We start from the raw sequence: 120,430 nt of genomic DNA, 5'->3' as shown, positions 1-120,430 counted from the left end.
TGACCCTATAGCTGTTAGTGGACCACCATGCCCATCATCCCTGACCATTGGCTGTGCTGGCTAGAGCAGATGAGAGTTGTCCTCCAATAACAGAATGGAGGACCATCAGTTTGCCCTTCCGTTTTACAATGTCTATGAGGACTAGTGTGATGCCCACTTTCTATACCATTGTGGAATGCTGGGCCAGTAATGGGAAGAATATAGAATCATGGGAAAGAGCAAGATGAAAAGAAGTGGGTTGCTGATAGTTGGAAGGGAACGGGCACAGGAGTCCCCTAGTCAAGCCCAGCTCCAAAAGCGCACACTTTTAAAGTCATTATACTTATGGTCACAGACTCTCCGTCTCTTAAATCCGATCTCCATTCTGAATAAAAAATAAAATTAGCCAAGAGTCTGTTAAGAAGGCACCAATAACCACCAGTATTTAATGTGGGATTTTCACATTAACAGAGGGCAATACACCACAAGAAACAACATATTATTTTACTTACATTACTACATTGCATAAATAAGTAAAGGTTGTCCACATAAGGATAAGTTAAGAGAACAGAACAGTAAAACATGAAAAACAATGGGGGCAGTCAGAGAACCTGCACAAGCAACACTGACACAACAATGGGGGGCAGTCCTGCTTTCACTTACAATACCGCTAAGATTTGAATGACCCAAGCTTAAGATCTAGAGTAGTCGAAACTGGTTTTGCCCACTATGATTGCTTCCCCTGACATTTTTTGGGGCATTTTTCAGTCTTGCCTATGACCTCCCAAGTGTTAGCAGCTTTCTACTTCTTTGGCTGAAGCTACATGCCAGCTTGGGGGTTGGGGAGATGAGGAACATAGAAGCAGCTAACCTGTTAGTCTCCAGGTGTGGTCGGACCCCAAACTCTTTATCAGCTCCAGACCATATGGCTACTTGTTGTGGGTGACAAGAGGTCGAGTTGAACACCTGGAAGGCCACAGGTTCCCCATACCTGCTTTAACAGGGGTGTATACATCTCCACACATCAGAAGACCATTTGACAGGGTCCCTGACACAGATTTACGACATTCTTTTTAGAATAATAAAAGGAAGCTCAATCCTCGCATATTTAGGAAATTCAAATATACAGTGCCTTTGCAAAAGCCTTTGAGCCAAATCTCTCTGAGACTAAGGCAGAAGCCAGTTATCAGGAATAGTAAGTGGCCCTCCAGATGTTGTTCAACTCAGCCACATTAGCTGGGGCTGGTGACAGTGTACAGGTAATAGGTGGGAGTTTTAATAGGTGTTTTGTCCAACACAACTTGGAGGGCCACAGGTTCACCACCCCTGACCCAGACAGACACTTGTTACTTTAGGTACAGGGGAAAGCTTAGCAAATACAGAGCTGTAAATAGCAGTATTGCTATAGCATTGCACCACCCTCCCACCTGCCCTCTTCTTGTTGATGGAAGGAAACAGGAACATTTCTTTTATTCATCTTGACAGCCTCTCCTCCTTTCCAGGGAGCAAGTCAGTTAGCCTTCTGTATTTGCAAGTTCCTCTCTTTCAGTGCATTTTCAGCAGATTGTTAGTCATTAAACTGTCAGCCCCCTGTCCTGCCTGAGCAACGTACATCAGAGCCTGGGCCACAGATAATGGGAATGTGACAGGTAGGGGGCAGTGAAACAGACTCCATCAGGCAGAGCCTCAGCCAAAACGCTGTCTTGGCAATCAGCGCTGATGGAAGAATAATCGTAGCAGGCAGAAGGCAAGTGTCTGTGGCAACAGAACTGGCGGCCTTTTGAGGGGAGAAAGATGTAATCACATTGCAGGTGATTCACCAGACATGCTAGAATTCAGCCAAGGAGCCCTTGGGCTCTATTTTTTTAAAGGGGCAGTTTTCAGAAATTATTTCCTGCTACCGCTGCTCTTAAATGAGGGATATTGCTGGACTACAACTCCCAATCATCCCCAAGAATAGGGCATAGTGGCTGGGCTAACTGGAGACTCCAACAACATCTAGAGTGCCACAGGCTCCCCGCATCCCTGGTTTAAGATGTCTAAGTTCGGATACATCAGACGCTGGGATTTGTGACAGATGAGCCACAGGCCTGAGGGAGATCCCTGCAATCTGGGAGAGGCAGCTAAGAGCACAGCTACTTCTCAAATCCCATCAGTAACCACAACAGAGAGACTTCCATACAAAGAGAGGCCGAGATGAGCCTAGCTGCCAAGGGGATCTGAAAGCTTGACTCTACTGTGGATGCTAATGGGAATTGCAGGGGTAAAAGAAACAGTGTGCGTACACACTAAAAGCCAAAATCAAAAAACAAACAAACAAACACCAGCCACAAAACAGGACAGTGTAAGCCAAGTCCCAAAGAACTGTTAGAAAGATGGACAGCTGAGAGAACAAGGCATACAAAGCAACCTCTCCAAAGAGAGGCTATACTGCAGATACTGTCCAGTCCATTCTCAGGCTAGACAAGTGGTTGAATAGTGGTTTCCTCATGTTCAGTGGAAGAGTCTGTTATTCTGGCAGACACACAGTTGTAGGCCAGGCTCCAATAAGTGAGGTTAGAGGGATAAGCGAGTCCTGACTCACAGTAGCAGGGAGTAGCAGGCATTATCCACAGAGCTGCAAGTCTTTGCTGTGTGTAGATATATATTGATATAAAGAGAGAGACCGACCATTGAGTGGATCTTCAAATGGAAGACTCCTTTGTCGAGGAACCATGGAATCGAGTATATTTCCGGGAGTCCTGTACCAGAAGGAGAATAATTAGTACATTTGTACTGAGCTGTGCTTGCAAGCATTAGGAAAGGATAGGAAGCCACGGAAACATTTCACCACATTACACCTCTACTTCCTGTTGAGAAGAGCAGATTTAAGGCTAAGGACCATTTTAACCCACTCTTCTAGCTTGGTTGCTTCTCTGCACATCTTCCTTTCATTCACGGATGCTGCCAACAGAAATAGCCTACTCAAGGCAGTTTGAGGACTAACATTAACACTTTAAATCTATTCACTAGTTTTATCTGTCAGATAAAAGTTAACTATCCTGACAGCAGCTTCTTGGTCAATTCTTGGCAATGAGTTTAGGCATCAAGCTATAGACACACATCACACACTTCAAAAGAATCTTTGCAGCCTCTGTGCTGCAATAGGTCAATGTGTCTGGATGTTAACCAGAGGTTGATGGTTCAGGCCCACCCAGGGGTGGCTGCGGGCAGGATGCCTGCATTGCATGGAGCTGGACCAGATGACCCTTGGGATTCCTTCCCACTCTACAATTCTATGATTCTATTATTCCAAAAGGCAGTTCTGTAAGTCCATAGGCTTCATACCAAAAAGGAGAACATGAGATTGCAAGCTGCTGCTGCTTATACATGGTAATGTATACATACGGAATTGAACTCCCCTTTCCTGTCCTCAGGGGACCTAAGACTTGCTCAAATCACATTGATGGCTGGAGAGGAAGCAGGTTTCTGTAACTAGGGAAGATGAGAAAACTCTAACCTCTGAACCTTGCTGTCACTCTCTAAGATAGGATGGTTCAGTTGCCAGCAACTGGCCTGCCTAAATTCAAGTCAACTTCTAACATGATCTTACTCATGCTGCATAGATTTACTAGCCTGCCATGTCACACACTTGTCTGCCAAACTTCTGGAAATTAAGCTGCTCCGGGAAAAAAAATGGAGCCTTAATTCAGAAGGAAGGAGCATCCAAATGCAAAAATGGCCATCAGCCAATAGGAGCAGAGGCATCAAGTTCAATTCCCCAGATTTGGAAAGGAAAGAAACAGCCTTTTGTTACACTGGGAAAGAAAGAGTTCTAAGAGCAGCAGGGCAGATGGGCTTAGGGCTTACTCCTACACTGGATCAGGGGTTACAAGATTCAGTGGAAACCCTGCGGCACTGGAAGAATGCCACATGTGTCACTGCCACAACAGATATGCTGGCAGAACGCTCAGCCAGTGACATACGTATCTGGAAAGCGTCACAGCTATGGGCAACAGAGACAAGCAGCACTTATGCTGGATCCCGTACCCCTTCAATACACATCCATGTCAACATCAACAGTACATCTTTATACCAAACATGGCACAGAAAATTTCCCTTCCAGTTGCTCCTCTGTAGGGTTGGCCACTCAGCACAAAACCTCTGCTGGGATGATTGGTCAGTAACCATGTACATGCCTCTTTATTTTTTCAGATTCACTCTATCAGGTGCCATTCAATAAAAAAACATCAATGTTCCATAAGTGTTGAATCAGGTTCAAGTGGCTTTAGGATGCAACTCTTGGAAGGAGGGTGGGTAGGGAGGTTGGATGTGACTTGGACTCCCCCACTTCCTGTTTCCTCTGGCTCCACAGATGGGTCACTGAGAATGCACCAGGGGGCTGAGTGTTGCTGCCAGGGGATATGAGGCAGTCAGTGAGGGATGGGATGCTACCCAGAAGGCAGAGGCCATCAGGCACAGGGTGGTTGGGGGTTGGTTCTATGGGCTGCCAGGGATCTGAGGCTGGTGTGCAACTATGTGGGATGGGGTATTTGAGGTGCTGGATCCTTTCCTACAAGGCTGCCTGGGGCCTCTTGGGAGCCGTGCTACTGAGGCTCACATGTTGGGATGCTGTGTATTGAGGAAGCATAGTGGTAGCTAGCATGGCTCCACTCACAAGCCAGCCAGTGTGGTTTGGCTCCCTTTGTTTCTGGGCAGCATGGGAGGTATCATTTCTACCACATTCTGAAACTGGTGGACAATAGCAGTGTTTCCAAGGAAGTTGGCTGGTGTGTCTTCCCTCCATTCCCCACTCATGTCCAGGGCTGAGCAGGTACTGCATTTAGTAGCCATTCCACTCGCATAGCAGTGGCATATTCCAGGCCCCAGCACCAACACAGCTTAGGGCTGCTCCGTTAGTCATGTGAGTGATGCATCTAGAGCAGTGTTTCCCAACCTTTTTTGGGCAAAGGCACACTTGTTTGATGAAAAAAATCTCGAGGCACACCACCATTACAGCCCCATGACGTCAGCGCGCAGCGTCACGCCGGGAGGGACGCACGAAAGTGTAAGTTTCAATTTTTTTCCCTCCCCCTTGCCGGGGAACCTCCAAGCTTTGGGGGGGGGAGGCAGCAAAGCGAGGCAGGAAGGAGAGCGCGGCTTGGCTGGGTGAGCTTTGGCAGGGGCAGGGAATGAGAGCCGCGAGGCGGGCGGTGCGGGCGGAGGCGCTGCCCGCCGAGCTTGCAGGCAGCCAGGCAGGCAGACGGCGAGAGCCCCGCGCTGGGCGGCCTCTCCTCGCCGCCGCCGCCCCGCCTCTCGCCGCCTGACTCGCCCGCCTCCCTCCAGGCAACATCTCGCGGCACACCAGGCAACATCTCGCGGCACACTAGTGTGCCGCGGAACAGTGGTTGGGAAACACTGATCTAGAGCTTTAGGCTTATTCCCAGACTTCCTGTTGTGCTCAGGATAATTTAGGGCGCCACATCAGTGCAGACAGATATGAACTGCAGGCAATAGCTAGCAGCAACCCCCTTCATGAACCAACCCCATTATGAGTGCACAGTGATTGTTCTTCCAGCTGGCCTTACCATGCTAACGTTCTCCTTGCTGCCGTGCTTCTGCTCTTTCATGCCCGCTGATTCCAAAACTGCATCCTTCCCTTTTTTATCCAAAGACCCTTGACTCCCCAGCACCTTACGCTGTATGAAGAAAAGGAAAACACTGGGATTGTGACTGGGGAACGGAAAGAAAAAGGCAACAGAACAGAATAGGGCTTATTTATAGAAGCCTGAATATGTACACCCCATACCATCAGAAAGCTTATGCATCTGGACAGCAGACAATATGCCCGATATGTACACCAGCGAGAAGTAACTTGAGCAGCGCCACTGCAGCCGAAGTTATTGTTAATGGTATAAAGAGCCATACCTTGATTAAGCCACTGAAGGAACGAGTGCGAGCCCGCTTTTGGGTCCGGGGTGTGGGTACACCTGCCTGAGGAGTGAGAGCTTCAGGGTGCTTCTGAAACTAGAACACACACTTTATAGCATGATTAACTCTGCAGCATTGCCCATCTATCCCAAAGATTGATCCTGGTTCCCATTCCAAGCACCAAGCCCCATTTATGCCTCTTTGCTCCAGTCAGTTACCCAAGTCTCCCTTCTACCTGTTGAATGAGCTTCTTTTTCTTGGCAGAGTCTGGCATATTATGAACATGGTGGAAGAGCTCTTTCAGCGCTTCTTCTGTATGTTGCTGTGTGTCTTCTTGGTGGGCAGAGGGATCCACCAGTCCTCGCTTCTTGAATTTCAGAAGCTGGAAGTCTTTGAAATTCCGGGGCACAGGCAAGTCCAAGTCATCCTGCAAAAATTCAAAAAAACACTCTGCACTTCAGGCTGCTTTGTCCAATAGCAACCCACTCCCAATGATAGCTATCTTGCCTTTCATCACACTAATAAAGGTAGTCCGAGCTTCGTATCCAGTAGCAAAGTCAGACCTGGGTGAACAGCTGAGGGCCCGATCTTTTCCTCTCTCCCCAAAATATGCATGTGCGATACTAAATGTTGTCCTGTTTTTGGCAGTTAAATGAGAATTTGTTCCGTTCTCTAGAATTTTAGCTTAACTAGAACACATTTTAGTAGAGGGGATATGTAGCAGTCCAAGTGGCAAAACTGAGGTCTAATTACATCTTTTCTGCCTTCCTAAGGAATAGATTTCCCCCGAAGAATCCCTTACTGGAAATTCTCTCTCTGTTTTAGTCATCAGTTTGCTGACCTGCTGGTGCCCATGTTGGGTGCTCCCTTTCATAACCAATGTCATGGACTGCTCTTACCTTTGAGGCATGTGTTCTGGAGTCCAAGTAATGCAGCCTTGCACATTCCCGGATATATGAGGGAGCCTTGGAAGGAGAGTGAAACAGAAGGAGTCAGACACAATTAAGCTGAAGTCTCCCTAACTCTGAGGTTCCATCCTATAGCAGTTGCTCCAGGCACTCACCCCACCAGACCAGCAACTTCAACTTTGAATGTAATCTATGCAAAATCTTCTGAAGCGTGCTTCCTTTATAGGTAGGAGGGTCACCCAGGGCAAACATTCAGTCCTTTATCATCTCAGATATGTTGTATGCTACCAGATGCTTTAGGAGTCTCACTTTTTGACAATTAAATGTGAACCTGCCTAGTTTTCTAGAGATTTTAGCCATTAATAGGGATATTTATTAAGCTAAATGGCAAAGAGGGACAGATGAGGACCCAAAGAGCAGCCTCAGAGGCCATGATAGTAACTGATCAGGAAAGGGGCACTGTCTGGTTAAGGCAGAGCTTGGCACGGTAACTACAAGGACACTCACATGTGCAGGATATCTTGCCATTTAGAATAGGAGGCCTTGTTTTCACATATCAGTGCCACTTGTGATCTACCCAGCAAAGGGAGCAGGCACAGTACACAGCACCTCCAAGGAAGTAATAGATAAAAAGTTGTCAGGCTTGACAGTGTCAGGACTGTGCACATAACATATTTTCCTCCAGGAGAGGACAGCCTGAGACATTTGCTAAGCAGATACTGAAAGAGAGATAGAGATTGTCCCTTCCTTTTGAAACACCTACCTTGAAGAGCTTCTGCGAGTGCTTGATCATAAAAGCCATCCCGTTATTTAGCTTGGGAATGTTTTCCTGTAGATCACTGGCAGTCACCTGGCAATAGTGGGAAACACCAAAGCAGAATCCTTAGGAGAGTGTAGGTAAGATACACTCCCTGGTAGAGGTAGGCTCCCTGGTAGAGGTAGGTTTATTTTCAGAATAACTCCTTCCCAGCCTGGTTTTTTGTACTGCTGCCTAAAAATCTAACACCACTTACATTTCGAGGCCACAAAATGTGAGGTGAAAACATAAGAGCCAAGTTATGAGCTGACATCTTGTTTCTGTCCTGCTTTTTGGCTGTCTGATAAAGCAGATCCAACAGCAATTTGAGCAGGTTGCGATTGGGGGCTGGCAGGATCAAGAAGAGGAGCTGCAGTGCTTCAATCTGACGCTGCTTATCGGGTATGTTGGTCTTGTTGCCCTTGTCATCAAACTGCATCAGATCTATTAACAGGAAAACATCTCAAGAAACTTCAGTTGCACACACATTTCAGGAAACTATACACTATTTTATCAACTGCCCATTCCCAACTTGCCATCACACTCCTTTGCAACTCTTCTTTTCCTCAGCATAAATCAGAAATCCCGAAGGTTTCATGCTTATATATTCCTATTATGACATGGGCAGAGAAAGCAGGCCTTTCTCTGATCCTAACCCAACAGCTTTATCACTGAACAAGGCAAACCCCAAATTATTGATGCTAACATCCTGTGGGCTGGTTCCCACTTCCCTTCAAGGCTGACTCACCTGAAATTTTGAGGTGTGCATGGAAATGTTTATGGGTCAACAAAGGCTCTGGTAATTCTCCCAAGAACATCTTCAGCAGAGTGGCCACATCATTGGAGTGAAACTCCCCTGAATCCAAGTCAATTTCTGTCCCACTGTTTAAGGCTTCTTTCAGGTTCTGCTGCCTGGTACTGTTTCCTGGCACTCGGAACAAGCCTTCCACCCGCAGATCTGCACCATGAGAAGAAAGACAAAAGGGGTATTAAGAATATGTTAGATAAAATGTTGTCCTCTTCTAATATATTGACAAAGCTTCTTAACCTTTTATACTTTCCTTTTCTTCCTGCCACATTATCTGAACATCCTACAGAGGTCTAGTACAAAAAAAATCACTAAACATTTGATATGGGGGGGCGGGCGGCAGGAAAAGGTTAGTGCCTAGAATCACATAGCTCTTAGGACATCCTCAGCTCAGCAGTGAGTTAAATCTGTGCCCCCAGACCAGTCCACTATCCTTGACTAAACAAAGATAGAAAGGAAACCACAAACCACTTACTCTTATGCAGATATTCTATCAGTTGAGATATTTGAGCAATACCTTCTTCAGTCAGTGGAGCTCCAAAAACCACCCCTTTCTCTAGAGATGAAAAGAAGGAGATAATGAGTAGCCAACATCATCAACTGCTGTGAGACCCAGAAATGTGCAAGCATTTCCATACTATAATGAAAAGGCAGAATTAAAAAGCCCCGGTTCACTGTGTGTTCACTTTGACCCTTTCTCTTGCAAATGCAACTCCTCATCTCCTCAGGTTTTAAAAAAAGCAAACAAAAAACTCTTGCTGGAAAGGAAAGTATGCTGTAAAACAGATACTTGGGTTTTCTAAACTTGGATCTGTTTCAAAATGACCCAAAGGAACAGATTCCACAGAAGGATAGGCAATATATAAAAACTAACTTCCTGGAGCAAACCCAAAGTCCATCTTGACAAGCATTCTGTTTCCAGCAGGCCTAATTGAACATTTCATAGCAAGGATGGTCTTCCCTATTTGTCTCCATCATCTGGAATTCATAGGTACACAGCCTCAGCACATGGAACTCCATTTAGATACCTGTAGGCTGATGTTTCTCTTCTCTCCTCACATGCCCCAAATTCTGTTCAATGTGTTCCCTCACTTCTCTGGAGCAGTTCTGGGGAGAGTGTGGGGAGTACATGGCAGAGGAGGGGTGGGAGGAAGCATTAGCAGAACACTGCCATATACATTTAGCAGCTTTAAAGGGGAATAGAAAAACATGGTAACTTCCAATATGTGATTGACATTAAAGTAAAAATGAATTTTGATACATGGCCACAAAGGGAATCAATTTGCCAGTCCCATGACATTCTTCCTGTGCAAGGAGCTAGACAGGAAGGAACTGGAGGAGTCACCCTCCCACTGGAAGGTAAGAGCTATCTCATTTGAATAATTCTGCCCAGTGGAGCAAGTGGGAGGGACAAGCTATCCAAGGATCCCCTCCCCACTACAGGGAAATACCCCAGAACAGGGTGGCTAACTTTATTTGGCATTGAGGGCTGAACACCCCTTCAAGGGCCACATGGCATGTGCGCCATCCAGTTACACACCATGCAAAATTATTGCTCATATCTAAAATCCTTCTTCCACCCAAATCTTTATCATTCACCTTCCAGTAATCTCCTCCAAATTCATCCCTCTTCTCTTCAGCATTATACATCACCCTGCATGTTTCCATCCCCCCAACCCAAAAGTTCTTCGTTCTTTCATTAAGCCTACTCCCTCCCACCCCAATATTCCTAGGGCATAGAACATCTGTAGAAAAACTACATCTTAGATATTTGAGCTGATATTTGTAGTCATATTTAGGCAGGTAAAGGATTGTTCAAGCAATCTCACATTTCATCCTTTAAATGTGACGTTAATTACCTTGTTGCCAGGGCAAGATGGAAACCTTTGTAAGATATATTGCAGTGGAAATAAGGGCTGCATATTTTAATTCAGTTTGGAAGGAATATGTCCCTAGATGATGAAGATGAAAAGTAATTACCAATAGTAATAATATGCCACCCATCTGACTGGGTTGCCCCAGCCACTCTGATTGTCTTCCAGCAAAATAAATTTGCCAGAAAAGAAACAAGTAGAAATGCAGGTTGAGAGTCCAAGGCTGGTTGTCTACCAGATCAATAGAAGCTCTTTCTCCCAACTTAAGTGACTGTTTCCTTGTTCAGCATCTCTAAGCAACACCATGGGAACATTGCTCTTAGCAGCTACATAGGTCCAGTTAAGACTTTGAAGAGGAGATACAAATAAGGGTATCTTCAAAGGGAACCGAGACTAAGAGCCAGCTGAAGCCGGAGAGTTTAGCTATAGGAATCCTCTTGCCTGCTAGTAGCACAGAATGACCAGCTGACCAAAGAATTAAACATAAATGTTTTACAAGTATGGGTGGGAGCACAACATTCATCCAAACCTGGCACACCCAAAAGTGTAGGCAGCACAATGGGAGGAAAAGGGTACACCAGCTGGCAGCTGAACTAGTGATTGCTTTTCTAGGTAAGATATAAGGCATAGATTACACTGCTCAGACTATTTGCTCATCTAGATCAGAGAAGACTATTTGTCTGGCTGGCAGCAGCTGTCTAGGATCTCAGGCAAACATTTTTCTCATTAGTTTTAACTGTAGATGCCAGGGATTATATGTGGAACCTTCCAAATGCAAAGCGCATGCTCTGTCACCAAGCTAAGGTCTCTCCCCAGCTCTCCTATTCCAGATGAAACAAGAGGCACAGTCCGTTACTATTGCAGCTGTAAAAGTGGATCTCATGTTGTGGGCAGGCATCTTTGCACAGCACACCCTCCTCACTCTCTGCTGCTTTCCACCTCCTCTTCCCACCCTCCATAGGAGCACACACCCATGCAGTTTTTCCCTTTCTGTTTCGGGACTTTTTTTTTTAACCTGCTTTAAAAAAAATAAAGATGCATATACTACCTTCTAGCATGGGTGGCACCATTATGGCTGCCAAAACAAGAGCTTTGTCCTCCATAAGAATGGAATTGAAAGGGATGATAAAGAAAACCATGGGTGGCGAACCTGTGGCCTTCCAAATATTGATGACTATAATTCCCATCATCCCTGATCATCACTGGCCATGCTGGCTGGGACTGATGCGACTTTGAGTCCAGCAGCATCTTAGGGCCACAGGTTTCCCACCCCTTGTGTAAATCAAGTATTTAAATAAACATTGTCATTGTCTTACAGGCAATGACTGATTTAGCAGTGTCCGAATGATGCATGATCACGCACACAGTGCCAAACCCAGAAGTAGCCCTGAAGCATCATAAAGATTTCCTGAAAAAGGGAAGAACGGGGGTGGAACAGAGTGGGAGTAGAATGGGCTTACGCACGCTACGCCAACACGTGCAGGGGTCCAGAACTGAACCCCCATGTAAAATGAGAATTGCCTGTACTGCCCTTCTTATTTTCTTTTAATAAGGGGCTGGTCTGCACTGTACTTGGACCAGAAAAGTTTTCACATACTTCCTTGGAGTTGTTGCCACATATGTGGGACACTTAGTAGAGGCTGTACCCAGGATACCAGGACTTAACATAAAAAAATTAAGGGAAAAATCTTAGCCAACACATCAGGCTCACCTTTGCGTTTCAGAGACATCAGGGAACGGAAAAACCCTGAGGATGTGCCAGGCAACTGGGGGTCCTCCTGTCCCATCAGCTGGGCTAGCTCTGCTCCAGGCAGGTCAATCAGCCGGGTGATGTTACTAACCACAAGCTCTGTGAATGCCTCAGGTTTCTCATGTCGCAGCTTCTCCACAAAGAAGTCTGGATTGAAGATGATCTGATGCCGTTGAAGGGAGGAGTCATTGCAGATAACTAAACTGCAAATGGCATCACTAGGGAGAGAAACAAAGATACATTACTTTGGGAGACATACCTGAACACAAACTAAAATACTCAGCTACGCAGGAGCCACCTGCAGATCTGGGGTAGGGAAACTATTTCAGCCCGAGGACAGCATTCCCTCATGGACCGTCTTCCTGGGAGCCACATACCAGTGGAGGGTAGAGCCAGAGGCAGGTATGTGACTTTTTATACAGTAAGGTACAACCACCACATAAAGGTTTCTAAAACACACACACAAAGCTCTGCAGCAAGGCAATAAAGTGATGTTACAATAATTAAGAATAGATTCAACCTAGATAAAAGCACTTGAGGATGCAGGGCTGGTGACGGGCTTTGGCCGTCCTGAGAGCTGAATAGAGAGGCTTGGAGGGCCACATTTGGTCCCCGGGGCCTGAGGCTTCTTATCCTTGCTGTAGATACCAGCACAACATGTATAAATCAAGTCAGGTGGGGCTGACCAGATAGCACATCATTTAGCATTCAACCAAGTACAACCTGCATATTCCTTCAGCATGGTCTCTGTTTGAGGGATGCACTCACCTCTCATATTACACATCTGACCCTACATATGGCAAGACCTTATAACTGGCCAAAGTTTGGTATTAAGACCCTGATCAAAATACCTAACAAAAAGACCAACAATTTAACTTACATTGCGAATTACTAAACCTGTATGAAAATAATCTAGAACAGATTTGAGGTAGAAATTGCATCATCTTCTGAGACGTGACATTCTGTGCCAGGTTTATCTCTATGCAAAGAGAGCAAATTCCTGTTTCATGAGGGGGTTCAATTGGACTCACAAATATAATTATCTGTTTTCTTAGAGGTGAAGTATTATGAAAAATTTGTTGCAAGTCAAACATTTAAAGACACACAGGAAGAAAGGCTGTCACATGAATTTAACCAAATTATCTCTTATGCACTTGAATGCCGTGATGCAGTGGGATATTTTTATGAAGATTACCTGAAAGCCACCCCCTGTAGGTAATACCCTGCTGCAGTGCCAGCCTAGGGGTGAGTTGTAACTGGACAGTAGGTTCTGAATAATTGGAGCAATTAAGTTGGCAAAATCACTCCAAAAGCAGCAAAGCATGGAGGAGTACTGCTTTCTCCAACCACTTGGTGAGTTGGCTGCCAAGTGCAGTCTGATTCCAGTGCTGCTCGGTAGACTTCCCTGCAGTTTGACGTGCTTAACAAGCCGAGGACAAGATGGAGCAGTTCAGCTCAAGCAGCTGGGAATGATTGTCGATTGACCTTCCACTTGCAGCACATTCTGCTGTCTTATACATGTCAGCCCAGGCCAGCTCCACCACTAAGTACGTTTTGTCCAAAATACATTGTAATCTAATTAGATCCAACTTCTCTCTACTTGCTTAATGCAGTAGTTAGTGTCTTCACCCAAGAAAACCGATCGTTCCAAAGAATAGCTATGCCAGTTATTCACCCTTCCCTCCCCAGTGTCTCAGTCATGATCTAGATATTAAAGAAAATCCACTGAACTAAATTTGACTGTCATTCATGCAATACCTATTTGTAGGGTTTCAAATCTAAACTTCTAGGAAATCTGATAGCCCCTATTACTTAATAAACACAGAAAGTCAGATTGCTTACACAAGTGCAGAAAGCTTCTGATGAGGCATTGGGAAGCAGAGACACAGCGAGAAGAACTTGCTCCTTGTTCTCAGAAAGAGATCTGCCTGCTCCAGCACAGCCTATGCAAATTCCATGCACACTAAACAACACAAAGACTCATTTATTAGCCCTCTTGGCACAAATGCATCAACCTTGATATGGAGCCAAAGCAGAACTCAGGCTAACCAACTTCTTCTCCACTTTTCCTACCCCACAGAAAAGTGACAGATGGAACACTAGGCATGTCACCTGAATCAGACTTGAACACTGAATGGAGAGAAGTGTCCTTGTCATATTCATTGACAGACTCTGCCCATGATTTTAAACCATTACTTTTAAGATTTCTTCTATTTTAAGCAAACCCTTACAATAGTTTAGACACCGTAGTTGAAAATAGCTCTTGGACTCATGCTGGTACATTCCCCTCATTCATGTCCAGTATATTATGTGTATATGCATGGGGTGTGTGTGCGCGCGCGCATATTCACACAATATATAAACTCTCATCTCTACTGACTTTTCTTCCACATCTTCTGCATAAAATTCTTGTCTTTGCCTTAGTACCTTCATGACTGTGCCCTACCTATCCTACCTGGTGGATCTGATGTCACTCACTGCTGGAGACTTCCAAAAGCTTGCAACCTTAGCACTTAACCCCAAATTTTTTTACTTCTTCCATTGACTTCACCATTCCCAGTTACTAGAAACCTTTCGTGCATCATCTCCATCTAGACTTACCACATTTCTACTTTTCTTTATGCAGACCTTTGGTTGAGTGGATATCCTCCCTCCTCTTCAATTACTATCCTGGGCTGTTGTTTTGTCAATTGCATTACTGATGAATTTTGTGGTTATATTTTTTGAGGTTTTAATTCAATTGTACTCTTTTAGTTGTGATATTTTTCTAACCTGCCCTGGTTAGAAGGGCTGGTGAAAGGCTGGCTACAAGTAAAATAACAAAATAATTAATAAAAAGAAATATTTTAAAAATCTCCCCTTTTCATGTTTTGCATTCCCCAGTCAAAATAAAAAAAAATCCTTCCAGTAGCACCTTTTTTTTTTTTTTTTGACTATGGCAGACCAACACGGCTACCTATCTGTAACTGAATTCATTCCCGTGTGTAACTACATTGCATAAGATCGTGGGGCAGCCTGCCTCCATCATTTGTTGTCTCCCCCACCCAATTTATTTTTAAATTTTATTTTAGGTACTCTCAAAAACCTAACAATCAAAAGAAAACAATACCATAAATAATTAGAGGTTACATTCCATCTCTTCTTGTTGCCTTTTTCTCATCTGAAACCAGCCTGAAGGATCTTTTGAGTATAGCTTTCCCCTTGTTTTAATTCTTTAATCCCCCATGCATTTGGGGCATACTGTAACAAAGAAATGGGCTTGCAGTCCATTTATTGTCTTGCCCGGACAACTGAAATCCAACCCAATTTTATGATTAGAGACCTCACAGTTGGAAACAGCTCTAAACCCCCTTATTCCGTGCTACATTTTACTGGGCTTCGTAATTTTGAAAGGTCACTTTATCAGCAACACTCCCCCGCACAAAAATATGCCTGCCTATTATTAACGCTAATGAAATGGAAATGCGAGACAGTACATACAATCAGAACCCTTCTCGCAGCCCAGTCCTGCACAATAGAAAAAGCCCTGTACTGCAGCCATGTTAAAGCAGGAGGAGGATGTGTACAGCCCACTCCCCCAGTTTGCATAATATTAGAAAAGAGCAGCTACTGGTGTGGGCAGGGGGAGCAATCTTGTTTGCTTTGCAGCTTGGATTCTCTGCTTTTATCACCATAGTATTACACCACAGTATTACAATCACCAGTGCAATAACCTTCAGTGTTACTGCTTTACCCCCTCTCTATTATTTGCGTCCAATTAGAAAGTGGGTGTCCAGGAGAAGGAAGAAAAGATTATTTCGTTTTTGTGACCAAGGTTGAAGAAAAACCAAATTAGCAAGGGCAATGTTTTGCTCATGAAGGGGTTGGGGCGGGGGGGGGGGGGAGGATGAGTGACAATGACATGAATGAGAAGACTTTTGTGAATGGAATAAAATCCTCAAGGACTTTGATCTAGTGCCATAGCAAAACAAAGGGGAGCTGGGCTCAATAGAAAGACAGACTAATGGAATTATGTGATCGCTTTTATTGAAGCAACATCTAGGCATCTTATAGTAGCATATAATATTTTTTCAGTCATACACAAGGCTGAGCCTCTGACAGCTTCCAGAACTTTTAACTTGGTGGTTAGGACCCTATGCTTAAGTACCTAATACTTGGAGCTGAAATATCTGAAGAGCACCTCTAGTACGTACTGACTCGCCTGGATGTTAAGGTCTGCAGTGTAGATCCTACAGGTGGTTTGGGCCCTGACAGAGGGTGGGAGGGCCTTCTTTGATGTGGCCCCCAGCTTGTGCAATGCTTTTCCTCTAAGATGCATCTGGCCGTATTATTGTAACTACATTGTCGGTGGGTCAAGACACACTTCTTTGCATAGGTCTTTGGGGGTACAGGATTAGTAAAGAATATGAATTCCACTGCAGTGTTGTTACTGATGTTGCTTGCTTTGATATGCTTAAATTTATGGCAAGGCATGTTACTTGTATGTAATTCAACCTGGGATTACAGGGTGGAGTAGGCTATAAAATACATATAAATAAATATAAATAAGGTGAAGAACACCCACATGCATTCAAGGTAAGGCCACAGTAAAAGTTGATTGTTCAGTCACGGCAGGTACAGAGAGATATTAATAAGTAAAGGTAAAGGGTAAAGGGACCCCGACTATTAGGTCCAGTTGTTACCGACTCTGGGGTTGCAGCGCTCATCTCGCTTTATTGGCCGAGGGAGCCAGCGTACAGCTTCCGGGTTATGTGGACAGCATGACTAAGCCGCTTCTGGTGAACCAGAGCAGCGCACGGAAACGCCGTTTACCTTCCCGCTGGAGTGGTACCTATTTATCTACTTGCACTTTGACGTGCTTTCGAACTGCTAGGTTGGCAGGATTTAATAAGTAGAACAGTTAATTTAACTATAAAAGATATTGCAAGGAGCAATTGGCCTCAGGGGGGAAATATTGATAAGAATTGATTAAGCACAGAACTGTGTCTGCTTAACATATAAAATATTGACAAACTGTAATCTGTGGTTTGAACCATGGTATATTTGTATCAGTGCTAGGATACTTATGCTATCATCAGCTACTGTTTGGAGAATGAGAAGCTAATATTTATTACTGTTCATACTTTTTGCATTTCATTTTCCTCTGATTTTAATCCTCACCAACCATGTGTACATATACTTGCAATTCGGGATAACACTTCATGCATCTGAAGGATTGCAGACCTTTAAGGTTATGCCATAAAATAAGTGTTAAGAAAACGTTTCTCCTGTAATCGCCAACTTCCAGAGGGTCAATATCAGAGCCTTGCAGCACCATAAAACTATTTCAAGGAATAAAGGCATTAAAAGTGATTGCAAAGAAAGGCCTTTTAACAACGAAAGGTGGTCAGAAAATAAACTATGGAGGAACCAACTGCTTAATAAAACATGCCTGTTGTGGAGAAATGAATACTGAGCATTCATTTTGGCATTTCTTACAAACAGAGCCGTAGTCATGCTGTCTGTATCAAAGCTAATGGATGACTTTGAAGATTACATTGTAAGATCAAACATAATTGCTCCAACTGCAGTTCCTAAAAAAAGAACTGGTGCTCCCTGAAAAATACAGCAGAAAATAAACTATTAACTCTACAGCAGACTTGCATCAAGCTTGAGCAAAGAAGCCATTTAACCTACAGGATGCGAAGAATAAACATGCTGAAGCCCTGAAAAAAAATCAAATGGTCACAAAGCAAGGAGGATGTTTCTAGAATAGAAATTTTATTTTATTAATATTAATAATAAAATTTATTTATATCCCGCCCTCCCCAGCCGAAGCCGGGCTCAGGGCGGCTAACAACAATAAAACAGTACAACAGTACAACACAACACTCTAAAATCATTCATTATAAAATTAATTCAAATCAAACCAATGGCAGCCATTGGGCCGGAGCTCCGTGAAGATTGCCGAAGGAGGGAGTCAGGCTGTGCCCTGGCCAAAGGCCTGGTGGAACAGCTCTGTCTTGCAGGCCCTGCGGAAAGATGTTAAGTCCCGCAGGGCCCTAGTCTCTTGTGACAGAGTGTTCCACCAGATCGGAGCCACAGCCGAAAAAGCCCCGGCTCTAGTTGAAGCCAGCCTAACCTCTCTGTGGCCTGGGACCTTCAAGATGTTTTTATTTGAAGACCGTAAGTTTCTCTGTGGGACATACCAGGAGAGGCAGTCCCGTAGGTACGAGGGTCCTAGGCCGTATAGGGCTTTAAAGGTTAAAACCAGCACCTTAAACCTGATCCTGTACTCCACCGGGAGCCAGTGCAGCTGGTATAGCACCGGGTGAATGTGATCTCGCAGCGAGGACCCCGTAAGGAGTCTCGCTGCAGCATTCTGCACCCGCTGGAGTTTCTGGGTCAGTCTCAAGGGCAGCCCCACGTAGAGCAAGTTACAATAATCCAGTCTGGAGGTGACTGTCGCGTGGATCACAGTGGCTAGGTCAGGGCGAGAGAGGTAAGGAGCCAACTGCTTAGCTTGGCGGAGATGGAAAAATGCCCTTATTACACAAAGAACTTACCACCTTTCTTCTAGTAGTGGCACAACTACTCATAGCAATAAAACCATATAAAAAACTGCAAAGAACTTGATCATCTACACATCACACAATGGAAACAGAATATGTGGACACTTGCTTCATCTGAGAAACTAACTAAGAGAGTTACACGACCTGAATGATGCAACCAATATTTTGTTGCGATATGGCATCCCATTATAAAATATTCAACTAAATGCCCTGATGACTGACACCCACCAATTATGCATATAGATTTATGGGAAAATTTGACACCTTAGTATTCTATTCTAGGGGAGTAGGGAACCAATTGTTTTGAAAATGTCTTCTGGAAAATTAATAAAATGTATTTTAAAAAAATTAATTATTCTGACTTGTTTCTTGCATAGTGTTGAAATGTATTGTTCCAATAATGGTTGAAGTAGCAACGGTTGTATTAACCCATTAACACATTGCATTCATTTCTTGATATATTTACATCCCACATTTTCTGCAAGGAGCTAAAGATGGCATACATACTTCTTCCTCTCCCCATTTTATCCTCACAACAAGCCTATGAGTAGGTTAGTGCTGAGAGAGGTTGACTGGCCCACAGTCACCCAGTGAGTCAAGCAGAGATATGAAGCCTGGTCTCCCAGATTCTAGTCCTACACTGACCAGTACACCACATTAGCTCTGTATGAACACTATTCCTTCGAAATTAGGGCAGAAACCCACACTTTGTACTTTAGGTGGGCACACTGGCACATGGAAAGACAGTGTGGCATAGTGGCTAGTGCCAGACTAGAACCTAGGAAACCAAGGGTTCAATTCCTCACTCGGCCATTAAGCTCTCTGGGAGACATTGGTCCAGTCACTGTGTCTCAGCACTAACCTACTTATGGGCTTCTTGTGAGGATAAAATGAGGAAGGGGAAGAACCGTGTACATCACCCTGAGCTCCTTGGAGAAAAAACTGGTACTGTATATAAATGCAATAAATAAAATAAATATCTAGAAGAACCACATGTCAACTAGATTGGAACGTTTACATCTTCTGTATCTCTCCTTCATCCCATCCAACAACCACCCCAAAACCTTTCCCAGTCCCGAATCACTAGGATTTCCCTTCATAAGAACATAAGACAAGCCCGCTGGATCTAGTCCAGCAACCTGTTCTCACAGTGGGAAACCACTGTGAGCCTACTCTCCCCTCCTGAAGTTTCTAGCAACTGCTATTTGGAACCATTGCTGCCTCCAACTGTGGAGGTATTGCACAACCACATCTTGGCTGGCAGTCATTGACAGCTCTCTCCTCCATGAATTTGTCTAATCCTCTTTTCGAGCCGTCACTGCCGCCCAGCAAGGCGAGTTCCATAATTTGACCAATTATGACCTCGTCTTTCATCTGTCCTAAATCTTCCAACATTCAGCTATATTGGATGCCCACGCGTCCTAGTGCTATGAGAGAGGGAGAAAACCTTCCTCTATCTATTATGCCACGCGTAATGTTATCAGATTCTTCTGTCATGTCGCCCCTTACTCACTCCCGTCGCTGCTCCACCCCAGACTTCCTCCTCGCCCAGGCGCGTCTAGAGGGAGAAGGGAGATCCGCCCCCCTTGCTCTCCTCAGCCCCTGGGCAAAAAGCAAGAGCAGAAGGGATGGGCTTCAGAGCATTGCACCTCCGCTCTATGAAACAGCTTGCCCTAGAGGCAGGACCACAGGCCCCACGTCCCAAGGCCCCACAAATGCTTGAGGCACCACAGCGAAAGCCTCGTATATCCTATGCCTTGTTTCTGTCTCAACCCCGCCCTCACCTGACCCACTTCAGCTTCTCAAAGACTTCTGGCCACGCTACCTCGGCCCGCCCGGCGGACAGACCGACCGACCTACCTGCCCGCTCGTTTCTCTCCTCCTCTCCCCTTCAGAGCCGCCGCCGCCGCCATCTCATATCTGCCGCCTTGCCTTCCGATTGGTCGCTTCAACTGCAAAAGCCTATTGGTCGTTTGCAAAATAGTCCCACCCGCCGCCGCCTCGTGGCCGCGCAGCCATTGGCCTGTTCGAACACGGCAAACGCCTAACGACCATCAGGCCTGGAAGCGCCGTTGAAAACCAAGGGGAGGGGAGGAGGAGAAATACCCCACAAAGAGAAGTGGGCGGGGAGAGCAAACCCAGAATGGGGCTTTAAGCTTTCTGGGGCTTGTGGTCTTCTCGGCGACATTTCCAACGCCTTCTTGACAACTACGGTGTTATGCTGTGACCTAGTAGGCGAAAGGCAGCGCTTTCAGCCCTTAGAAGTAACAGCTCTCTCCCCGTCCCTCGTATATTTCCTGCGCCCTTAAGGAAATAGGTAGTAGTTGTCGCCATGGCAGGGAGATGTAGAGCTGGTGTGGCAAAAGGTCCACTTGTGTATGAGCTCCCTGCCCTTCCAAGTTGGTAGGTGTCCTAATAAGGTTGCCAACTAACCATTAAAATAAGCATGCCAGGACTGCTCTTGCGCCTTCCCTAGTAAGTCAAGACACAGAAATCAGCTGAGAAAGCACAGCTACAGGGACCAGTTCAACAAATTTGTATTCTACCAGTTACGGTCTTTCCCCCAAAAGCTGAACATATTTTAAAACTTTCTGCAGTGCAAACCTATTGTTACTTGCACTATAAAAAGGCAGAGAGGTTTCCCGCCCCCAAGGTATTACAACTCCACATCAGCTAGCAGTGTATTTGATAAAATAACAAAATAGCACAAATTAATTTGATTTCAAATGCCTGTGGAGGGGAAAATTTGTGTTTGTTGACTGCATTTGCATAAGATGTAACTGTTAAATGGCAAAAAAATACTATGTGCTGCTAGTCAAGGCCTACTGAAGACTCATCTTTTACCCAAATATTAGAATTAAAATAGTGTAAACTGTTGTGCTTGTTTCTGTAATGCCACTGGAACTATTCCAGAGTTAGTAGTTTTATCTTTATAGTATAGCTTTTAGGATTAAGTCTTCATAAAATGATAGAATTATAGAGTTGGAAGGGACCCAGAAAATCATCTAGTTCAACCCCCTGCAATACAGAGATCTCAATTAAAGCATCAATTACAAGCATCTACAAAAGGAGGAATACTCTCCTCAGAGCTCACACCAAATCTGCCTGGCTCTGTATTGTCTCAAATGAAATGTCACTGTTGCAAACTAGATATTAAATGGCAACCCCATCCCTGACTCACATGCATCAAAAAATAGTTTGGTGCATTATGGCTTTTGTAGCTCTTGTCAACCTTTGAAATAAGAAAGGGTTGGGTGATTATTGCTCTGGTTAGTGACTCATGAACTGCCATGCAAACTTTTGCTGAGGTTTTTCCCCCTAACATCTGCCTTGCCAGTGTACTCACGGTCCACCCCCAGCTTGTATTGATAGCTTGTAGATAAGGAGATAATGGCTCCTGTTGCTTTGTCCCAGCTGCTGCCAATCCAGCAGATCGAAAGCATACCAGCTTGAGTAGATAAACAGGTACCGCTGTGGTCATGCTGACTCTCTTGTCCCGAAAGAGATGAGTGTCTAATTCGACTGGACTCAACCGTCCAGGGGTCCTTTACCTTACCTTTACCTAATCAATGAAGGAAGTTAAGGATGCTTTGTGTTTTGTTAATTAATAAGACTTGTGAGCAGCGGAGGGGGATTCAAACTCACTGTGTGAAGGAGTGTGTGTTGTTGCTGCCTGAGCAACTGGGACTGATTGCAGGAACTATGGCATGATTTTGATTGTGTGGGGTGGACATTCTCCTCATTGTGGATTCACTGGTTCTGTCCCTGTGCATGTGTTGTGACTGGTACACTCCTTGACTGGGATGTATGTAGCAAGAGAACATATAAAATGGGCACATGGAACTTGGTTCAGAATTGATCATAGCTTTCTGCCTCTGACTATAATACTACTATTTTCTAATTTTCACAAGTACCAACCAGTCACTTTCCTCAAAGAATAAATCCTGAAATGCAGAGAAATGTTAAACTTCCTAGAAAGTTTAGCATAGTTCCCAAAAGCACAACTATGTTGCTAGTTCTGGCACTTTTCAAGCCAGAAAAAGTAGACAGATGGGGACAGCAGCTTTTACACAACCAACTTCCATTGGTTACATTTATTGCTCAGAAGTTCATTACACTTCTCTCTCTTGCACAAAGTTCAAGGCTAGATGAAGCACACATAGTTGTGCAAAAAAAAATGGCAGTAGCATCTGGTGAGAAGAGCCCTACTGCGTAGCTCCATAAATAGTAGAAGGGAGTCTGGGCTAGAATACACATCTTCACCGTTTTTTGGCTGAGAAAAGTATACACTGCAACTGTGTGGAATTAGTGATCTCATTCCACTTTCAAAGAGCAGCTCAGGTTGTGAGGTGGCAGCAACCAGATCCAGAGTCAGGAACTGCACCCCAGAGGAGTTTCAAGGGGATCTGTCTTCTTCAGACATGGGGCTGCTTCTTACGATGCCTCTTGCCTGCCTGGGCACCACGTTGGGCCCCCTTCATCAGGCCCTTATACTGTCCCTGAAGTTTTGCATTTTTCCTGCCAGAAAGAGAGAGAAGAGGTTAGAATGAGTACTGCCACAAGCACAGCAGGTACATGTGTAGTTCTCCCATGGAGGCTTTAGGTGCCCTGCTTCTGCAGCAAAAGCAGATCTGGGATACCAGTTAAAAAGGAAACTTCAAATCTGAAGAATATCCAGCAGAGTGCTTGAGATAAGAGAACACTGCTGGTTTCAAGCACACACAACTCCATGGCAGCATTTTACAGATAGAGGGAAATCCTGAACAGTGACACTGAGTTGCATAGAGTTAAGTTCTACTCTTAGTAGACCTGTTGAAATTAAGGGCCTAAGTTAGTCAAGGCCATTAATTTCAATGTTTCCACGCCAAGCAGAACTAACAATGGATGCAACCCGTAACCTGCACAACCGAATGCCTCCACATTCCACTTTTCTCCTGGCTAGGGATCAATCCAAGTGATAGAGGACATGATCTGCCTGCAGAAGGTGCCAAATTCAGTGCTTAACATCTCCAACCAGGTAGCAAGTGATGGCAAAGACCTCCCTGAAGAGCTGTGATTGGTCATTGTGGTAATAGTCAGCTATATGAATGAGCAGTATGGCCTAGTATCTGCAGCTTCCTATGCTCTCCCCACAGCATCCCCATATCATACCTTCTGTTAAGTTTGGCTCTGTTCAGTGGGATGTAGGCATAAGGATCCAGGCGGCCCTTCTTGATATCACCTTTGCCTTTCTGTAGAAACAGAAGAGAATCAGTGCTTAGTGACTAGAAGCAAGACATGGAAAAATGTAGACTTCCGCCAAAATGGGCCTTCACATCAGCTCTCACAACGTCTATCAATGCCTCACATTCAGATCAATTATTCAAAACCGGATCTAGCTTAGAGATACAGAGATTTGTCTTTAAAAGGGAGCCAGCCTGCAGTCCTGTGTTTAGGGTGGGAGTTAATAGAATGCTGTGCTATGTAGAAGACTGCCATAAGTCAGTCAAGGAAATTTCCTGGTAGGAGACAAGAAATCTTCAATGTCTGTACCAAGACATCTTTTAACATACTTTGATACTATGAATCTGTACTTGAGTTGCTTGGTAAGTCCAATAAACAAGGCTTCCTATGATGTGGGAAAAGTGGCTCTATACAAATAATCAACTCCTGGGAGTTATGACAATGCCAGGTCCTAACTATTCACATCACAATCTTACCTTTGCCTTGTATGCTTGCCTAGGTGCTGCATTCTTGCCAATAGGCCGATGGATTCCAACACCTCCAGCTGTGAAGAACAAACAATAATGGAATAGTTTCTAGGCTTCTCTCAGCTGTACAAAAAGGTTTCTGCCCAGTCCGCCACTGGATTGTAGGCTTCTTGTAGCCAACAATGCTTGAAGTGCAGCCAGCCTGTTTGAAACACTTCCCCGACCACATTGTGCTTCAGCAGCACGAGAAAGCACACTGGGGATGGGCTATCTGTTTTAAGGTTTAACTGGGAGCAAGACATAGCACTGAGTGGTTTTGTAGCATAAGCACAACACATTATCCCCTGTTTCAGAGGTTCAACTGGACTTGAGTAGAAGTTGGCCATGGTGTGGAACACTCTTCCAGCAGAGATTTGGCAGGTATCCTTGCTTTTGACTTTCAGGCATCTCTCATATGCCAGCAGGCCTATACAGCTGCTTGAAATGATTATTTTGTACTCTTTTTAATGGTGTTTTATGTAAACATTTCATTGTATACCATCCTGAAATTTTCTGAGATGGTGGTATATAAATAACCTTAAGCAGCATCTCATTCTCTTTCCCTTCCCTATTAAAGGGATATGTATCCAATGTGATAAGGCAGCTAACTCCACACCACCAGCCCAGAAAAAAAGCACTTACCCTTATACTGTGGTTTTGCATCAGTGCCCAGTTCCTCATCATCTGCTTCTTCCCGGAATCTGCGCTTTTGAGCCTTTTTCTGCAACAGAGTTTCCAAGCATCAGCACTTGCTACATGAATTAGGCTTCTCACTAGGTTCCAAGGCCTTCTCCCTTTCCTGCATTATCTGCTTGGTAACAAGAACTGTATTTGACAGTCAAGCTCAGTTCCCCTTTGATTTCAGCAAGCAATTCACCTTGGCAACTGTGTGGGCCTTTAAAGAAAATGCTTGAAATTCCTATTTCCCCCCTCCTGCCCATGTCTCAGTACTTACACTTCGGATCCCGACTTCCTGCATAAGATCTGCCATCTCTTCATCCACTCCTGTAACAGAGAACAAAAATCAGCGTGAGAACAATACATAAAACATCATCGTAAAATCATTTGCATTTATAGTTAAAAGTATGCATTGCAGCTGTTCAAAATGTTTTTACACATTGAAATGATAAAACTTTAATCAGAAGCAAACACCAAAGTGTTCAAAGGAGCTTACTCCCAGAAGAGTATGGACAGGACTGCAATCATGCCACAAGCACACCAGAACACTCTTTGAAAAACTGCTAGTGCTTCATTTTTGTAATCCACACACATTTTGGTTGCTGTTTTTTATTACCAGGAAACAATGTAAGTTGGGTTAACATTTAACAGCTGGTAAGCCCTGAGCAACATATTTTAGATGTTCCCTAAGATATTTGGAGGAGGCGCTGCTGATTTGCGTTGCATCCTATGGCACTAACTCCATTTGTGATTACATGGAAGAGTGCTTTCTCTCTGGTGGTACCTACATTGTATTGTATGTTTTATTGGACTGCTTTATGTTTCCAGTAAATTATATTATTACATTATAATTATTTAATTGTTTTAATGGAAGGGCAGTATAAAAATAGTTTGAAGTAAATACATATTTAAGCACATTATAATTTTATGTGAAGACAGTGAACAGTCTTAATTTGAAAGGGCTAAAAGTGTCAAAAGCCCTGGAGTGAATCACATGTTGAAAGTAAAACAAATAAATCACATGTTCACCAGCCTACATAAAGCCCAAGTTATCTAACTTCAAACAAGTCCATCAAACAGTATCAGGATCAATAAACGTATACAATATTGATACTATCATAGTGGAACTGGACTCCACAGCTGGTTAACATAAACTATTGCTTGGATACCAAGCCCAGTCATAGCTTGTAGACCACTGATGGCCAGTTTTAAGCTGAATACATTAGACCATCCACCAGTACCTTTAGCCCCTTCTTCTTCTTCCTCCTCCTCCTCTTCACATATAATGAGACGGCCATCAGCTGATACCTTGAAGTCATGGCTGATTTTAGCAGCCTGGCCCATGCCTGGTTTCGTAGCTGCATAAAAGAAGATCACAAAAGACTTACAAGGAGATAGGACAGCCCCTTTATCTCAGCATAAATGATCTCCCACTTTCCCCAAACTGAAAAGGCAGATTGTGCCACTGTCAAACTGCTCCTTACCCAGAACCCTTTGGGCCACATTAGGGTCCAAGAAGTTGAGGGGCTCATCGCCTTCTCCCTCCTTAAGCCAGGCCTGGCTTTGTTGCCGTAGCACTTTCCTGGTTTCTTTTCCTTTGTGCTGCTTGATGTCATCTTCAAGATCAGAGTCCGAGTCTGCCAGGACCTCCTCCATACTGTAAACAAGAAGGCAGGAGGCAATACAAGTAGTACTTACTGAGGGTGCAGAGGAACATAAAGAACACTTCATTTTCTAACGCACTTGTCATGGCAGACACCCCTCCTGCTCTAGCCTTAAAAAACTGTAGCTTTTAGGTTCAACAATGGCATGACATGAAGACAAGACCAGCACTACATCAATACCTCTCCCCCCTGGGACGCTGTGATGGTCCTCCTTCTTCTACAGAAGTGGCTGCTGCCCGTTTCACAGCTTGCCGCTTGCGGTTCCTTGCCTCAGCCTTGCGGATATTCAACAGCACCTTGCGATACGACTCAGGAAGCAAAGCCTGCAAAGGCTCAAACCTGGGAAGTAAAGACGGAAGAACAGTGTCACAGAAATCAGTCTCTCACGTATCCCCCACTACCAGTCATAGAAGTCAGACAGATATTAGACCAATGCTTAACCTGTGGTCTTCCAACTGCTGGGACTAAAATTCCAGCTAATCCCAGACCTTTGGCCATAATGGTTAGAGCTAATGTCATTTGGAGTCCAGCAACATCTGGACTACTATCAAGTGCTTGGTCATCACTCTCAAGATAGGTTTTGTGTGCATGAAGCTGTATCCAAGAAGGGCACAGTTCAAGACAAGCACATCTAGGAAGCAAGTGCTTTGGAGTGAGCAGTGTATGAGCAATGTGATATAGATCTTAGAAGTTTTCCTTCCTGAGCATCACAACACAGGATCTCCCCGGTCCTCCCTCTAACCCCAGAACTTACCCAAATTTGCGGATCATTTTGGAGAGGAGGTTTCGCAGCTTCATGCGGAAATGGCGTCTCATGTCGTCTGTCAATCCTCCTATGGCTTCTAACTGTAAGCAGAGCACAAGCTTTAGAATTTTGATGCCCCCCCAACCACACCTTGCATGAAATGAATTCCCTTGGTTCTCTCTCTCATGCATGTGTGCAAACCTGCCCCGCTCCCCGGGCTTCTACTGCTTCCCAACAGCACGAGAAGTGGCACAACACCTCACCAAAGCTGGGAAAAGAGTGGATCATTAATTCCAATATATACCCATTAACTCTTGAGTCAGGAACTAGACAAGACAACGGGCAGAAAGAGGTTCCAACAATTCAGGCACCTTTCTGCGTCACTTCCTTTAAGTTACGCAAACTAAGCTACTCTTATTCCCAGAACCTTCCTTCCTACAGGCTGCCCTAGTGTATTCCCTCTTCTCACCATGGTCTCCAAGTGCCGACTCAACAGTGCCGTGTCCAGGAGCAAGAGTGCGACCTTGAGGAAGCCCAAAGCTGACTTGACGACATCCCGTGTCCGTGAGCCTACCATGAGGCAGACATGCTGCATGAGCTGCTCCAGGGCATCTGACCCAACGTGTTCTGCAGTAGAGTAAAGCTAATCTTAGACATACTTCAATTCTTCAGATTCTACTGAGAGCCAGACAACACAGGGCTCAGATTACTTTCAGCAAGTTTTCTGCTCAGCAGCAACTCAGCACAGGCCTCACAGTGCTTACAACTGGTGTGGTGCTTGGAACCCCAAGGGCACACAGCTCTCTGCTCAGGATAGTGAATACAACCATTCATGTTACCCTTAGACATATCCGTTAGCATGTCCATCCATGCAATAAGCACAGTTCAAATAGCAGTCTCCAAACTCTGTTTGGTGCCTCCCAACTTTTGGTGCCTGCCAATCGCAGGAGAATTTTGTACTAAACTACTGAGGCTATAAACATTATCCAGCAAGATTTTGGCATTCGGATCTCTCACCTTTGAACTCAAAGAGCAAACGGGCAAGAGCGAGCACCGTGCAACTGATCATGGTGACTGAACCGGTCAAGCCCGCATAAACCAGGAGGAGATAACGCTGCATTCCATCTGGAGGGAATAAATGCTGGGGGTTATTTCACTGAAACTGCTAAAAGTAAGATACCAACTATATCACACAGCATTGGGGCTGAAGAGGCTCCCCCAGAAAATGGCTACAATGATGCAGAAAACCCAATGTGAATGAATGGTTTTCAAAAGAGGAACCCAGGCACTATGGAGACAATGCTAACATCCAGATCTCAGAATTAGCTGGAATATCAGAGACCAAAAAGACAAGAGTACGGATATCAATAGTAGATAGGCAATATTGGGAAGGGAACAGGCAACAGTTATAAGACACTGAATTAGAAACGACAGAAAAGCCCCCATGTTCTGGCTACTGAAAACCCTTCTTCTGAAAGCAGGAACCAGTCTGAAATGTTAAATATGTTCTGCTTTATACAGTGCAAGGGTAGAAGACTGGGATATTCAAAGCCTCAGGCTGGGCTAAGTGAATCCTGCATTTCTTTAATTAGTGTGGAATTTAATATCAGATGCCAAATTTAAAATTCTAGTACTTATGATTCAAGGATAATCTGAAAAATGTGTAGGCATTGTCTGATGAGATCTCTGAAACAGGAGATTAAGGAGGATTTCTAGTAGTCAGGGGGTTAGACTTCAGTACCCTGCATAGATTGCCCTCTGCTAAACAGAATTACACACAAAAAAATCAATATGTACAGATTTTCAGTTCGTACAAAGTTCATCCAGGTCTCAATTCAGCAATTAAATGCAAAATTTGACTAATTTGGAAAAACTCAGAAAAGGTTATATGGACCAGTGATAAGAGGAGAGTTGACTAAAATTACTGGAATAAATGAAGCAGAGATGGAAAGCAATGTAAGGTAATAAAAAATAGAAGGAGTGTACATAGGAGCCAACACAGCTTTTGACTTTTTGCTCAGGGCAAAAAAGTCCATCTCTTTTTGGTAACAGCCCAATGTAGGCAAACCAGGACTCACCTTTTGGTGTGGGGCCAAAGCGCAGGAAAGCATGACCAATCTCTACAAGTAAGTTGTAAGCGTTCTTGCGGGCACCCACCGACACCTCCTTGGTGCAGAGTATGACCTAAATACAAAGGTACCTGTCATCACCCCATACCACCCCTGCCCCACAGTTTTCAACATCACTGTATTATCAGCATCAGCTTTCAGAGAGAACTGAAATATAAGCCATTGGTCTAAAATGTATTACCAAATCAGAGCTCCAGCCAATCTATGACTTTCCCAAGCACAAAAACTACAGTCATCAAGTTGACCTAAAATCTTTTTTAACGTGTGACAACAGACAAAACACTTTCAGCAGTAGGGAACTTCTTCTTCTGAGGATTTCACAAAGGCAGTAGCTATCTAATCCAGATTCAAGGAGGGAGAAAACATTTCTAGTTCGTTGCTTTTAAAAAAGAGAGCAAATCGGGTGAACCTGAAGATGGAGCACTGCAGAGCAGGCAGGTCAGAAACTGGCAGTAACTTCCAACTGTCAGGGACTAAGACAAAACTGCATAAGCCCTGCCTGTCAGAGTAAGTGGGAGCAGCAACCCACTACAGGGTACCCTCCTCCACTGATGGGGGAATATATTTATTCCCTCATCACAAGGTAGGAGAGGCAAAATTCCTAATTCTGAATTACAACAGCTTATTCACAGCATGAGAATGTTTGTAATGCAAAAGAAACAAGGCAAGCAAGGAATTAGAGAGGATTTCCATGCTGCATAGCTACACTTGCCAAAGGGCTTGAGTTTGTTTGCAGCAGGTAGGAGAGGAGAAAATTCCATTTATGGGCCAGAAAGATGCGTGGATTCAGAATATAGCAGAACTTGTACCATAACTTGGCTCTGTTTGGAGATGAATATTTAGTTCCATGCATGCTCCCACCTCTAGCCCCAGAAGTACTATTTCTCCCCATCTTCTGCGGACACAAATGCTTTCCCCATTCCTTCAGCACCCTGCCTGCCACTGCCTTTTCTGCTCACCTCTGGCACCAGGGCAGTAACGAAATCCTCATGCTCCACTGCAAGCTGCTTGACAACATGGAAGAGGCACTTCAAACGGGGCTGGGAACAAAGAATGGGAGTGTGGAGTTAGAGACAGGCAGGCACAGCAATCGCTTATTTCTATCACCACCTGTGCTTCAGCACCCTACCCACTACAAGGGGGAAAGAAGTAAGTGTCTTCTCCCCAGACACCTTCCTTACCCTCTTGGCAGGTGAAGTGGCACTGGGCAAAGAGCCTAGCAGGGCACTCTGTAGCTCCTCCAGATGACTTCTAACAAAGTTCTGACAGGCAGGCCTGTCAGAGGCACATATTTCCTCCAGCACCCGATAAGCCTTCTTCTGTATCCTGTGGTCTTTGTTCTAGGATGATTATACCAGACAAATCAGTTAGCAAAAACAAACTGCATGCACACAAGAACAGAGGCTCCCAGCCTGCACAATATGGAAGTCGGGGGAAGATTATTCCAGAAACCAGGGAGAGGCCACATCTATAGAATCATAGAATTACAATGTTGGAAGGGACTTGAGGACCACCTAGTCCCTTTTAGATATTTTAGTTGCATAGGAGCTGAATATCTGCCAGAGGTTTCCATGTGGTTGAGAGACTCTTTAAATGTCACAAGCATATGGAATGTGAGGGTCAATTACATGAGTCTTTCGCACAGAATCAGCATCAGTTGGATCATCTGAACATTCTCTTTGCTACACAGAAAATGTTCAAGGATAAGCAGCTGGGAAAACACCTAGGATGTTATCCCTGTGGCCAAGAAGATGCAAGAGGATAGGCACTCAACATGAAACAAGGACCATAGGGTTGCCCAAAGCAGACAGATTATGCCTGACCAGGATAGCAATGCATCATAGACAAACACACCTTACTGCTTCCACACAACTTTGGGGAGCAGAAGCCAAGTAAAAAGGATAAGGTCAAACAACTCTGCAGCCTCCTTCTGAATAGATTAAGACACTATCTCCCTAAATGTAATAGCTAAACTGATTTTAAGGGTGTCAATATGGCACTCTCAGGAAGAGCAGGGATCATGGTGGTCAAAGCTAGCAGGCCTGGAGCTTGCAATGTGCCACAGCATACACTCCAACAGCCAACTGAAAGGTAGCTCACCTGTAAGGAGGACTGGATGGTGCTATAGAGATCATGCAGAGATGGCTCATCTGCGTAAGGGGCCATGGCTACAACAAGGTCCAACACAGAAAGCCTGCAACAGGGAAGGCATAGTTAGCAAGCGTGAACACAAAAGCTAATCTTTAGGACTCTGCTTCTCCCTGGGAATAGTACAAAGCCAACTACTTATTAGTGCAAACCTACCAGATTCCACAATTACTAGGGCCAGGAATGGAAAAGCCATGTGCATCCCACTCTCTCTGCCTTCACTGACTTGCAGGGAGAGGGGAGCACCTGGGAGGAACAGAGGAAAAAATCAGGCCTCCAGTGAGGTGCTCTGGAGCTTAACAGGAGTGGGACAGAGAGGGGTTTACTCCACAGACAGATGAAAACAATACTGATTTACATAGGCCTACACAATAGAAAAGAGGGTAGCACAACCCATCTGAGGACACTCTTCTCCATTGTATGGAAAAAGATGGATCCAAACTCTGGCGTGTCCTTACCTAGTGAACTCTGAACTATCAGAGCTGGTCAGTTTCTCACTAGCTTTCTCTAGGAAAGCATGCACCATCTGCAATAGAGATAAAGAGAGTGTCATCCCCAGAGCTTCCCTTTTGCACCACACATACATTCTTTTATTTGTATGCTGCCTTTCCATAGTTCAAACCATGCGCAAGGCAGCTCACAACATGGGAAAACACATAATTACAAACATAACCAAACGCAGTCATAAACAATAAATAAAACATCAAAAAGTACACAAATTGAACAATTTCCACATAAATGCTATTATAAAATCTTTAAAAGGATACAAAAAAAAAATCAGTATCCATAACAGTAGCACCCTGCCCCAACAAAAACCACTGAACTGAGCAGCCTCAGTTTTTGTAGGTGTCATCAGTCAGGGCCCCATTCTTCTAGGCCTGATGGGGAAAGGCCTGCCCCCCATATTTGAGATCCATCCAGCTACAGACACCTGCCCCTCTGTCTCCTAGCACCGGCAGACCTTAGAGATGTGACCAACTTGTATCCAGTTGGTCTGAAGCAAGCAGAAGTGCACCCATATTGGATCTGACAAGGCCTAAGAGAACTCAGCTATAAAGCCTCCTGCGTGAACACTTCAGGGTTAAACAGTATTTTGACTTGTGCTTTTGGAAGCCATACTAGCAAACACTGCACTCTTTCAGTTCCCTGATACGACCTTGAAGAGCGAACATTCCAAAGTGGCAGATGAGAAGCCTTTCTAGCAAAGGGCTTTTCATTTTGAGCTGATAGTCAGTGTTCTGCACATCCACCCATCTGCTTTTATATTAACATGTGGGACTTACAACAGAAAAGGAAAATGTCTTTTATGTGTATAGACTGTTGCCCATCAATCCATCCTGTTTTATCACTACAAAAATATATTAATTCTATTAAGAGACTAAAATAAGGAGAATGGCCCTTGTCTGAGGTCCAGCTTCAAGGGCCTTCTGGCAGTTCCCTCCCTGCAAGAAGTGAGGTTACAGGGAACCAGGCAGAGGGCCTTCTTGGTAGTGGTGCCAGCCCTGTGGAAAACCCTCTCATCAGATGTCAAGGAAATAAACAACTATTTGATTTTTAGAAGACATTTGAAAGCAGCCTAGTATAGGGAAGTTTTTAAGGATTGATGTTTTACTGTGGTTTTATAATTTGTTGGAAGCACCCCAGTCAGATGGGCGGCATACAAATAATAATAATAATAATAATAATAATAATAATAATAATAATAATAATAATAATAATAATAATAATTATTATTATTATTATTCCTAGCAATGCTGTTCACTTATAGAGCTGGCCCACATGAAGTGATTGATATTGCTATTACAATCTGTTAATCACCCTTCATTCCAAGGTCCTGGGGCAGGTTACAACAATTAAAACACACTATTAAAGAAAGTTTAAAATAAGCCCTGAAAATCAAGTCTTGAGAATTTGGAAACTAGTAACCCTGCTGGCTTCCCACTTTCTAGAGGAAAGGTAGAATGATAAAGCAAGTGGTGGTGATCTCAGAAGTCTGGTGTTGTTCACAGAGTTTTGCTCACCCCTGGCTCCGTCACAGTCAAGTAGGCCCTTATAGTGTCCAACACAGAACGCCGCTGTACAGGGCTTTCGCTGGCACCACCCTCCTGGCTATAGGCATTGAATAGAATGGGCAGGAAGTTCTTTGCAAAACGCCCAACTTCAGCACGCTCGGCCTCTGCAAAGAGAAGCAAACAAATATAGAGAATAGAGAGAGAGAGAGAGAGAGAGAAAGAAAGAAAGAAAGAGAACGATGCTGCTGGTGAAGCATGCTTCAAAATGTTGGAATCAACAGCAGGGCTCCTGCCAGGCTCTCTACCCCTCTTTCTCCACTCTTGCATTCTCAGCAAGAAGCAGAACTAGCACAGATCAGCTCCAGCCACAGTGACTTGGCTAGAGTAAACTGAGCAAGGGTCACTTCCACAGATAGATCTTACCTGTTTGACAGCCTTTGTTAATTAGCCTGCGCAAAGCTTGGCACACAACGAGCCGCAGATCAGGGCGATCGCTGATGGCCATGCCCAAAGTACGTGCCAGTCCTTTGAAGGAGGATACCACATCGGTAGGCTGGCTACAGAAACCAGGCAGAAGGGTCCAGATCTGAAAGACAGAGAAAGGAGCATTGTTATGAACCACAGTTACTCTCCAAACCTTTTAAGCACAGGGTCCCAGTCCTAGATGCAGAAAACAAGCAAAGCAAAACTGTTGGGGTGCTGCCTCACCTGCCACTGCAGTGTATCGTAGATCTTGGCTTCTAAGTGCCGTTTAGCCTCGTCAAGCTCTGTGGCTGGATAAAGGTAAGAGAGAGGTCTGTGACTGTAGCTTAGTATATATGAAGAAGCTAATCTAAGGGGGAAATCAATACACTCTGCCTGTAGGACACCTGGAGTTTGCACATTATACAAAATCTCATGAAATTAACAGGCAACTGCTGTCATGATGTATTCCATACAATAGATGACCCATATATTTGTGCAGATCTAACCCGTATCCAAAACCACAATTGGTGCAGACCCAAAGGATGAATTTCTGCTTGCTGAATGCAAACAGTACTGGTATGCAGCAATAGACTATAACTAAATCCCAAGACAGAGACTTCAAATGTGGAGCTTTAACATCTGTATTTTTTTTCATTCTGTATGCCCAAACTTCTCATTAGAAGCTGGATTTTGTTTTGGGATGTCTGGTATGGTAGACTTTCCGATGGATTCTCCAGGCGGAATGTACCACAGCTCTACTGCAATCTTAAACCCTAGAGATGGAGCTGTTGTCGTGCTCTTTTAAGGTCCAACACTCAGGTCTGCTGGTACGTGCTCATGGTCTTGCCCATCTACATTGTCAGTTACCTCTGTGTTTTAGAGTGGCAGCCAGTGGCAGGAAGTAACTGGAGAAGAAGGCAAGGGGTGCATCTCGGATACTGTCTCGGAGTACAGGAAGGAGCCAGCTACGGGGGAAATCCAGTGTCTCCCTTGTGGAGGAAGCAGAAATGACAAAATTAAGAGGATTGGGGAAGCAATGTACCTGGGTATGTTGGATTTTGGCGCCGATGTTCCTTTGCGAGTAATTTCAGCTACAACAATGCCATAAGATAGTGGAGGTGTGGAAGCCCCAAGTAGTAAACACCCAGCTCAGCCTACAATCCTGTCCAAAAATTTATGTTCTTGGAGTATCCAACTAAATGACAAAGGCAGATTCAAATGCGATTTTGCTAACCCCTTCTAAACAAGCGTTTGCAACATGCAACCGTGTTCCTAATTAATGGAAGAGTATGGGATCCCAACTTTTCTTTTCATATGAACCCTGATGCAGATGCCCATTCAGACAGTCACATTTCTATCCTATTCAGGTGGTAGCAAAATCTGATTTGAATCTGCCTATGGCCACTGTGAGAATAGGATGTTGAACTAGATGGCTTGATCCAGCTGGGCTTGTCTTATGGGAAGGTATAGAAACATCAGAAACCCAGAAAGGCAGAGATTATACTCACTCTGTGCCATCAATATCTAGGGGTACAGCCTGTAGAACCACCTCGGGGCCCATAGTGGTCACTGCAGCTCCTAGAGTCTGGTCGAGCAGCACAGTGTGAGGAAAGTGTGGGGAGCCACGCAGGTCAGCTAAGGACTGTAAGCACTGCAGAAAAAGGAAAACAAAAGAGAGCATCACACAAGTAAGCATGTGTTATAAAACAGCCAACCCTCTTATAATGACTCCTATCACTGACTTCTTTATATCCACTGTATAACACACATTTATGCATCCACGAAACTCCAGCTCACGATCCTAAGAGCTCTAGAAAAGTTTAGCAACAATGCATCTCAGAGATTTGCAAGGCCTCAGTGTCCAAATGTTCTTTTGCCATGGAGATCCCTTCTTGTCTCTTGTGGAACAGGGCTCAGTCACCACAGAAACTCCTTTACCTTACACATGGTGAGATGGCACTGATGCCCACACACTTCAAAGAAAGTCTTCAGAACCTGCAACACGGAGGCCCATGCCGCATGGAACCGGTATGTCAAGCCCTCTTCCACTGCTCTGCAAGGAGAAAAGCAAATAGTTATTCAACACGCAGCCTTTCAAAACCAGGATTTTGACCTCTTTCCCTCAACCTACTGGGCCACTTCTTCTACCTGAACATCTTGCAGACGTGAGCAGCCGGTCCAGAGGGGGTGGCAGAGGAAACCAGCCCCAGCTCTGCCATGTGGGGGGCCACGCATTCATTGAGCAAGACCTACAACAAGAGGCAAACACACACACATAGAGCTTTAGCACTAGCCCACTCTCCTTACAGCAGGGGTGGGCAAAGTCCAGCATGTGTCCCAATTGGGCCCACAAGGCAGTTTTCCTCAAACCATGCCCTCTTACCCACATGGTGACATAGATGCCAAACAATCAGGAGCATTAAAGTGCTCCAGTTATTCCTTGCCAAGAGAAACTCGCACTGTCAGCTGAATGGCTATATAGTAAGCCTGCAGTGATGGACTGTGCTAAGGAGTTCCCCACCAGCACAGTGGATGCCTCCTTAAAGCAGGCTTTCGGTGAGTGCCAATCAGTGCTTGCAGCACTGGCTGTAGGTCCGAGTATCCTGTTACATCACGGGGTTGAACTGAAGCTGGCAATGCAAAAGTTCTCTGTAGGTGTGTATTCACAAAGAGGACTTTTGGGGAGAGTGGGGTTGCATACTTTCACTGAAATGCCAAACAAATCTTTATTTCAGCAGCACACAATTCTTGACAGCCCTACATGGTATGCTTGGGAGTAAAGGTAGGACAGTACCTTTAGGGTTTGAGCAGCAGCTGCCGCCACCTGTGTGTGAGGAGAAAGGAAGCAGTTCACTGCCGCACTGAAGAGGCGGGAAAGGTGAGCCCAGCACAGATCCCACTGCAGCCTAGAGAATGGAGAGACCTTTTGTTATGGACCAGCTGAGGAGTAGACCCAACACCACCCATCCATCTTCCCCACTACTCTCCTCCTTACTTTGCCAGATTGACATGTGCCCGCTCCATGACAGATAGCCAGGCCAGCAGAGGCTGAAGGTCATTTTCCCTGGGTAAATAGTCATATAGGGCCTGGTAAAGCAGAATAGATAGCGTTATTGGTTGTTTACTGAATCTGAATTATTTTAAAGTTGTATTGATACTAGCTCGTGAATTGCTTTGAGAAGGGTTTTTGCCTTGAAAAGTAGGATATATATGTACCAAAACGAATAACTAAATATTTGAGCCCCCAGGGCTGGTTATGCACCCCCCCCCACTCATCTAGTCTGACTCTTACAGTACTCACCACGATGATCTGGGCATTGAGTTCAGCTGGCAGGCAGGATGGGGGCGGCTGGGCAACGAAGAGGCTGTGGAAAGCTTTCATAGCACATGCTGTCACTAGCTGGGGGTGGAGAGAAGATGTGTAAAAATAAGTTATTTTAAAAGCACCAGATACACTGGCTCCCCACAAAAGCCAGTGTGCCAAATATGGTAATGAAGTGTCCCTCTTAAAGTGACAGGGCCATTATTTCCCATCCTGAAGAGGGACTTTAGAAACATAGGTAATTCATACCAAGCCCCCATTGGTAACAAACAAAGACTATTCATGCTTTCATTCTTACTGAAGCATGCTGGCTCTCCCCACTGGGTGGTGTGGCATCCGCAGAGCAGAGGCAGCGCCACAGAGCCGCTGTTAACCAACAGAAGAGAGCTCACCACATGGCTGAGGGTCATAACTCGAAGGAGGGTCTCGCAGCAAGATTTGACAGATGGGGCAGGCAGGCAGGGCAGCAAGTCACGCAGCAGAGTGAGTACATGAAGAGTGGTTGTGGCCTCTTTGGCACCTGGAAAACCAAAGAGGTCTAGCACTGCTACCTTCTCAACACAGTTTGTTATTATAAAACTCACAGCCCACCCTTCAGGGAGATTTGTCCCAGAGCAGCTTGCAAATATTAATAAAACACAACTCATGAATCTCCCGTCTCCAATACCTCCAGCTTTCTCAATCTCTTGCACGCAGAACTTGGCAGCAGAAGATGCAGCTGGGTGATGCGAGGGAGCCCCATCCCCAAAGAGGAATTCGCTACCTCTCAGGATGGAGCAAACGCCATGCTGAGCAGCCTTGCGAACCTGCAAGCGAGGAAAGGGGAGGGAGAGAGGGTGGTGAGCTGGGCTGTTTACTTCATGCCCAGCTCCAAGCAGTTGCATACTGGAAATGAGCTACATCTCTTATTATACTTTATTGTTAGCCCCCATAGGCATTCCACATGGAAAGGTGGGACATACATTTAACAGATGAAACAAAAGCGATGGGGCAGCGTTGGGGTGCATGCTGCCAAGTGCAGTGAAACTGACTGGTTTGTGCTGAACAGGGTAGGTGATGTGAACTCACCTTGGGCTTGACATGGACAGTAAAGCTGAGAATGCCATGAAAAACTTGCATCGTCACAGGGTAATTCCAAGCTACCAGGTTCTGTCTTCGCAGCAATGTAGCTAGGCAGGAGAGCACCTGAAAGCAGACAGATTAAGGATGGACATATAGAGTGCTATCACTATGCCAAGAAACATCCTTGCATATACACTAGTGAGCCCTTAAGCCAGGGTTTCAGTTTAAAATTTCTGATGCATCTGACACCACTACCTACGCCCTTTATCTTTGAGCCTATCAACAGGATTCATTCAACCCAGCACTGCTCCACACACCTTGCTTGTGGGGGTGGTGGGGTGAGAAGCAATAAACCAAGAAGCTATACAGAATGGCCCCTGACTCCTGGACATGCATTTTTTATTTATTTATATTTCATTTCTGCATTATTTCCCATGAAGCATCTCAAAGGGATTTCACAATACAATCACAAGTGCACATCACACTACATAAAGGATTCCATTAACCACAACAGCTGCCCACACCCAATATCCAGATGTCCATCCTGCCCCACAGTTAGTCCTCTCCTGAAACACTTACCCAGCGCAGGGCTGAGGTGGAGTCTCCACAGGCTTGGGAGCCTAAGATCCCCATAAAGGCCTTTGATGTATCAGAGAATTTCTTGATCAGCACAGGACCTGGTACCCTATTAGGGAGTTAAGAGATAGGAGGTATCAATGTTAGGCAAAAACAATAGCAAGTACAGTCATACCTTGGAAGTCGAACAGAATCCACTACAGAAGTCTGTTCAACTTCCAAAATGTTCGGAAACCGAAGTGCAGCTTCTGATTGGCTGCAGGAAGCTCCTGCAGCCAATCAGAAGCCACGGAAGCCCTGTTGTATGTTCTGCTTCCAAAAGAATGTTTAAAACCAGAACACTCACTTCCGGGTTTCAATCGTTCAGGAGCCAATTTGTTCATGAGCCAAGGCATTCAAGATCCAAGGTATCACTATATTCCACTACCCTTTGCTTCCAAGGAACTTTACTCTCTTGCAGCTAGGCTTAGTTTGGTAGCACCCTATACTTCTAATCTCCCAGTACATGAATCACCCACTCTGTTTCAAAAGACAAGAGAGTCACCAAAGCCCCAGACCAGCTCTTGCACTTCATCACTTGCACAGTTATCTATTGTCAAGTGTAAGAGCAACAACATCCATACTTAGGTCATGGTGGGGAGTTCTGGTCATCTTATCTAAACAGAGATATAATGAAGTGGTAAATGTGGACAGAAGTGCTTGAGTGATCAGGGCTGCATAAAAGATACCAGAAAATGAATGTCTAATAGATTCAGGATTTTTTACCATTAAGGACAGTTTAAAAGGTCAGGTGCAAAAAATTGCTTGGGGACTTTTATTTCAGTAACACATCATATGAATGTGTCAATCAATTAAACAGCAACCCAAAGAGGAAGGATATTTATCTTGGGGACTCATTGCCAAAATACAATAAAAAGAGGTCAAGAGTGTAAATGGATTCACAACAGGGCCCAACACATTCAATAGCTACATCCAGATCAGCCTTTGTCCGGGAAATAGTCAAGATAGCATTGAAGGTTATGCTTGCATCCTCAATAGTTCTAATCGTTTTCTAAAGCATCCTGATGTGGGCCACTGGTCTGGTCCAAAAGTACTTCTCTCATGTTCTTAGAACTCACCTCTTCAACACCAGATTCAGCAGGTAAGCAACAGCAGCCAGGGACTCTGGAGATTCCACAGCTTCCAGAGTAGTCATCTGAGGAGACATAGTATGGTGCAGGAAGTAATCAGAAAGGATGTTGGACTCCCTGGGATTGCATCTTGAAGTCTAACGGAGCACCTTTAGGTTATTGGTTTGTTTTTGCTCTGATTATGTTTCTATTATGTACTTTGTGGTTTTATTCTGTATTTTTACGCTATGAACCACCCTGAGATCTTGGGCAGTATCCAAATTTTAATAATAATAATGGCAACAACAACCTGGCCATATGCTGGCTCATGTGACAATCTTCCCCCACCTCCCATATTGCTATGATAAAATGCAGGATATGCTGCAAGGAGCACCCAATCATAGCACGCCACAACCAGTATATGAGTGTCAGAAATATAGACGAGGGCTGTGTTGTGGGGCTTAATTGTTATCATGACTTCATTGGCTCCCTCTGCAGTTGCTACCATGGGTGGGCTATGGATGCACCATTTTGCAATTTTCTTAGTGGTTTATTTCCCCGTTCCCTAGGCTGAGTGCATATCAAGTGGAGCCTTCTCTCATCATCACTCCAACTGGTGTATGGAATTGTTTCATCCAGTGGGATTGGTGTTGGTTGTGCTTACTGAATTTTATGTAAGCTTCCCTGGAAATTTTCCTTGAAGGGCAAGATGTAAATGTAGTAATAAAATAAATAAGTAAAAAGCATGAAGGGAAGCAAGATAAACTGTTCATGCAAATGCTACAAGGTCTTGCCATTACTTCCTGTCTGCTATTTGCCTTATGACGGTCAAGTCTGTTTGTTTATTGGGATTATTGATGAATACTGCGATCACAGCAGTTGTTGGTAACCACACTCAACTGTACATATCAGTGACCTGAAACCTCCAGGTAGCTCCTGCCTGCCTCATTTTACAGCACTGGTACTTACCAATGCACCAAAATACTCTGTCTCACTCTCTACGCCACCCTGTGCTCGGATCACCTCGGTGACAGCAGCCAATACCGCACATATCTATCAAAGAATCCAAGTGTGAGAATTCAGATTAAAGCCCAAATTAATTTAACATTCCCTCACAACATGCCATCCCAACACCTACATGTAAACATTGTTGTCCATCCCTATGAATGCTTCCCGGAGAGACTGAAAACTTCACCATTGATTACTGGTCAGCATGACTTCGACATAGATAAGCAAATAGCTGGAAGAGCAGACCAGCTATCTATAACTACTGTGCTGGGCTCTTGAGCTGACATGAGAGTAGGAGGATTGTGTCTGAACTAGAGATCCAGGGAGATGAGCGGTAGATTGACATTCATTTCACTTGCTCTTCAATCTGGAGATGGAGGCACAATGCCCACTTTTCTCATTCTTGCAATCTAAGTATGAATTCAAGTTCTGCTTTAAATTTCCAAAATGGCATAGCAATTCTTCCTCCATTTCCCTCAGAACAATGAAGGCGTCAAAGTGCCCCCAATATGTAGCAGGAAGCCAGTGTATTCATAACGTACCTCTGAGGATCCATCTCTTACATTATTACCAGACAGCCAACAACTATAAACTGTTCAATCCTGAATAACAAATATAGTGCACACAGTTCTCAGTTATGAACAGGGAGAGGCAGATTGGCAACTCTTACGCATATGATTACAGTGGTACTCGGGTTAAGAACTTAATTCATTCTGGAGGTCCAGTCTTAACCTGAAACTGTTCTTAACTTGAGGTACCACTTTAGCTAATGGGGCCTCCCGCTGCCACAGCACAATTTCTGTTCTCATCCTGAAGCAAAGTTCTTAACCCGAGGTACTATTTCTGGGTTAGCGGAGTCTGTAATCTGAAGCATCTGTAACCCGAGGTACCACTGTATTACTTATTAATCTTGTAGCTTTAGGGCAGTTAACAATGAGCTAACAACATAACTGCTGCTTTAGTGACACACTGTCAGTTGACTGCTGTTACTTCTTTTAGTCTATCACTTTGGTTGCTTGGTGTCCACTTTTCTCTGTTCCTTCTAATGTATTGTTTACCCACTTTCTTCTCTGCTGACCTCTCTTCCACTCCATCTCCTCTTACAGTCAAAAACTGACTTTTTCCTCTGCGTGCTTTCCCCCAATATTCTATGCCCCTCCCTTTCACCGCCCTTGTGACTTCCTAGGAGTTGGCATTCAATTACCTCCTTGTGAGCAGCAGAGTTGGACTCCCAGAAACGTTGCACTTTACTGAAGGTGAGGCTGGTGCAGTCACTCAGTCCACTCAGGAAGGTGGCTGAAGATTTGTGGGTCTTAGCAGTTTCGGCATTGTCATCCTCCTCCATGCGCAGCTGACTCCCTTCCCCATCCCGTGAGGCAGGCAGGGGTCCTGATGACTGCAGTTCATTGTGCAGTTTCAGAGCATCCACAGTCAGGTTACTGTTTTCTGTAAGGGAAAGACAAACCTTCAATCAACACTGGGGGGAGTACACATTTCATAACGGATTGCTATGAGGTTTCTGTCCATATAAGGCCTACCAAGAGAGTCACAAATGACAAGCCAAGTTGTTTCCAGGCAATCCAGAAAGGAGATTAATCCACAACAGACCGGTCACGGCGTTAGATAGCTACTCACTAGCTTGGTATCAAAATTTACACAAGTATCCTTCCACAACTATTATTCCAACTTAACCATCAATGAACAAGCACTACAGGCAGCAGTACTTCACCCATAGTAACAAGGGTCGCTGTGGAAAATGAAACGTCACACTTAATAGGAGAAAATATATACTTCTTGTCTTTTGTACAGTGGTACCTCAGGTTAAGTACTTAATTCGTTCCGGAGGTCTGTTCTTAACTGTTCTTAACCTGAAGCACCACTTTAGCTAATGGGGCCTCCTGCTGCTGCCGCGCCGCTGGAGCACAATTTCTGTTCTCATCCTGAAGCAAAGTTCTTAATCCGAGGTAATATTTCTGGGTTAGCGGAGTCTGTAACCTGAAGCGTATGCAACCTGAAGCGTATGTAACCCGAGGTACCACTGTATTGTGTTATGGGGCACAAAAGATGCTGGCACCAGCTACATCACATAGGGTGGGTACAGGAATTCATTCATGTCGGACAGTTCCATGGTTTTAACGTTCAATAACGTAGGATAACTAAACAAAGTACATTTCTCCGGGTGAAGAATGCTTTTCTTCAACCCCATGACGCTATAAGCCCTCGTAGCAGATCTCTCTGTCTCTGAAGCCCTTCTATTCCGATCCCCCCCCTTCTATAAGTGCATTCTATTCCCCCACTTATCCTGGCCGCACATACCGGATCGGGGAGCGAGCAAGCGACCCCTGGCAGCCAGGCGGTAGCGTCTCCCCTCCGGGTTACTGTCGCTGCTATGCCCCTTGCGCCAGCGCTTGAGTTTACTGGCAGAGCCAGAGCGCAGCTTGCCCGAACGCCCCATTCTGAACGGCGCAGGCCACGAGAAACCCCACGTGCAGCTCCTCAGTTCCGCCTTGTTTTCCAAGCACTTCCGGTTATCCGCCTCCGTGCGGAGAATCAACTTCCGCTTTCCCTTCAACGTTTTCCGCCGCTATCCAAAGAGGTAAAGGGAAAAAAATACAACATCCACTTCCGACCCCGTTAATAACCCTCCATATACGACGAAAGGGTAGTGGGCGTAAAAGGCCGAGAGTAGAATTTTAATGCTGCCGCAAGTCCGTGACTCAATAGATGAGGCTATTTGTCTGTTATGGCAGCAGAAGGTGTTTTCTTTTTTAAAAGAGGTGGTTAAATTGTTCACGAATGTGGTGAGGATAGCAAAAAGTAGATATAAAGCGGATTTCAAACTTGTTTTTTTTTTAATTAACTAAGAGTTAAGAACTAGTGTTTAATGCCATACTCGTTGATCCCATTCCTTCTTGACATTTATTCGCAGAAAGGCATGGGTTCCAACTCCATCTCTGCCGCGTATTGGTGTACTGACTACAAACCCCCAAATTTAGAATCCCCTCCATACCAGTGCCAACGTTTTGCAATCGTTTTGCAGAGTTTTTCAGCCCAAGCCTTACGTTTTGCAGTGGCCCCCGAACTGAGAAATTGATACACCAAACCAGGGATCATGGGTGTCATCCCAAAACCCAATGTTGTCCAATACTCTCCAAACCAGTGGCAACGTTTTGCAGTTGTTTTGCAGCAGAAACCCGAAGCTTTGCAGCACTTTCCCAGAAGCACAGTAAGAGATATACTAAACTGTGGTTTCTAGTTAACAGCACTCAAAATCCCCCCTTGTCCAATTTACTCCAAATGGATAGTTTGATGTATCAGTTTCACAGTTTGGGGGATGTGGCAAAATGCCTAAATAACTTAGGCACCGGTTTGGAGGGGATCCCAAGTTTGGGGGTTCATGGTTAATGAAGCTAGATGTAGCACTCAAAAGTGCTACATTTCGTTTTCAAGAGCAAGGCTGGTGGAAAATATAACACCAGTTTGTCTTGTATGAAAATTGGGTAACCTGGAGGCACAGTGCCTTAGGCAGCATTGATTAGTGCCTACACTGTGACCATGTGCCTTGGAGGCCATTTATGGAAGAGTGTGCCTTTGGGGGTAAAGTCAAACCATTGGAGAGTTACAGCACCTGCTGTGTCTCTAGATACCAATACAGGAAATATATGTTTTATTGCAGGTGGGGCAGAGGAAGCAGGAGTGCCAACTTGGACCTGTGACCATGGGTGCCCGGGCCCATGGTACCATGCAGTGTGCCTGGCCCCGGCACCAACATTTGTGGGTGCCAAGCCCCTTCATGGGGAATTTTGTGGGTGCTCATGTTCGAGTTGGCACCTATGAGGGGAAGACATCTGTTACAGATGCACCGTGATGTTGCTTCTCTCGGTGCTTCTGCCAGCGGTCATTCTTCCTCTGGTCCATGCTGTGAATACACAACCTGTCTGTCTATCTCCAGGCACAGTGAACGTCTGCAAGGGATTCCCACACTGCAAGATTAATGTTGTCAACCTTCATGTCGTGTTTGCGGACATCTTTGTAACACAGAGTTGATGTAGTGCCTGAAGCCAGCTCCCTGTAGAGATCCTTGGGGAACCTGCCTGGCTGGTCATGTGTACATGGCCAAGGTTGCTAAGACAGAAGTGTAAATAGGCTGGGAATGTGGGCTTGGGAGAGCACATCTTTGTTTGAGACTCTGTCCTGCCATGCAATGCCCAAAATCTTCCTGACGCAGCACATATGGAAGGCATTAGGGTGTCACTCCTGCCCATGACTCACTTCCACAAAGCAGCACGCTCAACACGCAAGCCTAGAAGACCTTCATTTTGGTATTGGTTGTTAGCATCACATTCTCTCATACACTTTGTGAAGATTTTTTCAGGCCAGTATCACTTTAGCTGGGGTGGGGGTCAGATATCTGCCCTGCTTTGAGCACGACAGGAAGAAAATAAGATGGGACTTTCATTCCTTTACACTCTAGCTTTCTAAAGGCAGAATCCCCTGCCACACAAGAGGAACATTCAATCATGCAAGGTTGTAACCCCCGATGCCTGGACTGGCTAAGAGCCTGTGCTATAGGTGTTAAGTGTCTACTGTTCACTAGCATGTGGCTGTTCCAAGGCATTCATCCTATGCAAAGCTGGTCTCATTTTGAAGTACACCATCTGGAATTTATGGCTCCCCTTATGATACAACTCTAACCTGCCCAGTCTGGCTCCTTAGGGATCTATCCTCCTTGCTGTGTTAAATAACATCTTGAATTAAGGGTGAAATTTAAAAACAGAGCAGTCCACGGGGATGAAGGGGTAGCACCAGATGAAACGGGGGAGAGGGGCAGAGAAGGAGCAAAGTATATTTCTGGATGAGCAAGTTGTGTCCTCACGTTAAGATCTCTGGCAGAAAAATTACCATAAAGTTAATGACAGGTGTCTAGCAGCTGAAGGGGGTGGAGTGAGGGCGAGCTCATTAATTTGGGGGGGACACTCTCCCCCACCGCGCCCCCTCTAGCACAGCCCGTGTGGGATGCCCGGGCACATTGCAATGGTGACCATCCCAGCGGATGAAGGTCACGTTGCCCTTCGCGTGCGCTTCGTGAGCGCCGTGCCTGAGGGAGCGACCAGGCGCCTCTTTCTGGACGCATGCGCCAAACCTTCATAGTTCCTCCTAAAAAACGCACGTATGAATTCCAGTCTGAGACACAGACGGCCGGACCGAAAACCAGAGCATGCGCAATACTGAATCCGGAGGGAGGGGGTTGAGTGGGGCTAGAATGCCCATAGAGATTGTAAAGGTGCAGAGGTACAATTCAACTATCTGGAGGCAAACTTCCTGGCTCCTTTAAAAGCGGTTTTAGTTTCTCCTGGGTTGGAAGAACTGCTCAGAGAAGTCAGTGAATGGAGATACAGTATTAAGAATTTTTATGTAGCGTGCTCCTTTGTAATCCAGATCTTATTTTGTGTGGCAGGTGCTATTTAACATAGTTTCAATACACTGACAAATTGCTCGGCCATTAGCCAGTTATTTCATATGGAGCCCACTTGCAAAGTAGAGATGGGCCCCAGCCTTGTTTCCAACAACAACAAAAAGCCCCATAGAAAACACTCTTAAGGTTGCCACAAATATACTTTAATTATCTTCTCCTCGGACTTGTTCACAGCCGAAATTGGCGATCAACTCTGTTGACTTGCATAAAGATGCGCTGCACTTAGCGTTTAGAAACATGTCTTAAATATGATTTCCACACGAAAAGATCTGCACACCTATCTTGGCTGCTGCGTTTGGCGAGAGGGAGCTCTGCTGCCCAATCACAACTAAGCCGAAACCTTAGATTTCTTTCTTTCTTGATGGGCAACTCTCATTTCTCTTGGGTAGAAAAACGTTATGCGAAAAGCGAGCCCGGAATTTGTCCGCTGCCTGTCTGCGCGGATGCCTGGGATGCGCCACCACGGAGGGCTGGTCTTTGGGCGCACGCCCCTTGCCTGGCCGAGCGTCTCCCGGTCGGTGGCGTCGCAGTGTGTAGAGTGCATCCGCGGCGCTTGCATCGCATCCCAGCTTCTCGGTTCCCGCCATGGCTGCTGCTTACAGGCTAGTTTTGGTTCGGCACGGCGAGAGCGCCTGGAACCTCGAGAACCGCTTCAGCGGCTGGTACGACGCAGACCTGAGCCCGGCAGGGCAGGAGGAGGCGCGGCGCGGCGGAGAAGCGCTGAGAGGTGAAGGAGACCGGGGCGCGGCGCGAGGGCTGGGGAGCCGGGAGGCTGCAGCAGGCGGAGCGCGATGGGGATGCTTGGAGGCTCTCACCCCGGGGGGAAGGGGGAGGCGGGCCAGAACTCAGCGCAGGGGTCGGGAAGGTATCCGAGCAAGGCCAGAAGATCTTGCGGGTCCTCTTTGGACCACGGAGGGTCCCAGTAGCTGGCGATGAAGGAGGTTTGGGCGTGCGGGTGTTCCCTTTCTCCTGCTTTAGCCACGTGTGGGCTTCCGCGTTCTCTCCACGCAAGAATTGGGTGCCTTGCATTTTTCTGGGACGGGTCTCCTGCTAGATGCCTAACCAGGTCTACAGTACAGTGGTACCTCGAGTTACAGACGCTTCAGGTTACATGCTAAGCCAGAAATAGTACCTCGGGTTAAGTACTTTGCTTCAGGATGAGAACAGAAATGGTGCTCCGGGGGCGCGGCGGCAGCAGGAGGCCCCATTAGCTAAAGTGGTGCTTCAGGTTAAGAACAGTTTCAGGTTAAGAACGGACCTCCGGAACGAATTAAGTGCTTAACCCGAGGGACCACTGTACTCGGAAGTAAGCCCCGCTGAATGCCGTATCACTGGCTCTCCAGTAAGCGTGCATGGAATTGGCAAGGATGCTCTCCCCCGGGGGGGGGGGCTTACTCATGTTGGGAGGGGAATGGAAAGCCAGAATGGGTTCCTGGGCTTTCGAAGCGAAACGGGGAGTTGGACACGTTTCTGGAGGCACACGCGTGTTCTCGGGCGTTTGAACGGCAAGTCTCTAACTCGGAAAGATGTAAAGTAGGACAAAGGAGAGGTTTCCTGAAGCTCGTGCATCGGCCTCCCGCTGAAGAATCGAAACGCAGCTCCCTGCAGCCGGCACTGGGGTGGGGGCGTCCTAGGCTAGCTGGAACTCCGGCCTTACTCCTTTCAGAGATTGTGACGCCTCTTGGCCCCGAATAGCCTCGGGCTAAATCTGTGCCAAGCATAACAGGGATTGCATCTCTCTCCTCTGGGCGGCAGGATGAATTGACTGAAAACGTGCAGCTTGTTCACTCGCCAAAGGCGTCACGGCCTACATAGAGAGGGTGGCATAGGCTACTCTCCCGCTGTGAAAAGGGGCAGCTGCCTCTCTAGCTATGTCCCACCCCCCGCTTCGGCTGCGCGACCTTGGCTAGGTCACTTTTGCGCATTTTGGGGTCACTGTTTCGGTCTGAATCAAGGCATGCCCCCATTGCCTCTCAAGGAAATCTCCACAGCAGCGTAATATTATTTATTTAATTTCATCTAATAATTGCTCTCATGGAACATCTCAAAGCTCTTTTGGAATAAAAACAACAGCAATAATAAAGCAATCAAATTACAGCAATTTAAAAGGCCAATTAAAAAAATTACTGTCCGATACAGAGTGAGATAAAGATAAAAGGCTTGCTGGAAATAAGAGAAGCCTTAATATGGCATGAGAGTATCTCTTCCCTGCATTCCTTACACATGGACCCTGCGTGACCATCCTGCAAGATTGCATTGGCAGTCTTGCTGGGCCTTTGATATGGAAATTCAGCAGGAGCTGCTGAGTCATTCTGTCTTGCTCTGAGAGAGACAGAGAGAGAGAGAGAGAGAGAGAGAGAGAGAGAGAGAGAAGGCTTGTGCCCATTATTGTTACAGGAAATTGGGGGGGGGGGGAGAGCTCCAGGAAGCCACTAGGGACTGCATGTTTTCTGCAGGCTCAAGAAACAGCCCGCCCAGTTCCAGTTTTTGTGCATTATCTCTCTGGGTGTAAGGAAAGAGAACAGAGTTCTGCCCTTCTCTGAGAATTGCCTAGAGTGTTTGATGTAAGCAGAATAAAAGCCCTGCATTTAAAAGTGTCCATTATTGTTCATTTCTAATGCTGTTATTGTTAATTTCTGATGCCCTCTTAAGGGGTCATCCTGGGTTGGGTGGGTGTTGTTTGCATAAAACACATTTGCATGCAATGGTGCATGACTTGCCCTTTGCTTGCCTTTGTCCCGTTTCATCTTCCGTGTTGCACAATTACTGCTTTCCCCACCCTGACATTGGTTGGCATTATTGCACAGAACCTCTCTTCCTTTCTACAGAATGGGACAATCAGGCACATGGGAGCAAGCAAATGATTGTAAGGACGTGTTGTTAAGGCTACACTACGACATAACCTAATTTAGATAGAGGTGACTGGCTGTTTCCTCTCCTCTTGGTGAGCAGAGAGCGGCTGGTGTTCAGATTCCTCCCCCACTCCAATGATTACATAAGCATTTCATCTTTCCACTATACTGGGTTTCAATGTAGCTGGCCAAAACGAGCCAGCTACATTGTAAAGTGGAAGATGCGATACGCTGATTTTGCTGCTAATTTCAACACTGGAACTTGGTAATGGTAACCTCAGGGTTTGCAGCATATGATTAGTAAACCTACCTATTTGTTTGCTACCCCTGCTATTCCATCTTCACTTTGTCGGTGGAGTATTTGCTGGATTATCCCCCCACCGCCTGGATTTGGTGGGTGACTACCTATGTCAGTGAAACATTGAGGGGCTTCCACACTAAGGTGTTAATGTGTTACAGAGCAGTTGGGATAAAGCATGCTTCAAATAAGATAAGCATTGTACAGTGGTACCTCTGGTTGTGAACGGGATCCGTTCCGGAGGCCCATTCGCAACACGAAAGGAATGCAACACGCAGCTGCGCGTCTGCACATGCACGGGTTGCGATTCGCTGCTTCTGCGCATGCACATGACGTCATTTTGTGTGTCTGCGTATGCGCAAGCGGTGAAACCCGGAAGTAACCCTTTCCAGTACTTCCGGGTCACCGCAGGACACAACCTGAAAAAACGTAACATGAAGTAAACGTAACATGAGGTATGACTGTACTCTCTGGGCCCTTCCAGATGCTGGTTATGAGTTCGACATCTGCTTCACATCTGTGCAGAAGAGGGCAATCCGCACCCTCTGGACTGTGCTGGATGTCATCGATCAGATGTGGCTACCCGTAGTGAGGACCTGGCGCCTCAATGAGAGGCACTATGGTGGCCTGACAGGCCTTAACAAGGCTGAGACGGCAGCTAAACACGGTGAGGCCCAGGTGAAGATCTGGAGGCGTTCCTTTGACATCCCGCCACCTCCAATGGAGCCTGATCACCCTTTCTACAGTACCATCAGCAAGGTGAGCTGGGAAACTCTAGTCCATTAGTGGTGTGTGGGGCGGGGGGGATGGATCATTTGGAAGTTTTCATGACTATAATACCTTCCTGTTTCTGCCCATTGTTGCCCCAGAACCATGGATTTATTGGACTCCCATTTTCACCCATCTTCTCCATCCATTGCTTGGACTTTTGCCCTTACGTTACTCTCCCTTTGTCCAGTTATTTTGGGAGTCCTACAGTTGTCTTTGCTAATTGCTGGTTTTATACGGGATGTCACTCCTGAGCTGTTTTGACAATTTAATAGAACTTGCCCCTTTCATGCAATTAATCATTTACATTGTGCCCTTTCATGGATGTTTGTACTGCATGGTGACAACAGTCAAGGTTATTCGTGGAGGGGCTGGAATCTTCCATCTATACAACAACATGTTTGTTAATGGTTTTACCACGCGAGATGGTCAGATCGCAGGCTCTAGAACTTGTTTCATCTGATCACAGTTGTGTGGATTATAATACCATCTGCAGGCATTGAAAAGCTAAAACAGCTGTGTACAATAGGCAATGAAATTGAAAATAGGCAATGAAATTAAACAGGTCAATCAGGTTAAAAACAATAGGCAATTAAATTGTGATTATGGCTGTAAAAGAGGCAACTTCTGTAGAACACGTTGCTGAAGAGCCAAAGCAATGTGCAGAAATGGCAGAGAAGCGGACTTTGGCTAAATGTTAGGAGACACCTTCACACAGCACAAGCTGTTTGACATTGCAACAGATTGCTATGGGGAAGTGCTGGATTTGCACGCCCTGGAGGCATTTAAGCAGAGGCCAGATGGCCATCTGCCAGAGATACTGCAGTGAGCAGTGAGTAGGAACTAGATTATCTTTAGGGTACCCTTCAGCTCTGTGCTTTCCCAAACATTAATAGTTTCATACCGCATTTGGGAGGACGAATAGAAAATGTTGGTTTGGGCAAACAATTATTATTTAAGGCCTAGCATGCTGTTGATATGAGAGGTAAGGAAGGGCCACTGACCAGAGGGAAAACAAATGTTTAGATGGGCTCCTGTAAAGTGCCTATTTTAAAATGTCCAGTAACACAGGCAACCAGTGAGCATGGTTCACAGCTGGAGCATGTGGTAGCACAGGCCAAAGAACCAATTCTCCCAGACAGAAGGTGCTTCATAGATCTCCCTGAGCATCTCCAGGATGAAGCAGAAATCGTGTCTTAAATGCTACTCCATATTCTTCCGCAGGATCGTCGCTATGCCGACCTCACTGAAGATCAGTTGCCTACATGTGAGAGCCTGAAAGATACCATTGCTCGGGCCCTGCCCTTCTGGAATGAGGAAATTGTTCCTCAGATCAAGGAAGGCAAGCGTGTGCTCATTGCTGCCCATGGCAACAGTCTCCGAGGCATAGTCAAGCATCTAGAAGGTGAGTCTGCTTGTGACTTAAGACACCCAAGGCCGCACAAGCCTGGTCAAGTCTAAAGGCAAGCTCCAAGAGGGTTGCCTACTAACAGTCTTTGGGATGGGCACTATAACCAAGCTCCTGATGTGATTCACTCCTTGCTCTTTGCAGGAATGTCTGAGGCAGCAATCATGGAACTGAACCTGCCCACTGGAATCCCCATTGTCTATGAGCTGGACAAAAATCTGAAGCCCATCAAGCCCATGCAGTTCCTTGGGGATGAGGAGACTGTCCGCAAGGCCATGGAAGCTGTGGCTGCCCAGGGCAAGGTCAAGAAGTGAAGGCAAACCCAAGTACTCCGTAGAAGATCTCCCCCTCCCTCATCCCTTTCCTTCCCAGCACATGCCTGCCACAGCCTGAGGGACTGGGCAGACGAGCCAAAGGAGGTGAAGCTTCCTGGGGCCACCACGTTCTTTCCTTCAAGACCAACGTCCTTCCACATTCACTTTCCCCCCAGCAGGATATGGCTAGATACACTAGGGATGTGGACCACAGTCCAGCACAGGGGTCTGGCAGATGAGCAAGCCCTAGCGCCATGGAATGTGATGCTGCTAAAGTGAAGGGGGGAATCCCCAAGCATTCCGAAGAGAGAGCCCCTCCTGCCTTCTTTCCATTTTATGTGGCAGCTGTAGTAGTATTGCTCGATTTGGTTTGGTCACTGGTGATTAAGGCTAGCTAGGGGTGCTTCAGCCAGCACAACAGGGATGCTCAAGGACCATTTATTTTTTATGGGTCTTTTTAAAGAGAGCATGTAATTTTGCTAAAGAGTCTTTTTTATTTTTAGTTGTCCCTGGAGTTACATCTGATTCTGTATTAGGTAACAATAGCCAGCTCCTTATTTCATTGCCTTCAAAATGATTGTAGGAAGGAGTGAAGCTAGGGGAAGAGAAAAGGGAACAGAACCCACCCTGGAATCTCCAGCTGCGATCCCGTAACTTTGCTGTGTAGTGCCAGTAAGCCCAGATACTGTGTATCATCATGTGTTGCTTTTCTGCCCCACAGTCTGTGTGGTATCCCTGCCTGATTTAGGGCAGGTTTACACTGGAGCTCACTTCACTGTACAATGGCTGCATTTGCCCTAATCTCAGTAAAATAAAGGAATTATGTGCAATAGCTCCTGTGTCTGTACAATCTTATTGATTCCAAGAAATAGTGTTACTTGTTGCCCCCCCTATGCTGACTCTTCATCTCTCCTTTCCCATTTAGTCACAGTATCTATCCACTGCAAGCAGGTCTGAAAAGGCCCCAGGTCATCTTTTGTTCCATCTTAAAACTACTGGCTGTGGAGCCCATGTAGGTAAAGTCCATATAAGGAGAAGTCTTATGTTCTACTCTAGCTGATCCCCAAACCACTCCCAAGGTGAGCACTGCAGGTGGTTGGTGTCCCTGTTGGCTTACACACACACAACTGCTACTGATCAACAGGGAAGTACAGTTCCCAAGTACGGGATTCCTCTTCCACGTGGCCCTGCTGGCAAAGAGAGAGATTCAAACCATTATGTTTTCCTTTTCTTCTTCTGTGGATACTAAACATAAGCCAGTACTGTATACAGAAAATGTGAACACAAGAGTAATAGGAGGGAACACAAAGGTCAATCCTGGTTTACTTATATTCAAACATTTATGTTTAGATAGGAACAATATCAAATTTCCTTTGTTTGTGACTAGGCATTCATTCCTTTGGTTCTCCCCCTCGAGTGCCTTGGAGCTATCTAATTCAGAACTTGGGCACTGCCTGGGATCCTGCACACCTAATCACCACCCTTGCTTCTCCAATAGCATATCCTCCAACAAGAGCAGGGGGTTCACTAGATCAAACTATCTAGGACTGAATGTAAAAAAGGTAAAGGGACCGCTGACCGTTAAGTCCAGTCGTGGACTACTCTGGGGTTGCGGTGCTCATCTCGCTTTGTTGGCCAAGGGAGCTGGTGTTTGTCCGCAGACAGCTTCCGGGTCATGTGGCCAGCATGACTAAGCCGCTTCTGGCGAACCAGAGCAACGCACATTTACCTTCCCGCCAGAGCAGTACCTATTTATCTACTCACACTTTGACGTGCTTTTGAACTGCTAGGTGGGCAGGAGCTGGGACCAAACAACAGGAGCTCACTCTGTCGCGGGGATTTGAACTGCCGACCTTCCAATCGGCAAGCCCTAGGCTCAGTGGTTCAGACCACAGTGCCACCCGCATCCCAGGACTGAATGTACCCAAGTTCAAAGGAGGAAGTTAACCACCTCTAGAGAAAAGCTTTTATATTGACTATAGGTGGTATTTATTAAAGATAAAAAACAGTACTGCTTATGGCTCGGAAAGGAAGAATGGAAGACAGTTTTATTTGTCCTTTACCAGGTGTTAAGATTAAAATCAGGCAGAAAAGACAGGGACAACAGGGAAGAGTTGGTTGGTTTATAAAACAGTACAACAGCAATATAAAGTTAAGAGGAATCAGGAGTTATCAACTTTTCTTTCCCAGACCATTCCAGAAGCCAAAGTGGCCCAGCTCTGTTTTGCACACTCATAAGGTCCATTCACAGCAACAGCAAAGGAGGCTGCTCCCATGCCCCTCTAAGCTTGCAAGCTGTAGCAAAGCCTTTCATGTACTTGCTGTGCATCTTGGGGCATACATCAGTCACTACGTCTGCAGAAACTGGGGCTGTACTCTCGCTACCTTGCGCAGTTCCTTGCTATGTGTACTGGGGCACTGCATTTCACACCAGCTGATTGGCACCATCTGTACTCCTGAAATCAGAACAGAAATCCATAGTTACACAGACACCCTTCCCAGGGAAAGAAAGATTCCTCCACTCATTAAAGGTGCCTTGCAACCACAATGAGACCCCCAGATATAGGGCAGTATATAAATTAAATTAATAAAAAATATACCACTACCTGGCTCTCTAAAATTTAGTTACTGCATCCATAAACTGCCCTTTTCACTTTACAACCTAAGCGGATATTCTATATTATAGAATGTCTTCCCTCAATAGTGACGTTACTAATGCTTCTTCCTTAACCATACATTTAAGAGGTCCAGAATATGTTGGCATGTTCAGTAGATTTCAGCATTATGTACAACCTGCTTGGAACGAGGCTGGTCTTACCTGCTTCACTATGAGCCACCACTACCCCCAGCTCATTTTCCGCTGTTGTCAGCAAATAGTTGGACTGTGCATCACCCAGAGAGATCTAGCCCCACAGGTTGAGTTAAGGTGCAATGCCTAAAGATTTCTCTTCCAGCTAGCACATACATACACAGCACATAAAGGCAGACACAAGAAAAGGATACAACTTTGGCCAAAACAATATCTCCTGGGCGGAAACTCTTGTAAACCTCTACCTGTCACCATGCATGAGGTGGGAAGGAAAGAGAAAGTGTGAAAGGCAAAATACTGAGACAACTTTGAGGGAAAGGGTGCAGTGAAACATGGCCGATTTGAACACAAAGAGGACATTCACCAGATCTTGTGCTAAGATATCCTTTATCCAGAAATCACAAGCCTTTTCTTCAACAAATGTACAAAAAGAGGCATTGCTAAATGTCTTCTTGCCCCCACAAGGTTTTGCTTTTCCTCAGGTAAGTTTCCCCAAGAGTAGTAATGATTTTATTATTTTTTTATCACACGGTTTTCTCCAATGAGCTCAAGGTGGCAAACCCACTTGCTCCCCCTCTCGATACTCTCTTCAGAGCAACCCTGTGAGGTAGGTTAGGCAGAGAGATGGTGACTAGCCCTGAAGCACCACCCAGAGGGCTTCAAAGTCTCCCATGTCCTAGTCCGCCATACACATGTATGTGTTCGTGCCAGGAAGAAATGCTCCTGCCTATGCGCATTAGGAATACTACCTATGCCCATCACATGTAACCAAAATGTTTATTCCACTGACCTTGTCTTTCTCTGTAGCTCTGACATCTTCTCTCCTGCAGCAGGAGAAAAGAAGGTAAGAGTTCACCCTAGTCCTCCTCTCCCTCCCCTAAAAGAAAACTGACTATACTGACTCGGCTATGAGCGATTGCCAAAGAAGAAGAAGCTTTTGGAGGAAGGGTTAGCTAGTTTAGATGAAAAACCAAAAGGCCAAGCACCTTACTGAATGAAGTAGATCTGGGTCTTGCTAGTGCCTAGATGGATGACTGCCAGGGATCCAAACACTGCCTTGGGTTCCACAACAAAATTATATAAATGAAAGGAACATAAATATAATAAACCAATTCCCACTAGCACTCAAGTGCTAATGATGAGAGTAAAACAAAATATTTGTAAGGGCTGGCCTTATCTCCTCTCTAAAAGTGCAGACATCCAACACCTCAGAAGAAGCCCCCACAACAAAGTTGTCTTCCTACCGGATAGTTCCACGGAATGGGGATTTTAATGGTGTAGAGCCGACATACAAGATGTGCACTTTGGCAAAACGAGAGTTAATGCTGCAAACCTGGGTGGGAATATTGGGGGTGGGGAAAAAGGGGAGAGAAAACCATAACTGAATTTCAGATTGGACAAATCGAGCAGAGTAATCACAGGGAACAGTAAGTTCAATGCCTCAGCAATTCCCCCTCCCACTTTTCTAAGTAACAAAAGTAATTTTAGGATTGCAGTCGATGATGCTTTCTGCTCTGTGGAGGAGAAAAATCAAAGCTAGTTTTTGAGATGAAGTACGTGCTTCTTCCTTTCCATCAACAACACTTTGTTCTGGCGAGGGCAATCCTTGCAAGGTTTATACTGGACTTGCTAATGAAGGAACTTGGGCTTCTGGTATTTGGGGCTGAACAGACCAAGAGCCCTGATATTTATTACTAGGGGCTGAGCTCTTGCTCCCTGCACTTGCCAGCTACACCCACCCACTTGTCAACCCCCCCCCCCTCCTCTCATGCATCACCAAGTCAACCCCTCCCATTAGAGCACATCAAACCACCACTACCTGCTCCCATTAGTTTGCCCTCAGCTCACCTAGGTTTCCCACCTGTCTCCCTCCTCCAATTCTCTTATCCTCTGATGTTGCTAAGGCTGAAATGGTGTCACTGGAGAGACAGGCAGCAGCAGAGCAGGATGGTTGCTGGGCTGCTGCCTAGCCCTTCCTGGCCATTCTTCCATGGTTCGACTGGGCCAGACACCTGCCTCCATCTCTCTCCTCCTACCACCTTTGTCTCATTCCCCAACACTGCTGTGATGGACAAGTAGCTCTCAGAAGTCTGTTGTCACACTGTAGCTTGCAGTGCCACAAGCCAAGCAAACTGCTGTGCGAAAACATCCATGCCATTTTATTATATATCAAGACATTTATATCCCACCTTTCCCCACAAAGCTAGTCAAGGTGGCAAACATGATTCTCCTCTCCATATTATCCTCATAACAACCCAGTGAGATAAGGGAGGCGAAGAGTTGGTGACTAGCTCAAGATCACCCAGTGAACTTCATGCCCGAGTAGGGATTTGAACCCTGGTCTCTCAGGCCCTAATCAGACACTCTAAGGAGTACACCACATAAAAAGATGTAGAAAACATTGCTCAGCTGCAATAGTCAGACTTGTGGCAAACAGCTTCTATATTTGGTTCACAGCCAAACCTGTTGCTTTCCTTGGCCCACCAGTAGATGAATGAAAGACAATTCTACTGTGCCAAGATAGAAATGAGGTTACCTTGCATGTCACTGTAGCTCCCACATCAGGAAGAAGCTGAGATTCCACGTCCCTCATCACAGAAACCACCGGGAGCTAAAGAGAAGCAAAGACTAGTCATGATTTATTTGACGCATTGCTTTAGAGCAGTGCTCATCAACCACAGGTCCTCAGGTGTGGATGGACTAAAACTCCCATCAACCCCATCCAGTTTAGCCAATGGCCAGGGATAATAGGTGCAGTTCAACGAATCTGGGGGACTCATGGTTGAAAACTACTGTCTTACAAGTGTTAATATGACAGCCCGGACACTGAGATCCAGCACCGAGGGCCTTCTGGCGGTTCCCTCATTGCGGGAAGTGAGGTTACAGGGAACCAGACATGCTTCTCGGTAGTGGTGCCTGCCCTGTGGAACGCCCTCCCTTCAGATGTGAAGGAAATAAGCAGCTATCTTATCTTTAAAAGACATCTGAAGGCAGCTCTGTTTAGGGAAGTTTTTAATATTTAACGCTGTATTGTTTTTAACACTCGATTGGAAGCCGCCCAGAGTGGCTGGGGAAACTCAGCCAGATGGGAGGGGTAAAAATAATAAATTATTATTATTATTACTACTATAAGATAACCATGTCTCAAAACTTCTTCTGGATTACCAGCTGATCATACACTTGTTGTTGTTAATATTTATTAAATTTCTATACTGCCCTATATCCACAGGTCTCAGGGCGATTCACAGGAAAATATAAATGTAAGCATCTAATCACTACAGGTGCCACAGGATACATTTCAGGCTTTATAGGGTGTCATGATTATGCACCATCCAGTTCACATGACATGAAGCTCACCTGCCTTCTTGCACAGACCCACCTCCAGTCAAGAATCTGTGAGACCCAGAACAGCTCCACAGCTATTCACAGAATCATACTGTAGAGTTGGAAAGGACCCTGAGGATCATCTAGTCCAACCCCCTGGGATGCAGGAATATGCAGCTGTTCCATATGGAGACTGAACCTGTAACTTTGCCATTATCAGCACCATGCTCTAACCAACTGAACTATGTTGACTCATCCAAGGTCACAGCTATGCACTCCCCACCTCCCCAACTTAGTTCCTCTCTTGGTCCTACACTATGAACTAGCACTGCTCACACCAAAGCATTCAGTCCTTGCAATTCCCACTACACCACCCCCTCATACTGTTGCCCAGAGGTTGCTTCAGTCTCACCATGCCATTCTCACTTTTCTTCATGAGACAACCAGCCAGGGAGGCATAGATCGAACCATGACGGGTGTAGGTGCCGCTTCCAGGGGTTCCTTCCTCTAAGCTGCAGAGTCTCTCTCCTGCAGGACAGAATGCAAGTCAAACATCTCATTGCCTAGAGTTGACTGTCCTTTCAGACAGTAACAGACGCAGCAGGAGAAGCTGCCATAGTGAAAAGCAGGACCAATTCATGTACCCCCAGCCCTATTTATTGACTCTCATCATGCTGTTAACAGGTGCGTATCAAACATTTAAAACTTTCCTATGGTTTAAAACGGGGGCAGGAGGGAGAGGAGGCACAAATCCTAACATTACCCGGCTGCACAACTGTGTTGCAGTTTGCCACTGTTGCCATCCTGAACACGGACTGTCCTGATACCTCTCCCATTGAGCTACCTGGAGTTATAAACATAGACCACTTATAAACGCCATCTCCAACTCCTTGAAATATTCCATCAATGGTGTCTCCAAAATTTTTTAACCATCATTTGAGAAGACAGGTGAACTAATGCCAGTGTACTGGAAGAAGCAAAGATCACCAGTGTCGAAGCAATGATTCTTCAACATCAACTTAGTTGGACTGGTCATGTTGTTCAGATGCCTGATTATCATCTTCCAAAGCAACTGCTCTATTCCAAACTTAAAAATGTAAAGCATAATGCTGGTGGTCAACAAAAGAGGTTTAAAGACTCTCTCAAGGCAAATCTTTAAAAATGTAGTATAAACACCCAGTCCGTCTTTAGCAGATGCGGCGTCGGGGTGCAAATATCTGCCCAGCGCCCCCAAATAACCACGGATGGGGGGGCACGTGAAGCTGAGCACTGCCAGCCATGGGGGGGGGGCACAACTCTCCCCCATGCTGCTGCAAGAGAGCAATCCCCGCAGAGGCTTGGGAGGGAAGCTGTGCACCTGCCAGCCATAAGAGGAAGGCACGCTTGGCAAACCCTCACCTTGACCAACTCCCGCCTGGCAACCTATGTCCCCACTGTGGAAAGACGTGTGGATCCAGAATTGGCCTCCACAGTCACTTATGGACTCACGGTTAAGACCATGTTTATGGAAGACAATCACACTCGGCTACGAGTGATCACCAAAGAAGAACTTCAATAGCGCGACTTCGTTTTTGCACCCAGCCAGGACGCCTCCCTCCTCCCGCCCCGGCTCTCCCAGTCACCCACCAGGGACGCAGTACCGCGCGGGAGCCATCCTGCCCGGGGCGAGTCTAAGCGGCGGCCTCCCTCGCGGGAAACGCGCCTTCCGAAGCAAGTCTCCCCCACCGAAAACAGGGCTCTGAGCCGCTGCCTCATTGGCCGGCTCTGCTGTCACATGACTTCCTCCCCGCGCGCACGCTTTTCTCCCTTGGCGGAAGAGCTATTATAGAAAACGGGGCGTGCGGGGCACACAGAGGGAGAACCATAGGCAGAAAGCGCGAGGAGACCGTGCGAAGCGACGCGCAGTGGGTGACGGGAATCGTAGTTCGGCTTGGCGCTCGCGGCGTAGAGTCGCGCATGCGCAAGGGTGAGGGTGGTCAAAGACAGGGAGCAGGATGCCTCGGTGGATGCGGTAACGCGGGGAGCGGGTGGTAGTCTCGGTTTGACTACACCCTGATCATGGCAGCACCAGGTAAGGCGAGGGGGATCCCTCTGACGCGCGGTGGTCCTGCGGTGCATGCTGGGGCAGACCTCGTTTCCCCTGCACGCTTCGGGAGAGCCGGTGCTCTTTCGCCGCCGGGTAGCTCCTCTTCTCCATTGCTGCTTAAGGGCTTCGTCTGTTTGCTAAGGCTGCCGTGCCCGGTCTGGGCAACAAAGCTGGGGCTCGGTGCTCTTCGCTTTCCCAGATATTGCTTAGCAGCGTCCCGAATGACTGCATCCTTGGAATGCACGTTGGAACAGACCGTCCCCGGGAGGCATGGCTAGAGAGAGCTATGAGCCGCTGAACTCGGTAGACACGCGCCTTCAGGTCCCCACGCCTCTACAGAGCTTTCGTGGGATGCATACGAATGGTGCTTCTTCCCTGTCCCCACTTCTCTCTGGGGTTTGTTCCAGTGACCGCCTCTGGGGCCGTTATGCCTAGAGCAGGCGAGCTGGGGCTCACGCGGAGGTGGAGCTTTAACCTCAGCTGATCTCCCTTTTCTTAGAAAATATAGTGGAGACAGAATCCCTTCCCCCACCCCACTGGGAGCCCATTGACTCACCCACGCAGGTCTCGCTGTCTCATAACCATCTCAGTGGTTAATCTTACCTTGTGTGACTTCTGCTGTTGCTGCCATCTGCTAGAGGGGCAATGCTGCCTTCAGAAATCACCCTTAATCCGCGCTCAGGAAGGATGCCAGCTCTGCTCAACTGGCAGAGAATGGGCCGAGCTCTGGGTGCAGAGACAATGCTTCTCTATCTTTCTTTCTCTCTGTGTGTGTTATTTTCTGCTGTAATGTCAACACAGACGGGCTGCTGTGTGCGAACACACTTATCATCTAGCTGCATATGAGCTGGTATACTTTGCCTGAAAGCTCTAATTTTGATTCTAAATGTATTGCCTCATAAAAACTAATTATGTGATATTATTATTATTATTATTATTATTATTATTATTATTATTATTATTATTTAAATCTCAAAGTGGTTTACAACAATGCATTCTGTTGTGAACCAAGTAAAATAATCTGTTTTCCTTGGGGGTGGGGGAGAGACTTGGAGGTGTTCTTGCTATTTATTTGGCTACTGGGCAGAGCGCTGCAGGAATTCTGCAACATGTTGTTCAATTTTACCAAAGTTTCTACAGAAGCAGAATTAAGAAGATCCAGAACTATGCTGATCCTCTCCCCTCCCATCCTTGTGAAAATACATTCATGTGTGAGAGGCTGTGAGGTATTGTCCCTGTTTAATGTGCAGCTATAACTTACCCTAAGATGAACCAAAATAGGGTCACTTGTGTTCAGACTAACTACAAGGAATGTACTCTGTTGAGAGCACCAGAACACCTTTTTGAGGCAAGTAGAATTTGAGTGGAGTGAGAGGTTGCTAGTACTGTACAGTAAGATATAAGTGGAGATTGGGCATAATGGTTGCTGCAGAGTCCACCATAGGCCTACTTCCCTAAGTTTCCATACGCTAAAAATAATAATTTGATCTCTCGACAGTGGTGCCAAATTCCTTTTTAGGTCTCTTTGTTTCATTTCTGCACTGTGACCCCCTTACTAAGTTCCACCTTGCTGGTACTGTCACCACCCCTGAGGGGTTCGTAGGGTCACATTCTTGGTTAATATTAATTGGCCAAGATCAGCTTTCTCCAGAGCTGGCCTAGCTCAGGTTCCCTCTTGCTCTTAGATTAGCTGCAGCTTGATGCTGGAGTTCTGCGAACAGGTAAGTGCCATCATTTTGTTCCTCCTCTTTTATCATTTTGGCCTCCTTAGCCCTGCTAGCTTTAGTAGACAGGTCTAAATTGGATATTTTCCCCAACTGAGGTAGAGATGTCAAGGGGATGTGCTGAACTCTCACATAACCAGGACTGGGTTTGGGAAGGTATCACTGTTGGCTCCCCACCCCCTCTCACCAGTCAATTCTTTCCCAACCCAGAAATATTTTGCAGAGATGAAAAGATTCATGGGAGCAAGGATTCAATCCTCTCCCTCCCTGCATGTCAGCTCTCTAAATCTCCTTTTTAAAAAATACAGTGGTACCTCAGGTTAAGTACTTAATTCGTTCCGGAGGTCCGTTCTTAACCTGAAACTGTTCTTAAACCTGAAGCACCACTTTAGCTAATGGGGCCTCCTGCTGCCACTGCGCCGCCGCCACACAATTTCTGTTCTCATCCTGAAACAAAGTTCTTAACCCGAGGTACTATTTCTGGGTTAGCAGGGTCTGTAACCTGAAGCATATGTAACCTGAGGTACCACTGTATAATTTTTATTAATTTCTTTTAACACAATATTTCAGCATACCAAAAGCAAAACAAATAAATTCTTTGCTCTACTGAGCTCGTGACTTCCCTCCATCCCTTCAACCGGTTTTTTAATTTTCAAATCTTTGTGCCACACTTTATATCCTCTACTTCAGACCTTTATATCCTTATGATCAACTCTGTCTCAATGGTCTATAAAGTTTTTAGATTTAGAGTTTTCTCATTGCATGATTTATATCAATCCCACTAGTGTCTTCACATTTTTACAATAATTATTCATGTGGTCAATAAATTTACTCTCTTTGAAACTTTTGGTCGTCTTGGTTCCGGAAGCTGTCTGTCAGCTTGGCCAGTTCCGCATAGTCCATCATCTTTGCCTGCCACCCCTCAATCGTTGGTAGTTCCTGCAATTTCCATCTCAGCTCTCTAAATCTCGTAGGTGCTCAGCTCTATATGGGCTTGTCTTCTGTTTTGGAAGGGTCCATCCCTAACTCAAGGTATCCCCCCTACCCTAAAAATTCTGGACTACACCACAGCAAACAACTTTGGGGAAAGGGCACTGTATCTCTGCCACTCATGAGATGCCTGGTTTCCTCAGTCATTCTCTCCCTTTGCTATGAGAGCTGAAGAAGAGCCTGTTGGATCAGGCAATGACCTGTCTAGTCCACCATCCTGTTCTTACAGAGGCCAACCAGATGTCTGGGAGGAACCTGCAAGCAGGACCTGAGCGCAGAAGCACTCTCCCCTTCTGCCCTTCTTCAGTTTCCAGCAACTGGGGGCAGAGCATAGCCATCATGGCTAGTAACCACTGATAGCTGTTTTCTCCATTATGCTGGGAAAGGAAATCCAAATGCAAACTTCATAGATGTGCCTCTTTGGCCTTTGGGGTGCTGTGTGTGCTCTGGGCAATCTCTTGCCCTTTGAACTCAGTGTATATACATTCACGCCTGGGTATTCCATCTCGGAAGATGGGCAGGAGAATTGGCAGAGCCACAGAGGGGACACATTCAACTCTGGGTGCATTCTGCTAGCTGTCATTACTCACATGGACAGTGGTGGGTGAGCAAAACCTTTCCACCAATGCTGCACTGGAGTCATCTGAAGTGAGAGTGACTCCTCACCCTCAGCACTATCCTATGATCAGCCGTGACTCTTCCACCTTCCTACATCCCTTAGCATTGTGATTCTGGAGCAGTAGACTCAACCGCTGAATATTTGGCACCAAGCCTTTGCCTTCCATCTAAACCTGATGTCCAGTATCTACTTAACACTGCTTCCTCTCTCCACAGGCTCTGAGTGGCAGGGATGAGGAGCCGCCAGAGGATGTACTCTGCTGTCATGCGCTTCTTCCTGAAATGCCTGCGGATAGGTCAGCGGCGGCGGTTCTGGCTGACTAAGCATGTGGGGCAGCTCTGGCTGTATGGGCGCCTCTGTTTGCGCTCCCTGGTGTACAACTCCTTTGCTAATGGCGACACTGCTCTCGACGCCCTCTTTGAGCCCATCTACTGGCTGGTGGATCACGTCACCCGCTGGTTTGGGGTGGTGAGTATCCTGGGAGGAAAGGCAGCGGAGTGCAGCTTCAGGCCCCCTGGAGACATGTTCAGCTCTAGGAAATAAAGAGTTTGAGCCCTGGGCTTCAAGCCACCATCAAACATCTAAGCTGTGCAAGGAGATACATGACCTTGCAGATGTGGGAGGAGATGGCGCTGATGCTTTGCTGAATTCTTTTGTGGTCCCCCAGTGCTGCTGTTTTCTTCGGACTATGGGGAGACCAAGTTGGGATTTAGCATGGGGATCCATCCACTGGAAACATTCCTCCATCGAAAGGGCTGAGACTTGTCTGCAGTGTGTTGGTGGCTCAGACCCTTCCCTCTTCCCCCTCAACAGGTGTTTGTGGCCCTGGTGATCACTCTGACCAGCTCAGTGGTGGTCATAGTGTATGTCTGCCTCTTGCCACTCGTCTTGCGAACCTACCCCCTTCTTTGGATCTTCTGGCATTTCATCTATGGTCACTGGAACCTCGTCATGATTGTCTTCCACTACTATATGGCCATCACTACTCAGCCCGGTTTTCCTCCACAGGTAGGGTAGAGGCACCAATATCTCTAATTTCACTTTTAATAAGTTTATTTTTTAACACTGAGATCCATGGTAGGACATGATTTCCTACCACTTCTTCTTTCACTGGTGACTCTTACACAGAACGTTATGGACAAAGGGCTGATACCGAGTTTCCACTGTGTGCAAGCTCCAGAGGGCCCATGTCCAAATATGCTTGACCCGGTGTGTTTTGGGTTAGTGTAAGGGCAATGGCACTCTTGCAACCACGCTAAAGGCTACCGATGTTCCTTCCAGCAGCAGTTGAAGAGCGATGTTGCTGCTGTCTCCATCTGCAGGAAATGTATTGCCCCGAAGCCTGCCCGGACCCACCACTGCAGCATCTGCAACAGGTGGGCATTCCCCTTGTATCAGACCAGTGTCACGTGTGGAAACCTGAACCTTTTAAAGATGCTTTATGGGCAGGCAGATAACCAGGGTCATTTATCTTTCACATTGTATGTGAGCATGAAATGTTGTGTGGTAGCTGGTGTAGAATCCTGTGTCTGGCAAAGACTCCTGAGAATTTTAGAAAGCTTTCTGAACTCCACGTTCCCCTCTTGGCATATACTTCTTGTGATTCTCTCTTATATTTTCGCCAAATATCCAAATACTTGTTTCAGAATAAAGCACGAGAATGCAGGAAGCATAACTACTTGACTCATTGCACACTTTTGTGATCTTCATAATTTTGGACATGGAGTGAGAGTTTCCTCTGATGCAGAATTGCGATGACAATAATAATCTGAACGTATATGAATTGTTGCCTGTTTCTCATGCTGAAGTCTTGGAGTCCCTCTAACTCTTTCAGCTGAGATATAACCTGTAAGAACATCAACATAGTTTCTCTGCACTGAAAAAGAAAGTACAGTAAATAGAGGAAGGGTGGCATGGGAGCGAGGGAAAATAAAATTGTATGGTTTTAATAAATTAGGCAAATATGTTCAGTCTGCATATGTCTGTTTTGCATAATGTCTGCTACCTGTGGGATTAGGGGTAAAGGACAATGCAGAACATCAGAGCTTGGGAAATGCTGCTCAGTCCTCCTCCTCTTTGAATCTTCTTTGCTTTCTCCACTCACTTTAAACCTTTGGTTTTATTTCCCAAGCCATAAAGGTTAGAAACTTGCCTTTCTTAATGAAAGGAAACATGCTCAAGAAGCTAAATTCTGCTAAATGCTGTGTAGCCTTGGGGTGCATCTGTGTATCTATAGACTATACGCATCTCTACCTTTAGGAACACCTGCAAGTTTGTGCAGAAGTCTCCTTACACTAAGGTAACATTGCCAAAGACTGCAGAGGGCTTTGCATTGAGGCCAGTGAGCAGCCAGTACCCAGCTCTCGCCAAGCAGCCTTCAGCCAGTCTCTTGCTTGCATGCTCATTAAGGGATCGAGTGGTGACTTGTTCTTGTTTTTCTTGCCTTGTGTTGCTGCACCGTGTCATGTTCCATAGCTGCATCATTTCCTTACTATTTAAGCTGCGCTGTCAGCAACCCCTTCTCCTTCTGTCTCACCTCCAGTGTGCAATAGTGCCCTAATGCAAATGCTATTTCCCTTCCACAGGTGTGTGTTGAAGATGGACCATCACTGCCGTATCCTTCTGCAGGCCCATAGCTGGACTGACTTGGGGGTCTCCTGTAAGGTCACTTGTCCCAGGAGCGCGATGATATATGCAAAGTGATAATATATATCCCCAGGGAAAGTAAAGGATGTCTTGAGATTAACTGGTCCAAGGGGGTAAACTCGCAACATTGAAGAGGAAAAGGAAAAGTATTTGTGCCGATCTCCTGTGAGGCACGTCTCAGTAAATGATTTGGGAACAATCAGCTGCATTTCAGAGGGGGCATTCCTGTTTCAGCACCAAAGCGAAATGGTTCTTAGGCCAGAACTGCTATTCCTCCTATGTGAAGCATCATCCCCTGTTCTTCTTGCCTGCTGGGTTATGGCTTTATTAAAGTGTGTCCTGAGTAAGCAGATCTCCTCACACCCCCAAATTGAAAGGAGCAGCAAAATTGGAAGGAGCCCCAACAGGTGGCATAATACTAGGTGGATCAATTAAATCACCAGTACGGTTTGGGTGCAGATCCAGAATTGGCTATCCCCTGTTACATGGTGAGGAGGGTTGGAGATTTTTGCCTGCCTTTACAGACCTTTAACCCCAAGGGACAGCGTGGCTGAACAACTGCGTGGGGCACTTCAACCACCGCTACTTCTTCTCCTTCATGCTGTTCATGACCATGGGCTGCATCTACAGCAGCGTCAGCGGCTGGGACCTGTTCTGGGAGGCCTATGCTGCCATTGAGGTGAGGTTTCTGGCTGAACTGGGGTCTGTCTGGGCACATGGTGGCATGGGAGGGGGGGTGCTTTCTCAGTGGAGGGGGTGGGGCTCTTCCTCCTGGCCTGGATAACTGCACGAGGAGTTACATAGGCCGAGGAGAACTGAGTGTGTGTAACTGGCAGCCTCTTTTCCATCCGATAGAAAATGAAACTGCTTGACAAGGGGAGACTGCACGTGACAGCCAATCAGGTGGGGTACCTGCTGCTCCGCTGCTCAAGTCAGGGACAGGGCAGAGCATGGCAGGGGAGCTTGCTGCTCTGCCCCAGCAATTGACTCTACAGCCGTGGCTGTGACTGCTCAGATTCCCTTTCCTGGGCAGAATCACTCCTTCCTTTCTTCCTCCTAAGGGAGCCCGAGCCCATTCAGCTACAGTTGGTTGTGCCATCGAGGGGAGGAAGTGTTTGCACAGCTGGCTAAGTGACGCTGTATTCTTGTCTTCCAAAAGATAATGTATGAATGGGGAGTAAGGGAAGTGAGTATTGAACCCCGGTACCCATGCTCTGCCCCATCGCTGAATCATGATCAAGACCCTTGCCTCTCAAGAGGTGTCTTGTGCTGTGCTGTGCTGTCCGTCCACCCATTTGTCCTTGAAAGACCTCCACATCTCATTGGTTTGGGGTCACAGCATCCTCCGCTGCATCCTCGCATCTCTGGCCACCGCAACATCTGCTTTTTCCTTGCAGACTTACTCTCAGACACCACCACCCACCTTCTCCTTCCGCCAGCGAGCTTTCCACAAGAGTATAGTGTATGCCTGGGTCCTCTGCAGGTAACTGATCTGGTTGTTTGGTGCTCATGGGGAAGAGGAGGGGCAAGTCTCTCCGGAATGCTTTGAGAAAGCTGCCAAGTCAGCCTCCGGAGCACAGAGCTTTCTAGCTGTCTTATTCTCTGCTCTCTGCAAAAGCCTCATCCAGCTGTCAGTGAGAGATAATAAGCGACTTGCTCCAGCTACTTGGTCTTTGCCCACCCACCGCAACATTCCTCTGTTCATTTCCCTGCAGTTCAGTAGCCTTGGCACTGGGCGCTCTCATGCTGTGGCATTCTGTCCTCATCACTCGTGGTGAGACCAGCATTGAAAGGCACATAAACCGCAAAGAAAGAAAGAGACTCCGATTGAAGGGCAAGGTGAGGAGGGCAAGGCTCAACCTTCAGTGGGGGGCGGGGGGAGAACAGCTGAGCTCACCTAGTTGCTTGATGTGTGTGTGTCACGCTAAAGTTCCATCACTTCAGGGTGTTTAGTTAGAAAAATAGCTAAAACAGGGCCTTTTCTCCTGCAGCCCCTTCCTGTATACACAAACTTCCTCTTGAGTTGACCCTGTTATTCTCCGGCTTCCAGAAAACACAAAACTATTTTTAATCAGGCATGCATTTGAATATTTTATTTGAATTAATTTTAATACATTATATAGAACTCAGCTACATAAACAGGGAGACTTTTTTTTTAAAGGGTATGATTCCGTTGCACTTATTTTTGACCATTTGAATAATTCTGAAGTTTGACCAGTCAGATTTTCCCAAGAGGGGTTGCTATGCAGAATGGAGGAATGAATAAATATGCTAGAACCACCCAGCAGAATATAATTTCATGCTACTTTTCCATTGGCTCTAGGTCTTCCGAAACCCATACAACTATGGTCCTTTGGGAAATTGGAAGGTTTTCCTGGGTGTGGAGACACAGAGGTGAGAACGGGAAATGTGCAACTGGTATACTCTACATCTGCCCTGTCTTTTGGACAAGAGGGTGGCTGGGATTGGCTGGATTGGCTTGACAAAGCAAGGCACAGCTGAAGCTGCTTATTTTGCATTCCACAGCAATGCTGTAGCCCTCTAGGTCCTCTGTAATCTGGAAAATGCTTGGGCGGAATATACTAGCAAGCCTGTAAATGTCTTCCTGTGTTCCATTTATTCATTGAAAGATGTTCTCTTTTCTAGGCATTGGGTCACCCGAGTTCTACTACCCTCCACACACCCACCCTATGGATCTGGCCTGAGTTGGGAAACTCCACCCTGCATTGTGGAACAGAAGACTCCTCTCTTGACAATTTGAGTTGATAAAGGGCAGAGTTGACCAGCTGCTGGAAGACGGGAAACCACAGGATGCTTTCAAGGGGCAGCATAATGGACAGCACAGATCCCCGAGGTGCTGGTGACGTCACACGCCACAATTGCACCAGCTGCAGCAAACTGCTCCAGCAGTCTTAGGATGAAGGTGGAAGAGCCCCCCCAGCTGCAGGCAGCTGCGGTGAGACAGCAATGTCTTGCCCACATAATCCAGCCTATGTAGGATGAAGTATTGGTATTCCTGGTAGTGGAGGAAGGCGCAATATGCCCCCTGCCCCACCTCAGGACCCTGGCTGGTATGCCAGGGTCTTGTTACTCTTCCACTATGTAGGCAGGGATTTTTTAAACGAAAATAAAAATCATTTTAATATGGTGTGGCATCTGTTCCTCTTTAGCAGAAGAGAAGGCACAATGGTGGAAATATCTTAAGAAACTGATTGATCTCCCTGTAGCTCACAACTGTCTTTTCAGAACAGATTCCAGGCAGTGTACAAGACAATGCTGCATTTACAGATAGCTGCAGGTCTTAAGAGATTTTGTTGGTCCCAGCCATTAGGTGTAAGGCCATAGGTTAAAGTCTAAAAATATCTTTCAAAAGCCACAGATTGTCCCTACTCTTGTATATGCACCATTGCCAGTTTTCCACTCTGTTGACCTCTCACCAAACTGCAGATTTCTGTAGCCCTTTCAAAGCAGCAACACGAGAAGCTGACACTACCTCTCAGTGTTCTGCCCTTCCATGTTTGTACAAATAATTTATGAGTAGTCCAGAGCTAGTGGTACATAGTAAGATTAAGGGGGGTGGGGTGCTATTCAGGACTGGTTTTGACTACCTGAAACTCAGCTATGGAGCATGTATGAAAAGCAGCCCTGAGAAGTGTATGGGGAGGGGTTCCATTATAATAGCCATGGGACATATGCCATTAAGCACTGCTTTCTTTGCAACCATCTACTTAATAAGAGTATTAGGCCTTCAACACAGCCCCAGGCCACACCATTAATTCAAGTTAAGGTGTGGTCAATGGCTAGACCAGTGTTTCTCAAACCTGGATCCCAACCGTTGGTGGACTACAATTCCCATCACCCCTGACCACTGATCCTGCTAGCTAGGGATGATGGGAGTTGTATTCCAACAACAGCTGGGGACCCAAGTTTGAGAAACGCTATTCAAGAGTAGGCACCTTGCCAGCAGAAGTCTTACACCTAGGAAGGGTAAAGCATGGACTCTCTACTACCGAGGCTCAGCTGTTTTCCAGCACGTACAATGCTCTATGTCCTGGCCAGTCATGTACTTTCATCGATTTTCAAATGCAGTTCTGCTATGTTCATTAATGAGGGTTGTCACTGGAAAGATACAGCAGAGGAAATAGGGAGCCATGTATAAATTTCAGATGGGCAGCAGTGGCACTCTTTAAAAACTTTATTTGTAGAACACTTTCCAAACAAGCAAACTACCACCTCATTGCAGAATGCCACACAGGGGCTCAGGTGGATTTCTGAACTCATTTTACTGCCAAAGGCAGCTGCAGCTTCACCAATTTAATACCAGTGGCTAATAATTAAGAAAGTAAACAACCACCAGCCTGCACTTACAGAAAAAGGCATACCAGATCAGTCAGTACAGTGGTGCCTCGCAAGACGAAATTAATTCGTTCCGCAAGTTTTTTCTTCTTGCGAGTTTTTCGTCTTGCGAAGCACGGTTTCCCATAGGAATGCATTGAAAATCAATTAATGCGTTCCTATGGAAACCGCTTGCCAGGCTGGCGGTGCGGAGAAGGGCTTTTCTCCCCACCGCAAGCCTTCAGGACAGGTACGGGAACAGAGGGGAAGGGGCGCAGCGCTTCTCCTCTGTTCCCAGGGCTTGCGGTGGGAGGAGGGTTTTTCCTCCCCACCGCCAACATTCAGAACAGCATTCTGAATGTTGGCGGTGGGAAGGAAAACCCTCCTCCCACCGCAAGTCTTCAGGACAGCCTTCCGAAGGCTGGCGGTGGGGCGGAAAGACCTCCTCCCGCCGCCAGCCTTCGGAAGGATGCTCCGAAGGCTGGCGGCGGGAGGTCTTTCCGCCCCACCGCCAGGCTTTGGAGCAGGATTCCGAAGGCTGGCGGCGGGAGGAGGTCTTTCCGCCCCACCGCCAGCCTTCGGAGCAGCCTTCCAAAGGCTGGCGGCGGGAGGAGGTCTTTCCGCCCCACCGCCAGCCTTCGGAGCAGCCTTCCAAAGGCTGGCGGTGGGGCGGAAAGACCTCCTCCCGCCGCCAGCCTTTGGAAGGATGCTCCGAAGGCTGGCGGCGAGGTCTTTCCACCCCACCGCCAGGCTTTGGAGCAGGCTTCCGAAGGCTGGCGGCGGGAGGAGGTCTCTCCGCCCCACCGCCAGCCTTCGGAGGAGGTCAGAGGACAGTGGGGAAGACGCGCTGCGCTTCCCCGCTGTCCCGGAGATTTCCCTATGGGCTTTCGTCTTGCGAAGCAAGCCCATAGGGAAATTCGTTTTGCGAAGCGCCTCCAAAATGGAAAACCCTTTCGTCTAGCGGGTTTTCCGTCTTGCGAGGCGTTCGTCTTGCGGGGTACCACTGTATCTTCCTATGCTAGTTTGCTAGATTTCTCCAGCAGGTATCAGACAGAACGTTCCTAGACACCTAGGCTCAGCTCTTGCAACTTTATTCAGAAATATTCTGTATTAAAAGTAATTCACTGTTTGATCTTTGCATGAGAGGTGCTAAGTTCATGCAGTAGGCTTTAGTTCTATTAGCACATGAAAAATCTCTCTCTACGCAGACACCATTATGGCAGGAAGGTGGGGAAGCTGGACTTAATAGAAGGTGAAGGCAAGACCCTTATTTCTACTACTTCCCCACAAGAAGCACTTTTGCCAGAGGCTGTTAGCAAACAAGTTTTTATTCTTCTGGCCCCATACATACATAATATATGGGGGTCCTGCCACCTCCACTCACTACTGCGCTGCAGCAGGAACAGGGGCCGGCTGTTCCTTCCTACTGAACGCTGATGTTGTGGTTAGGAAAGGGCAGTCCACAAAAAAGTCCTCTTCTGCCCAGAGCCTTGCTGCTTTGCATGGAAATCTAGGCCCCAGGACATCAAGGCCAACAGCTTACCAGGTGAGTGGGGGCAGGTGAGATTGTCAGTCAGGATTTGCAGTGTGAACCTTCACCTGGCAGGTGTCCCAAGCAGAAACCTGAAGAAAAAGACCACCACAGCGGGCTTTAGCAGCAGCAAGGCATGAACAAAAGGAACCCTTTTAAAAATTTATTTATAAATAATTACCATTTTCATTTTTTTACAAATTTAAAGACAACTTTACATCCAAATATCCTTGACTTCCCTTCCCCCTCCTCCCCTCCCTGGTTCATTTTATTAACTCTTTTATGCTACATATTCTATCCCCCCCCCCATTCTCGTTTTCCCAGTTTTATATCAAAATATTTCTTACTGCTGAATTTATTCTATTACTGTTAACATTTTAATGTGTTTACAATAATTCAGATATTCTACATTTCTTTTCAAGTCTTCCTTATACTTTTTTTTCATCCTGATTGCTTTGTCAGAACCCAAGTTATTAATCCAAACCTCTACGCTCAAATCAAAATGGCTTCATCAGATCTGTACAAGGATATGTTAACCTACCTCCAATTTAATTACAGTGAGTCTCAAGGACAGCCAAGTCGAGCAACTACAGTGTATTTAAGTTGGTACTGTTTCTTCTACACCGTCCCCCAAGAGAAAGAGTCCTGCTCACCATTCTCCTCGTGCTGCCACAGCTTCCTTCCGCACCAGCCGCTTCTTGTCATCCAGGGGTTTGGCCAGGGCTCGAATCACTCGTGGCTTGTAAGGTATCACCTGGTAGCAAGCAGAAGCCACCATCAATGAGGTTCCCACAGTTCCCATGGAGGTCTTAATACCTGTTTGTGCTAGCAACAGGAGACAAGTAGATCTTGGCACAAGTAAGGCAAATGTTGGAGCATCTGGCAAGCTATTGGGCAGATCCATTACTTACCACTGGAGTGGGGAGGGAGGCAAGTGCATGGAGGCACTGTAGCGCAGCAATGCGGATTGCCTGCAATATAAATGGGACATTTAGTCTTCTGCTGACCATCCAGGAGGAAACCGGGAGTATCCAGCTGCATAAAGAGGCTACCCAGTACTCACCATAGCAGGGTTGTCTGTCAGGCTGATAAATTTGCCCACGAGTGTGTCGACGTGCAGGCTCATGACGTGTGGCGCCTCGAGCAACAGCGGCTGTAGGCAGTGCAAAGTTGAGATCTGCACCACAAGGTCAGGACACGACAGAGCTTCCAGCAGGAGAGGTAGCAGCTGGGGGATAAGAGGGTAGAGTCATGGAATCAACAGACTTGTAGAGTTGAAAGAGACCCTAAGGATCATTTAGTCCAACTCCCTGCAATGCAGCTGTCCCACACAAGGATTGAGCCTGCAACCCTGGCATCTTCAGCACCATGCTCTAACCAACTGAGCTATCCTAGCTGAAAAAGGGGGGGGCATCATTCTTCTCCATAATATGCCCCACCCACAAAATAATTCCCAAGAGTTCTTAGGGCCTGGTGGTCAGCACTGCTGCACACTCACCGTAGGCAGCTCTGTCACTAGCACTGGTTTGGGCAGGTGGTTCAGTATGTGAGACAGGCCTTTCAGGTAATTCGCCTTCACATCTAGGAAGAACAGAAGGGCAAGGCTTAATCCTGTGGCTCCGAGGAGACTCATCCGAAAAGGTTATGACAGTTTAGAAATTGAATAGCAAATGACCTCTACAGAGCCTACAGTGAAGGTCCACCTCTTGCGAGTAAAGAAAAGCAATTTGTTTGTCCCATGTAACAGGCAGAGTAGGCGAGCTCAGAGTTCTGAGCTCTCCTACCCAAAATCATCTCCAGAAACTCCGAGGGGTCCGGGAAGAGGAAGAAAAAGGCGAGAGGCTCAGACTGCTCCTCTTGTTGTCAAGGGTTCAGAAGCTCCTACTGTCCAAAGAGGGCTACAAAAGGCAGGTCATGCAAGGAGTCCACAATTTCTGCAGACAAAAATATGCTAAAATGCTGCAGTAGCGTCCTCATTTCAATTTGACCATTATTCCAACTGTGCTCCTCCTGTTAATTCAGATGCTTTCGGTAAGAAATGGGACAGAGGAAATTCTTACCAGGAGCTGCTGTGTGGAAACCCTGCACCAACTGCGGCACGCACTCTGTGAAGAAGCGCTGGCGGAACATGAGGCGCACCTCAGCGTGGCAGCTCTTGCCCAGCACATCTGGGGAGTCGGCCATGAGCAAGGCAAGGCCATCGCCCACCGCAGGGCCAAGGACCGTGTCCCCCAAAAGCATGAGGAGCTGTAGGGTAAAAGACAGGAGCCATTGAATGTGGTAAGGGCACAGTGGCCTCCCTGAGGGTCCCAGGCCTTTCCCAGAAGCTCACCTTGTCCGTCAGGTGTGTGGTTAGCGGGTGGTAGCGTAGCAACAAAGCCTTGCTCACCTGCAGGGCAAAAAGAAAGGAAAATTGAGCTCTGTTTCTGGCAGAGACGGGAGGGATGGGGCATGGCGGAAACTCACCCACAGCAGCAGAGTGAGGGCTTGGCTTTGATGAGGACCCTCATTCAGGCCATGCTCCAACTTGTTCATGGCCAGCTCCAACAGCTCATCTAATTGAGGCCCTGGAAAGGGTAAAGAGACTGGCTGTTGTTCCGGGCAACTTCTTGCATCAGTCAAGCAGGGCAACACTTAACACAGCCCAGCTCTGAGGTTTCACGAGCCTCTGAACAACATCCCCAGCCCTTCAGTCCTAGGACAGACATAGGCTATTACTCCATCGGTTACCTGCTGGGTGCTTGTTAACCAGTCCTGCAAAGCATTTGGCAGCAGCTGTGGCAGTGAAAGGGCAGTCACAGGAGCAGCTCAGGGCTAGCAGTTCACGTAGCAAGCGGTCTTGCTGAGGAATTGGAACCTGAAAGGAAGCCAGAGCGTGGGGAGGCATGGAGGCAACAGCAGAGCTTCAAGCTGCTGGTTCCCAGCATCACTTGCCTAGGGATCAGACACACAAGGCAGGATGGATAGATCCATTCTCTCAGCCATGAGGCAGCCTCCCCCCGCCCCACCAAATCTTCCCCAGGACTCACATTCCTTGGCAGTGAGCAGACAAAGGCCATGAGGAGAGCAACAAGCCTTCTCTGGGCTGCCATCAGACACTGCCCGTCCTATAAAGGAAAAGAAATATTGTTTCCACTACCAAAGTCTCTGGCCACATTTCCCTATACGCAGCAGCAGCAGCAGCGCCTCACTCATGCAAGATACCTGGAAGGGCTGGAACGTGCTGGGAAAGGTGTTTCCAGGTTGGAAGGAAAGCTCTCCATCCAAGAAGAGGGGAACCACTTTGGAGACACTCTGGGCAGCCTGCCTGCCAGGAAGAAGAAACAAGAACACTGGTTTACATCACATAATTCATTATTTATATGCTGCCCATCTGACTCCGTTGCCCCAGCCACTCTGGGCAGCTTCCAACAAATTAAAACATCAAACATTAAAAACTTCCCTATACAGGGCCTCCTTCAGATGTTTTCTAAAAGTCAAGATAGTTGTTTCATTTCCTTGACAGATAATTGTTTCATTTCCTTGACAGTAGTATAAAAACACCAAGGAGGGTAAGGGGAGACTGCCTGCACTTCTGTTCGTGGAGTTATGCTAGAACCTGACCTTATCCAAAAGCACTTGTCACTCTGCAGGGACAGAGATCACAGGATGGCAGCAGCTGCTACTCACTCTGGTCTTAAGTGCGTACACGCACTGCTGATGACCGATACCATGGCTGATAAGGCTTCTTCCTTCAGCAGCACACTGCTTGGCAATGTATGGGAATTCTCTGAAAATAGTCATGAAAAGGGGGGGGGGAATAAATGTGAGGGGATGGAGACAGTTCCTGGAATCCCATCAGCTGCCTTTCAGTTTGCCACCTGCATAATGGACACCTGACAGGCACTCTGAGATTGGCCCCAAGTGGGTAAAGGCCAGCCCAGCACAAGGGAAAGGTACCTCCCTTTCTCTCAAGGTTTGAAAGTATACAGAACCCCACCTGAGCTATGGGTACTGGCCTGGTTTGGGGAGCACAGGGTCTGTGCTCATCTCCCCACCTTACCTTGCATTGCAGCCTTGACTGCTAAGCCCACCAAGCAGGGCACCACAGCCTGGTGGAAGTACCAGTAACTCTGAGCATCTTGCTGGCACTGGAATGCTACCTGCTGCAGACTCTGGCACACAGACACCACAGAGTGGGTATCTGCAGGTATACTCTCTGCAAAATAAAAAATCAAAAGAGCATTCAGGGTGGAGGTTACCGGTTCCAAGGTGTTTTTCTTTTTTAAAAAAATACTAATACATTATCACCAGGGCCATTTAAAGGCATCACATTGTGTCAGAAATGGGTTATGGGCCAAAACAGTCAAAGACTGATGGTCCTAGGCTTCCAACAACAAGCTGTACTTCTCCTGCTAATGACAGAATTATGGGACTGTAGGCACCTAAAGGTTACCAAGGCTCAGTGTACTAACAGCTCTCTACTAACCCCTTCCATAGGAACAAGGAAGCTCGGCCTTACAAGGAGTCAGGCTCCTGGGTCCACTTAACTCAGAGCTGCCTGCACTGACTGGCAGTGGCTCTTAAGTGTTTCAGACAGGAAGTCATGGAAACATAAATTGTAGGGTTGGAAGGGACCCTGGGGATCATCTAGTCCAACCCCCTGCAATGCAGGAATAGGCAGCTGTCCCATACAGGGATCGAACCTGAAACCTTGCCATTATCAGCACCACGCTCTAACCAACTGAGCTATCCAGTCTTTTCTGGAGATGGCAGGGATTGAACCTGAGGCCTTCTCCATGTTTAGCAGACGCTCTACTACTGAGCTCCAGCCCTTCCCAATCTTACACATCCTATTAATGATACACATATGCTGAGCCCTTCTGTTATTGCTGTCCCAAGCACTGGGCTAGGCTCCTCGCTTCCGAAGTATCAATAGTTTATCACATACAATTCTTACACTACCTTGCTGAATCTGCTGGAAGTGCTGCAGGAGGACTGGAACTGTTTCCCTCACTATACTAGGGTGCGTGGACACAGCTGCTAGAGCCTGCAGGCGACGTTCCTGCTGGGATGGATTGCTGTCCTCCTGAAGCTCTGAAACAGCACACAGAACACAAGAGCTAGTCAATGAATTTGTCCCTAGGGACAGGGCCATGGAGGTACCGCCTTCCACCCCTCCACATGAACATGGATTTGGGAATGGTTGATTCTTGGACCTGGAACTAACCTATCCGTCTGCCCGTTTGGCCTTACTCACATTCCTCAAGGCAGAGAGACCGGGCAGATTCAAGTCAAAGCCCCCTGCAATGGCTCTGCCTACAATGCTGCTAGCACTCAGGGATAGACGCTGTGAACTTCTGCACAAATGCTTAGTAAAGGCAGCCTAAGAGAGGACACCCACTTCCCCACAACCCGCCCAACTTGCATGCTGTACCTGATTGCAGCCCTTCTGAGAACTTCTGAACCAAGCACTTGCTGAAGGCTTGTGGATAGAGGGGAGCCAGGCGTCCAGCCGCCTCCATAGCTACCATGCTGCAGGGATAAAGGAGTGTGCAAAGATGGATGAACTTGTTGGCCACTCAATACCGTAAAGCAACTCACAGATCTTTCTGTGGTAATCTAATTTTATAATTGTAATATTGAGCTGTGTGTGCACTACATTTTATAAATATGTTCCCTTGATTACAAGAGCTCTTTGGACAAGAACGCAGCTTAGACAGCGATGCAGACTGCCCAGGTTTTGTTAAGCTCACTCTACCCGGGTTCATCTAAGAACTTATCAGAAGAGAGTGGGATTCTCACATCACTATAGAAACTATGAAAAGGTATCACTGGATTTGTTTGGGAACTGTCCTGTGACTCGCAGGTTTGGATGCACTGCGCACTGAATAGGAAACGCAGAGGCCAGAGGAAAAGATACAGCACTTGAAATCTTAAAACAAACAACAGGATGTTACCAAGCTAGACATTTTTTTTTTAAAAAAAAGGATTTAAAGAATATTACACTATGAGGGACATTTTTATGGAAGAATGTTTAACTACACTATTGGGTTCAGTCTGAAATGAATCTGTGCTAAGAGAATGAGGATATGAGCTCTATTCACACATTAGAACAAAGCATGATAAACCAAAGGATGTTTTAGTACAAAACTTAAGATTGAAAAAAGATCATAAAAGCAGTATTATTAAAGCCCTTTTCTTAATTAAAACACATGCAAACCTTAACAGATGCAAACCTTAACAACACCAAACAGAAGCAGAATTTTGGATTAAGAAATGAGTAATTCATGAGACTGTGTTAGAAACCTTGTCATTTGCCATTTATAGGTAGTGGACTAAAATAATGTAAACATTTTCAATATTTAGAAAGAGATAAGCCCAAAGACAATTCTGAGAAGTTCAACAATGCCTGCTGTTTCCCTTGCACCCACAGGGTCCAGCTTTGTTTCCACCCCTCACCTGGTCTGGGAATCGTCCTCATGCAAGATTAACTTTGTAAGGTGATCCACAAACATCTCCACATCTGAGAGGGTCAGGAGCCCTGAAACGGAAGAGAGACTGAAGTTCAAAGCCTTTCCTTTCTCTGGTAGTAACACTCTGCTATCATTGCCAGTTTTACTATACAGTGGTACCTCGCAAGACGAATGCCTCGCAAGACAAAAAACTCGCTAGACGAAAGGTTTTTTCGTCCGCGATTTGCCTCGCAAGACAAATTTCCCTATGGGCTTGCTTCGCAAGACGAAAACGTCTTGCGACTTTGTTAAGCCGTTTAAACCGTGCTTCGCAAGACGGAAAATTCGCTAGATGGCAAAAATTGCGGAACGAATTAATTTCATCTTGCGGGGCACCACTGTATTGCATTCCACTTCCTAGAGGCTGCCTGCAGCCCATATAGTCCAAGTTATGCAAGGTGGGGTGGGACAGTACCTAATCTGATTCAAGTCCAGCTGTCTGGCTGCACACACATGATGGAAACAGGTCTGTGTGCACGCTAGATGGATCTGTAAAGGAATGCACACCAAGGGGAAAATCTCTAAACAAGCTGTAATTCTTCCATGACTCCTGGGAGTAACCCACAGATCAACACATACCTTGCAGTGATCCTAGAAAGGTCAGAACCCGGATGCCAACCAACTGAAGTTGTACACTGGACTCAGAAAGTGCAGAGAACACCACGGAACACAGGGCATCTTTGAAACAAAGCAGTGGACTCTTGTCTGCAAGGGAGAGAAACAGGCACACAGGCAGTGTCATGAGACTGACCATCCTGGGCACGAATCACTAGAAATTACAAGGTCCTTGGTAGGGGCGCTTTAACTTTCTAACCCGGAGTCTGAGAGGATTGTGATCAGAATTTAGATAGCAAGGAATGAGAAACTTCCTAAAATTCTGAGTGGTCAGCACTGGTACCTGGATAAGAAAAAAACACAGATGGATTGCTCATTAAGAGCAGTCACCCACCAAGGTTACTCAACTGCAGTCACCATGTCATCCTGCAAAAAGCATTTCTACTTGGTCACTGAAAGCCATGCTCAAAGAAACTTTGGTTCTGGAATATTTGGCTGGGGTCCCAATTGCACTGCATTTAAAGCACTCTCATGCCGCGTTAAACAGTCATGGCTTCCCCCAAAGAATCCTGGGAACTGTAGTTTGTTAAGGGTGCTGAGAACTGTTAGAACAGGGACTGCTTGTTAAACCACTCTGGGAATTTTAGCTCTGTGAGGGGAATACTGATCTCCAAACTATCTGTTGTTTAAGGTGATATGATACTGCTTTAAATGTGTGCTGTAGTTGGAACCCAACTCTTGTGCATGCATTTTCTAAGACTTCTCTCACCAACCACAAGGGCTAGAATTTCTTCTGGGAAGCTATCCTGTCAAACTCTTTGTTTTTCAATTCTGTTGTCTCCGCATTTATCTTCTCCCTATTACTGCACCTATCTCACTGCCCGCCCCCCTTCCCAGACAGGCCATTGCTAAATCCCATAGATTAAGGTGACTCTTCTCTGCAAACAACTGCTCTGGGCAAGACAGGAACATTGGAAGCCCAGGATGCTGCAGAAGGGCAGCCTTGCTAGTAGGAAACAAGAAGAATGGAGGACCATCTCACCGTCTTCCTCAGGCCCCCACTGTTGCCGCAGCTCCAAGAAACCAAGCAGAACTTCCAAGATTGTCCTGTGCTGGCTACTCTACAAGAGATCAAAAAGGGCAGAGGATGGGTTGAAGGGACTAAGACACAGAAGGAGAGACAAGATCTGCAGGCCATTGTCCTACATGGAATATGAGCCCAAGCATATGCCTGGGGCAGGTATATGCCACTAAACGTCCCTTAATATGAGATTGGAGTCACCTAAGCCCCTTTCACTATTCTCCATCACAAGCATATTCCGCTCCCATTTGTTCTCACCTGCTCATGCTTGGTGTACTGTTCCACCAGCAAGGGAAGTACACTGTATGTGATCCGGTAATAGGCTCGCAAAGAGGCCCCTGCAGCCGCCTGCAAGAGTTTGGCACTTGGCCACACCAGCTTCATGTCAGGCTCACAAAGATGGTGTCTGCAATCTGAAACAGGTAAGAGCGCTTGGGAGACAGAGTATCACTCCCAATGCCACTGCAGAAATCCCAGCAAGAAATAGCACTACTTAATTCCACCAGCTTGCAAACTGCAAACAGTTTCAAACTTGCTGCCTTCCCACAAGTCAGCTCCAGTTTCCACCCCTTCCCTCCAGTCCTGTAAGCCAAATCATGCCTGCAACAGCATGACAAGATATTTTTCCCTTGGGGAAGTGGTCATTTCCTCCAAGCAGCAGTTTATGAATGAGAAATGGAAGGTCTTTCACAGGACTGGAAAGATGCTAGGAAAGGGATGCTGCTCCAAAGGTTACCTTGCAGAATGCCTGTAAGGAAGGAATCTAAAAGATCCTCATCATCGGAACTGAGCACCAAGCGGGACAGACATGTTGACAGAGCACGCAAAGCAGACAGACCTTCTGCTTCAATCTTCTCGCTTGCTGTCTGGAACACCTGTTGAGGAGCAGGAGGGGAATCAGCTGTACAGTGCAGACAATCCTGCAAATAATCCAGTCAGTGATCCCGCAATCCAGCAAGTAATCCAGTGATCCAGCCAGTGATCATAATGAAAGGGGGGGAAGGGGGTTATTTGCTTCTTTATAGGTCCATCAAATATTACAACAGCCTGATAATTCACTGTAATGAAACTACTGTATTGGCCCGAATGTAAGTCGCACATGAATATAAGCCGCACCTTTAAAATTCAATGGGGGAAAAGGGGGGGGGGGAATACCCGAATATAAGACGCTCCCTTAAAATTCTGCATGCACTCACACCCATTCTGTTTTACCATATTTCTGTTTCAGCAGCAATATCGTAAAAGCCAATTTTTGTAAGGTCACGAATGTAAATTTAAACCACACTCTAACTTTTCACAGTCGGAATTTGGGGGGGAAAGTGAGGCTTATATTCAGGCCAATGCAGTATATAATGTTTCAAGCAGTCCCCAGGCACAGAGAGCAGGAACAATGTAATGGATGCACTTTCACAGGACACCAGAACAACCTTGCTTTGGGAATCCTCACTCCTCTCACCTCCCTGCGCAGGGATGACCAAAGGCTGGGTAGGAACTCCTTCAGCTCCTTCTCCCCATAGATCATGCAGGCAGCATTCTGCAAAAGAAAGAAAGGTGGGGGCGGGGGGGGAGAGAGTCAGACATGAGTCATCTGGGGTGTGCTGTTAATTTGCAGTCAAGATGCTGCATTACCTAGAAGCAGCACCAGAACCGCCGCCACCCCTTAAATCAGCTTGAAGGGCACATAAATCCCAGTGCAGGGGAAAGAGAAAAGTGCATGCTTGCTTTGAGGAAAGCTGCAGGAGCAGAGAGGGCTGCATGGCAACCTACTGCGGAGCCTCGATACCTTTGCTCAGTGCTCTTACCAAGGTTTGCAGGGAGTCCAGCTTGGCACTTTGTACGTCAGAGTCCATTTTCTCAATGAGCAATGGGATCAGGAACTGTAAGGAGAGAAGATCCTGGAAATCTCAATATACTTTGCTCAGCATAATTTGGGGTTATAATATACCTCAGAAGATCAGACCAGGAGGTCTCACAAAACAATGTAAAACCCATATAAAGAGCACAATGCAATACTCCCCACTGACGCCACCTTGGTGGTGACTGGGTATTTGTGTTAGAATACTGCACAGTCTGCTATCATCTTAGCCAAGAGGGGAGTGTCCATCATTGTAGAGGGCCTAGATTCACTCATGCAGGCAGGAAGCTACCACTGGTGGTTTTGCTGGCAGTAGCCACTGGAAAGCTCTGAGAGGATCATCAGGCTCTCAGCTGCACCTGCCTGGAACTAGTGTAGCAAAAAATGAGGAAAAAACACTCCCCACCTTTTGCCTGGCAGGGCTTTGGATATGATGCTCAGGTGCTTCAGCTCTGCCCACTGCTGCCTGGCCAGGGTTAAGATTGCTCCAGCAGTTTCATAAACTTCTGACTTTATTCTAATTCTATGAGGGGCAAAATATACCTACCACGGCAGCAATTTGTGTAGCATATGGGCCATTTCAGAGAGCCATTAATCCCAGCTTTTTTAAATAAAAAAAGCAAATATTTATTTATATCTATAAATCAAGCCCTCTGTCCAAAGTCTGATGGTAGTAGCAGTTTGAAAGATCAGTGTTGGGAAATGCAAAAGGACCAGAGAGTAAATTTACTCCCCAACTCATATATCTGCAATAGACTGAAGTCTCAAAGTTAAGGGCAAAATTATCTCTACAGTATGCTTGTTCTGGGAATAAATGCATTGGCTTATCCTAATGAAGGTTCTGACAATGTGATGCTCCCATCAAGAGAAGGAGGAATTTTCACCTTGCACCCGCTTTGCCCTTCAAAAATCTTGTCCAGAGCAGCATGAAAGGTGGTGCAAGGGGGAGGGAAGATCTGCAATCAATGTTCCCTTCCCCAACACCTATATATTCATAGATGGCTTTTTAGGATCCAAATTGTTGTGCACCACTACAGCAACATCTTCTGTTGATGAGGATAAACTATTACAAATGGCTGCATTATGGGCCCCAGTAAAGGAAGTTTTTAATGTTTGATGTTTTATTGTGCTTTTAATTCTGTTGGGAGCTGCTCAGAGTGGCTGAGGAAACTCAGCCAGATGGGCAGTGCATGTATGTATGTATGTATAATAATAATAAGAAGAAGAAGAAGAAGAAGAAGTCCACCCCAACTCTGTCAATGTATTATTGCTCAACATGGTGTATCAGGATGGGGACCAACTCTGCTACAGGGTCTCAGGAAGAACCCACAGGGCACAGAAAACAGACTTCAGCCATGATACACAATGGCCCTACCTCAGCAAAAATGGGAGTGGAGGTCAGCACTGCCCGCAGGCTGATGATCAAGTCTTCTCTCTGGATTCCATGAGGATCATTGGAGGGCTGGAACAGAAGCAAAATCGAAAGATTTAGACATGAATGTACTGAATAAACCCCATCTCCATAGGGACACCCCCAGTTCCAGGCATTACACAAACTATCCTGCTCCAACACCCATATCCAAAGCATTGTGAAGGAGGGACAAAGCACCAGATTTACTCACTCACAGGGGTAAAGTCGATGGGGAAGTAGCAGGAAGTCACCTCAAACAACTCCTCTGCGAAGGGCCCTGAGAGGTGAAGACAGCAGTATGAGTTCTTTGAGTGACCAAAACAGTTAGTCACAAGTCTGGACATGGACTATTTATTTGCATCCTATTTAGTGCTACCATTCTCACAGGTCACCAAGAGAGAGAGAGAGAGAGAGAGAGAGAAAGAGAAAGAGAAAGAGAAAGAGAGAAAGAGAAAGAGAGTGTATGTGTTCCATGGCCTCAACAGCAGATATAACCTGTGGTTCTATGTTCAATGATTCCAAAGCTATGCACACTTTAACAAGCTCCCCATTCAGCCTGCATCCTCACACACCGCAGGCATGATAAGAAGTTTAACAAACCAACCAACCACTGCCAACATGGGCTTCCCCACACTGCCAAGGCCTTGGACATACCCAATGCATAGCCCTTCACAATGATGTCTCGTACAATCTGGAAGGCTATTAACAGGTTGCGTGGGTCCTTCTCTCCATCCATCACCTGGATGAACCCGAAGGTGAAATCGGCACCCAGTCCTTTCAGTTCTGCAGGAAAAAGCATCAGGTAAGGAAATTCCCAGGGTTTTCCAGCAGGGTGTCCGACTCAGCCCCTTCCACAGCCATCCATCTCACCTGCCTCTCGGCTGCTCATGAAGTTAGTAATGATACTGTAGATTGTATGGCGATCCGCTTGCAGCAAAGACTGGAAGATAAGAAAAGCATAGCTGGGAAATAAAGCAGTATTACGTGAACCTGTTCCAAGCCTTAAGAGATTTATGTTTTTGTTATGATCCCTCTCCAGCTCATGTTATCATACTCTGGTCCATAGATTTGGGTGCCTAATTTGCCAGAAAGACAATTAAGATACTGCAGGCAAGTCAGAAATTTACACACACCCAGCTGAAGGCCAGGACCTTCCATAACATCCTCTCTACCTTTATTTTTAGTCTTGCTGAGAGTATCTCCAATTCCCTTAATGTCCCATGTAAAAATCAAGATATACACATTCACATCGGAACTAGAGGTATTTCACAGCAGAATTTGCATACATTACCACATACAAAGGATACATGTGTCTACTCCTTTTATATTTAATTACTCAAGGCTCAGAGAAGTTGCCACAATCTCATCTTGTCCACCCACCCAACTACTCTTTCAAATAAGGTTATTAATAAAGGCAGTGGGGAGTTGGTAAAGAATGGCAGCTAATATAGTTACTTGCCAAAGGCAACTTAACAAGTCATGATAAATTTGAACCTATATCCAACTCCGGTGCACTATTCCCCCAGGCCGTGTTTCATAGTTTTATTTATTTATTCAAGAACTATTTCTAGCCTGCCTTTCTGGGCAATGACCATCCAAGATGACTTACAACAACGGCCCATTACAAAATATCAGTAATACAGCCATAAAACCACCAAGTCTCAGATTTTCTAATATCGTTTAGACAGTGTCAAAGAGCGGAGGATATGATTCTCCGAACTTCTGCCATGATCCAGTGCTTCAATTCTCTTGACAGCAAGAAAATATCGATGAGCAGGTCTTAGCCAAGAGAACTACTGTGTATTGTCCACCAAGAGGGACCACAGGAGGTACAGGATACTTCAGGAACTAGTTTAATAATAATAAGAAGAAGAATGAGAACAGAAAGGCTGAAGCATGGATGTGGAACGCAAAGGCAAAATTAGAAAGTCTATCAAGGCTTCTCTGACTTACCTGGACATGAACCTCCTGGAAAATGGCCTTGAGAACAGACACTGCCAGACCTGGAGCCAACGCCACACACATACTCTAGAGACAAGGAAAGTAATGGTAACAACTCAGTACCCATCTACATGTAACGGTGGCTACCGGTTAGCATGTTTAAGGCCCCAGACTGCCCTGTATGGCATATTATCAGTAAGTGCAATGGAAACAAACAAAAGAAGCCCATCATTTAATCAGTGTGACAGTGACCCAATCATTAAGAGAGAAAGGGGGGAAATTCACTGTTAACTAATCCCTATAAATCCCAAGTAGATTCAGAAAAGATTCTTTCTACACCAGCACCTACTACCTTAATCAGCCTGTCTTGCAGCAGCTTTCACTGGTCTCAGTTAAATGAGCCAGAGCTGTCAATCTGCTATCCTTGGGGCACCCCAATTTTCTACCACTGAGCAGATGAATAGAGAGTGTCCCCAGTTTTGTCATAGATTGCTATCGCTAGATTATTTCTGCAAGGCTTCTTATGAAAATTATTTGCTTCTTTGTAATAATCTTATCAGGTGATCCATTCTGTATTTCTGTTTCTTTAATATATTTTGCTCCAATTTTATTGTGTTATGATGTTTTGGTTTTAACCAAGATCTAGGGCACCATATACATATACTTTTATATTAAGTTGCAACACAGAAATGAATAAACGAGAATGACTACCATGAAAACAATTCTCACCAGAGCTTTGAGTCCCTGCAGCACAGAAGAAATGACCAGGTGATGATCTTTCAGCCGGTTCTCATAGAACAAGACCAGGTGGGACACTGGAACAGACAAACATTATCAGAAACTAGGGCTATAGTGGTAGTTGGGCTTAGCTAACACAAATAGAGATATCCATGGGGCAAATTGGCATCTACATCAGCCTCAGCAGATTTGAAAGGATGAAGGAAAATGCAGAATTATCACAGGTCACTTGGCAATACAGGCATTCGCCCCCTACTTTTGGCTCCTCAGACCTATTTTAAAAAATTCATCTGATGACCGATAAGTGGTTGCACACAAGCATAAAATGCCTAACACTATGACCAAAGAAACAGCAAGAGGACATTCTGAAAGGGAAACTGCAAGGTAACTGAACACTTAAGATCTCCCATCTCATAGGACATTCTGTGGTGCAGAACCATAGATCAGACCGCCACTAATCATGTGTTCTTGGGATTGCAGATATTATTAGGATTATGATTATTGAAAGTTAACAATGAATATGCTACCCACATAGCTCTGGACCACAGCATGGTAAGTAGGTTCCTGCGAAGCCACTCAGTGATGGGCACTGCTAAGGCTCTGAAACTAGCTTATACTGTACACATTTGGGAAAACTGAGGCAGGAGTCTCAGTATTCCAGGAGAGTCATACCATTAAGTCAAACCCTCCCTCTCTGTGTCACCCTAAAATCCATAATCCTCTTGAAAGTACAAAATACGTTACTCCTTACTGCTTCGGTAAGGCATTGCCTTCCATCTTCGCTCTCTTCCAAACATTTAACTGCTTTCTAACAGAAAGTTAGAGCTTTCAATAAACCTGAGTTCACCCCAGTTACTCAGCAAAGAAGCATATGGCGTGTCAAAAACCACTGAGTCATTGAATCCTGCCTGCCTAACCTCCTGCTGCTAATCACTACCTCGGGCATGATCCCTTGAATGCTGAGGCCAGCTCCTGAAGCAGCACTCTCCATGGTTGCAAAAGAGTGAGGACTGAGCCCATATGCCCTACCTTCCCGCTCTTGAAGGAGGGAGTAGCATTGCAGGAGGACTTCAGAAAGTGTTTGGATGCCCTGTGCACGCATTCGAGGATCTGCATTCTTAAGAGGAGACCTGTATTTATAGACACAAAATGAAGATTTTACAGGCCATAGCAGAAAGAGAATCAGTGAAATATGTTGGGGGGGGGGGCAAAGAGAGACAATATTCTGATTTAATTTGACGATTCAGTTAAGTGATCAGTTTCCCTTCCATTTGCTCAGGGCTTCATAAATTATGGGCCAACATAAAAGTGATTAGGAGAAAGGCTGTAGCTCAGTGGAAGAGCACTTGCTGTGCAAGCAGAAGTCCCAGTTTCAATCCCCGGCTTCTCCAGGTAAGGCTGGGAAAAACTCCCTGCCTGAAACCCCAGAAAGCCAATGCCAGTCACTGTCAACAATACTGGGCTAGATGGACCAATGATCTGACTCTGCCCAAGGCAGGTTCCTATGTCCCTACATTATGTGTTTGGCTTCCTCCCTTTTGTCCAAGGCATCATGATTTATTGGCTGGTTTGGGCTAGTTTAGCTTTAGGGAAATGGAGCCTAGGCCCCTCCATCATCTGACCATCGTCTGGGCAACAGGAGTTCAGAAGCTTTGGCTTCTCTTCTTGATTAACTACAAGCTCGCTGCATCACTTAAACCTTGACAAACTGTGGTTAATCTTCACTGTGAGAAGTGGAAACAAGCCAGCTTCAAATCACAGTTAATGAAGTTGGCTTGTTTTCACTAACTATTAAGATTAACTACAGTTTTGGGTTCACATGACATACTAAACCATGATTAATCTAAAAATGAAGTGAAAGTTTTCAATCAAGTGGTGACTATGCTGAATGAGGCGTGGGGGCCAGGTAAGTGTGAAGTCTGTGGGGAGGCTAGGCTCAATCTGAATTGATTTGCTTATTTATTTTTAATTTGTACTTATAGCCCACTCTTCACCGAATGGCCCCAAAAGTATCTCAATTAAAGCAATATCTGAATGCAACCTATGACTTGGATTTTGTAGCCAACCATTTTGTCATGGTAGCCTGTGCTGATGTCTAACCCTGCCACAATATGCTCAGCATCAGCTACTGGCACATTACTGCCGATAGAAGACTGCTATACAGTTTAAGGTAGGGATCAAGAAGCTGTGGCCTTCTAGTTGTTCTAAGACCTCAGCGCCTACCAGTCTCAGCCAGGATGGGCCATGGTCAGAGATGATAAAGGCTGCTGTGGTCCAACAACACTGGAGAGCCAAAGGCTCCCTGTGCCTGGTTTAAATTCCAATGAATTCAAGGTTGGTGGGAACCACAATAATGAACCCAAAGCACAAATTAGATTAACAGTTAAAATGCTTCTGCACTATCTGAGATATATACACAAAAAACAACGTTTGCAGTTGTTTAAAGAACACTGACGTGTCAATATATTCTTCTTTGCTCTGTTCTGGTTCACCACAGAGGTGCTCTTCACTCGACAGACACTTCCTTGCAATGAGCAATGACTACATCTGGCAGTCTGACCATCAGGATAAGAAAGGGAGTTTTCATTTTTCCCTTTCAGGCTGATTCCCACCAGAGCAATATACTCATATTAGGAATGTGAAGGGAGTGTGGAGGGAGAGCATTTGAGAGAATAACTACTTGTCTAGTAAATTTGTGGTCAAGGTAAAATTTAAACAATGATTTCCTGGCTTGCAATCCAAATTTAACCTTGATGCTACATTGAGAGGACGGCTTACCACCACCATTTAATGTAGCCACCAGCCTAGGCCAAATATCTACCCATAAGAGTACCCTGCAGTTTATCTGGTTGACTAAATGGAGGCGCTAGCAACTGCTCTGCTAACAATATGTACACCTAACTGCCATGGAGGCACTCTCCTCTCAGATTGCAAGGGAAATACTGGGAAGACCTGAAAGCATGTAACCCAAAACCTTTAGTTATGCAATGCAGCTGAAATTCATCCCAATGTCAGGATAGCAAAATGCTACACATTATCACCACCAAACCCACAATGCTATTCCAAAGTTTCACGATACCCTAATAATGTAAGTCATTTTATCTGAATGGAATTTTGCCCAGCATGGACAAAGGGCATCCATCAGGCAGGCATTAAGCACTGAACAAAATTCTAATGTTGTTGCAGTAGTGCAAAGAGTCATCCTCGACACTGGTATACATACATCCCAGAGCAGTAAGCTCTTACTTACTTACTTACTTACCCCAAGTTTTCAACAACATCTAAGATGGTGCAGGTCCCAGCTTTTACTCCTAAGAAAAAGGAAGTATCAAAAGGTTAAATCACGATAGGTAGTTAGTTACACCATACTAAGCAGCACTTCTTAAAACAAATTTAGACATGGGAATCCATGTTTCAGGTACAGTGCAACTTGCCTTTCTAGTTTGCACAGCTCAGAGGCAGAGCACATGATCTGCATACAGAAGGTCCCAAATTTCCTTCCAGGCATATCCAGTTAAATGGACCTTTTGCTTGTATGGCACAATGGCTCAATTGGTATAAGGCAGTTTCTTATACTTATCACAAATTGAAAAGCATTTAAACTACAGGAAAAGAAGTGGGAAGATGCATTTGCCCTCCACATCTCTGCTTCTCCAGTACAGTGCTCTTCCCCCACCACAAGCAAGCAACACCGTGCTAGTCTGTCTGTCCTAGTCTTTTGAAAATGGAAGGGTTAGCTAAGATTCCTTGCAATGCTTCTTCCAGCCAGGAAAATAATAGCCAAGAAGCATACTGCCTCTCTAGGCTAGCGGTAGATAACCATGTGGTCTCCAAATGTTCTAGACTAAAATTCCTATCACCCCTAACCATTAGGCATGCTGGATGGGACAGATGGAATCCAGAAATTTTAGGAAGTGTCAGGGTGCCTACCCCTGCTATAGGCCCTTAACAAAACAGGCAACCTTTCCCAACTATTTGTAAAAAGGTCTAATTGCAAAAGTGAATGGCAAAGGAACATCAGTTCTCAAGCTAGTACTGACACATCTCTGAGATACTGTGCAGTTCATTTAATTAATATGCCTTGGACCAAGTAAGACTTAATTAAGCAGGTGCTCATACAGCTACTTAAAAGCTTATCGAGTGCTACAGAAATCACAAAGACAGCATACAGAAGCAGAGCAACAACTGCTGGCAGTGAGCAAGGCACAGTTGACTTAGTTAGCTTTTCGTCTGAGGATGGTGTGTTCTCCAGGGAAAGTAGCCTGCCAGATCACTATTCAAACAACCTCTTACACAAGCAAAAATGCATGTGTTTGTATACACCTGTTTGAAAGACTGGGATACACAGGTGACTCAAGGCAAACATTGCTTAACCCTGTCCCCAACCCTAAACGGTGGCATAATACACTTTCTTTTTACACCAGAGGAAAAAGCCCCGGTCAGCTTGTCCTAATCAACCTTGTGATTAGCAGTTCATGGGTAGCTGCCCTCCTTTACTCAATTCACTTGAGCACTCACCTGCATTCCCAGTGACAAAGAGGAAAGGGCACCTGTCATTATACTGCACTGTGTTGCTGCATGCCTGCTGGCAACTCCAAACATGAGGACTTTGCATCCCTGCAGGAGTCCAGGAGCAGTGAGTTGGCCTTATCACAAAGGGTTGCAATGAGCCTGAAAAGGCAGTGGCTGCTTGGGTCTGTGGGTATGTCTTTGCCACTTGAGTGCTCACTTAAGGACAACAGCTGCTTGACCTCAGATTATGGCTGTGATGATAAACACACTTATTAGGAAGTAAAACCCAAAGAGTCCAATGAGACTTATTTCTGAGTAAGTTTGCTTAAAATTACACTATATAGCCAATACATTTTAAAGCTTCCCAAAATTTCAAAAGACTTTAGTCATCTGTTCCCCTAGTGACATTATGTATGTATGTATGTATGTATGTATGTATGTATCTCTGGACCATTTGCCTATGTTGCACAGACAGCTTAATTTTTAGAGTTGCACAATACATTTTAAATTATGCAAAATTTCATCCAGATGCAGAAGATTTATTTATTTCATAACATTTATATGCCACTTGATGGCAGAAAAATCTCAAAGTGGTTTACAAAAAGAAGTTCTACCACTGAAATTTAAACTGCCACCCACATTTCACAAATTTAAATGTTTAAATTGAATTTTGAAAACTTATTTTAAGTTATTCCAAAGTTCAACTTCAGAAACTGCAAATCAAGAAGCCAGTGGCAACCATCCCATCCCTGCTGAGCAGTTCTCAAATCACCTCATTAGCAGTGGGGAGAGCTGTCCAGCAGCCTCCTTCATTTTCTCTAGATAAAGGCATGAAACAACCTGTCACTTGAAAATACTATCTCTCTTACAATTAGAATGGGGAGGTGGGAGGAGACAGCATGGGAGTACAGAATATCTTCAATCAAGTTTGGCACAATTTGTTAAAACAGCTGATAGAGTGCTGAAAGAGCAGTGTGAATGAACCAATTATAAATCCTGCATTCTATTCTTTTTATCAGCATCTCACTCTCAAAAGTACAAGGCGTACCAATTAAAGAGCTGCAAGATTTATTTTCTTAGGAAGCCGTTCTGAAAGCCAGGAGAACCATATTTCCAAGAACACATCTATACTTGAAGGCTGGTCCAGAACCTCATTTGGAGAGCCTGTGTTGCTTAAAAGGAAGGTTGTTTAAAAGTTACTGCACTCCTGTCCTCTTCTCAGCTGTATCTGGGGCAAGTTCAGATGTGTTAACTATGTTCAGTATATCATTATTCCCATTAGTAAAGTTGGTGTCCTGTATGCATACACATTGGATGCCAAAATGAGCCCAAAGAGAAGGCAGTGACAGGTTCTTACATACTGGGGGACCCTGAGATAAGCAAGACAATATTGGGTTTGTCTTTAGAGATCCTCAGCTCTTCCAAAACACAAGCAGGGTTCAAGGGCTGCACATGCACAATGCCCCCATGCTGCTCTGCAATACTGGCAACAGAAAGCAGCACACAGAAACACAATGCCCTCAGCCTCTGGAGTTGGGAGTTAACTGAAGATCTATCTGTGCAAGCATAATTTCGTGGTTCATGAAGTTGGAATAAATAGTACAAATATCTAAATGCAGATGACATCTACATGTGGATGTCATCTCATTCACACAGTCCCTGATCCAGTGAGAGTTAGAGATATCCATGTGGATCATTGTTTCCATACACAGATCTCCTTAGGTCAGGATGAGGAAGCATGGTTGATTGACAAGAGAAAAGTTTAAAGCTTCACTCTTTGTCCTTCCATCTTCTTCCATTCCCATGCATGTTTTTCAGAAGGCCACAGTGAGTATTTAAATGAAAACAATGTGTTTAGTTTGTTTTTTGGTCCCTATGTATATTACATGCCTTACCATAAATTATCAAATTTTGTTGCAGGTCTACACTTACAATACCTATTATGAACCTCACCAATGCTACTAAAGTTTGCAGCATTGGCAAAAGCTGTAGCTGTGCTACAAACAGCCTTACAAGTACTACTCACCCCTCAGAAATCTAGGAGTCCTGAGTTCCAAAACTCACAGAGTTATATGGGTTAACTTGCCTTCATGTGGAAACATGGTAAAGCAGCTCTTCATACAGCTGCAGCTACATCATGATGAATTCCTAAGTGGCTACCACACCACAAATAGTCATCTGAATTATGATAAACCACCTATATTTTCTTATAAAACGTTACGTAAACAAGCCAGTGTTTCCAGGAAGAAAAGTATGCCTCTTCATAATGATAGAAACTCAAGAACACTTCAAAATCCTTTAACAGTCTTTAAATGATTCGTTCTTCTCTTGTATTTTTAAGGTAGCTTGGGTGATTAAGGGTTAGGTTTCCCTATCTTTTCATAGTTTTACAGTACAGGCAAAGGAAATACGGTACATTAATGAATGGTAGAAAAGAACAGGTCAAGGAAACAGGAAATTATATTGAGTATGCCCAGGTCGGGCTTTCTGTTGATCTGATCCCCTGGAAAAGTACATTCCTGCAAACACACATATGGTTTTATCACTAGTCAGCCTTGCCCACAGCAGCCTCCTCCTACCCAACCTCAACACACGCGTCCAGCTCATTATCGTCTCTGAAATAATCTTCAGGAGGCGAAACAGCTCGTTACTTTGCCCCTAATTAATCCCGTGCGTCACACTGCCTCGCCCGATCAACACCCTGCATGCGCCCACCGTTACCGCATGCCCGACTAGCCCTAATTAATGCCAGTACGCCTGATCCCGATGTGGGTGGATGGAATGAAGTTAGGCAGAGGCACTCTGCACACGCCCAGAGAATCTCGTTTGCATTCCTTTACACACTCCCCCGAATGAATTCCGACAGTGAATTCCGATCCTGAGCACAGATCCAACTGGGCGATCTTTCTCCCTGACACCTAAGCTCACCTCCTCCTCCGTCCCCGCAGACCACCCCTCGAACCGCCGTTTCGGTTCCCCTCCCGCCCCGCCTGCGGCACTGCCGGAGCCCGCCGCCTGCTCCCCGGCCCTGGCCTCTGCCCCCCGCCCTATCCCCACACGCACCTTCCGCCGCCTCTCTGGCCGCGCCTTCCCGCTCCCAGCCCGGCAACAGGGACGCGTCCGCCCCCACGTCCACCTCAGCCCCACCGGCCGCCATGATAGAGCGGAGAATAGCAGGGCAGGCGAGAAGCGCACAACGCGCGTGCGCGTCCCCTCTGTCACGTGTGAAAACGACAGGGGCAAAGTGGGCATCACGTGGCAAGAAGCCACTCCAGCAATGGGCGCAGTTCGCGGGAAGGGCCGTGGAAAGGCAGGGGCGCAGCCCGAAGGGAGGTGGCGGGCAAGCCCGTCAAAGGTCAGGGCGGGCGCCTTAGGCCGGGTCACGGAAGGGGTGGGTTTTGCTTTGCGTTAAGAGGGCGCCCAACACGCGGGAAGCGCAGAAGTGAAGCTCAATGCGGCTTCACACAACCATCCCGCCGATGCGAACAGGCTTCCACGCGCTCGAAGGAGGAGAAGAGCGCTGCGTTGCGTCTGCTGGAGACGTAGAGGCTCTTCATTCTCGGAATGCCATCCCCGGATATACAAAGAATGCCACGCGCACTTTTATGATTTTGTTATTAGAAGCGGCGGCTTAGTGCCAAGATGCAGAATTGTTTTCCATTTGCTTTAGGAGGCCTAAAAATACCAGGCAAGCGGGCAAAACACGTGCATCCAAGGAAGGAAACACTCAGACCTCTGGTTTCTGTGAGGAAATCGTTTTAGCCGTCCACGCTCCAAGTATAAATTATGGCAGCGGTTCTCACATGTATCCGCCCACCTACCCGCGAACTGCAATACACTTGGAGGAGGAGGAGGAATGCAGTGATCAGGACAGGGATCATTGTGGTTTGGTGTTAGTGGTGGAATGGACAGATCTCAGCACCCAGCATCCTGCTCCACCTATTTATCTTTCAGAAGTCTGCTGTCTTTGCTGGTTATCATTGCCACCTTCATAAAGAAGTCCCATCTCCAGTGCTAAAGAATGAACAATTACAGTACATTTCCAGTACATTTAATGCTTACAGTGTGCAAATGGTTAGGGTATTTTTCAGTAGGATAAATATGCACATCTAATCTTTTCCCCTGAGCAAAGGTCAGAGAAAGCTTGCCCTCTGAACTAATGCAAAGCACCAACACTAATGTTGTCTTGGCATTTACTAAAAACTAATTAATTTTCTCAGGCCTTTGCTGGCTATTTATATATGTTGGTTTTATTTTTTTTAAGTTATGTCTGCCCTGGCCTATCAACTGCTGCTTTATTTTATATTGTAATGTATTTTTTAAAAAATGTACACCATCTTGTGGTTTCAAATTAAAAACAGCATGTAAAGATTTTAAATAAATAAGGACATTTGTGTTTGTTGTGGGGGAGGAAGGGAAAGGAGAATGTTAGCCGCTTTGAGACTCCTGAAGGGGAGTGAAAGGCGGGATATCAAATCCAAACTCTTCTTCTTCTTCTTCTTCTTTTAAAATACATTATCCTTTTCTACAACAAAACAGTGCTTATTCCCAAGCAAATGTATTCTGCATCAGGGCAACACTATTCCTATAGTTATGATGGTGCTATGATTTAAGTGCTCAAGTTTTCAAAAAGCAAAAGTCTGCATGCTCTTTTTAAATTTCTTTAGTATCTGGATTAGCAAAGTTTTCTCTCTTTTGCTTCAACATCATAGCAGTTGTAAGGCACTGATAACAGTTGGGGTGAGAAGAGGCATGTTAATTGTGTACTTCAATTGAGGTATACAGACAACTATCTAAACCACACACACAACTCACACATACTTCAGAAAGGTCATTAAGTCTAAAAGGTCTAAAATTACCTAGCTGCACCACTTACCAACGCAGCGTTACCTTCAAAGGAATAGTTATGAGATAAGAGATATAATGGAAGAAGTAGGATAGTAATGACATATCCAACACTCTTAATGGGACTAACAGCCTGAGAAAGCGACACCTGGATTTGAATGTGTGTGACCCCATTTGGGGTTGGCCAGAATGGTAATTGACACCAGAGATCAGAACAAAATCCTGAACTTGCAAAGTCCTGTCTTCATAGCATCCAGCATTATTATATAACCATGGTCAGCTTTCCCAGTGGACACCTCTGCGGCACTAAGCTGGCTTCCCAGTGATAATCAAGGCCTAAGACTGACAGGTCTGAGAGAGCATTAGTTCCATCATCACTCCTCCTCAAAAGCAGATACAGAGAACCTCTCCCCCGCCAGGCTGTAGCTATCTAAATTGTTCAACTAATACTGTACTAAATTATCGTTAATATGTACATCAATATAACACGCTGCTTTACAGAGTAATAAAAGTAAAGGCGCACCCTTGACCAAAGTATTTCCCCAGCCCCATCATAGTAAATAGGGGGCTGAAGGCTGAGGGTTGAAAAGCTTCATGAAAAAGGCGGGTATTTTTAAAAACAAAAACAAAAAACCAAGGGATTGGAAGGAAGGAAGGTGGCTCCCTTTCATGTTTTGAAAGGGAGTCCTATGCACCCAGGGCAAAGGCAAGGCTCTTCCACTGCCCACAGGGTAGACTGCCATGTCAGTCTTGCTAAATCCAACTCCCGTTCAGTACAACAACATCGCCTGTTACAGATTATTGCTGGGCAAGCCGGCTCCTCTGCAAGGTAACAGGACTTTGGAATGCGAACCCCAGCAGGGCCGTCCGACTGCTCTAGCATTTGTTGGCATATAAAGAGCCAGCCTTTGCAAATTATTATTATGATTATTAATTTCATTTCTATACCACTTTATATTTAAAAAAAAAATCTCAGCGGTTTACAGAATATTAAAACATCAATAAAACAATCTGAAGAAAGTCAGATATAGAGTATACAGTCAAAGCAACATAATTAACAGAAAACTAAAATATTATCTTAAAAGATTTCAAAATAAAACATTACAAAGCTGGCTGCCCTAAACTGGGCCTGGAGGTCGCGCCTCGTGAGAGTTTTAGGAGGCGACTGAGGAGCAAGTGAACGGGGGGCGACGGCTAGCAGCCGCCCGCTACGAGCCCAGGCCGGCTCCCGCTGTCGGGGGCGCTGGCTCTGCTCGCTTTCTCCCGCCCCCGCCCCCTGCAGAGTGGTAGCCCGGGTCACGGACGATCCTCTTCCTGGGGCTGGCAGAGAGAGGGCGGAGTGGAGGCCGGGCTCCTGCCGCCGAGTCACATGCTCACCTGGAGAAGGAGGAGGAGCGCGAAGTGTCTCCCAGGGCCGGGGGATCCTCCCCGGCTCAGATCCCCAGCTCTTCGCGGAGTAGCGGCTGCAGCGACGACGGCGGAGGCAGGCATTGGAGCCGCTGGGCCGGCCTGGGCTGGATCCAACCTGAGAGGGCAGCAGACCTTAATCGGCGCCTCCCGTTCCGCAAGACTCCAAAGCCTCGTCTGGAGGGAGGCGGAGGCGGCAGCCGCGCCGCACAAAGTTTGCGTGCTCGTCCGGAGGGCGGATTGGGGATCCGGCTCCATGCGGAGCGGCAGAGCCCGGAGCCGGGCTCAGGCGGGTAGATCCATCGCAATCGCAGCCTGGGGTTGTCGCCATGGGCAGCTGCGTGGGGAGGCAACACCGAGAGCGGCCGACCACCCCGGGGCACCCGCGCAAGCGAGCAGGTGAGCGCCGCCGGTCAGGCACCCTCTCGGTGCCGTGGCAGCCCGAACGGGCAAGGGAATCTGGGCCGCTGGAAACACAACCGGGGTTGGGCCCTTGCAAACACTCCCCTGGGGGCCCTTTGCTGGAGAATTAACTTGTCTCAGATCCCCCACTCCCAACTCCCACCATAATCGGGCACCGAGACCACTGTCAAGACTGGGAATAGGGTGCCACTCTGATTGTCTTGAGTGGGCATCGGATCTTTCAGGATTGGGCCCGGATGAGGGCATAGTGGAGCGGACGGTAGTCTATGTGCTTCCCCTCCTGTTAGCGATGGGAAGATTTGGTTTGGGGCGATTTTTAAATGACCTGAATCTACTGGGTGGTCTGTACTTCCTTGGAGGAGCGTGTGGGATGTGTGTTAGTATTGGTGGAGTAAGGCTCCCTGGAGCAATTTGGGTTTCTACTGATCCCTTAACTCCGTGTTTAGGAAGAGTGTGTGGGATGTCCCAGAAACTCGCCTACCGGATTTATGTAAGAGCCAGTCCGGCCCGTCTCACCAGATAGGTTGGAAGTGCAAACTACTGTTTCCCCACTGGCTCAGAAGTACAAGTTTGGGCTTGGGGCTGCTCTGAGGTCAGTGGGCTGCCACCTCAGGTTTCAAATCAGAGTAATTTTATTTATTATTGCAGATTTACTAAAAGCACTTTTATGCAGCTTTGTGTGTTGTTGCGGAAGATGCATTGTAAGCCATAGAAAAATAAAAGAACAATATAAAATCCAAATGATACAGTGTGCATAGATGTGTGGCTAGGTCCTAGCAAGAACATTTCCTTTGCCCCTGCTTGATTGGAAACTTGTCCTGCAAACCATCATCAGGTACTCTGGTCCATGTGTGGGCTCCAGGACAGATACCTTCACAGCATGTGCTAAGGCCACATTTGCTGCCAGAGAGATTGCAGCCTTCTCTGTACCTAGGTGCAGAAATTCATGTCCATTTCCAGGTTCAAGGGCCCTCCCTGCTAAGTCTCCTGCAAAATGATAAGAATTGAGCTAGCTTAGGCTTTGCTGCCTGAGTCTGTGCATGTGACCCTGTGTGGTGTGTGCCCATGTGCGCAAGACCTGCCCTGACTTTTCTTAGTCCAGGTCAGTCAAGAGCACAATTGGTTCCCACCCCAGACGGCTCAGATCAGTCTCACTCTGCTGGAGCTGCATTAGTTGGATCAATAGCAGAAACCGCTTTAACCCAACAAGCTCATCAGCAGTATTTGGCATCGGCGGCGGTGCACACACACATTGATGCAGGGTTTCTGGAGACAGAACAGTCGACTTCTCAGCAAGAGAGAGGCCTTTGTGGACATGAGAGCATCTAAGGTACAGTCTCTGTGTACGGCTGCTTCGGGTTGATTATGGTTTTTCATAAACTTGCAGATTATTGGTGGTGCTAGAGCCCTGATTAAAACCATGCGCTTGCACTGCCAAAGTGATAGGTGACACCTCCTCACATGCTTCCTATAAATGGGTATTTTGGGAGGTGTTGTTTAGGGGCTCCCAGGCAGCCACTCTGCAGTTGCTACTCTGATTTCACAAAGAATTGTGTCCCGAGGTGTCCCTCCACGATGCCGTGAGACTGGATTTAACTTTGCTGAGCCCTGCACATACACCGAGACCGGACCCCACCAGCAGCACACACTGTCTGCTCTGCTCTATAGTCCATGGTGGTCTGAACAGGGTATGCATCTCTGCATGTTCCCACTGGAGAACTTTACCCACTCTAATAGAGATTGGGCTAATAGGACTCCTTGGCAGAAACACTGAAATGCTTTGGCACCATAGTGGCTATTTCACTGTGTGGCACGAAGGTTTATACTTGACACCCTGCTTTATATGATACTTGAAGTGCTCACTTCATGCCTCGGGTATAGGAAGCTGTTGTCTATGAAAGCACAATAAACTAGTCTTGAAAGTGCCATGGCACTTTAAATATATATATATATATAGGTGCTACTGACCTAAATGCTTCCAACTACACTTCTGGAATTTATTTTTTGGAAGTCCTGAGCATGTACTTTAAAACCAAAAGTAAACACTTGGCACAGTTTGTAAGTCTTTCTTGGCAAATCGCTCTGGGCAGGAATGCCTAGCTTTTGCTTGTGGGGAGCACTGGCTGGAATCTCTATTGCTGTTGGGCTGGGTTGTGAGAAACAGGAAACACTAGCTTCCTTGTAGAGCTCATGTTTTGCATGTAGAAGGTCCCAGGATCAATCCCTGCTATCTCCACAAAGAGCTGGGAAAGCCCTCTGCATGAAATCCTGGAGAACATCTGACAGTAAGTGTAGACAATAGTGAACTTGATGGAGCAGTGCCTTGACTTAATACTTAGTTCCATGCTGGGAAAGGGATTTAAGATTTTGTTAGTCTAATATCTTATACAGCAGGGAGCTGGCACCAAGAAGCAGGATCTTCTGGGAAAGGATACACTACTCAAAACGAATAAAGTTTACCCTAATGCATTTAGTCCTTTTAACTGTTTTTACAAGCATGTCGGACTCCTGCTTTTGTTGGGCTGCAGTCCTACCCACTCTTACCAGGGAGTAATCCATATTGAGCACACATCGGGACTTGCTTTGAAGCGAAAATGCATAAAATTGTGTTCGTTAGGGAGCAGGCTATCTGCCTGCCGCAGAAATCTTGAGCTGCTCTGAGGCTTTGTGGTGGTGTTTACCTGAAGTGCTTATGAAAAGTTGGGCTGGCACTCCTGGTGATGTATTGCTGGCATTTTGCAAACGCAGGCAGTGTGAGCTGAGCTGAGTCTTCAAGAAACAGCAAAAACATGTCCCTGATCTACTCATCCAAGAGTGTGAACTGGAAACTGTGCAGTCAAGTGCAATGCAAGCGTTTTGGCTGATGGGATCTGCTGAGTTCTGGACTAAGCAAGTGTGGACTTTAAAAAGATTTGGGGGTGTGAGTTGCACCAGAAGCTTAGAGACCAACAAAGGCAAGCTCTTACAGAAGGACACTTCTTTCACTAGAGAAAAATAAAAAGGAAAAAGCCCTGATTGGGTTAAGGGCATTGAAGATCCCATGGAACTATGAAAATACTGTAAGTTGGAGCACTGATACCATTGCTGAACTCCAGCACAAGAATGACTTTTTGCCTCCAATTATGACATAGTGTCAACTTAAAGGCTATTATCTTGGCTTCCGGTCCTAAATTATGGGTCCGTTACTATAAGTCACTGCACTTCATCCCAACAATGGGCTGGGTGGAATGATACTTCAGTTTCCCTATCCAAACTCTCTGAGGCTCAGGCTGTTTTGGACACTATGTTCTTGCAGCTTCAGGGTTGTTTCTTGTGTCTGCATGCATGGGTAAACATAATATGCAAATTGCTAACACATGGACCTGCTTTACTGATAGGCCTATGAAATCCCATGGTGGTTTGGGAATTCTGGTTTTCACAGGTCTTTTGATGAGTCGGGCCCATATGTTACCAATTTACACATTCAATTTGCCCATGCATGCCCATGACGTCACTGAAATGATTCCTACATATGCCACGCAAGTGTAGCGTGTGAACCTATCCTGGAAGAAACTCATCAGCTGGTTTGGGTGTTGTGCAATGTGCAGTTGCCTGGCATGCTTCTTTCTCCGAGTACACCCTATCATAATCAGAAACTGGCCCCACCAAGGGACTGCAGGACTGACTCATGCCTTTGCTCTGCTCATGCAGCCACGGATTGCAACTGCCTGCGTGTTGCTCCCTGCAATAATTACTGTTTTGTAGGAGGCAGAGAAAGGGAAACAGGAAATGGGGAGGGCTGGGTAAGTGGGCTGAGAGCAACACTTGTAAGTTACACCTTCTCAAAGAGGAGGCTGACTGCATCTGATCCATAAAGAACAAGCAGGGGGGTTGGATATCAAATGTAGAGGGAGAGAGGACTTCAGAGAATCATAGGGCTGGAGAAGAGGCGGGCTTATAGGCCACCAGGTCTAATCCCTGCTTGAAGAGACCACCACCACCACCACCACCTTCCTTGATGAGAATTCTGCCTTCTGTCACCACAAGCCTATTGCTGTGGAGTCTCTTTCTTTTTGCTGGGCCCTGCTTGCCCTGCCTCTGTTAATGTTATTGACTGATTTGCTTTGATGTTGTAGGTAGGCAGGGAGTTGACCTGTGCAGTCCAGGAGGTCGTACCTGCCTTGGCGGCTGTTGGCTTCCCTACTCTGATGTCACAATGAGGCTTGCCTGGCTTGATTGTTTGCCGAGACCTTGGAATCTGTTGGGTTCTGTGGACTGCAAACGTCCTACGTGAGACCAAACTGCTCTTCTGTGGCGAGATGGTCTTTCACGTGATACCATGTGGGTGCTGAGTCAGATTTGTTGAGCCATCCTGGGCTTTTGAGAAAGAGGGACTTGTGGTTTCTAAGGTAAGGGAACGCTAGAATGTTAAATACAGTGGCACCTCGGGTTACATACACTTCAGGTTACAGACTCCGCGAACCAGGAAATAGTTCTTCAGGTTAAGAACTTTGCTTCAGGATGAGAACAGAAATTGTGTTCTGGCGGCGCAGCGGAAGGCCCCATTAGCTAAAGTGGTGCTTCAGGTTAAGAACAGTTTCAGGTTAAGTACAGACCTCCAGAACAAATTAAGTACTTAACCTGAGGTACCACTGTACATGTGATTGACTCGCGTGCAACCGCATATACGTGTGGTGCCGGGAAATAATTAAATCGTTCAATTCAAACTTGGAAATGGTGAGAGAGCTGGAGAGTCCTCGTGGCTCATGAGGAACCCTCCCTGGAGCCTGAAAAGGACGACAGTGAAGGCGGAGGAAGCCCCAAAGAGACGGGAGGTGCAGTGGCGCTTTGTTTACACTGCTCAACCTCCCCACCTAACAGCTGATGTGTGGAGTAGCACAGCAGCAGCTGCTTTCCCGCATGTCCTCCAGCCTCCTGCCAGTCCTAGAGCTTCAATTCTAGTTGTGGATATTTCTGGTATGAATTGAAGAAAGAGTGGCAGAGAGGTTGTTTAGAGGGTGCTCCCCACTTTATGCGATTTCACTTATGCACACGAGGGCCCAGAACGTAACCCACACATAAATGAGGGGGGTGCCTGTACTGAACTATGCTATGGTGGTACAGTATTTTAGAATAAATGGCACTGTAATGACCCTACCAGCCATGCTGGGGTAAGACAATGGATTAGTAGACTGGGAAGTTTTTCCGAACTGGCTGAAATTATGATACTGGTACCAACATAGTGTGAGCTGACCAATGTGTTCTGATAGGGCCCAGCCCCTGGGTAAGCAGGTATTCTGGATTACTGTCTGCCTCCTGCCCTTTTTCATTTGTGTGATTAAATTCCGTGTTTGGATTGAGATTTGGTTTGGATTTATTGCCTGGTTTAGTTGAAGGATGGGTGCAGGCCCATGGTCCTGGTTATCTTTGTGTCCCACGGGACAGATTTTAACCCCTTGGTTATTTAGTGGAAGTCCCACCCTGTCTGTCTCTGTTACTACAAGAGCATCTTGCAAGGTTGGAAGCTGTGCGTCTCCCACCCTCTTTCTTCCTTGGCATGGTTCAGGTTTTCAGTAAGCTAGTCCTGTTACCTGCATGCAACAGTTCCTCTGGCAGGCTATAATCTGTGCCCAGCCCCCAGCTCCCAGGCCTGATTGTTTGCTTAGCTCAGAAGGTGTTGCCCAGATGCCTCCCTGCAGAGCAGCCTAGGCAAGAATTCACACCTGGGAGCCTAAGTTTACACTTACTGCTGCTTGAGGGTGTGGCATCGCCAGTGGCCTTCAGAATGTCAGAGAACAGATGTGCACAGGCTGTCAATTTAAAGGGGCAGATTTAGGGTATCTTATTTCAATGCCCCCTGCCTTGTGATTCATTCCTGTCCTGCTGCATCCTCTGTGTTGGTGAAAGACAAGATTGTCTGCAGCTGAGCCCCTTCTGTGTTGACCAGATCAAAATGTAGAGGAGGAAATGTTGATGGCTACAGCTTGTCACATTGCAGAGCTGAGAGAAACTGCACCCAGTAGAATTCTCCTGTCTGCTCAACTGTTTTGGGGCCATATCCTGAGCTGTGTTTGGTTAGCCTAGCTGACTCACAAAGCTGGGGTCCTTATTTGCTGACAGGCTGGCGCGCCACTGCCTGTTCATTGTATTTGTAACCCTCCCCTCTTCTGCACCATGTGGCACTTCCCTAGAGTGCACAGGAAGAGCCGTGCCAACATGACTTCAGCTAATGTGGCTTTTTCAGCAGACTTCTTTCTTTCTTCTGCTGTTTGGGCCCTGGAGTCAATTTTGCAAGGCTGGTGCTGGGAGGCTTTTCTGGCTTTGCCCAGTCGAAACCAGAATACAGTTCTCAGGGAAAGAAATGTCCTTTGCGACATAACCCATCATGGCTCATAAGAACATAAGAAGAGCCTGCAAGATCAGGCCAACAGTCCATCCAGCATCCTGTTCTCACAGTGCCAAACAGATCACTGTGGGAAACACATTGGCAAGACCCGAGCACACCAGCACCCGACCCCACCTGCAGTTCCCAACAACTGGTATTCAGAGACTTAACTGCTCCTGGCAAAGGAGGTGCTACCTAGTTACTCTGGCTAAAAAAGGTAAAGGTAAAGGGACCCCTGACAATTAAGTCCAGTCATGAACGACTCTGGGGTTGTGGTGCTCATCTCGCTTTACTGGCTGAGGGAGCCGGCGTACAGCTTCCAGGTTATGTGGCCAGCATGAGTAAGCCGCTTCTGGCGAAACCAGAGCAGCGCACGTAAGCGCCGTTTACCTTCCTGCCAGAGCTGTACCTATTTATCTACTTGCACTTTGACATGCTTTTGAACTGCTAGGTTGGCAGGAGCAGGGACCGGGCAACGGAGCTCACCCCGTCACGGGGATTCGAACTGCCGACTTTCTGATCGGCAAGCCCAAGGCTCAGTGGTTTACACCACAGCACCACCCGCGTCCCTAGTTACTGTGGCTAGTAGCCATCCATTTACCGTCTCCTCCATGAATTTGTCTTATCCTCCTTTAAAACCATCCAAGTTGGTGACCATCACTGCCTCCTGCGGAAATGAGTTCCACCGTTTAACAATGTGCTGCTTGAAGAAGTACTTTCTGTCCTGAATCTTTCAATATTAATTGTATGCCAATGAGTTCTAGTTTTGTGAGAGAGGGTGAAAAATCTTTTCTCCATCCACCTTCTCCACACTGTGCATAATTCTATGTTACCTCCCACTTACCTTTCTCTAAACAAAAAGTCCTGGATGGCCTCATTAAAGAAAGAAAAATCTTGGATGATCCCGCAGCCAACTCTGACATTTTCCAGCACCATGTAACATAATTCAGTGGGCAGGACTGTCCTTGGCTAATGCATCATGCATTTACCAATCCTGGTGGTGGTTCCCTTCAGAAAATGCTGATCCCTTCTGTTTTCTTGCAGAATGCCTCTTTTGTGCACAGGCAATTTGTCATCCAAGGGCTCTTGCAGGGCAGAAGGGAGAAAGAGAGTGGGCACAGCTGTGTCTGAAGGGCATGTCCAGGCAAGAAACGACGGAGCTGTGGTTAACACAGTGCATGGGAGCATCTTGCTTCCAGCAACACAAAAAACAAAATGCTTATGCCCTATGTGTATCCCCTTCTGTGACCACAGATGCTACGTTTATGCTGTGTTGTCCCCAAATGACTTCTGGATGTGCAGTATTCCAGCCTCCTCTGTTCCTGTCAGGGTGCTTATTAATGTGTGTTGCTAAGGAGCTGTGCCTGCCCACCGGCAGATTCCCAAGGATGGGCAGTTGAGGAGTTGCGATTTACTGCATTCACACAAAACAGACAACACTTGTAGGGAGAGATGTTCGGGATCCTGAGGCTTAGTCGTCATCTTCTGTACCTGGTTCTCTGCCTTGTCCTGGCAGGAACTCTTTCATACCCAACTCATTTCCATATTTGCCACATGTGGTTTTTGGTTTTATGAGGCTCCTAAAGCATCCCTCCCTCTCCATGTTTCTCTGTGAAACCTCTTCACCGGGGCCTAACAGACTGTTACTGATTGCAGGCTGCACACCAGTCTTCAAGTCCACTGGGCTTTCTCCCTGCCTTCTGCTTTTGGTGCAGGAATTGCTCTCTTGTTTCCTTGCTATGCTGCGTGAGGGCACACTTGAAGCATTTTGAAAACAGTAGCGTGCTATATGGAAACCATTGCTGTTATGCATATTTTCAGCTCAGGAATATTGCCTGCTCAAGAATAGCAGGAGGATTAACGTTCAATGTGTGTTATCACATGCAGTCTCTACCTTCATAAGGACCTAATAAGAGCCCTGCTAAGTCAGACCTAAGGCATCTTTAGCCCAGCATCCTGTTTCCAACACTGGCCAACCAATGCTTATGGGAAGGAATCCCACAAGAACTTGAGAACAATACAGTGGTATCTCGGGTTAAGTACTTAATTCGTTCCGGAGGTCTGTTCTTAACCTGAAACTGTTCTTAACCTGAAGCACCACTTTAGCTAATGGGGCCTCCTGCTGCCGCCGCGCCGCCGGAGCACGGTTTCTGTTCTCACCCTGAAGCAAAGTTCTTAACCTGAGGTACTATTTTTGGGTTAGCGGAGTCTGTAACCTGAAGCATATGTAACCCGAGGTACCACTGTAGTCCTTTCCCACTGTCATTTCCCTGCAACTGGTGTTCAGAGGAACCAGAAGCACTATATCCTGGTGTAGTAAGCAGCCATCACGACTGGTAGACTGTGAGAAGCCATGAATTTATTAACACCCCTTTTAAAGATTTTCAACTAATAACCATCACCACAAGCACCAGGAAACTAGAGTTTCCTAGGTTCTGCCAGTGGCATCCACAAGGGATCCTAACATTGGCTTTGAGGGTTTTGGCAATGATATATGGTACACCCTGAAGCAGTAGAGAGCATTTTGCATGATAATGGCCCACTGGGCTGAGGATAAATCCTGAGCTCGGCCTTGCCTGTCCTCTCCTTACTCCCTGTCCTGCCCACATCTTTGTAGCCTTGGTGTTAAACAGCTGGTTCCTATTCTGTGCTGTCACTTTCCTGATTCAGATATTTCAGTTGGATCCAGAACGTATAGATTCCCTTTAACAGTTTGCTCTGTTTTGCTTCTGGGTACTTGGTTTCCAAAGGAATTAAGAATCACATATTCCTACATTGAAACAGATGCCACCTGACTCAGGAGAGGCAATGGCAGAAAGACCACCATAAGTTGTCTTATGTTTTTTCAGACTGGCTACATGGTTCCTTCTTTTTTCAGCTTGCCTGATTTAGAGTGAGATTTATATCCCACATTGCCAGTGCTTAGTTTCAGAGGGGTAGTCAGGTCAGTCTATATTGTAGCAAAAGCAGCAAAGAGTCCTTTTTGTGGCTGTTGCCTACATATTTGGTAAGAATTTGCCTCAGTTTTGTGCATTTTATGGTTACAATAGCAGGTACATGACTATTTAAATATTTTCTGACCCGAGATCCTTAGTCCAACAGACCACAAACATTCATTTCTTCCCAGTGACACTTGTTTCTTGATTCACCTGCACAGAGGAAGAAAGACTTTTAAAACAGCCTGTGTGTGTGTGTGTGTGTGTGTGTGTGTGTGTGTGTCCCCAGCATGAACTTAGTGTGGCTTGTCTCTTTCCTGTGTGCCATTTCACACAGGGATTCCATAAATCTAATATAATGGTTGTCTTGATATACGATCAAATGTTTTAATTCTTCTTTGTGAGGCTAGCGTAGGAGAGTCACTTTATCAAGTCATGAGCTGTTCCTTCCTGTCTCAAAAAGGTAGCTGAAGTCATTTTTTAAATGCCATGGTAAAACCAGTCTAGCAACTTGAAACCTGGCTTCCCCTCACCCACAGAGGAACACCTTGCTTCTGCAGTCAGCTACTGAACCTGCCTTCTGATTCCTTTGTCTAATGATTAGAGTCCATTGCTTCCTAAGACAGTCCTAAAGACTGTCATGTACCGTATACGTTTTACATTTGGCTCCCTCCTTCACACGGCCTTTGGGGTCACACCCTCCCATAATCTGAGTAACGTTAGACATGCCATCATTTGTTTTGCACTAACAGGATGAACCATTTTAATATCATACCCCCAAGTAACCCAGAAATCAACATGTTTTCTTTGTAGCTTATAATTATGTCCGTAATTTTGGTCTTGTTTGCCACAGAGATGACTGGGCCAGGTGCAAATGTAAGTCCGGGGTGCTCTAGGTATAAAGCAGGACTGTCAGGCTTGAGGGTGCTGAGTTTGAAACATGGCAGATTAGAGATCTTGCGTGATTCCCTTCTGGCATGTTGCAAACACAGTGCATGTGCTGCCTGTACAGGTGAGCTCCCGATGGTAGAGCTAGAGATTGTGTTTCTGGGGAATAAAGAAGAAAATATATTGAACTGGAGATGGGGGGGGCGTTTAGGTTAGGCTTGGCAGAGCAGGAGGGGAGCTCAGCCCATTGTTCTGTGAAGAGGGAGACAGCTGGGGAGTGGGAGGCAGCCCATCCCCACTTAAGCTGGGGAGAGGGAAGTTTGGGGGGGGTGCAGATTCAGGTCAGCATGTGATAATGTGTCACTTGTCTGAAAACACCCGATCAGGAGTTGGTGCGAAGGGCATGTGTGTGTTTGCAGTCAGTGCCCTCGCGCCTTGGTGAAGGAGCCCCAGTTCCTTTGAGACTTGATAGTGATAGACAAGTAGGCTCCGCTGTGGGGAATTGAAGCTTGTTACAGGGCACAGAGAGAGAGAATCTGACCCACTACTGGCAATTTCTGTTATCAGCTTGGCGAACTTGATCCTTCCACACTGCACGAGTCCTGGCTGGGCCTAGCAGCATCTCTAGTCTTCTTAAAAAATGTGGTTAGTTTCGCAGTACAACAGGTTCTGCAGAGTGACGATTCCTTAGCATGTTTTTTAAACCTGTTGTCTGTTGATCTCCTCGGATGCCTCCCAGCTCTTATGATTATGAGATAATAATAGTTGCCTCCACAGGGCTGATTGCAAGTGGAAGTTAGGTAATGCGGGGGGGGGGGGCAGATCTTGTTGTCTCTTCACCTGGGTTTGAAAAGGACCCGAATATTTCATTAAAGAAAACCAATAAATGGCTGCTGGCACAGATGGGACGAGGCTTTTCCTGAGAGTCCCTAGGTTCCCAAGAAGTTGAGGGTAGTGCCTATGCACTTGCACTTCTGCTGGAAATGGTGATGAAATATTTGGCTGGCCGGATCCGTAACCTGATACAATAAGGCTTTGGATACACTCCTCTCTGTAGTGTTGCTGCAACAGCCATGACTCAGTGGTTGAGCACTTCTTTTGCATGTTAGAAAGTCCCATTCCCTGGCATCTCCACACAGGGCTGGGTTTGTTCTCTGTCTGAAACCCTGGACAGCCAGCAGACAATGCTGAGCTTGATGGTCCAGTAGTGTGACACTGTATAAGGCAGCCGTTTCCTGTGTCCTTGTGCCTTCTAGGAGGAGACACCCCAGGCAGGATATTTTCTCCCCAGACTCATCAAATCTGGTACTTGGAGAAAGGAGGAAGGAGATTTCACACCACCTTCCACACACAACTGCAGTGTCAGGAATGAGTGGTCCGTCTTGAGCTTTTGTGGGATTTTGGGGGAGCAAAAACCTACAGAACACAAAAGGAACATCTTGCAGCAGGGTAAGGTGTCTAGGACCTGTGGCTGAACTGGCTGGACTTTGGTGGCAGCGTCATTAAATAGCAGCAGCTTTGCACTTGCTACCTAAGGTTGGTAGTGGTTGCCGCTCACTACTTCCCTCTCTGCTTTCTGATCATGGATTGGGAGGCTGAAAACAGTTGTTTGAGATGGATTCCTGTGCACCTTCTGCCTGGTTCTTGAGCTGAGCACCGACTTCCTGAAAGACAAAGCAGGGGTCCTGGGTTTGGAAGTAAACTGGATGTCTCCTAGGTCCTTCTCTGAACCAGAGAAGGGCAGACCCAACCTTTCTTAATCCTGAAGTTCCTTCCGATAGGGACCACAAAGCTGCCTATCACTTTAAGAGCTTGGAGAAAGCAAGTGAGCCTGTGCCAGGCAGTGACAGTGCTTCCTGGGCAGAGGGACCATAGCTGCACACTCTCACTGCCTTCTGTCTTTTAAAGTAGCAGGCGGAATGGCCAGAGTTGTTCTGATCAGTGCCTGATTGGCAGGTAGACCTAGAAGCTGTCTCAGGGTTGTCCAATGGGGACCCAGCCTGCTCTGAAAGCAGCCTTTGTACCTCTTCAGTGTGCTGAAGTTGCCTGGAGCCAAAGGAATGGTGTCTCTTGTCTATGGAGGTGGCTGCTGCCTGCCTCTTCCTCTGCCTACTACTGAGCTAATTGTTCCCAAGCTAATCTCCTTGAGAAGCTTAACTTAGCTGGGGGCTGGGAGAAGCCAGGAGACTCTACCTATGGCCTGGTAATGCCAGCGGCTTGCTGTGGAAAGCAGGTGGCCAAAATAAGTTCTGATTTTGCAGCACAAGTAGAAGTTATTTCCCTTTGCTCCTGTATTACTAGGTGCATAAAGGAAACTGTTTGCCCTTGGGGTTCAGTTAGCTCCAGCAGGGGGCCTTGCTGGCTCCCCCATCCTTCATTGCAGAAGTTGTCTGCTAAAGATGCCACATAACTCATTTTAAACAGGCCTGACCTGTTTTTACTTGCCATCTGTCCAGGTTTTTGTTTTAATTCAGCTTTAATTCCGGGCACCAGGCCATTTAAAAAGCAATTTGCGTATTAAAATGGCGCAAGTACAATAGTTTGTATGCAAATAAGCCACAGCTCCTTTTGACTGTGGGAACCCTATTGCCAGGCCTGCCTCAGGTGCCCCTCCTCCTCTTCTGCAGGTAAAGGACCTCTAACCAAAGTATCCTGGTCCCTTAGTCGTGATGGCAACTCCCCCTTCCTATCCGGGGCAGCCATAAAAGGTTGCTACCACCTGTAAGGTATCGGTGGAGCCATCCTCAATGATGCAATGGCCATGTTTGGGGACAAGGGAAGGGCCACCCAAGTTTGGGACTTGACTTGTCTCTTGCTTTTTCCAGCTTTGTTCTCTCTTTCTGAGAACATGTCTTGCCCCTGGCTTTTCTCTTCATCTACCCACCCTAATTAGACTTAAACCTGCAGCACAAGCTTCTTATACAGCTGACTTGAAGCTAAATCCCCTTGCAGAGCCAGCCTGGGCAGGGTCAGCTCAGGAAGCTAGCCTTCTGCTTCCTCCACAGAGAGCGCTGAGCAATGCACCTCTGTGAAATGCATGAGGGGCGAGTGGTGTGGGGAGGCCTCCCCTCTGCGCACCCCTTGAATCTGGAGGACATTTTCCTGGGGGATGAAAGGGCCACAACAGCATTGGCGGCAGGGCGAGAATTATTGTCTGGAAAACGATGTTTACTCTGTGTGCCTATGATTTCATCTTGCTTGCACTCATGGAATCCGTCACAGAATTTGGCACCCATAAATTCTCCGTTTTCCTGTTAAAACCACACATCTGTTGCTGTTACGGCTGTGAACAAAAGCTGGGACACGTGGGCAGTGTTGGGCGAATTCCTCGATGCCAGAGGACCCTGTGCAAGACTTCCAGCCTCAGGGGCGGGTGTGGGGAACAGGGACAGGAAGGTGTTTGGGTCTTCCCTTGGGTGTGTTGTTCCCATCTCCCTTGCGTCTGACCATTCCCCAGATCCAACTCATTTGAACGTTTCGATCTTGGAAGCAGAAGACAGTATGCGCACACACAAAAAGCAAAATACGTGCATATTTTGCATGATTTCCATAATTTATTCAGGTCACCGAATTTGAACCTCCTTGGTGCAGAAATATACACAGCCCTCATTGTTCGTCTTTCCTCCAAGTACCAAGGAGAGGTTGTTGCGAGATAAGAGTCAAACAATATTGCATTGATTTTTCCAAAACAATTAGTCTCTATGATCTCTTCTGCTGCAGATAGTGACCCCACAACCCATGAGCAGCTTACTTCCTGGTAACCTAGTGGTTACAGATTCTGTGCTGTGGTGCTTTTGTGGTGGGTGGGAGAAGTCAGCTGGGAATGAGATGAGAGCAGAGAGTCACTATTTGACTTTGTCCCAATGGGATCCATGCAGGACTTGCTCCCTTTGGAAACTGCTAACGTGGCACTTTTACCCAGGATGGGAGGGGGTAGCTTTTACTTTCCCAGCTATTTAGTGGTCTTATGAATATTGCATGAGAATTACAGGCTCCTAAGAAGGGGAATGGCTCTATATTTCACTCCCTGTTCCTTGGGAGCCAGGCTAGTGGCTAGCTGACCGTTCTGGGATTCAAGGGCAGCCATTTCCCCCAGCAGTGTGTGTGACTTTCTGTCCTGTTCCAGGGTTGTCATTGACTAGCAAACTCTCCATACAGGTTTTTCCCCCCTGCAAATGGTACTGAAGCACTGCTCTTTCTCACTGCTCCCATTAAACTGCAGCTACTTACCCCAATCAATGTCTTCCTGGCCAACTCTAGTACCCCTAGAGATTGTGGCTGGTTAATTACATCCTGGCGGCAGGTATTCCAGTCACCGCATCTCGTGGGGTTGGGCTGGATCAGAGTGCTTGCTTCCCGCACATCTCCCCCTCTCCCTCCACTATCTCCAGACTGAACATGGCAAGGAGGCTGAAATCTACAGTGAAAAGGACACCAAAGTCTACAGCAAGCAGCAGCATTCTGAGGGCTGCTTGGGAAGCAGAGGAAGCCATGCAGTGAAATGAAACCTTTGGTCCATCTGGCTCAGAATTACCAAGGCTGATTAGCAGCGACTCTCCAGGATTTGAGGACCAAACTGCACATGGCACTAAATGTGTCACTTGGAATCGTGTCAGGGTTGTTGTTTATTTAATATTAGTGCAGGGCCCTAGTTTTCATCAGGACCGCAGTGCAAGGGGTGGGGAGGTTGAGCCCAGTTAACACACACACACACACACACACACACACACCACTGTTGTTAGCCTAGTAACAACCAATGTTTGGGGGAGTTCATTGGGAATGTGGGGAGGGAAGGAGCCTTCTTGCACTTTACAGTCCTGATAAAATCCTTGTGCCTGCTTAAAAAAAAAAAAAAACAACAACCACAAACTGTTTCCAAGTGATACATTTGGCATTGCATGCAATTTGGCCCTTTGACAAGGAATGTTTCCCAGCCCTTCCTGCAGATGCAAGGGACTGAACCTGGGACCTCCTGCAGGAAAAGCATGGGCTCTGCAACTTGAGCTGCAGCTCTTCGGAGGTCCTGTGCCAAAGAAAACCTCAGGAGACCTTGCTCAGGGCTGCCCTCCGGTTGTATCTAAGATCCGTTTCCTGCTGCTCCTTGGGACCCATTATGGACATGATGTCTGACTGTTCACCCCTGAGTGTAAGACTCCTAAAGACATGACAAGGCAGGCCTGCTCAGTTGGATCTTGTATTGTGCTCAGCCTTTGACCCCTGGTCTTGTCATCCATAAACTTTGGTCTCCAGCTGTTTGGGACTACAACTCCCATCATCCCTAGCTACCAGGACCAGTGGTCAGGGATGATGGGAGTTGTAGTCCAAAACAGCTGGAGGCCCAAGTTTGGGAAACCCTGAAACTCACTATTGCAGGCATGAGGAACATAGGATACTGTCTTACACTCAGTCAGACAAATGGTCCATACAGCTTAGTATTGTCTTGTCTGTTTGTACCCTGCCCACCTGACTGGGTTGCCCCAGCCACTTTGGGGGCTTCCAAAATATGTATAAAAACAAGATAAGACATTAAACCTTAAACAGCTTCCCTATACAGTACAAGGCTGGCTTCAGATGTCTTCTAAAGGTTATATAGTTACTGCTCCTGGATTAACATCCCCATTAAAGCTTTTATAACCCACTTTTTTTCTCTGAGGAGCTCAAGGTTCTCCCCTCCTCAGTTAATCTCCACAACAACCCTGTGAGGTAGGTTAAGCAGAGAGGCAGCGACTGGCCCAAAGTCACCCAGTGAGCTTCCTGGCCAAGTGGGGATCTGAACCCAGATCTCCCAAGACTTAGTCCGACACTCTAACCCAACCTTTCTCAACCTTGGGTCCCCGGATGTTCTTGTACCACAACTCCAATCATCCCTGAGCACTGACCATGCTGGCTAGGAATGATGGGAATTGTAGTCCAACAACATCCAGGGAACTAAGGTTGAGAAAGGCTGCTCTAACCACTATACCACACTGCCTTAAAATAAAAATAAAAATCAGCATTTTAAAATTCTGCATTTTTTAAACTGTTCCCCTCTCCTTTTCTCACCCTCCTGTCCTGCCCCACTCCATTCTCTCATTCCTTTGAATGATTAAATCAGAAAGCTTTAGAATGGGATTGTACTTGTGAGCCACAGTGGCAACTGTAGCCAGAAAGGTGGGTGCAAATATAATAATAATAACAACAGCAACAGCAACGACTCCGACTCTGAGGCACGCTTGAGTTGGGGACTTTGTCTGAATGCACTGCCATGTGAGAGATTGTCATGTGACTTGGCATTTTCAAAGGTTCTTTCTATAGTCCCCTCATACTCTGAAGCAGAGAACATGAGTCACAATTCCATCTCTCCCCCACTAATTACGCTCTTAATGTTAGTGCTCCTTGGCCCCGCATTATACTCAGTGGCGGGTGACATTCACTGGGTTGTTTTGCAGAGTGCCAGTTATATCCTGAGTCTCCAATGTAGTATTCTTATTTGTGGTTTCTGTGTAGACCCACCCTTGGGCTATGTGCCTCTGCTCATGAGAGCTGTGGAAGTCTGTAGAGCAGTGGTCCACGGTCTGCAAGCTTCATTCAGAGAGCTCACGGTGTGTCTGTGGATTTGGGCTGGAGACAGGAGCTGGCCCACCCATCACATAAAATATTGGCATTGATTTTTAATTGTATCTTATTGCTTTTTTATTGCAGTGGTTCCCAACTAGCTAAGTACTGCAGGCCCCCTGTATTTCAAAAGCATTGACCCCCGACTTTTAAAAATGTTGATATCTATATGGTAGTTTTTGTTGTGTGAATGGTGCCATGGATCCCATGGGTGGGTTACAAACCACCAACTGGGAATCACTGTTTTACTGCATTATATTTTGAATTCCATGGAATTCTAACTGAAATACTGTTGACTCGCAGCTTATGTGCATTTAACTTGTGCGATCCCAGCTTTAACTGGTTGTATCCCAGAAGGCAGGGGGACGGCAGAGTGGGGGGGGGGACCTTTGGCAACCCCACCTCCCATTGCACACACCTTGTGAGAGCCGTTCAGAGGTGCAGGGAGAGTCTGTAGCTGCCTTGGAAGAGACTGCAGAGGTGCAGGGAGAATGCTGCGCTGTGCTTTTTATGGTTTAAAACGTTGTTTTGACTATACACAATTTTGGCTTTATGCGCTATCCCCCAGAATGTAACCCCCGCATAAATTGAGAGTCAACTGTACAATAAAATGCTACGTATAAGAGATTAACCTTCAACATTGCACTGTTATCCCCCATCAGTGCAACCATTTCTGGATAATCTTCCCTCTCTTCTTCCTTCCTCTGATTCCCCAGAGCAGATTTAGGGGAGGTGCAGGGGGGCCCATGGAAGGAGGAAGGAAAGCCCCATCATTCTCGTGGGATCGTTTGGTTGGCTTCCGCTAGCACACCAGGTTAATTGAATTTGGGCTAGAGGGTTGCATTCAACTAAGTCTTACTCAAAGTTGAGCCACTGAAATGAATAAACCTGAGTTAGTCATGTCCATTAACTTCAGTGTGTCTGCTGTGAGTAGGACTAGTATTGAATACAACCCAAAAGAAGCCATAGAAGCCATACAGCATCTAGCACAGCACATTTGCTGCAATAGGCGAAAATAATAATTTAAGTGCTGTGCCGTGACCCTCAGCAATTTCAAAGTGGTCCTTGGGGGTTGGAGTTTGGGGACATAAGATGAGCCTTCCGGATCAGACCAATGGCTCTTGTAGTCTAGCATCCTGTTTTCACAGTGGCCAAACTGATGCCTGTGGGAAGCCTGCAAGATGGACTGTCCCAGAAAATGAGCTAAGGAAGGGATGTCCCTGCCTCTCGGAACATGCTCCAAGGGGTGTAGCAAACACCTTCCTGTGTAGCCCAGAACATTCCTGGCAATTTCACATCTAGCCCAGTAATTAGGCTTGTAATGTTGGTCTTGTTTGCCACATCATTATCCCCAATAGTAGGTTGCAATCCCCGTATTATTTTGCAGAGCAACAGTTATGACCTTCCTGAGCTTGGATATGTTTGTTAATATCTGACATGGCATTAGCTTTTTGTGCCAAATCATCTCAAAAGGTGGCTCATGTTTAGTTTGTTATTCTGTACACACACACACCAAGACTATCCACACAATGCTTCTTCTGCAGGTTCTCTCTTCTTTATAGATGTACATTCTTGCAATCTTTCCTGTGTTATGCTCCGTATGTATCCTATTAAATTTCATCAGTTTGTGTTCTTGGCACAGATCTGTGGTGTATCGAGAGCAAAAAGAAAGTTTGTCCTCTCCTCTGTGGGGCTTTTAGCCCCCTCCCGTTCTATACTCAATTAAAAGAAAACGTTTCATAGCCTTCTCTGTTTAATGCTGAGTTATTATTTCCCGAGACAGCTTTCCACTCAAATTGTGAGGCTCCCTGCTTTGTATTAGCTGTTCCTCAACTTGGTTGCGTGCACAGTTTTTGGATGACACATTTAGAAAATATTTGGAAGGCCAAAACAAAGCTAAGATGGAGAATGCAAGATTTTGTGCAGAGATAAAAACGGAGGAAATGTGCCTGTTCGGAGTGGGAGATTGAGGAGAGATGTGGGAGGTATTGAAATGTCCCCCTTTTAAATCACTGTTAAGAAAAACGAGTTTCCTTTAGAAGGGAGGTATAGGGGTGTTTTGTCGGCAGCTATGCACCTGCTGGCTTTGTTTTGGGGTGCCTCGTGGATCCTGCCTCTGGTAAAGGAGCAGAACTTGAATAAGACACTCAATAATCCATGACACAATTAGGGAGAGAACCCCGATGAACTGAACTTTACTCAGAGGAGCCCCTGCCTTGCTGTAGCTCATCCTTTGCCAGCCTTGCAACTCACCAGACTCCAGCTCCCTGGCTTATTCCCTGGCTAATTCCCCGTGCTATAAATACTGCCTGGGGTGACAAACTCCCTAAGGCTCCGGTCAGGGCGGTGGCCGTGGAGGAAAAGCTCTGCCAGTGGCTACGTGACTCGTGCCAGGCTGTGGAAAGGGCGGGGCAATGGCTGGCAGAGGAAAGGGTCTGGCTAGGGTGAATCTCTTGCTTTGGGACACCCCCATTTGAAGCCTCCCTCTCCCTCTGCAGGTCGCAATGAACCTTTGAAGAAAGACCGTCCCAAGTGGAAGAGTGACTACCCCATGACCGATGGGCAGCTGCGGAGCAAACGGGACGAGTTCTGGGACACGGCACCGGCCTTCGAGGGCCGCAAGGAGATCTGGGATGCGCTCAAGGCTGCTGCCTATGCAGTGGAGGCGAATGACCACGGGCTAGCGCAGGCCATTATTGACGGTGCTGGAGTGACCTTGCCCCACGGTATGTGATGCGGGGCGGGAAGGGGGCAAGAGAAGAAATGGCACAGGGCTAGTTCTTTCTGCCTTATCTCTTGCCAGAGGTAGAAATCATGCCCTGTGCTGTGAGTGTAAAATTATCCAGGCAAAAATCATAAAGCTGGAATAGGCAATCGGTGCTCCTCTCTAGGTTCGTTGGACTGCAATCCCATAATCCTTGCATGACTGTTGGCCATGTTGACTGGGCTCATAGGAGCTGGGAGCTGGAGGGCCAGAGATTCTCCCATCCCTGTTTTAGGGCCTGAAGTCCCTGTTTGAACCCCTTGCCTGCCTGCCACAGTACAAGCACACATGTGCACCTGCAAACCCAAGATAGCAGCAAATGTGTGCTTATCGCCATGCATATTATGCAGGTTAGACACTTACGGAAGTAATAATTGGCCATGCCTCCCTGCTTCTTGTCTCCACTGTGAGAAATGTGTTTACTGCCACAAAATATATGAAGTGTCCTCAGAGCTGGTACTTCCAGGATTCTTGAGCTCCTTTGATCCCTTCTGTACACATTTGTTCCTGGAATAAGGACAACATTCTCCCAAGACCTGAACAAACTGAGACAGCTTTGCACTGTACCTGCCACTTCACCTTCAGGAGGAAAGAGAAAAAGTGCCAACTTCATCCTTGTTACCCTGTGTTAGTCTCCGTATGGATGAAGCATTTATTTGTTTATTTATTAACATTGTATCCTACTCTTCCACCCAAAGGGGCAAACATCAAAATGTTAAAAAAATACAATCTTAAAAACAGAAAAAACATGCACAACTTTTTGAAACAATTTAAAACTGTCTAAACACATTTAAAAGCAGTCACATACCCTCACAGCTACTATTTTCAATGTTGTCATGTCCAGTACCCATCAAATGCCTGTGTAGTGGCACCTGCCCTGTGGAACACCCTCCCACCAGATGTCAAAGAGAAAAACAACTACCAGACTTTTAGATGACATCTGAAGGCAGCCCTGTTTAGGGAAGCTTTTAATGTGTAACAGACTATTGTATTTTAATATTTTGTTGGAAGCCGCCCAGAGTGGCTGGGGTATAAATAATAAATTATTATTATTATTATTATTATTATTATTATTATTATTATTATTAAACAGGGAAGTTTTAAATTTCTCCTGAAAGCCAATAATGAGGGAGACAGATTCACTTAATGCTGGAGGGGCGTTCTACAAATGGGGAGCCACGAACAAGAAGGCCCTGCCATGGGTGAAAATACCAACTGGGCAGCAGCCAGAGTTAGTATGACTTACAGGGCCTCACCTGCCAATCATAGGGCCTGGGGTGCTTAATGTTGCGGGAGATGCGCCTTTAAATACTTGGTTCCCAAGCCATTTAGGGCTTTGAACACCAGGACTCACATCTTGAATTGGGCTCAGTAACTTGCTGGCAGCTCACTGGCAGCTGGGGTGTGATAGGTGGCTGGGCAAGGTTAGAGCGTTGGACTAGGACCTGGGAGACCAGGGTTCAAATCCCCGCTTGGCCATGAAGCTCACTGAGCGAGCTTGGCCCAGTCTCTTCTCTCAGCCTAGCCTCCCTCACATGGTTGCTGTGCAGATTGAATGAGGAGGTGGAGAACCACGTAGGCCACCTTGAGCTCCTTGGAGAGGAAAAAAAGGAAATATAAATAAATTAAATAAGGAGAGGAAATGGAAAGCTTACATTTAGTTTGGTTTAGAATTGAGGGGAAGAGACTTGGTTCCGTTCCCCCCTGTAAGCCTCTCACGCCCCCTGCTGGCGCTTTCTTTCTCCTGCAGGCTCCCTCACCGAGTGCTATGACGAACTGGGTAACCGCTACCAGCTTCCAGTCTACTGCCTGGCCCCCCCTGTCAACCTGATCATGGAGCGGAGCGAGGAGGAGGGCGTGGAGCCCCCCGAGCCAACGCCCAACACCCGGCGCGAATTCCCCCTCAAAGTCCGCCTCTCCACGGGCAAGGACCTGCGCCTGAGCGCCAGCATGACAGACACTATCGGGCAGCTGAAGAAGCAGCTGTACGCCCAGGAAGGACTGGAGCCAGCCTGGCAGCGCTGGTTTTTCTCGGGCAAGCTCCTGACGGACAGGAGCCGCCTGCAGGAGACCAAGATCCAGAAGGACTTTGTCATCCAAGTCATCATCAACCAGCCGCCTGCACCGAGGAACTGAGCTGGAGGCGGGTGGTGCGACGCCCGGCCTTCAACCCAGGGACTGAGATTGCAGGAGGCTGCTCTTGCACCTGGAGGGGGGCCCAGCAGGTGGCGCCCTCGGAACCAGGGCCGGAAGGTTCCCCAGCGGCCCCTGAGAAATTGCACACACTCACTCGCTGCAAGAGGCAGCAGACTGAGTTGACAGCGCAGATGGGCAACATTGAAAGTGGTTTATCCCCGTGGTTTGTCTCTCGGGGCCCTTTTGGGCCAATTTTTTTAAACTCGCAGAACCCCAAGGATCGGACCTCCCCCCTCTTCCCAAATTATCCAGGCTCTGGGCTCGGCTGGCACCGAAACACATGCCTCCCCCCCCCCTTGCTCAGCTCCAGTCCGGGCTGAGCTGCCTGCACTTGAGCCTATATGACGGATTGTGGACGCTGTCTCCTGGGCACAGCTCTTGTCGTTTGGGCACTGAGAAGCTGGAGACCAAAGCGTCCCTGACATGAGGGACCAGGCTGGGCCCAGGGCTGCACTACGTGGGTCAAAAGACCCTGCCGGTTCTGGCTCCCCATTTCCAGGCCACTGAATGAGACCTTGAGTAATGCTGAGGTTAGCCCTCTTTGCACAATTTCATGGGATGAGCCCAGCGAGACAGCTGCTGCTCGTCCTGGTTTTATGGGCAGCTCCTCAACCAGATAAGGTGCGATACGGGGGAAGATGGTTTGTATGTATAGGTATCAGTGTAATTTATCAATAAAGCCTTTTCCAACTAGCCTGGAGCCTGATTTCAGCTGGGAACTTGCTTTGGGTGCCTTCGCTTTCTGCAAGCGTCGAACGACTTAAAGAACCGGCCTTATGAACTTGGTAAGCTGGATTTGCTTTTGAAGGAAGAGGTTGTCAGGCTGACCTTTGCAATGCAATGCCTGAGCATCTCCAGAAGGGCAATGGGCAATTTGCATGAGGCAAACCAGGTAGGAAAGGCAGTAGCTCAGAGGGAGAGCAATTGCCTTCATGTGGAAGGTCCCAGGATTAACCCCAAGTGGGACTGGGAGGGATTACTTCCTGAAGCTGTGGAGAGTCTGTCAGTGTAGACAAGGCTAAG

General features: G+C 46.4%; 7 protein-coding genes and 1 long non-coding RNA gene across 16 annotated transcripts; 4 read left to right on the top strand and 4 right to left on the bottom strand.

Moving 5' to 3' along the window:
• Positions 1-396: 396 nt before the first annotated feature.
• Positions 397-20,586, bottom strand: ARHGAP19 (Rho GTPase activating protein 19). 4 transcript variants are annotated; one of them, XM_081192327.1, is made up of 13 exons: positions 20,437-20,508; positions 14,627-14,830; positions 13,868-13,968; positions 11,987-12,243; positions 8,877-8,957; positions 8,342-8,551; positions 7,811-8,037; positions 7,561-7,647; positions 6,789-6,854; positions 6,125-6,316; positions 5,887-5,985; positions 5,547-5,657; positions 397-2,720 (listed from the first exon to the last, which is right to left on the bottom strand). In XM_081192327.1, the coding sequence occupies exons 3-13, from the start codon at positions 13,894-13,896 to the stop codon at positions 2,664-2,666; spliced, it is 1,416 nt and encodes a 471-aa protein (XP_081048453.1). In that variant the 5' UTR covers positions 13,897-13,968; positions 14,627-14,830; positions 20,437-20,508; the 3' UTR covers positions 397-2,663. The 4 variants fall into 4 exon arrangements, with proteins under 4 accessions (XP_081048453.1, XP_081048455.1, XP_081048452.1 ...); XM_081192329.1 differs by lacking the exon at positions 13,868-13,968; XM_081192326.1 differs by lacking the exons at positions 13,868-13,968; positions 14,627-14,830 and having other exon boundaries at positions 20,437-20,586.
• A 58-nt stretch (positions 20,587-20,644) lies between these two features.
• On the top strand, positions 20,645-37,019 carry LOC308586077. Of its 2 annotated transcripts, XR_014007743.1 has the most exons (5): positions 20,645-20,807; positions 24,620-24,686; positions 35,027-35,192; positions 35,675-35,834; positions 36,882-37,019. It is a non-coding gene; the product is annotated as an uncharacterized lncRNA (long non-coding RNA). The 2 variants fall into 2 exon arrangements; XR_014007744.1 differs by lacking the exon at positions 24,620-24,686 and having other exon boundaries at positions 20,655-20,807.
• RRP12 (ribosomal RNA processing 12 homolog) lies at positions 22,638-43,748 on the bottom strand. The gene is made up of 34 exons (XM_081192325.1): positions 43,540-43,748; positions 42,428-42,669; positions 41,185-41,268; positions 40,225-40,301; positions 39,110-39,215; positions 38,537-38,653; positions 38,136-38,274; positions 37,861-37,988; positions 37,448-37,546; positions 37,142-37,233; positions 36,941-37,052; positions 36,295-36,395; positions 36,085-36,199; positions 35,655-35,797; positions 35,014-35,135; positions 34,390-34,454; positions 34,105-34,267; positions 33,691-33,845; positions 32,128-32,195; positions 31,622-31,715; positions 30,703-30,861; positions 30,481-30,561; positions 29,471-29,576; positions 28,410-28,517; positions 27,862-28,019; positions 27,402-27,493; positions 26,828-26,986; positions 26,468-26,640; positions 26,225-26,341; positions 25,261-25,310; positions 24,948-25,026; positions 24,276-24,343; positions 23,728-23,807; positions 22,638-23,094 (listed from the first exon to the last, which is right to left on the bottom strand). The coding sequence occupies exons 1-34, from the start codon at positions 43,676-43,678 to the stop codon at positions 22,992-22,994; spliced, it is 3,894 nt and encodes a 1,297-aa protein (XP_081048451.1). The 5' UTR covers positions 43,679-43,748; the 3' UTR covers positions 22,638-22,991.
• Positions 43,749-47,191: 3,443 nt separating this feature from the next.
• On the top strand, positions 47,192-53,171 carry PGAM1 (phosphoglycerate mutase 1). The gene is made up of 4 exons (XM_081192382.1): positions 47,192-47,426; positions 50,334-50,608; positions 51,842-52,022; positions 52,170-53,171. The coding sequence occupies exons 1-4, from the start codon at positions 47,285-47,287 to the stop codon at positions 52,337-52,339; spliced, it is 768 nt and encodes a 255-aa protein (XP_081048508.1). The 5' UTR covers positions 47,192-47,284; the 3' UTR covers positions 52,340-53,171.
• A 1,190-nt stretch (positions 53,172-54,361) lies between these two features.
• Positions 54,362-60,264, bottom strand: EXOSC1 (exosome component 1). 2 transcript variants are annotated; one of them, XM_081192380.1, is made up of 9 exons: positions 60,099-60,254; positions 59,236-59,316; positions 58,885-59,000; positions 57,685-57,759; positions 56,393-56,481; positions 55,939-55,972; positions 55,343-55,393; positions 55,158-55,242; positions 54,362-54,795 (listed from the first exon to the last, which is right to left on the bottom strand). In XM_081192380.1, exons 1-9 carry the CDS (start codon positions 60,124-60,126, stop codon positions 54,689-54,691), a joined length of 666 nt encoding a protein of 221 aa, XP_081048506.1. In that variant the 5' UTR covers positions 60,127-60,254; the 3' UTR covers positions 54,362-54,688. The 2 variants fall into 2 exon arrangements, with proteins under 2 accessions (XP_081048506.1, XP_081048507.1); XM_081192381.1 differs by lacking the exon at positions 59,236-59,316 and having other exon boundaries at positions 60,099-60,264.
• Positions 60,265-60,395: 131 nt separating this feature from the next.
• ZDHHC16 (zDHHC palmitoyltransferase 16) lies at positions 60,396-69,685 on the top strand. 3 transcript variants are annotated; one of them, XM_081192376.1, is made up of 11 exons: positions 60,396-60,543; positions 64,107-64,359; positions 64,705-64,899; positions 65,176-65,267; positions 66,477-66,505; positions 67,083-67,216; positions 67,393-67,440; positions 67,935-68,020; positions 68,253-68,376; positions 68,861-68,931; positions 69,184-69,685. In XM_081192376.1, exons 2-11 carry the CDS (start codon positions 64,123-64,125, stop codon positions 69,296-69,298), a joined length of 1,131 nt encoding a protein of 376 aa, XP_081048502.1. In that variant the 5' UTR covers positions 60,396-60,543; positions 64,107-64,122; the 3' UTR covers positions 69,299-69,685. The 3 variants fall into 3 exon arrangements, with proteins under 3 accessions (XP_081048502.1, XP_081048501.1, XP_081048503.1); XM_081192375.1 differs by having other exon boundaries at positions 65,173-65,267; XM_081192377.1 differs by lacking the exon at positions 67,393-67,440 and having other exon boundaries at positions 65,173-65,267.
• Positions 69,686-72,182: 2,497 nt separating this feature from the next.
• MMS19 (MMS19 homolog, cytosolic iron-sulfur assembly component) lies at positions 72,183-94,216 on the bottom strand. The gene is made up of 31 exons (XM_081192374.1): positions 94,054-94,216; positions 89,741-89,789; positions 87,508-87,608; positions 86,470-86,555; positions 85,753-85,827; positions 84,670-84,739; positions 84,454-84,582; positions 84,015-84,076; positions 83,764-83,850; positions 82,336-82,410; positions 81,990-82,067; positions 81,270-81,408; positions 80,792-80,946; positions 80,495-80,573; positions 79,477-79,602; positions 78,845-78,926; positions 77,820-77,917; positions 77,348-77,479; positions 76,446-76,601; positions 76,073-76,172; positions 75,608-75,710; positions 75,433-75,510; positions 75,134-75,260; positions 74,870-74,970; positions 74,736-74,792; positions 74,464-74,650; positions 73,902-73,984; positions 73,467-73,631; positions 73,315-73,374; positions 73,057-73,157; positions 72,183-72,495 (listed from the first exon to the last, which is right to left on the bottom strand). Exons 1-31 carry the CDS (start codon positions 94,145-94,147, stop codon positions 72,468-72,470), a joined length of 3,063 nt encoding a protein of 1,020 aa, XP_081048500.1. The 5' UTR covers positions 94,148-94,216; the 3' UTR covers positions 72,183-72,467.
• A 3,033-nt stretch (positions 94,217-97,249) lies between these two features.
• On the top strand, positions 97,250-120,100 carry UBTD1 (ubiquitin domain containing 1). 2 transcript variants are annotated; one of them, XM_081192378.1, is made up of 3 exons: positions 97,250-97,641; positions 116,946-117,173; positions 118,962-120,100. In XM_081192378.1, exons 1-3 carry the CDS (start codon positions 97,572-97,574, stop codon positions 119,345-119,347), a joined length of 684 nt encoding a protein of 227 aa, XP_081048504.1. In that variant the 5' UTR covers positions 97,250-97,571; the 3' UTR covers positions 119,348-120,100. The 2 variants fall into 2 exon arrangements, with proteins under 2 accessions (XP_081048504.1, XP_081048505.1); XM_081192379.1 differs by lacking the exon at positions 97,250-97,641 and adding an exon at positions 101,905-102,053.
• The last annotated feature ends 330 nt before the right edge of the window (positions 120,101-120,430 follow it).

This window comes from Podarcis bocagei, assembly GCF_964188305.1.
Source record: "Podarcis bocagei genome assembly, chromosome: 4".
Lineage (NCBI taxonomy): Eukaryota > Metazoa > Chordata > Lepidosauria > Squamata > Lacertidae > Podarcis > Podarcis bocagei.
The sequence above is the reverse complement of the archived record's forward strand: the minus strand, read 5'-3'. Positions and strand labels throughout refer to the sequence as shown.

Excerpts from the sequence above, each read along its gene's own strand:
- ARHGAP19 (XM_081192326.1), bottom strand. The coding sequence starts at position 20,489 with ATGGCGGCGGCGGCGGCTCTGAAGGGGAGAGGAGGAGAGAAACGAGCG. Across the intron at positions 8,958-11,986 it reads GATGTCTCTGAAACGCAAAG|AGAAAGGGGTGGTTTTTGGA; the intron begins GTGAGCCTGATG and ends TTTCATCTCTAG. Across the intron at positions 8,552-8,876 it reads GATAGAATATCTGCATAAGA|ATCTGCGGGTGGAAGGCTTG; the intron begins GTAAGTGGTTTG and ends CTCATGGTGCAG.
- RRP12 (XM_081192325.1), bottom strand. The coding sequence starts at position 43,678 with ATGGGGCGTTCGGGCAAGCTGCGCTCTGGCTCTGCCAGTAAACTCAAG. Across the intron at positions 40,302-41,184 it reads CAGAGTATTTTGGTGCATTG|ATGACTACTCTGGAAGCTGT; the intron begins GTAAGTACCAGT and ends ATGTCTCCTCAG. Across the intron at positions 35,136-35,654 it reads CTAGATATTGATGGCACAGA|GGAGACACTGGATTTCCCCC; the intron begins GTGAGTATAATC and ends TTCCTCCACAAG.
- PGAM1 (XM_081192382.1), top strand. The coding sequence starts at position 47,285 with ATGGCTGCTGCTTACAGGCTAGTTTTGGTTCGGCACGGCGAGAGCGCC. Across the intron at positions 50,609-51,841 it reads TCTACAGTACCATCAGCAAG|GATCGTCGCTATGCCGACCT; the intron begins GTGAGCTGGGAA and ends ATTCTTCCGCAG. Across the intron at positions 52,023-52,169 it reads CATAGTCAAGCATCTAGAAG|GAATGTCTGAGGCAGCAATC; the intron begins GTGAGTCTGCTT and ends TGCTCTTTGCAG.
- EXOSC1 (XM_081192380.1), bottom strand. The coding sequence starts at position 60,126 with ATGGCTCCCGCGCGGTACTGCGTCCCTG. Across the intron at positions 57,760-58,884 it reads AGAAAAGTGAGAATGGCATG|CTCCCGGTGGTTTCTGTGAT; the intron begins GTGAGACTGAAG and ends GCTTCTCTTTAG. Across the intron at positions 55,973-56,392 it reads CCATTCCGTGGAACTATCCG|GAGAGAAGATGTCAGAGCTA; the intron begins GTAGGAAGACAA and ends CTCCTGCTGCAG.
- ZDHHC16 (XM_081192375.1), top strand. The coding sequence starts at position 64,123 with ATGAGGAGCCGCCAGAGGATGTACTCTGCTGTCATGCGCTTCTTCCTG. Across the intron at positions 66,506-67,082 it reads GAAGATGGACCATCACTGCC|CGTGGCTGAACAACTGCGTG; the intron begins GTATCCTTCTGC and ends CCCAAGGGACAG. Across the intron at positions 67,441-67,934 it reads TGCACGTGACAGCCAATCAG|ACTTACTCTCAGACACCACC; the intron begins GTGGGGTACCTG and ends TTTTCCTTGCAG.
- MMS19 (XM_081192374.1), bottom strand. The coding sequence starts at position 94,147 with ATGGCGGCCGGTGGGGCTGAGGTGGACGTGGGGGCGGACGCGTCCCTG. Across the intron at positions 75,511-75,607 it reads GCACGTTCCAGCCCTTCCAG|GACGGGCAGTGTCTGATGGC; the intron begins GTATCTTGCATG and ends TTTCCTTTATAG. Across the intron at positions 73,632-73,901 it reads TAGTGACAGAGCTGCCTACG|CTGCTACCTCTCCTGCTGGA; the intron begins GTGAGTGTGCAG and ends CTTATCCCCCAG.
- UBTD1 (XM_081192378.1), top strand. The coding sequence starts at position 97,572 with ATGGGCAGCTGCGTGGGGAGGCAACACCGAGAGCGGCCGACCACCCCG. Across the intron at positions 97,642-116,945 it reads GCACCCGCGCAAGCGAGCAG|GTCGCAATGAACCTTTGAAG; the intron begins GTGAGCGCCGCC and ends CTCCCTCTGCAG. Across the intron at positions 117,174-118,961 it reads TGGAGTGACCTTGCCCCACG|GCTCCCTCACCGAGTGCTAT; the intron begins GTATGTGATGCG and ends TTTCTCCTGCAG.